The 141,370-nt window shown below is 43.0% G+C and overlaps 3 protein-coding genes and 1 long non-coding RNA gene across 9 annotated transcripts; 2 read left to right on the top strand and 2 right to left on the bottom strand.

Annotated features, from left to right (window-relative positions):
• The first annotated feature begins 9,500 nt into the window (after positions 1-9,500).
• Positions 9,501-16,592, top strand: CCL28 (C-C motif chemokine ligand 28). Its single transcript, XM_078066507.1, has 3 exons — positions 9,501-9,505; positions 10,772-10,969; positions 16,178-16,592. The coding sequence occupies exons 1-3, from the start codon at positions 9,501-9,503 to the stop codon at positions 16,368-16,370; spliced, it is 396 nt and encodes a 131-aa protein (XP_077922633.1). The 3' UTR covers positions 16,371-16,592.
• Positions 16,593-23,790: 7,198 nt separating this feature from the next.
• LOC144381072 (uncharacterized) lies at positions 23,791-42,866 on the bottom strand. Its single transcript, XR_013445539.1, has 3 exons — positions 42,632-42,866; positions 33,426-33,543; positions 23,791-24,214 (listed from the first exon to the last, which is right to left on the bottom strand). It is a non-coding gene; the product is annotated as an uncharacterized LOC144381072 (long non-coding RNA).
• Positions 42,867-43,147: 281 nt separating this feature from the next.
• HMGCS1 (3-hydroxy-3-methylglutaryl-CoA synthase 1) lies at positions 43,148-63,056 on the top strand. Of its 3 annotated transcripts, none has more exons than XM_036067217.2 (11): positions 43,150-43,303; positions 48,969-49,029; positions 53,931-54,388; positions 54,698-54,823; positions 55,356-55,520; positions 56,621-56,786; positions 57,591-57,761; positions 58,450-58,556; positions 59,595-59,720; positions 59,948-60,111; positions 61,271-63,056. In XM_036067217.2, the coding sequence occupies exons 3-11, from the start codon at positions 53,941-53,943 to the stop codon at positions 61,358-61,360; spliced, it is 1,563 nt and encodes a 520-aa protein (XP_035923110.2). In that variant the 5' UTR covers positions 43,150-43,303; positions 48,969-49,029; positions 53,931-53,940; the 3' UTR covers positions 61,361-63,056. The 3 variants fall into 3 exon arrangements, with proteins under 3 accessions (XP_035923112.2, XP_035923110.2, XP_077922823.1); XM_078066697.1 differs by lacking the exon at positions 43,150-43,303 and adding an exon at positions 46,515-47,036; XM_036067219.2 differs by lacking the exon at positions 48,969-49,029 and having other exon boundaries at positions 43,148-43,303.
• Positions 63,057-72,289: 9,233 nt separating this feature from the next.
• On the bottom strand, positions 72,290-130,428 carry NIM1K (NIM1 serine/threonine protein kinase). Of its 4 annotated transcripts, none has more exons than XM_036067230.2 (4): positions 77,836-80,169; positions 77,475-77,655; positions 75,288-75,556; positions 72,290-73,188 (listed from the first exon to the last, which is right to left on the bottom strand). In XM_036067230.2, the coding sequence occupies exons 1-4, from the start codon at positions 78,034-78,036 to the stop codon at positions 72,439-72,441; spliced, it is 1,401 nt and encodes a 466-aa protein (XP_035923123.1). In that variant the 5' UTR covers positions 78,037-80,169; the 3' UTR covers positions 72,290-72,438. The 4 variants fall into 4 exon arrangements, with proteins under 4 accessions (XP_035923123.1, XP_035923124.1, XP_035923127.1 ...); XM_036067231.2 differs by lacking the exons at positions 77,475-77,655; positions 77,836-80,169 and adding exons at positions 89,428-90,442; positions 130,207-130,428 and having other exon boundaries at positions 72,292-73,188; XM_036067234.2 differs by lacking the exons at positions 77,475-77,655; positions 77,836-80,169 and adding exons at positions 89,428-90,442; positions 129,618-129,968 and having other exon boundaries at positions 72,292-73,188.
• Between the last annotated feature and the right edge of the window lie 10,942 nt (positions 130,429-141,370).

Below are 141,370 nucleotides of genomic sequence, written 5' to 3'. Positions count from 1 at the left end.
GTATGGACTGATCTTGTTTATGAAAATAAATGCAAAAATTTAAATAAATAGCAGATCAAACTCAAGAATCATATAAAAATTAATACCTTATGACCAAGTATGGTTTATCCCAGGAGGGCAGGGAAGAAAATAGATTAATCCATCATAGTAATTTAAAATCTTTGTATTGAGTTTACCATGGGCTAAGCACTGTTCTAGGCATCTAGCAAAGTAATGAATTAAAGGAAAAAAGCCTTGGGGTGCCTGGCTGGCTCAGTCTGTAGAGCATGTGACTCTTGTTCTTGGAGTTGTGAGTTCAAGCCCCACATTGGGTGTAGAGATTACTTTAAAATTTTTTTAAAAATGAAGGAGAAAAAAAGAGAAAAAATGGAGAAAAGCCTTTCATTGCTATATAGGAATTAAGAAGGAAGAGATAAAAACATCTGTTTACCTAGAAAACCAAAGAATGTCAACTCCAAATGATTATACCTATAAAAAGCTCAGCAAAGTTGCTGGATACAAGATCAACATAAAACAATCCACAGCATTTCTACACATCAAAAATAACTAGAAAAAGTAATTTTTCCAAAAACCACAATAGCATAAAACCTATAAGGTACTTAGGAATATATCTAAGATAAGATATATAACAATATTTTATTATTTTCTTTATAAAGGTCTGGAAGGACATCAAAGAAACCCTGAATAACTAGAGAGATAATTCAACATTTATGGAGGGGAAAACAATATTTTTCAGATGTCCGGCCTCCCAAAATAATAAATAAATTCAGTGTAATTCCAACCAAAATTTCAAAGATTTTTGCAGAACTTAACAAGCAGATTCTAAAATTTATAGAAATGGTAAAGGGCCAAGAATAGTCAAGACAATTTTGAAGAACAAGTTGGGTAAGGGGACTTAATTGTGTTAGGTATTAGGATTAATTAAAAAGTCATCTTAATTGAGACAGTATGAAACTGATGCAAAGATAGGTAAATAGAGCAACGAAACAAGAGAAAGCCCAGAAACAGCCCTATGTGTATGTGGGAACACGAAGACTTAAGGGGTGTCTACACATCAGTGAGACTGGGCAGTTCCACTGTGGAAAGGCAGCGATCTTGCCAACAGAAGATCCCTCTGTACTGATACAGACAAGAGAACACACCATATTACTGAGTGAGCATTAGCAGATTTACAAGCCTTTTGAAAGTGACTCTGAAGTTAGAACAGAATTGCACACATTTTATACAGGAAACAAGCAAGAATAACTTCTTATCTCCTCAAAAAACAGAGGTTTGCACCTTGTGGCAATCCCCGTACATCCTGTGAGAGACCCTGAGCTAATTCCAGAGGCACGTTTTTACACATCTAGAGGTTCTTTGGCAGTGACCTTAGATATATAGCTATAGTATAGCAACTGGAGACTGGGTTTTAATACTTAGGGAAATTTGCCTCTGTTGCAAAAGTTAGGGTAAGAACTCAGACTCACTATGTCTCTAAGGAAACACTCTTTAAGAAAGAAGGGAAGGGGAAAATGATCTCTTTGTCCTTTATAAATGGAGAAAATAATTTTTATTTACCTCTATGGTTCTGAGATACTGGTTATCTTTATGCAAACAATTATTTTCCTGGCTCACAACATACATAAAATCTGGGTGTAAAAAGCAAAACTTTTTTTTTAATTAGAAAATACGTACTGAACACTAATTATGTCCTGGACACCACGGATATGAAAATGGATAAAGCACCGTCCTTTCAATCAAGGAGTGTAGATTCTAGCAAAGGAAATAGATCTATAAACCAAAAAATGATGATGAACACCCTATAAAGAAGTAAACACTCTAAAAGAAGTATAGGGCGCCTGGGGAAAGCCTGTTGAGATTTGATGATGGGATCTGATGTCAGGTCCCAAGTCCTCAACTGGCCACCCTAAGCTACGTTTGCGGGGGAAATTGTCCAGAAGGCTGCTTTAGTTAAGGAAAGATTCACACTGGCTGGAACTTTAGCCTCAAGCCTGGTGGGCTGGCCTCTGTGGCTGAGAACTGGCAGGCTCAGTTGCTAAAAAGCAAAGCTTTTAAAACAAAATGTTATTTTTATGACCTCCAGCTAGATAAGGATTTGCTAAATATGATATAATAGTGAACTATAAAGAAAAACTTTAAACATAGTTAAAAGATAAGCTACCAAGTGGGAGAAAATAGTATCTAATAAAAAAGATTGGAACCCAAGATATTTTAGGAATTCCTTTAAATAAATAAGGGGAGGGAAACAAACTAAAAACCAAACAAAAAAACTGGTAAAATAGGATTCAGCAATTTAAAGAGGTAATTTAATAGCCAATCATTTCACTCATATGGAAATAGCAAATTTAGGCCACATTGCGATATCATTTCAATCCCACCAGATTGGCAAAATTTTAAAGTGACATTATGAAGTGTTGTGGAGAATGTACAGAAATGGAACTTTAGGGGCACCTGGGTGGCTCAGTCGTTAAGCGTCTGCCTTCGGCTTAGGTCATGATCCCAGGGTCTTGGGATCGAGCCCTGCATCAGGCTCTCTGCTCAGCGGGGAGTCTGCTTCTCCCTCTCCCACTCCCTCTGCTTGTCTCTCACTCCCCCTGCTTGTCTCCCACTCCCCCAGCTTGTGTTCCCTCTCTCGCTGTGTCTCTCTCTGTCAAATAAATAAATAAAATCTTTAAAAAAGAAAAAGAACAGAAATGGAACTTTAATCTACTGCAGGTGGGAGTGTAAGTAGGTATAATCACTTTGAGAGCAATTTGCCAGTATCACAGGATAAGGTGCATATTTCCTCTCTGTAGCCTTCCGATTTTAGTCTATGTGCTGCCAAAGCAAGTATATCCTACAACCTAGTGATTCCATGCAGTCTGTTTTCTAGAGCAGTGGTTCTCCAAGAGTGTTCCAGAACTGGCAGAATCAGCATCACTTGGGGAGTTGTTAGATGTGCACATTTTCAGGCCTCATCCCAGATTTACTGAATCAGAAACCTAAAGTGGGGGAGAGATTGACAGCAATTGGGTTGAAAAAGCTCTCCAAATGATTCTGATGCACGTTTAATTTTGAGGACCACTGCCTTAGAGAACTTCTCATACAGCCCTGGGGGAGACAGAGAAGACCAAGCAAAGCTTAGAAGGTACCAGACCTTCTGGTATCTGGATTCCAATCCCAGCCCCACCATTTCTTGGCCCCCCCTTTAAGCTGGAGAAAGTTATGTAACTTTTCTTTTTATTAGTGACCCATCTCTGAGATGGGGATAAATATAGTACCTTCGGCATGGAGTTGCTGTGAATGAAGTAATTCACATATGGCAGTGGATGGCCCAGAGTAAGCACTCAACAAATGTAGGCTCTTATTATCATTAGGGTATTTATTGCAGCCCTACTTGTTAACACTAAAGTATTGAAAACATATTTCTTAAAAGTAAGACTGAAAGCAAGCATGGAAAAGGATTAAAATTGGTAAAATTTGGGTAGTGGGTATATAGGTGTTGTATCATCCTTTGTACTTTTCTAGGTGTTATTTCGCAAGCAAAGAAGAATAGCAGAAGTGTTATTAGTATCCCTCCACACTTAGATTTCTACATAAGATTGTTTAAGTAAATCATGATGTCTTCATTAGAAATGTTTCCATAGAGGTTACTGAACTTGTGTTTTTGGCAGAAGATATAAGGTGATGTGGTCCCAGCACACTTTTCATATCTTCCTCTCATAACTTGCACTCATAATATCCTATAATCCCCACTAAATGTGCATAAATTCTGTCTTTTCCCACTTTTGTACCTTTATACCCATTCTCATCCACTTTTACAGCCCTATTCAAACTCTCCATCTTTCAAGTTCCCAGCTCAAATGTCACCTCCTTGATAAAGATGTACGTGGATCTGTTATCTTTTCTGCCTCTGAATGTTCCAGGTGTTTCTCATATAGCCCTTGTCATGTTCTGCCTTATGTCAGAAGTGTTTCCCCCTACTTTGTTTCTCACTTCTTATACAGTAGCAAATCATCTTTTATAATGGGGCAAAGATTAGTACAGTCTACAAAATATTTGAAAGATGATGCAGGGACGCCTGGGTGGCTCAGTCAATTAAGCATCCGATTCTTCATTTTGGCTCAGGTCATGATCTCAGGATTGTGAGATCGAGCCCTGCATCTTTCTCCGCGCTGAGCATGGAACCTGCTTAAGACTCTCTCTCTCTCCCTCTCCCTCTGCCCCCACCCACCTGGCTCATGCTCTCTCTCTCTAAAAAAAAAAAAAAAAAAAAAAAAAGATGATTCAAACATCGACTTCAATTCACTGAATACACACATCAGATGCTACCCATGGAAACTATATGGTCCAGGCTTCACTGACCAGTGAATTGGTGAATAGAAATTATGATGTTCTGAGTCCTGGCCTTCTTCCCTAGTCAGTCATTACAGGGTTTTTCCCAGGATCCGCAATACAAATATTCTTGATAATTCTCAAATTGCGGGTCATAGAGAAGGGTCTTTCCCTCTAGGAGTCTGGGAAAGGTGGTCTGAAGTGATGAAGGATAGCTGGAAGGCAGGCAGGCAGGTAGGGACAAGGGACCCCCGCCCTAAGAGGAAACCACCCTGAAAAGGATTTTACATCACCCTGGAAGGAGCCTTCCACCCTTTCCCATGTGATAGACAGATGACAAAAACCTGATTGGATGGCAGGTGCATGGAGGGTTAATCAGATGAAAACAGCCTGCCAACAAGCCCATAAGAACCCCTAGACTTAGAAACTCCGGTGGCAACCCTCTCGGGTCTCCTTCCTCTTGGGGAGCTTTATACTATCGTTCAATAAACTTTACTATCGCTCAATAAACTGCTTTGCTGCCCACAGCTCTTCGTCTGGTCTACCTCTTCATTCTTTGAAGCGGCGTGACCAAGAACTGTGGGCAATGAAGGGGAAGGAAATCCTGTAACAATAGGTTCGAGAGGCTGACCTCTCACATAATCAGTGCCCCGACCTGCAGGTTTTTGTGCCTTTGCTGGGCAGCCGCTGTTGACCCACTGCCTACCCACCGGTGGGTCCCTATTCCCCAGAGGAATGACCTTAGGACAGCACGGAAGTGCATCTACTGTTCTCATAAATCACCTCTCCAAAGAGATTCCCAGATGGAGCTGTTAGGCCGACACACTCTGGAGTGTCCTTTCCTTTTTTTTTTTTTTTTAAAGATTTTATTTATTTATTTGACAGAGACACAGCGAGAGAGGGAACACAAGCAGGGTGAGTGGGAGAGGGAGAAGCAGGCTTCCCGCTGAGCAGGGAGCCCGATGCAGGGCTCAATCCCAGGACCCTGGGATAATGACCTGAGCCGAAGGCAGATGCTTAATGACTGAGCCACCCAGGCACCCCTGGAGTGTCCTTTCCAAAGCAAAGACGCATGTCTGGGGCAGTTAGGAAAGGGGGTGGGTGTGGAGCAGAAAAAGCCTCACCATAAACCGAAGATCATTGCTTGTTCACACCTCTGGGCCCTGCAGTTTTATTAAGCCCACTCTGCAAGACTTCTTTTTTATTTGCAATAATTTTCTTCCCATATTTCCCTCGGGGAACCCCTACTCCATCAGACAGTCTGTGTCTGTGTAAACTCCAGCTTGGGAACAAAAGCAGGTTCTTTCCCGTGGGATTCCTTGCTTTATGCAGTGGTAGACCAGGGTGGTGTTTTGGGGAAGGCTTAGCTTTCTGATCTCATATCAGCTTGCTTTCCCAACCAAGTAACTGTATCAATTGGATTAAAACTATATAAATGCGGAAGAAACGTCACCTGATCCCTTTTCTCAACCTTATTGTCATCTCTAAATCTTTCCTATCTGGAAATTCTGGATCATCATTGAAATAGAGGGAGTTGCTGACCACTCTGAAATGGAAATATTCTGACAGGAGGCCGAATGAAAAAACCTGTAGGAGGCGCTGTTCCCCAGAATAATCTTAACGTTGCCCCAGTCTGAACTGCCCTGATAACAGTTTTGGTTGCCTGACTTTTTGAGCACTCTTCAAAGGATTCCATCTCTCTTGGTTTTTTTTATATTTCCAGCTGCCTCAGGAGGGCACCAGTCACTTCTGCCAACATGTAATAAATCTGGCCTGCCTCTTGCCTTTTGATAGTTAATCCAGTTTAGATTAAACGATCTCCAGGTGTGTCCATCCTACCTTAACATAGGAGAAATGTAATCCAGTTTACTAAGTGCATATAGGTCCTGGGTGCTTTTCTGGCTTAAAACTATTCCTTGAATTGATGTCACCACTCAGATAACTCAAATTCCTAATCACACAGGTTTGCCTATGATTCTTAATTCCCACAATGCTTCTGAAAGTCCATTTCATATTTTATAGCTGCTCAGGTCAAAACTAATAGCAGGGTTCTGAGTATTAGCTCTCTGAAGCTAGTAACTCTTCATCTTTCTACTCCCAGGGCTAGCATAGTGATTCACTATATAAGAACTTATAAGTATATATATATATAGAGAGAGATCATTCTATAAGAATTCACCTGTAATTCTTATATAGTGAGATGATGAATGAATGGATGGCTACATGAATAAACCCGAAACTTTGGGATATCAAACTTGACTTGGAGAATAGGAAGCATAGCGTAGCTAAATAAGCAATTAGTTTTAAGAAATCAATTCATTAATAAATGTAAGGACAACCAATGTTCTGTTCTCCTATAGCACTTAAAAAATGGAAATATAATTCACATACCATAAAATTCAACATTTTAAAGTGTACGATTCAGTGGTTTTTAGTATATTCACAGATTTGTACAACCATCACTACTATCCAATTCCAACATGTTTCATTAACCCCAGAAGAGACCATGCACCTGCTAGCAGTCACTCCCCATTCCCGCCTGCCCCCAACCCCTGGCTACAACTAATCTGCTTTCTGTCTCTGTGGATTTGCCTCTCCTGGACATTTCCTATAAATGGAATTGTATACTATGCGGCCTTTTGAATCTGGCTTCTTTCACTTGTAACCTCATTCCACTTTGACTGTCAGTCTGTTAACATTTGTTTTGCTGTGTTGTGACTATTTGTTGACCTCCCTGCCTCCCACCGGACTATTAAATATCACAAGGACAGAAACTATGCCTTGTTTATTTCAACATTTCTAATGCAGAGTTCAGGACCTGGCACAGAGCGGACACTCAGTAAATGTTTGCTTTTCCCATTCTGGTGAATCTGGTTGTTTGGTGCTTGGGTATTCCTCTCTGCACATATGCATAACATTGCATAACAATGCAATATGCATATATTATATGCATAACAAAATGAAAAGCCCCTTACTTGGTCTAGATTGAGAGGAAAGAGGCAGATCCTTGTAGCATGACATGGCTTGCACTGGGAAAGGTAAACATTTTCCTCATTTGGGCTGCTGCAGACTTGCTTGACAGCTAAATTAAAACAAGTGAGGCTGAGCAGGACCATTAATGCTCTGTATCATTTATGTGGATATATTTCAACTATATGAATTCAAATTAGTGGCTTAAAAGTTATTGAGGGGCATGTGGGATGCCAACCTTGTCTTCCCTACTTAGAGTTAATTTTTCTAATTTTCTGTGTTTCTATAGTAGGACTTGGTTCAGATTTCCATAACAGTGGAGGTTTAAAAAAATAGAAATATTGCTTGCTTGTTGAAAACTGGCCCCCTCTCTAGAAGTAGCTTTTGCTTATAAATTTGGGCATATATATTTCCATAATTTTTCCTTTGTGTATGTGTCACATTCTTTTTATAAAAATGGGATCATTTACAGTTCTTGGACTGAAACTTGCTTTTCTCACTTAACAATAAATTATGGGCATTCATTTATCTTAGTGTATATATCCATATATACCTCATCCTTTATTCCATTTGGATGTACTATTACTTATTTAACTCTTGGTAGACATTTAGGTGGGCTCTAATGTTTTGCTATAGTGAACAGCTGTGCACCTGTCTTTAAGTCTTGTGGGAGTCTTTTGGAAGGACAGAATTCCAGAAGTACAATTGTAGTGGGCCAAGAGGATTGTATCCTAAGCATTTAGTTCCAAATGTGCCTCCTCTACTATAGCCCCTTGAGGACAGGGACATACTATTTTATTTATTCTTGTACCTCCTACTTATTGGTATTGTGCCTGGAACATTTTAACTGCTCAATAAATGTTGTTGAATAATTGAATGAGTAAGTGAATAAATGAGTAATAATGGAAAGTTTTGATGCTCAAAGAGTGGGACACATAAACATTTTTTTGAGTCACATAAACATTTTTTTTTTAAGATTTTATTTATTTACTTGACAGAGAGAGACACAGCGAGAGAGGGAACACAAGCAGGGGGAGTGGGAGAGGGAGAAGCAGGCTTCCTGCAGAGCAGGGAGCCCGATGCGGGGCTCGATCCCAGGACTTTGGGATCATGACCTGAGGTGAAGGCAGATGCTTAACAACTGAGCCACCCAGGCACCCCTCACATAAACATTCTTAATTTCATAATCAGCTCCTTCTCTACTCCGTTGTTGTGAGTGACCTGATGTTTCCATGTGGACAAAGCATGGATATAGAGATCTTCCCCTATCCTAAGGGCAGATACCTCTGTTGCTTAGAGCTGACACTGTGGAGGGATCTAAACATTTCTTTTAGCACCTAATTCAGTGGCTAACTTCTGTTATGAGGCTGACATCTGCACCCACTATTGGCTGTAATTTCTGAAAAATACTTTTAAAATTTACTACCTGCTTGGTGGAATGGGAAGCGTAGGAGAATACTGTGTGCATGAGGCCCGTAGGGATCTGCAGATACACGTTTTAGTAGGGGATTGGATTTCCTTTCATATTTGTGTTGCCCTCCTTACATCAGGGGAACATAAGCTCCTCCTAGCTTGACCTCCTTCTCTAGTCACTCCCCACCTTAATGCATCTTGCTTATCATTGCAAGATGGATTTTCCTAAAATCCTTCTCCTTTCCCAAATCTCTAATGGTCCCCATTTCATAAAAACTAACCCTCCTTAGACTCACATTCAGGGCCTCAGTAGTGTGATCTCAGTCTATCTTTTGAACCAAATCTCCCATCGCTCACCTTCCTAACTACCCAGTTCAGATGAAGTGGTTGATTTTTCTCCAGACCCTCAATGCATCTTGGGCTTTTCTGTCTCAGAATTCTTGACCATGCGCTTCCTTTAGTATTGACAAGTTGTCTTCGTTTTTCTCCACCCGTCCAAATCCTTAAAGATTCATCCGAGTCCTTCCCTGGTAGGAAACGCAAACCTGCTCCAGGGACCCATGTGGTCCTTCTCTTCTAAACTCTGTGGGACACTCTGTCCACCTCACTTCTTTCATCTCTTCACTGGTTTTGTGTCTTTGTCTGTACTTAATGTTTTATCTTCCCCAAATACAATGTAAGTTCTGGAAGGGAGAGACATGTCTTGTCCCAGGTCTGCAATCACAAAGCCCTTAGTAAGTTTCTGCCCCTTGCTTGGGTGGATTGGCATTCTGTTTCTCTGGAATCTAAGAAGAGAGCCAGACATGATGTAATGAGCACTGGGTGTTATATGCAACTGATGAATCACTGAACTCTACCTCTGAAACTAATAATACACTATATGTTAATTAATTGAATTTAAATAAAATAAAATAAAAAAAGAAGAGAGCCAGGCCATTATTTGTTTGTTGTTTTTGTTTTTTAAATGCCGGTATAATTAACAGACAATGTTATATTAGTTTCAGGTGTACAATATAGTGATTCAACACTTCCATGCATCACCCGGTGCTCATCGCAAATGCCCTCCTTCATCCCCATCACCTATTTTACCCAGCCCCCCACCCATCTCCCCTCTGGTGACCATCAGTTTGTTCTCTATAGTCAAGAGTCTGTTTCTTGGCTTGCCTCTCTCTCTCTTCCTTCCTTCTTTTCTTTCCTTCCTTCCTTCCTTTTTTTTACCTTTGCTTATTTGTTTTGTTTCTTAAATTCCACATATGAGTGAAATCACGTGGTATTTCTCTTTCTCTGACCGACTTATTTCACTTAGCATTATACTCTCCGGCTCTATCCATGTTGTTGCAAATGGCAATATTTCATTCTTTTTGATGGCTGAATAATGTTCCCACACACACACACACATACACACACACACTCTCTCTCTCTCTCTCTTTCTCTCTCTCCATCTTCTTTATCCATTCATCTATTGATGGATACTTGGGCTGCTTCCATAATTTGGCTATTGTAAATAATGCTGCTATAAACACAGGGTTACATGTATCTCTTTGAATTAGTGTTTTTGTATTTTTTGGGTAAGTACCCAGTAGTGTGATTACTGGATTATAAGGTAGTTGTATTTTTTACTTTTTGAGGAACCTCCATACTGTTTTCCAGAGTGGCTGCACCAGTTTGCATTCCCACCAACAGTGCACGAAGATTCCTTTTTCTCCACATCCTCAGCGACACTTGTTGTTTCTTGTGGTATTGATTTTAGCCCTTCTGACAGGTGTGAGGTGATATCTCATTGTGGTTTTGATTTGCATTTCCCTGATGATCAGTGCTGTTGAGCATCTCTTCATGTGTCTGTTGGCCATCTGTGTGTCTTCTTTGGAGAAATGTCTGTTCATGTCTTCTGCCCATTTTTTAATTGGATTATTGGTTTTTTTTTTTTAAGATTTTATTTATTTATTTGAGAGAGAGAGAGTGAGAGAGAGCCTAAGAGGGGGTAGGGTCAGAGGGAGAAGCAGACTCCCTACTGAGCAGGGAGCCCGACGTGGGACTCGATTCCGGGACTCTGGGATCATGACCTGAGCCGAAGGCAGTCACTTAACCAACTGAGCCACCCAGGTGCCCTGCAAGATGTAACATTTTCTTTCTTTCTTCTTTCAGCCATACTTCCCATTGCCTCCAGCTGTTGCACTGAGGTTTCTCATCATGTCTCCCGAAGGCTTCTGGAGAGAGTGAATCTGTGCCGCATCCAGAGAGCCGACGGGGACTGTGACTTGGCTGCTGTCATGTGAGCACTCTTCCGCAGGGAGGGTCTAAACCTGTCCGGGGATCCTCTCTCCGCCCGTGCGCAGTAGGCTGGGCAGGCATTGCCCGCTGTGCAGCATACAAAGAATCATTCAAACAAGGGAGGGGAGAGTAAATATTCCACCTTCTTTCCGGCCCCAGGCTCCCCAGAGTGAGCACACTGTGTCTCAGGAGGGGCATGTCCAGAGCCCCACGCTTGCCTCCGCTGCCCGCACTGCAGTGTGGGATTCAGGATAAACACCTTCAGTCACTGGACAGTGTGTATGACTTTCCCAAGCAACACCAGGGACCTTCTGAGCGAGAAAACAAAACAAAAATGAAAACAGAAGGTGTCTCTGTTCTATTTTCTGGCTTTACCTGTAGCTTTTTCCAGGCAAGTTTATGGGTTGCCGTCATTTTTTACTCTCTGAATGCATCAAGGGTGTATACAAGGTTCAAGGAGAAGTAGAGAGATGTCTGTACCTGTCACATGCAATCAAGCACAAATGCCCATCTTTGCTCTTGATTCTGGGCTGTTGGCTCATGGTGAACCCTTTTCAAGCTTACCTCTGGCTCAGTTATTAAACACTTCAGATTTCTGGAACGGCTGGGTGGCTCAGTCGTTGAGTGTCTGCCTTCAGCTCAGGTCATGATCCCGGGGTCCTAGGATCGAGCCCCGCGTCGGGCTCCCTGCTCAACGGGGAGTCTGCTTCTCCCTCTGCCCCTTCCCCAGCTCACGCTTTCTCTCAAATAAATAAATAAAATCTTAAAATAAAATAAAAACTTTAGATTTCTGTGTTCTTCATATCCCCATAGAAACTTTAAAATCTGAAATGCATTGGAATGTAGCAAATCTGGATTCTGACAACAATACTGTGAGAAAGGCATAAATTATCTCCACGTCACACAAGATAGAGCTGTGCCTGAGGAGTATATAGTTAACCTGGTGACATACAGCTAGAGAATTGCAGAGATGGGCTAGGAACCAGGTCTTGTCGTTCAGAACACCATATACTTCAAAGATCTCTCAAAAGTGATGGTGGGACCCACCATAAAATGCTCTCCCTAAACTTCATTTTATCTGGCACCTTCAAATCATAAGGACAGTGTATTAGGCATCTCTCTGGTGTGCTGGTTTTCACACCACTTATGGCTACAGGGGATGCTAGTGAGCCATTTGGTATCCCCTTCTTGGGGCTACAAATAAACCTACTGCTTATGCCTGAGTTCCTGAGTCACTGAGAAGCCTCTTTATTTATTCAATGAATTCAACAAGTAGTTATTGATTAACGTTTCTGTACCAAGCACCATTCTATCTCATCTTGTGCTGGGGATGCAGCAGCAACCAAATGGACTCTGCCCTCCTAGAGTCTCCAGTGACTCTATTCAGCTGAGTCCTGCAGACCATTCTCTGAGATTTAAGGTCCATTTTTCCCCCTTTCGGAGGGATCCATCTATTACCCAACTTTGAGAAACACTGCTCCAAGACAAGATTCTTAGAAGTTCAGAGGAAGAGTTTGTAAGATGTCCACTGATAGATTTCCTTCAGGTCAGGGGGCGGTGAACTCCCTGAAATTAGTGGGTCTGAATGTATGAGCATTGTTTTCTGAGGAGAAGGTTCACAGATTTTATAAGATCCACAAAAAGATCGTAGATATGATATAGTTTAAAAATCACAATTGGGAGGGGAGCACCTGGGTGGCTCAGTCAGTTAAACGTCTAACTCTGGATTTTGGCTCAGGTTATGATCTCAGGGTCGTGAGATCAAGCCCCACATCAACATGGAGCTTACTTGAGATCCTCTCTCCCTCTCTCTCTGCTCCCCCAACCCCCACTTGCGCTCTTTTTCTTAAAAAAAAAAAAATCACACTTGGGGTTAGATGTACAGAGGAAGATAATTCTGGCTCAAACTTTTAGTGAGCGTGAGTGTCTGTGTGGCAGGAGGGTAAGGACTGAGGACTCTGCTTCTCCTCAGTTCCTGTTACCACACTGGATCCATTGGCTTAGGTGGTTTACACTGGGAACCAGTGGTTCCTATAGCAATCCAGGGAGCACTTACTAATGAGGTACTTTCTGAGGGTTGCTTCAAGTTCCCAATTTCTTTGAGAAACTCTCTTAGTACATGGCCGAGATTCTAACAGTCTTTTATTTAATCTTAATAAATTAGTGTTGGTAATAGCTGGAGAGTGAAAATCCGTAGGCAGTTCATGGATAGACAGTACTCTGGAGAATTGGAAACATCTCGATGTTTGTGTCAGGTCTACCTACCTATCTTCCTGGCTACTCTCAGAAACACCAAATGCTCAACTGTCTCTTCTGGCACACGTCTCACTGGCACACGTCACCTCAGACCGTAGGAGCCTTCGAACTTGTAAGGGATCCCATGGGACTCCCAGGAAGGCATGGGGAAAGAAGGAGAGGAAGTTTCTCTCTGTATGTAAGAGTAAGAACAGATCCTGGGAACTAGCAGAGGATGCCATTGGTAACAGGATTTTCAGGGAAAAAGGTATAGGAAGAGAAATGATATAAGTTCTCATTTTGATAAGGGAAAATATTTAAAAAAACATGACTTTTCATTTTAAAAAGCACTTAATTTTAATTAAAGGGAAACCATGAAGTCAATCACTTGGATCTAAAAATGATTTATTCAAGTACAGATTTTTAGATACAGAAAACATTGCAAGTGTTGGAAATATAACTCCCCAAAAGCATGTATTATTAACCACAACTAACAGATATAAATGAGCTTATAGTGAACTCACTAGATTTCTTTCCTTTTCCTTTTCTGCCTAGAATAGCTCCTTTGTTTCACACCCTATAGATGATCATTGTAATTTTTGTTCTCTGAGAGGGGAGTTTGCTTGTTTAAACCCTTCTACAGCGACTTCATTAAAGAGCTTCTGGTTATTTCTTAACATAAACACAGTGCAGAGTTGTTTATCTTGGGCAGAGGGCTGAGGTTTTTGAAGCACACAGATATCTGTTGGGAAGAAAACTTGGAGTTATTAAATAAAGTTATCTGGGAAGCTTGAGCATTTTTTGAAAAGTGATTGTTGAGGGGCTGCTCTGCTTCGGGGAAGGGGTAAAGAAATCAGGTTCAGGGGACAATTACAGGTTTGATCTCTGTGGTAGGGCCACCCCGTAGGTCCCTGGGACCGTCTCTAGCTACTCTCTTTTGGGCAAAAGAATCAGGGGATCAGCCTTATGGTTTCTCAGAGCCCAAACTCTCCACCAAGAAACACACAACAGGCTGGGTCAGCGCCCAGCAGAATACTGTGGAGTCGGGGTGGAGGAGGGAGTGTGGGATGGGCCACCTCCTCGTCCAGCGTTACCTCATCTCTTTTCATCCTGATGATGGAGTACACCCGGGATACAAGTGCAGGTTTAAGCAGGCTTTAAACTTTAAGATTTGAAAACATCCTAGCATCTTGGATTTGGGAGCTGTGTTCTGGGAGCTGCTTTTCCCCCCTTGTATTACCTTGAGAGCTTGAGGCCCCATGGGGCAGGCCTTTGCAAAGGGTACTGCACGGTAGCTGTTGCCCGTTTTCTTCTGGCTCTCCACCCCCGTGGCCCTCTGTCCGCGCTGCCCCCATCCAGGGCTCACCTTCAGCTCCAGGGCCGTGCCCCTCCCTGAAGCTCCTCATTCCTCACGGACTGAGGGAGTCAAGTGCTAGTTCCCTCCTGTGAACCCTGTGGGCTTAACTGGAGGTCAGTGGAGTCTTTCTCCGCTGGATGTCTGCTCAGGTTCTTGCTGGCACCACAGGGAAAGGAAGCGTTTTAGTCCTTTGGGAAGGATAGGAGTTTCAACTCTTTTTTGTTCTCCCCCACTGAGCACTACCGCCGGGTTCTCTCCTCTAGCAGCCAAAGGCAAACCAACTGGCCGCAGGAGAGGGACCTTTCCTGTGGAAGACCTCTCAGTGTGAGACACTTAGCGAATGTATTGTCCTCCTATCAAGAAGCCTCACTTCTTTCAAATTAATATTCCCACAGGCTGGCTTTATTTTGCTTAAGCTCATTGAGGCCTTTCACAGCTTTTCCCCCATTTCAAGAGTCCCCATATTAGCTTGGAGTGGATTGGAATCATTAGGATGATTCCTCTCGGGTCATCTGGAGAAACGGCAACCTACCCTCTATCCCTCGGGGTTCCCCCCCATCCAGTAACAGGGGCAGGGGTTCATTGTATCCAGACACAGAATGTTGTCTATATAGAGCCGGCAGCATCTGTGACATTTAGTAAGAGCTGGATGGCACCTGGGGGCAAATTAAAAGTCACAATATCTTTTGTAACAAGAAATGCTTCCAGTTCCTAGAAATTGTGAATGCTGCTTTGTGGTTGTCTCACCCCAAGGTAAAAATTTAAAACATGAAAACACTTGAGAAGGGGTATGAATCTATAATATATTAAAATCTTATCAAACACCTAGAACATTTTAGTTGATTGTTTCGTTTAAAACAAAACCAGACTGTTTTTATTTTGAACAATTTTCACTTCATATCTATAACTAATTACTGAATTCCTACTGTGAACAAGGCCCTTTTTCAAGACAATTCCAGACTATTCCTCCTTCAAGAAGCATCACACCCTAGAACAAGGAGAAGGTTTAAAACAAAAAGTCATACAAAAACAGCATAAGCTAAGTCCTAGAGGAGAGGTAATACTGAGAGACCCAAAGGGAAAACAGGGCATTTAGCTGAGAGAATCTAGAAAAACTGCACAGAGATGTTTGAGGTGGGCCGTGAGGTGTGAGTTGATTTTGTTGGGTGAAGCTCTGGGTCAGGAAGACCATTGTTTTCCCTTGGTTTCCCTCCTTCCCCTCATTCCTGCCTTCCTCCTCCTCCTTTTTTTTTTTTTAATTTTATTTATTTATTTGACAGAAAAAGAGAGGGAGAGGACAAGTAGGCAGAGCGAGAGGGAGAAGGAGGCTCCCTGCTGAGCAGGGAGGCTGATGCGGGACTCGATCCCAGGACCCTGGGATCATGACCTGAGCTGAAGGTAGACGCTTAACAGACTGAGCCACCCAGGCACCCCCTTCCTCCTCCTTTTAACGCTGCCATCTGAGGAACCGCGGGCCACAGGATAGTGAGGATTCAGCCATGGGCTCCATGGTTTTAGGATCCAGTCTTGTATCTCAAAGTGGGAACTGCCTCTGAGTCACTAAGTTTTTACTTCGACTTTCCATCAGTGACTTTGTTTATCTTCCCTCCTTGGCAGCCTTCACGTCAGGCGCAGAAGAATCTGTGTCAGCCCGCACAGTCATGTTATTAAGCAGTGGATGAAAGAACAAACAGCCAAGAAAGACGCTAAGGGCAACTTCTGCCACAAGAAGAAACACGCCGGTCAGAGGAAAAGTAAAGGGGCACGTCAGGGGAAACCAGAAATCCACAGCCATGAAAGTTCTTATTAAAGTGTTTGCAAACGAACCTACACAGACAGTTCCTCAACTGGACTTGGCCATGGTTGCTTATAAATTTATCTCGTGAATGTTCCTTATTGGGAGTCAACAGGGCAAAACAAACTATATGTCTTAAAGGAAAAATTATACAGGAGAAAAATGTAGCCAATAATATACTCATCTGAAAATGAAATGAAAAGATAGTACTTCTCTTTATATCCTATTTTAAGAGCAGCATACAGATCTAATTTCTCCCAACTTTTATTATGAAGGTTTGCAAACCTACAGAGAAGTTGAAAGATTGGCACAATGAACACTTGTATACCTTTCACGTAGATTAATAATTGTTAATATTTTGCCACATTTGTTTTCTCTCTCTTTTCTCTCTTTGCATGCACGTGTGTATAAAACATTTTATATATAAATACATATTTTTTTTGCTAAACCGTTTGATAGTAAGTTGCAAATGTCGTGATACTTCTAACTTTTTTTTAGTGTTACAACTTGACATCCCCAAGAATAAAGACCTTTTGTATATAATCACACTATCAGCTTTATACCTAAATATATATATACCTAATATATATTATTATACCTAATATATATATATTAGGTATATATATATTAGGAATATATATATATTTAATTTTTAAATTAAATTAAATTTTAATTTAATTTTTCCCCAACTATTTCCAGAGTATAATTTTTGTATAGTTTTTTTAATCAATCAAGGTTCACATATTGCAATTAATTCTTATATTTCTTTAATAACTTTTACTCTAAGAAAGTCCCCCCTGCTTTTTTTCTTTTTGCTTTCTTTCCATGGCTCAAACTTTTTAAAAGAGAGTCTAGGGCAGAATCTGTTCCACATTCTGGGTTTGCCTGTTTCCTCATGACCACGTTCAGGTTTAACAGTTTCAGTAAGAATGCTTTCTATGTGAATTTGTGTATTTCTTATTGCATTATTTAGAGTTTGTAAACATTGGAGTTCATTTTCTACATAGAAAAGTTTTAGCTGCATATCATTTTAATATCACATCTAGTTTGAGTAACTACCGTTGTTGGATTGATAAACTCTGATGCTGAAAAAAAAAGTCTGCTTTGCTCAGAGAGCCATCTGGCTCCCACAGTGAGTTCTTAGTGCACTAGGGAAGGATCCAGAGTTGGATGCCATGTGGGATTATCTTACACTCTCCTAACAAGGAGCCTACATCTCTTAACTCCTGGCCCATCTTTCCCACACCTTGTTGGTGGATCCTGTTGCATGGCTTGTCTTTTGGCCTCCTTGTGTGTCCACAGAAGCTTCCAGATGCAGAGTAAGACGTAGTTTTCACAAACAGCCGTCAGATGGCAGGAACACGGTGTCCATCTTGCCAGGTGTCCGGTGTCCTGTGGCCAGTTCCAAGCAGCGGTATTGCCAGGCTGACTTGGAGGTGGTCATGGGTCGCATGGAAGTGCTGAGCCCCATGTAGGTTAAAATGTCATCAAATGGGCTTTGTCCAATTCCCCTCATCGACACTAATTTAGCATGTGATTTGTTTATTCTCACCAACAATCCTGCGAGCTCTGTACTGATATTTCTACTTTATGGATGAGGAAATTTGAAGCTCATAGAGGTAAAATGACTTGCCCATGCTCCCACAGGAAGTGGCAGAGACAAGCTTCGTATCCAGATCCCCAGACCCTCCCCAGTCCAGTAGCCCCAGCAGTGGGCCCTAAAAGGTGTGCAGGCGGAGGTGGGGCAGAGGGAGACGAAATCAGATCAAAATCTGTGCACCTGGTGCTTCACAAAGGGCTAGGGGGAGCCGGCCGACGGTTCTACCGGGAAGCCTAGTACTGAAACCTGCAGCTCCCGGCATCGTGGGTGCTGAGACTGGCAACAAGCATCTTCACAGAGTAAAATAGCCCCAACCTGACTGTACGCAATTTCACACCCCTAGGCAGTGGAGGAAATTGCACAGTATTTGTAACCCTTGTTCTGCAAAATCTCCCTCACCACGTTTTTCTTTTCAATGGAAAGACAGATTTTGTAAAAAAAAAATAGGGCATTCTTCCACTTAAACCCATCATGCTTTTTAATATGATAATTCAGGCGAACCTAAGGAAAATGGTTCCTAAATGTCTTACCCGTTCAGGCTGCTAGAAGAACATGCCAGAGGCTGGGGAGCTGGTAAACAACAAACATTTTTTTCTCATGTTTCTGGAGGCATTGGCAGATTGGGTGTCTGGGGAAAGCCCTCTTGTGGGGTTGCAGACTGCTGACTTCTCCCTGTGTCCTTACAAGGTGGAAAGGACTCAGGGGGGGCTCTCTGGAACTTCTTTTATCAGACACGAATCCCATTCCTGAGGGCTCCAGCCTCACGACTTCCCAAAGGCCACACTTACTAATACCATCCACCTCGGGGGTTGAGATTTCAACACATGGGTTTTAGCGGGGCACAAACATTCAGACTAGAGCACTAAATAGTCCTTCTTAATCTTGTAGTAATATCATCCAGGGTCATCAAATGACAGGTTTCAAATGCTGGAGAAAGCAGCATTAAATAAAAAAATAATAATAATAAAGTAATGGGAGAGTAACTTGAAAACAAACCACAAGTTTCTAAATGAATCCTAATAATCAACATTACTGAAAAGTTAAGATAAAATAAAAACATTGGTTAAGAGGTAAAATTTCCAGTTATAATAAAAAAGTTACGGAGTTGGAAAGTACAGCATAGGAAACATAGTCAAGAAAAAATTTTTAAAAATTGGTCTCTAAGACTCTCAACCGAGAACTTGAATTATTTTAAATTTTGTCTCTTTTTCCAGAGCAGATCCATAATTCTACACAATTTGGGAGCAGCCATAATGACAGTAGGTTTCTATGCTATATTTTTAAAATGCGATTTTACTGCAATGTAGGTGAAACTTTGTATGAGGATCTTGTGCCTGGGCAAGCAGCTTCTTAAAGAAATTCTATTTTATAGGCTATCACACTTACTAAAACATTATTGTGTCATCAATACTGTTACTTTTCCTATACAAATAGATCATCTGGGTTAACCCCCTCAGTTTTTTTAAGGTTATATTTTTATAAAGTAACAAGTGAGTAGTAAAAAAAAAAAAAAATCAAAAGTACAGCAGAATTTATCATTTAAAAACATTTTCTCACTGTATCCTCCTTATTCCCAGACCTACTTCTTGGATACAACCTTTTAAAATCTCTTTAAAAGTTTTAGTTCTGGTGTTACAAGGGAAGAGAAGTTTTCCTTGATCCTCTTAGGGTCCCTAAATGGGTCTGAAAATTAAGCTGACAAAGGCATTAACAGAAGAAAAACATATACATTTATTTAATAAGTTTTCATCTTGTATCTGAGGGTTTTATGACCTGTTTCAAGGAGAAAGATAGGGAGAAGGTCAGAGTGACCTTCTTGCTTGTCCCGTTTTCTTGAAGTCCTTCAGCTTAAAATATTCAATATGTCAACATGCCATATTTGGGGGTAACCCATCAGTGGTTACTTCCATCATTTTAAATGAAATGCTGAAAGTATTTTTTGTTTATCAATTTTAGGCAATGTCTACTGTCTTCTTACTACTCCCAACTTCCTTTCCCTTCTCCCTCCCCATCTTGAGTTTTATTACTATTCTTTTTCTTTATCTTTGTAACTGAATAATATACCCACCATATACCATCCATTAACCTATGGATTCTAGAATTTAAGTTTCCTCTGTATGTAAGATGTAGATAATACTCCAGATCCTTTTCCTTCTGTCTTTTTTTATCTTCCATCTGTGTCACATCTGCAGTACTTTTACATTTACGTGGCTGAGGGTGATAACGATAATTCTGTAAAGGAAGAGGAGAAGGTGTAGGGAGGGGGAGTGGGAGGGGGAGGAGGAGGAGGAGGAGGAGGAGAATGTTCCTTCACGCTTTCTTTAAGGTGGGATTTCTCAACCCTGATGCTACTGACATCTTGGGCTGGATATTTATTTTGGGGACTCTCTTATCCATTATAGGTGGATTAGCTGTTCTCCAGATGTTACTAAATGCTCCCTATGAGAGGAGAGCAATTTCACTACCTACCCCAGTTGAGAATCACTGGTCTAGAATCTAAGGTAGATTCAAAAATTGAAAACCAATGTAGTTGGAAAAATTCTAAAGCTGATCTCCTCCACACATGCACCACACCAATTTCCTGCCCTGGTATACACGTGCCTTCTCCCAAACACTAATCTAGGTGTTGCAGGGAAGGTAATTTTCAGATGTAATTAAGGTCACAAATCTGTTGACCTTAAGATAGGGAGATTATCTGCATGGGTGTGACTTAATCACAGGAGTTCTCTAAGTCTGGGTCTAGAAGTCAAGAGACAGGGTAGTCAAGAGAAATTCAAAACATAAGGATTCAACATGCCATTGCTAACTTTGAAGATGGAGGCGGGCAAGTGAAGGGGTTCAGGACAGCCCCTCCCAGCCCCACCCCCCTTAACTATATGGAAGAATCTAAATTGGGGGTCTTTCCCAGAATAAGTGTTATTAACAGAGATAAATTTTATCTGTGTGACCCATCTCTATGGTAGGGCAAATATCTTAATTCCCAAACCTTGCTCTTCTTATCACCCTGTGAAATGTATTCCTTTCTTCTGAAATCCCAGACACTTAACCCCTTCTCCTTGGTTCAGAATGACATATATATCTCATTTTGCCTGACTGTCTTTGGAATTTCCATGTCTATGTGGATTCCCCTTATGTACACTTATTAAATTTGATCTTCTCCTGCTAATCTGTCTCATGTCGATTTGATTCTTAGCCCAGCTAGAAGGACCTTTGAGGGGACAGGAATTCTTGCTCCCCAATACAAGTCAGGTGAGAGCAGCCTCCAACTGGCAGTTACCAAGGAAACAAGGACCTCAGTCCTACACCCACAAGGAACTGAATTTAGCCAGGAACAAAAATGAGCTTGAAGCAGATTGTTTCATGGAGCCTCCAGAGGGAATGCAACCCAGCTAATATCTTGATTTCAGCATTGTGAGACCCTAAGCAGAGAACCTAGTCATGCCATGTCTGGACTTCTGACTTACAGACTGTAAGCTAATAAGTAGGTGTTATTTTAGGTAGGTAGTATGTGGTACTTTGTTATGCAGCATTAGAAAATTAACGCAATCAATAAACAGCATTTGAACCACCCTGACTATGTAAGTTTTGTTCTCTGCTCGGCCAAGTAGTGTGTTAGAGTGTAATACCCTTCTCTAATAATGAACTGTATATATAATTCACTATTCAGGCAACCAGAGTCTGATAAACTACAACTACTTTCTATATTATTCGTCTGGTATGCATATTTTACTTCTTTCCCAGGTATGGCCAGGCTTCCAGATTATTTATATCTGCTCATCTTCTTTTTGTCAGTCACTCACTGGAGATATCAGGGTTCCTCCTCCTAATTGCAGAGAATTCTGCATTTGTGTATTAGAAGCTGTTCAAAATTCTAAGTTTTTCAAATGATAGGATTCTTATCAATTCTTTTGCTGGAGAGAGCTATGCCCTTCAATAATGCAAAATGTCTGCACTACGTCTGTCTCCAAATACCTAAAATTTGGCAATGGCCTGTCTATCAGCATAGCCCCCAGCTTTCTCTTTCTGAGATAAAAGCCTGCCTCTGTGTTCTGGTCACTCTGAGGTGGTGGGTAAGTTTTTTATTTACCCCTTTTGATGGGAAGACTACTGTAGCTTTCAATCTAATCTAAGTTGAAAAGGATCTTCCATTTTGTAGAAACATGGACTCTGTGTAGCACCATCAAACATCCACTAAATATTCCAGTCCAAATTGGGTTGGCTAGAAGACAATTTAGAATGCTTCCACTCATCATATCAGGAAGCTTGACTAGCACATGTGGGAAGGTGGGTAAAGATGACCTAAGACTGGTATTAGTACACCTCCTTGTGAGATCTGGATTTTTATATATCACAGAACAAATAGTACTATGGCATATGTTTCACACTTTATATAATCAACTGGATGCTCTTTTGACAACCATAGCACTTTTTTTTATTTTTTAAAGATTTTATTTATTTATTTGACAGAGAGAGACACAGCGAGAGAGGGAACACAAGCAGGGGGAGTGGGAGAGGGAGAAGCAGGCTTCCTGCAGAGCAGGGAGCCCGATGCGGGGCTCGATCCCAGGACCCTGGGATCATGACCTGAGCCGAAGGCAGACGCTTAACGACTGAGCCACCCAGGCGTCCCCCATAGCACTTTTTTTAAAGATTTTATTTTAAGTAATCTCTACACCCAACATGGGGCTCAAACTTACAACCCTGAGATCAAGAGTTGTATGCTCTACAGACTAAGACAGCCAGGCGCCCCAATTATAACATTTTTAAAATCACATGGTTTCCCTCTGGTAAACTTAAGAGAACTCCAAGTTCACCACAACCTATCCTAAATGCTGTGATTATACTCTTTCCCACAAATCATTGGCAGATAATTCGATTAATTGGTATATTGTAGCTTTTCCATCTTGTTGCCACTCTACCTCTGCATAAACCACTGAGCGAGTAAATATCTCCTTCCTTCATCCAGGATTTAGCACTTAGTAGGCACTCAGTAAATATTTAGTGATAAAATTTATATAGGCAGGTGACCTCCCATTTGGCCAATTACAATGAAAACAAGACACCACAGAACAGTCATGCCCTCCTATAATCACCCTCCACTGAAGAGTGAGAAGGGTACTAAGGGTTAAATTCCACCAAGACCTGGCCTGAGAGAGTACATTAAATAAACCCAGTGGGACTGGGCTCTAGTGTTCTCAAGTTGTTTTTTTTTTTTTTCTTTCTTTCTTTCTTTCTTTCTTTCTTTTCTTTCTTTTTTTTTCTTTCTTTCTTAGATTTATTTATTTATTTGAGAGAGAGAGAGAGAGCACATGTGAGCAAGCAGGAGAGGGAAAGGGAGAGAATCTCAAGCAGACTCCCAGCTGAGTGCAGACCCTGATGCGGGGCTCGATCCCACGATCCTGAGATCACGACTTGAGCCAAAACCAGGAGTTGGATGCTTAACTGACTGAGCCACCCAGGTGCCCCTCAAGTTTTCTTAATCTCAGAATTTTTATGTTCTTTAACTCTTCCTTATAGCTCTGACATCAGCCTATCCATAAAACGGACTTTATCTCCATTTTTGTTCATCTTTCTCCCAGGGCGTAACGATCTATATCAGTGAGTTAAAGAACATTCTTTGTAGAGGAGGAAGGGCAGAAGAAATAGTTTCTGATGGACTGATTTGGCTAAACCCAGATCACAGTGCAGACAAATTGTACAATCTGCAAGAAAATATAGGTGTTTGGGAAGAAAATGGGATCATGGAGGCCTTGGGAATTATAAAGGGTGAAGGAAACAGATGAGTCCCTGTTTGATTCTCTACTTTCAGAGTTGCCCTGGACCTACCAGAATAGGTTTGTTTTGTTTTGTTTTGTTTTGTTTTTTTCAAGTGCTAACATTTTATTGGGAATTCAATCTCAGGAGAGCAGGAGTAAGGGGAAAAGGGAGTGAGAGAAGCAAAGGGGGAAACAAATACTAAGGGAGGGCATCATGAGTTGGCTGCTGCTATCTTGGGAGATGTCCTCAGAGAGCTGTATGAGGTGACTGGCCTCCAGCCAGTCCAGAGGAGGCAGGGAGAAGAATTTGTCTTCTGGCTTCCATCTCTCATTGGTCAAAGTTCACCTGTGCAGAGTGTCAATTCTCCTGTCCTTCTAGGCTGTGCCACCTGGCCCTAGTTCGGCAAGCTGGAGGCTTCAGATCAGGGCACTGCCATGGTTGGGATTCTGGTGAGAGTTCTCTTTTCCTGGCTTGCAGATGGCCACCTTCTCACTGTGTCCTCCTGCAGCAGAGAGAGAGAACCAGAATGGGTTTAATTAAAAAAATGAAAATACCAAGTGTTGACAAGGATGTGGAGCAACTAGAAATCTGTGTGCTGAAGGGGGTATAAATTAATAAAATCACTTTGGAAAACTGTCTAGAAGTATCTACTAAAATTATATACCTATGCTATGTCCCCAAATCCTACACTTAAGTAATATCTAGTTTAGTGAATATATTCACCAAAATACATGTAAAAGAATGTTCACAGGGCATCCAGGTGGCTCAGTCGGTTAAGCGTCTGCCTTCGGCTCAGGTCATGATCCTGGAGTCCCAGGATCGAGTCCTGCTTTGGGTTCCCTGCTCAGCGGGGAGTCTCCTTCTTCCTTTGTCCCCCTACCCCCACTCGTGCATGCTCTCTCTCTGTCTCTTTTGCAAAAATAAATAAAATCTTAAAAAAAAAAAAAAAAAGGAAAGAAAAGAACGTTCACAGCAGCCAGAAAATGGGAAAATACCTAGGTGCCCATCAACAGCAGGATGGATAGGTTTAGAATGTTACATTCATAAAATGAAATACTATCCATCAACGAGAAAGGACAATCTATAATTCATGCAACAATATGGATGTATCTCCCAAGTATACTGATGAAGGAACAGGATTCAATGCAAAGGAATCAGTATCACTAACAGTGGCGAGTAGCAAGCTGGCTGGCTTAGCTTTTTGCTTAACTTTAATTCACTTCATTGTCAGTTTGGGTTAGTGATTTGACGATCTGTATGGGAGACATCAGAAATGCCCATTTCTAGACTTCATGGGTTAGCAGACAGGCAATCAACATTTCATAAATAAAACATGCAATGGCATAAATATACAAAATATTTTGTATTTATATATAACACCTTACGTCACACACATACACATACACAGACATTTTGCTTTTGTGGAAAATTACTGTCCTCTCTTTCTCCCCTCCTCCCCCACCCAAGGCATCACTGTCCTTTCTTTCTCCCCCCCCTCCCACCCATGGCTCTAATTAACAAAAGATCACATATGATCTTACTTGTATGTGGAATCTAAAAATCCCTGGACTTGTAGATTCAGAGAACAGACTGATGGTTGCCAGAGGCAGGGGGTGAGAGATGAGTGAAATAGGTGAAGGGAGCCAAAAGGTATGAAATTCCAGTTATAAAATAAATAAGTCATGGTGATATAATGTATAGCATGGTGACTATAGTTAATACTGTATTGTACACTTGAAAGTTGCTAAGAATGTAGATTTTTTTTAAAAAAAGATTTTATTTATTTATTTGACACAGAGAGAGACAGCCAGAGAGGGAACACAAGCATGGGGAGTGGGAGAGGGAGAAGCAGGCTTCCCGCTGAGCAGAGAGCCCGATGTGGGGCTCCATCCCAGGACCCTGGGATCATGACCTGAGCCAAAGGCAGACGCTTAACGACTGAGCCACCCAGGCGCCCCAAGAATGTAGATCTTAAAGGTTCTCGTCACAAGGAAAATAATTGTAACACTTGTGGTGAATATTAACTAAATGTATTGTGATCGTTTTGCAGTATATACATCTATCAAATTATTATGTTGTACACCTGAAACTGATGCAATGTTATATGTCGATTATATCTCAGTTAAAAAAAAAAAAAACTCAAGGTTTATTAGCAAATACAGTCTGTAAATAAGAATTCTTTGGAGCATGCAGTGCTACTATGGTTTCAATGATCTCAGGCCCTTTTTTTCTAGGCAGAAACAGGAAGTCACCTTGCAATGGTGACTCGCTGGTCTTACTTGTTCTGTGAAGGGTTTCCTGAGTGGCTTCCATTTGCTGCATGGATATAAGATCAGTGAGTGAAGGCAAAGGTCACACAGTAAGATCTCCCTCCCTCCCTTTATGGCTTAGCAGCAGTTTCTTCCACTGATCAATGCAACATTCTGCGGAAGAAGCGTATAATGGGCCCAAGGAGGTCAGAGCATCTGGGAAAAGGGATCAACACTCTCACCTGAACTGCCGAAATGGGGGTTAGGCAAAACTGTCAGAGTAACCTGCCAAAACCCACTGGCAGGCAAGGCACCAACTGCTACTAAAAACAAAAACCCAACTCAGCTGAAGGGCAGGATTCTTCTCCGCTGATGACTCAGGGTTGATAACGGAGCCTTAGTGTCTGGGCACGGAGGCGGATTCCTTTCTACCTCGGGGTGTGGGTGAGAGTCAAAGCTCTCAAGACCCTGCCACTCAAGTTCTAGTGTCTGAGCCTGGTTGTGACCCTGGAGAGCCATACCTGTGGAACCAAAGCATAGAGCATTTCCATAAGCCGCTCTGTGCATCTGGGCCAGTAATCCTGTGGACTCCATGGTACTGGGACAGGCTCATGAGGACAGAAACCATGTTTAGGGTGTCCCCAGCTACACTCCTGGTGCTTAGCCCAGCGTCTGGCACATAGACGGGGCTCCGTGGATATGTGACCCATAAAGTTGCTAATAAAGGATTCTGGAAATGGAACACAATAACAGCACCTTATGGTAGCAAGCACATCGACTGTGCTGGGAGACTCCAACCTCTCTCTCTATCTGGCGTCTGGAAAACAGGAGTGCTCTGTTTTGCACTGAATTCTCAGACTATTCAGGTGGAAGAGAGAGAGAGGTCTCGAGAAGGAAATACTCTAGTGGTGGAGAATAAAGGTAAATTAATTTGCAATCAGTTGAAAATAAAAGAAATCTAGCTGTATTTACATTCCAAGACAGTGGAGCAAGTAGTAATGGTTACGTAAGAGACTATTTCAGGTATCTGACTCTTGGGGATCACAGGCAACCTTCTGATTCCCTGACAGGACATGTCTGAATAAGGCTTATTTCAACTGGGTTTGCCCTCAACACAACCACACTCATGTTTTATGTTAGAAATAGCTCCTCACTCCAAAATGGGCTCAAGTTACATTTTAGGGATAAAAGGAGAAACTCAGCATTTCTCGTTCCCCACACCAAATCCCCAAATCAGGCCAATCTTCCCATATTTCAGGCTGAGAAACCAGAGGCCGTGAAGACACAGCAAATATACTTTCTGGAACTAATATACTCACAATAACCATTATGTAAATAATTCCAATAAAATATGTGTTGTAATAGTCCTGCATGAGTTTTTATGGAGTTAAAAATTGCTATTTAAAACATACACACGCAACTTAGAAGCTGTATGTGACACTGTCTTCTATAAACTAAACATCCCTGAAATACTATGAAATACTTAAAAACGATGTCAGTATTCAATTTATTACCATAAGTTGAATTACATTTTAAAATGAGTATTATTTTTTTAGGAGCTAATGTTGATCTTTGATTTTGTTTTGTTTGTGCCGCATTATGTGGTGGAGAAAGCATCGGGTTGTTTTGATCAGACCTTGCTTGCAGTCCTTATACAGAATGTTGGATTGTTTGTCTGTAAATGGAGATAGGAAAATCTAGCTCAAAAGATGGTGCGGCCAGAGAAGGAGATGCGACCCCCTGAAGAATAAATAGTCTGTCTCTAAGAAGAATGGTGATGTGCTGTGACGGAATCCGACCCTCTCATGCTGGCTGAGGGGCTTGGGGCGGGGGGGGGGGTGCGGAACAGCTGAAGCCCACACACATGGCAGCCTCTGGGAGCTGGAAAAGGCAAGGAAACGGATCCCCTCCCAGAGTCTCCAGAAGAAACGCAGCCCCGGACACACCTTGATTTTAGCCCAGTGACACTCATTTCAGACCTCTGACCTCCAGAACTTTAAGGTAATCAATTTGTGTTGTCTTAAGTCATTAAAAAAAAAAAAAAGATTGTTGTGAGGATTTACTATAAAACACAGTGCTTGATATGTAAGAGGTGCCCAGTAACTATTAGTTGTGTTTTAAGGAAAACTGTATTCTGGTTTGTTTAAAGTAAGAAAGACCTCTGAGGTGAAGGTATTCTCCCCAGCTCGACTCTCGCCTTCCGATTGCTAACCCCGGAGCCCCTGTGAGACAGTTACAACCTGGCCTCAGTTCTGCTGTGGAGGGTTGGCAGGGGTCTGCCTTGTGCTTCAGAAAGAATAGCCAAGGGGAGAGCAGTGTCCTCCCAAGACCCGAGTGGTGACACCGGGGCCGTCACCAATAGAACAGAGGAGGTCTGTGCCCCTCAGAGCAGCAACTTCATGTGGGTCATTGGTAGCTGAGGCTGCAAAGGGCAGCAGGAATAAGGCAGAAAGTACACAAATTGCCTGTCCCTCAGCACAGCTGGGATAATACCCTTGGGCTCTGGTGGGGGCGGTGGTCACATGGAAGAAAAGTAAAACCTGACCATAAGGTTGGTGGAATTACGCGATCTCTCCATTGAGCATTGAAATAACGCGTCCCTATCTTTTAGGCACACGCTTTATTTGTTCCGTTGGGCTGGAAAGAAGTTTGAGGAAATGTCACTGTCTACCCTCCCTTTGTCTTTTCTTTATCAAGAACGTCCAAGAAGACCTAGATGGGAAGAGTTAGAGAGACAGTGAGCACAATAGCAAAGGATAAAGTTACAAAGGATAAAGCAACAGCTCTTTGAGATAAGGGAGCCTGTAATGTTTTTGCTTGTATTTGTTTTCCCTCTGCTTCCACTTTTCACCGAGCCTGCTTCCCCAAAGCCATAGCTAAAGATCAATGCCAATAACTGGTACCTGTTCTCCTGTGTTATTGGGAGTGGTGTCAGATCACTGAACTTGACATCTACTATGATCATCTGTGCTATACTGAATTAGTGGCCCCAATTCTTTGTCCTTCCCTGTACCCACATGTGACTTTGCAGTTCCTGCCACAAAAGCAGAGTGTATTACCCTTCCCCTTGACTTTGGACTTGACCCCATGACTTACTTTGGCAAGGTAGCAGATGTGACACAATTAGGAGCTTAAAAAATGCCTGCGTGGTGAGGCTGGCCTCTTGCACTCTGTTATTGGAGAAGAATCCTCCACTCTGGGTAGCTTCTCCCTCCAGTCTGGGTCCCAGAATGAAAACACACAGAGAAAAGGTCTGAGCTGGCCAGACCCACAGCTTGAATGGAGCTTCTCTGCTGACCCCTGCCTAAACCTCTGGTTAGCCTGTGGGCACGTGGACACATAAATGATTGCTGTCGTAAATCACTGAGTTTGGGGGTGATTTTATTACACAGTGGTAGCTGACTAATACACCCCATTTCTGGTGGAATGGAGGTAGAGAGAAAGGAATGCTTTTTGATAGGAATTCATCTGTCAACGGGGAAATGCCACTACATCAAAAGCTGGAGAGGAAAAAAGGTAATGGGGCTAGGGTGACAAGGAGGCTATAAGAAAAACAAGATGAATCTGGAGGATGAGAGAAAATAAAATCAGAGCAGTATCACCCCTAGGAGTGGGCTGTGCAGAGTGACTTCCTTTCAAAGAGTATAGTATGGGGAAGGGGGAGGGGGAAGAGTAACTTGGCAGTGGACTACCTCAGCCGGTGACCAAGGTCGACATTATCAGTGGTGAGTCAGGCTGATAGTGTGTAAGCCGGGTGTGATATGATGAGAATGGCGCCTTAACCTCTGGTCTTCTTCCCCAAACCCACAACCCCAGTCTAAGCATGGCAAAAACATCAAACTCCAATTGAGGGCCATTCTATAAGATAGCTCACCAGCATTTCTCAAAACTGCCAAGGTTAACAGAAACAGGGGAAGTCTGCGGGGAGGAGAATTGGATGAAGATGGCCAAAAGGTACAACCTTCCAGTTATAAGATGAAGAAGTACTGGGGATGGAGTTTACAGCATAGTGACTATAGATGACCCTGCTGTGTGGTTTGCAAGTTGCTGAGAGGTTAGATCCTGAAGGTTCTCCTCAAAAGGAAAAAAAAATTTCTTTTTCTTTTCTTTTTCTTTTCTTTTCCTTTCCCTTTTCTTTCTCTCTCTCTTTCTTTCTTTCTCTCTCTCTCTCTCTCTTTCTTTCTTTCTTTCTTTCTATACAAGATGATGGTATTAACTGAACTTATTGTGGTCATCATTTCATAGTATATGTAAGTCAAGTCATTACGCTGTACACCTTAAACTTACACAGTGCTGTATGTCAATTATATCTCAATTAAACTGAAAGAAAAAATATTTAAAAGCAAAAACAAAACAGGAAAAGTCTGAGAAACTGTCAGAGCTTAAGGCAACATGATAATGTAATGTGGTATCATGGATGGTATGCTGAAGAGAAAAAGAAAAGCTGAGGAAATCTAAATTAGTTCATGATAATGTATCAATGTGGATTTATTAGTTGTGACGAATGTACCATATGTAGGACATTAACAATAGGGGAATCTGGGTGCGGGGTACAGGAGAACTCTGTACAATATTTGCCTTTTTCTGTAAACCTAAAACTCATCTAAATTAAAAGTATACTTTTAACAATTAGAAAAGTAAGATTTTCTTAACCAAATTCTCACTTTTCCCCCCAAAGACTTTTCACATTTTTTTTTGCTTTGATTTCACTCATTGATATCATTTCTTTCTCTTTCCTTAAGGCTTGGAAATCCCAGTTCACTCATCTCTCTTTGAGATAGTGTGTTCAATTTCTCTCCCTGCCCTTCATTTGCTCCCATGTCACCTGCTGTCATCCTAGCACATCTGACCAGTTTTCCTGTTCCCTGATTTGTGGGTGTCGATAGCACACCACCCTGGCCAGGGCAAGACCGGGCAGGTCAGGGCAGCCAACCCACCATCATCTCAGCCACTCAAACTTTGTCACCTTAAAGAGCGTATCTTGTTTTCTTTGAGCAAAGATTATTTCTTTGAGGAACTCTGAAAACAACCCAGCATTCTCATTCTAGGCACCAAAAAAATCTTAGAAGTTAAGAACATCATAGCAGGAACTCTGAAAATCATCTGGCCTACACCTCTCATTTTAAAGATGAGGGCCAGAAAAAATAAAGTTAACAGGGTTAAGCTCAAAACCAGGTTTCCTAATTCAGACATTATATGTGCAGTTCCTTACACGAACTTGTTAGAGAAATAATGACCCAGATCAACTACATTCGTATCAGAAAATAGCTATTAAGTAGCTACTTTGGGCAAAGCATTGTGCTAGATGTTGGAGGCAATAGAAACATGAGCCAGAACTGTGTTTGCTCCCAGGGAGCTTCCACTCTAGGGATGGGTAGAAAATAACACCCATATGTGGAATAAATATAATAGAAGCAAGAATAATGTATGTGCCATAAGTAGTATAAGGTTGTGAGGAGGGAGGCATGACATCCAACTGAGGCTATCAAGAAAGGATTCATGGAGGGGGTTTCATTTGTGGTGGACTTGGAAGGATGGCTGATCTTGGTAGGTGGAGTTGAGGGCAGAGGTGGGGAGTGGGCGAGACACTGGGAACAGAAGAGCATGAGCCACGTCAGAAACATGGAAAAGGATAGTCTGCATTTGAGGAAAAACAAACCATTGGGTTTGGTAAGAAGATTCTTCAATAGACTAGAATAGCATGATGTAGGGCTTTCAGTGACTGTGGCTTTGGTATTTAATTCTGTAAGGAATAAGGGATGCCCAGGGGCGCCTGGGTGGCTCAGTCGTTAAGCGTCTGCCTTCGGCTCAGGTCATGGTCCCAGGGTCCTGGGATCGAGCCCCGCATCAGGCTCCCTGCTCCGCGGGAAGCCTGCTTCTCCCTCTCCCACTCCCCCTGCTTGTGTTCCCTCTCTCGCTGTGTCTCTCTCTGTCAAATAAATAAATAAAATCTTTAAAAAAAAAAAAAAGAAGGAATAAGGGCTGCCCAATTTGTGGCACAGGGAATGAAGATGTGGGACTTTCCCTGGCTTGGTGTTTTTCACTACAGAGGAGCAAGGTTAGAGCCACACTTTACTTCCAGCGCGGGAACCCAGAGAACATGGGGCTTAAGTGGACCAACACAAGCATGGCCAGTTATACGATGAGGAGGGAGTTATGCAACAAGATGAGGGCGAGGCTGGGAGGGTCAAGAAACTACAAATAAGAGGCTCATTTGTCTGGAATATTCTCTTATGTTGAGCATCAGGAGCGTACTTAAGGAAATTAAATTGCTATAATAGACACAAAATTCCAAAATGAGTGCTAGAATAAGTTGCAGATTTTCAAAGGAAAGGCTCAAACACTAGTTTCATAATTCTAAAAATACCCACCCCATAATAAGGCTGTCATGGTCAATTTTATGTGTCAGTAGGGCCAGACTACAGTCCCCAGTCACTCAGTCAAACAGAAATCTAGGTGTTGCTGAGAAGGTCTTTTGTAGGTGTAATTAAAATCCAAAGTCAGGGGCACCTGGGTGGCACAGTCGGTTAAGCATCTGACTCTTGGTTTTGGCTCAGGCCGTGATCTCAGGGTCGTGAGATAGAGTCCCATATCGGGCTCAGAGTCTGCTTGAGATTCTCTCTCCCTCTCCCTCTGCCCTTCCTGCTCATGCTCTCTCTCTCTGAAATAAATAAATAAGTCTTTGAAAAAAAACCCAATCCAAAATCAGTTGACTTTAAGTGAGATTATCTAGGTAATCTGTGTGGGCCTGATTCAGTCAACTAAAGTTGAAAAGCTTTAAGAGCAGAGCTGAGGTTTCTCCGAAGAAAAAGAAGTTTCACTTGTGGGGTACAGCTTTGGCCGCGGCCAGAGATTTCCAGCCTGCCCTTCTGGACGGCCTGCCCTATGGATTTGCCTCCACAGTCATGTAACTCAATGCTTGCAATAAATTTCTTAATATGTATCCCCTGTTGGTTGTTTCTCTGGTTGAACCCTGACTGACAGAACGAGTTCAAAGAGGAGTACTCAAAAGACCAGTTAGTGAGGAGAATTCCTTTGGACAGAGGTGTGCTTTGACCATCTTACCTCAACTGAGGTGCGACTGTGGTGGGACCCCCAAGATTTTGACATGTGTTCCCTGAAGTTGAGGGCAGCTTGGACCCATAGCAACAGTCGAGGCTGAGAGTTGGTGAGCTTTCTCCTTTAGCAGAGGGGCCACCAAAACCAGGACGGAGACTTCCAAGTAAAGATATGAATGAAGCAACATTGACATTTGCTTCCTAGTGAAAACTGACTAATATGATCACATGTGGGCTTTCTCAAAAGCCATACATCCATAAAAATAGAAAGCCTCGAAAAAGAGACAAAAGGAACAAAATTTTGTGGGCAAGCAAATAAAGGAGTGATAAAAATCCTAGCAGAACCTGTGGTGGACCAGGGCAGGCCTTTTTCAGAAGGGCCAGGCTGACATTGCACCGTTCCTACCTGGTGAAGAACCGCTGGGAGCACCCTCTTTCTGCGAGTCGGCAGCTCTCAACAGGAAGGGGGGAGTATATCCCTAGCGTCTTCTTCCAAAGTCTCTAGTTAGGTAAGTCACTCCTTCCTGTCAGGGGAGGGGACAGTAAGTGGGTACAGAGGGGCCAGGAGAATTATATAGTCATACCCTCCACGTGCCATCCCCCCCCCCCAGCAAGGGCTACACCATCTTTGTGTTATCTTTCTGGGTTTCACAAGGACCAATTTTAAAAAGACACAGACACAGTTGGATTAAAACACCTATCAGTTAAAATCCCACACTCATACTCTCCCAATAACAACACAGAGAATGAAATAACTTCAGAGGGTTTTTTTTAAAACCTAAATTCAGCAAAGTACAATTAATTCAGCAAGGTACAACCATAGAAAGTCAGCCGTTGTATCCGACACCAGTTCTGGCTGGGTTTAAACAGAAAAGGGATTTACTGCAACGATAGGGTGCGTCTTAGAGACCTTCAGGGAAGGCTGAAAAGGCAGGATTGGAAAATGGACAGAAACGAAAGGAGGCTCTCCCGTCAGGAGGGGCCTGATGCGCCCGCCACACGGGTGCAAGGGCCGTGGCCTGCATCACTGCTGTTGAGCACACTTCTGGCCTTTGGCCCCCAGAAAACGGGCGGTGCGGCCACTGTCAGGATTCTCTCCTTGCCTTGCTTCTTTGCAACACTAACCTCGGATTCAAAGACCCAGGTGGATGCATCTGAGAGGCTAAATGCTTTCTCCTCGTTAGGTGATCTGGGAAAGTAAGTATCTGCTGTTTTCATCTGATTGTAGGAGGAAAAGAATTCATGGGGAATTCCTTAAATATGGGAAAGAGGTCCACATGCGAAGAAGGGAAAAGAAAAAGCGACAAATGTGTACTACAACAATTTTTGGCAGTAGGGCAAATAACCAAATATTCTCATGTATTAAAACAGGTCATACCTAACCCCACAGTTTCATATTCTATAGTGCTTTTATTATCACTGGAGAGATCAAGCACGAAATTCAACTTATCAAGAATTAAAGCCCAGGGGCGCCTGGGTGGCTCAGTTGGTTAAGCATCTGATTCTTGATTTCTGCTCAGGTCATGATCTCAGGGTCATGCACACACTCTCTCTAAAATAAATCTTTATATATATAAAACAATTAAAGTCCACAAAACAAAAAGTTAATACAACAATAAATCTTGGTCCCAAGTAGGAGAATCAAGGAAGAAAATAGCTAAAACAAGAAATATTGAAGTTCTCATGCTCATTATATCATATTTTTTCTACTTTTTAAACTAGAAGCATTCAGTATGTGGGTACAGTAAATTAACATCCATTTCTGTGTTCAGAAACTGAGCCTCAAGCCAATATTTAAAGATTTTATTTATTTATTTGACAGAGAGACACAGCGAGAGAGGGATCACAAGCAGGGGGAGTGGGAGAGGGAGAAGCAGGCTTCCCACTGAGTAGGGAGACCGATGCAGGGCTCGATGCGGGGCTCGATGTGGGGCTCGATGTGGGGCTGGATCCGAGGACCCTGGGATCATGACCTGAGCCGAAGGCAGACGCTTAACCACTGAGCCACCCAGGCGCCCCTCAAGCCAATATTTAAAAATGGCAACCAAACTTTCCTTTTATTTCTTCCTGACTTTTTCTTAAATATTCAGCTTTCAGTAACAATATTGATAACCGTTCTGGGCATATTGATCCTTAATTATTCTTTATTTTAACATTTGCTACAATTTAGGACTCTCATTTTGAGAGTAAGGGTATTCTGGAATATAAACAGTTACTATTTTTTTTTTTTTTTAAGATTTTATTTATTTATTTGACAGAGAGAGACACAGCGAGAGAGGGAACACAAGCAGGGGGAGTGGGAGAGGGAGAAGCAGGCTTCCCGCTGAGCAGGGAGCCCGATGCGGGGCTCGATCCCAAGACCCTGGGATCATGACCTGAGCCGAAGGCAGAGGCTTAACCACTGAGCCACCCAGGCGCCCCCTATTTTATTTTTTTAAGAGTTATTTATTGGAGAGAGAGAGGGCTCATGTGCCCACACAAGCAAGTGGGGAAAAGGGCAGAGGGAGAGAGAGATCTTTCATGCAGACTCCCCACTGAACCAGGAGCACAGCCTGACTCAGGGCTTGATCTCATGATCCATGAGATCGTGACCTGAGCGGAAACCAAGAATTGGACGCTTAACTGACTGAGCCACCCAGGCGCCCCAAAGTTACTATTTTAAAACAACTTTTGCATAGTAGCACTTCCTTTGCTCAGTTGGAAGCCCTGAAAGTTAGAGCTCTCTGTACTTTCCCCACATAAACACATCAATCCTGGACAGGATATGCCTGCATGTATCAAAGATATTTTCAAAAATATATTTTTAAACATGTTTGTGAATTGGCATTCCATATTCTTGATTACATATTTTATTTGCCTGCACTTCTCCAGGCAACCATCGTCGAAACTGGCATTCCGAGTGTATCATAATAAGCATTGAAAACTTGGTTGACGTTGAGTGTACTTCTGGTTAAAGTTATGGTTCCTGTACTTGCTACTATTCTCTTTGCCTAAAATAAATTATGACTATCCCCCCTCTCCAAGTCTGGCTAACACCTATTAGTTCTTTAAACTCAGCTCAGTCACCCTGTCTTTTGTTTGTTCTTCAAACACAAGAAGTTTATGTTCGTCTCAGAAACTTTGTACTTGCTGTTCTTGCAACACCCAGCGTTTCATATGGCTGGCTCCTTCTGATCATTTCTCAGCTCCACTGTCACAAAAAAATGACTGTTTTCCTCATCACCTCATGTATCACCATCCTCCTCCCAGCCAATAATATTCTCCTGCTTTATTTGCTTAATACTATTTTATCTGGAAATATTTCAGCTTATTAATTAATTAATTTATATATTTGCTTACATATTTCTCTGGCTCCTTCCCAACTTTAATATTGTGATTTATAATTAGAAATGTATTTTTGGTCTGTGTCCCATTTCTGGCACAGAGCTCCTAAAACCCTTGGAATATCCTAAGTGATGAGTGATAAAGGTGTCGTTATTCATAACAAACCTTTCAACCACACCTGAGTTTATGTTGATGAGGTAAATTTTGGAAAGCACCTAAGGATGCTGGCTGGTTGTCAGGGGAACCAACATTGTGTTTAGAGGATTGGAACTTTCACTCCTCCCCGCCGCCCCAGTCCCCCCCTCCCCGACCCCCAGAGAGGGGAGAGGGGCTGGAGATTGAATTCGATCAACCATGTCTAAGAAATGAAGCCTCCATAAAACCCCAAAAGGACAGAGTTTGGAGAGCTTCTGGGTTAGTGACCCACCCAATGCTGGGAGGATGACACACTCCAAACTCCGTGGGGACAGAAGCTCTTGTACTTGAGACACTTCTGGATCTTGCCCTATGTATCTCTTCATTTGGCTATTGGTTTGTATCCTTAAAATCCTTTGTAACAAGCCAATGATCTAGTAAGTAAACTGGTTTCCTGAGTTCTGTGAGTTGCTCTAACAAATTAATGAAACCTAAGGAAGGTGCTGTGGGAATCTCTGATGTATAGGTGGTGGGTCAGAAGCACAGGTAATAACCAGGAATTGTGATTGGGATCTGAAGTGGTTTGAGAGGGGGGTAGTCTCGTGAGACTGAGCCTTGAAACTGTAAGATCGGATGCTATTTCCAGGTAGACAGTGTCAGAATTGAGTTAAATTGCAGGACAGCTAGCTGGTGTCAAAGAATTACTTAATGTGTGGGAAACCCACATGTCTGGTGTCAGAAGTGAAGTAGTGTTCGAGGACTGAGAGTAGAGGAAACACATAGGAGTGTGTTTTTCTTTAGACCACCCCACTAGAAAGAAAGCTCTATGGGAACTAGGACTTTGCTTATCTTGTTTCCACCTGTTAACCTTGTGGGATGGGAATCTTGAGCAAGAAAGGGTGCCTTTTTGAGAAAAATGCCAACACCAAGGAAATCACTCTTCAACGTTGGAGAGCACTGTAATAGTAAAAGACATCAACTGACCTCTTGAATCCAATAATCCTTGAAATAAAACCAACCTCCTGATTTTTCATTATGCGAACAAATTGATTAAGCTAGTTTATGTTGGTTTCTGTTCTTTGCAATCAAAAGAGTATTAACTAATACACCAGTAAATGGCATCTCCAAATTAAATTAACCAGCAACCAATTAGGGCTTAAAGGGAGTGTCTTGCCATAAAATCCCACATCTGGTAGGAAGAGTTCTGTGATTACTCAGCCTCGATGCAGCCCCCAGACCCCCAGACACCCATATCCACACATAGGAAGATGACTGTGGTGCAGCTCCCAGCTGGGGACTCCTCCACATGGCAGACACAGTTCCTGCCTATCTTTTAGTCCTTTGATCCACATTCCTTGTAAATAGAATCCAGAAATTCTTTTTTATTTTATTTTTAAAATTGTTTTAGAGAGAGAGAGAGAGAGAACGTGAACAGTGGGGGGAGGGGCAGAGAAAGAGGGAGAGAGAGATTATCGCAAGAAGGCTCCACGCCTGATGCGGGGCTCAATATCGTGACCCTGAGATCATGACCTGAGCTGAAATCAAGAGTTGGACACTCAACCAACTGAGCCAACCAGGCGCCCCAGAATCCAGAAATTCTTTTTCGGAAGGCTGAAGCTAATACTGATGATGGCATTCTCCCATCATGATTGATTTAGGAACAGGCATGTGATGCAATTCTGCTCAATGAAATATGAGAGGAAGTCTAAGGAGGCTTCCGGAAAAGTTGTCTTTGCTCTTCCAAAGGGATTTAGGGAAGGATGCCCTTTTTCCTTCTTCCAGCCTTTGGATATTGTTAGGCGAGGACATGCTTAGACCTGTTGCAACCATCTTGTGATGGGACTAAATAAGCCTGAGATAAAAGCCAACCAAAGCCACGGGGTTAGTGGAACGAAACCATGGGGAGATGGGTACCCAGCAGCCACAGAGCTCTTGCTCCTTGTGTACTACGAACGCCTTTACATGGAGCTGTGGGAACCTCCGAGGCTCTCTTTCATACTCCCTTATTGTTGTAGTGTCAGGATAGGGTTGGTCTTCTTCCCAGGCACCTCCTCATGCGACCTCGTGCGACCGGTCCAACATGTTTTCTTTCAAAAATCTACGGACCAATAGCAGACCCTAATCTTTATATTTAATGTGCTCCTCCCCTCCCCCTGGGATATATGTAAAATTCGTCCAAGACTTGTTCCTCCTTGCCCCGAAGTGTTCCGTGGAACAGGACTTGAGGCTCTACAGCTCAGCAATCAGGCAGCGGGGGAGGGGAATGCCAGTTTCCTCTTCCTGTGAACAACCCCAAACTTTGATTTAACCTGGTAGTAATGGAGAGAGAACCACCCTTCCTCCAGAGGGCAAGAAGATATTGTCCTCTCCCTGGAATCCCAAACTCCTCCCTGTACTGATGTCTCTTGACCTCCCTCTCTTCCTACCCTCACCACCCCATGGTGGTGAGGGCAGGTGGTGGTTGATGGTAGAAAGGTTTTTCTTTCACCAGTTCAAAAGCCCTTTGTAGGAATGAAACTGGCTTCAGTATGGCTCTTTACAGTGTGAAGTATTTAGTGTCTCTTTACTTCTCAGCTTTGGGCCTCAGTGTTCATGCCTGCCTGTGTGCTCCACTTCTAGGGTTACTCACTTGTAACCACATTGCATTACTCAGGCTATTTGTGGGCTGGGCACTGTCTTAATACATTCCTTCCATACACTGCTGTGAGGGAGACTGAAGGCAGAGCATTCTTTCAGGATGTGGAGTCTTCTGTGAGTTGTCTTCTAAGGACCTGGAAGCAGGGTCATCTGCTGAAGAATAAGCTTTAAAAAGTTGACGCACACTGAAGCAGAGATAAAAAAAAAAAGTCACTTTAAAGAAACCAAATGTTGCTCAGGCAGTTAGGACTAGACTTTAACCTGATTGATTGTACTGACTTGTTTAGAGAACAGACAGGGGAAGTAGAGATGGTCGGCCATGGACTAATAAAAAAGGAGATAGATACAAATGCAAATGGTGTCCAATTAAGGATGGGTCACAGAAAAAAGAGATTAGGAGTGGATTTTAAATATTCTTGAGTCAATGGCAAAGCCAGTCTTAAGGTGGCATGGGTGAAGTTCATTGGTAGTTTCATGGCCTTGGCATATCTTCACTCCTGTTGGGAAGACCATCCTATTGAAAAATGGATACATAATGTTATCTTAACCTGATGAGAAGAAGAGCTTGAAAGAACTGTGTTTCTAATTTTCTTCCCAATTCCATGTTTACCAATCAATGTTCTGAGGATGACATGACTTCCCATGTTGGTTAACCTAGAGGGTGAGTCATGTAGACTTCAAGGGTTGTGGTCCCTTTTGTACTATAAATAGTAAAGGGGCATTCTGATTTTATGCATCATAAACTTGGTGAGTGTAGTGCAACCCTCAGAGATGGACTTGTTCTTAGCAAGCTGATGAAAAAAGTCTGCGGAGCCCATGAGCCAGGCACCAAACTGTTGTATGGTAAGAGTCCCCAGACTAGTAAGTGCTGTCCTCTGAGGCCTCTCGGGAGAAGTTACTTACCTTCCTTTACTCAACATCTACCACCCACCCCAGTCTACCTTCTTTGAACACAACTGTGTTTTTGTATATAGAACATAGAAGGAACATGGGTTTTGACATCACAAGACCTGGATAGGAACTCATCTTTTCTACTTTGTAACTGAGTAACTTGAAACAAGTCACCTAACCTCTCTGCACCTCAGTTTCCCCAGTGGTAAACTGGAGGGATAGTGTATATAAGACACATACTACCATCCCTGAAAAACAGCTGATACTCAGGAAACTCTTATTACAAATGTTGACAAGTGAGAAGGAGATTAACCTCAGGATCACACTGTGGGAAGAATATTCCATTGAACTCACTCCTTTCCCTCCAAGCGGTAAGGAAAAAATATCAGATGCTGTTCTATTAACACTCCTTTTACCTCCTACTCCACCCTCTCCTACTCTTTACCTAGTGAGAAAAAGGCTGGAAGCCCAGCCTTTTGCTATATTTACTTTTCTCTTCTCCATTCTTTAGACTATGAACTCTTTGAGGAAAGAGTCTTTCATTGTGTCTTCTCACTGTCTAGCACAAATGGGAGCCACAAATGGGAGTCCATATAAAATTTTACATTTCTTAGCAGCTACACTAAAACTAAAACAGATGAAACTAATTTTAGTATTATATTTTATTTAACCCCATATAGTCAAAATATTATCATTATAACATATATCAATATAAAAATAATGAAGGTGATATTTCCTGTTTTTGTACTAAGTCTTTATTTTTTTTTTAAAGATTTTATTTATTTATTAGAAAGAGACACAGCGAGAGAGGGAACACAAGCAGGGGGAGTGGGAGAGGGAGAAGCAGGCTTCCTGCAGAGCAGGGAGCCCGATGTGGGGCTCGATCCCAGGACCCTGGGATCATGACCCAAGCCGAAGGCAGACGCTTAGTGACTGAGTCACCCAGGCGCCCCTGGACTAAGTCTTTAAAATGTGGTGTGTGTTTGACACTTATATCTCATCTCACTTTGCACTAGCCACCTTTCAAGTACTCAAGAGCCACATGTAACTAATGCTTGTCATTGGACAGCAGGGGTCTACCACAATCCCTGCCACAGAGTAAGGAAAAAGTAAATGTTCAGTGAATGAATTTATAATACAAAATGTTATCATTACATCTTCCTGCCTCTTAATAAACTTGTTCCTTTCGTGGGCAGAACAATAAACTATATTTTGCCTTTGATGTAAAGCATCTATAGTGCGTGACCAACATGACTTAGCATTAAATTTAGAAACTATAATAAAACAAAGATCTTAATATGCACATTCTAGTATGACATTGACTCCACTGTGCTTGTGTAAAATTGTGGCTCAAAAAACTTGCAGCCCCTTCGAAAATAAATATATGTATATTTTGTCCTCATTCGCATGGGCCATAGCTAATATTTCTGTAGCCTGGTATTATCTGCTATTATATTCCACAGAATCTCAGAGGCTTGTTCTTAAAAATTCAATTGAGATGCTCTACATCTAATTATTAACCCATTTTATTGTTCATTGCTTAGCTTCCCTGTACCATGCTCACTTTGCTTAATTGAAGATTAATTTGATCAAAAAGACAATCTGTGCCTTGTGGGACTTTTTTGTTTGTTCAAGATGATCATCCTCACAGCTATCTGGCTAATCATTTCCTACTATGAACTCCTGGAGTTGGTACTATTTGCTATCCCTTTCTAAGGACAAAGCTGTATCTACTTTCTTGTGTTTGTCCTCAATGCCTTTCAGTACATTCTAATATGCCAAGAATGTTTAATTCCCCCCTCACAATTGCTGATGATCACATCCAGGCAATTTTCCTCTCTCTATCACCCAGTTACTTTATGAGAGTCTGAAATGGGCAATAATACTACGGAGTGATAACCATTGAGTGGTCCGTTCCCACGAGTAACTTATGCCACCACTTCCCAGCGGTTCCACTGCCAATATATTTTGCCACTTTGCTGCTGAGAATGTCCTTACTAGGTTAGTATCTATAGTGGATAATAAATTTCCTATAACGGTAGTTGTGTGATGCGCAGAATCATCAATGGCCTCTTATCAACAGCATTCCTGGGTCTCAATAAAACAGAGCGAGAGAGATATAAACAACTCTGAATCTCTCATGGTCCCCATCAAAGCTAAGTTTTACGGTTTCTCAATCTGAGGAGATGAGGTAGAGTCTAATTTAAAGCCATAATTGTCCTCCTTTGGATTCTCACAGTCTTCCAGTGATTTCCTCCAACTTGCTCCTCTCTATTTTCTGGGGGAGCTAGGCAGTTTATATCCTATGGATTTGCTGTACCAATTATGGGGCCCCTTCCTTCTTCCAACAATTGGCACCTACCACATATCTAGCTCAGAAGATACACTGGGGTCAGATGGAGCCCCTTCCTTCAGAGTGCATGAGCTAGTAAAACTCCTAGAATCAGGATCAATTTCCCTGCTCAGGCAAGGCCCCTTACCGTCCTCACTGGTGTGTCTAACCCCAAACCATCTTGTTTCCAGTTTACTTAGGAAGAATTGTCCCAATAGCAGTCTCTTAAAAAGTCAAGGTAGTTTTGAATAGAGGTATTAGGTATTTACAAATCGGGTGTCTAGAATACTTACACATTTACAAATTCTGAGTGACATCCTGTTCAAACTTGTCATGCAGGCGCGTTTGGCTGCTCTGGAAATCAGAAGACGTTAAGACTGAATTCAAATAAAGTATTGCAGAAATCTCACAGGTGAAGCCCAGCTCTGTTGCTAGGCAACCTGACAGACTCGCAAGTGGGGACCAACTTGCCTCCCACACTTGACCATCTCTCCCCAGTGGTGGGACGCGGAGACCTCATTGGCTCCCGTCTCCTCTCACTAAACTCCAATTGGTCGGAGAACCTCTCACTCCGTTCCCGTTGGCTCTCGCTGTCTCTCGCCGCTCTGTAATTGGCAGGCCGGCTCTCGGGCCACCCCACGTCACTCTCTCACCCCACTTCCTCGGCCCTCCAACTTTGTCCCCGCCCCTTCCCCCGCCCTTCCAGCCACGAGGGAAAACCCTAGCAAGAGCCCGCCTCTAGTTTTCTTCGGATTGGTAGAAGCCGGACCAGGGGGCGGGCACTGCCGGACTACTCTGCGGGCTGCGATTGGCTGCTGGAACCCCTGTCCAGCCTCCCACCGACTCCCGGCCGTGCCGGAGTCGGGTGGGTCGGCAGCTATAAAGCTGGTGGCGGAGGGGAGGCGCCGCGTATTGGCCTTTCGTGGCTCACTCCCTTTCCACGGCCACCGCCCGGTCACATTTGGGTGAGTGCCCCACGAGGGGGAGAGCTGGGCTGCTGCGGCGCCGGGCTGGGTGAAGGCCGGGCGGAGGCGGTGTCCTTGACTAGGCCCGAAGGAGCTGCAGCTCCGTCCGGGTGGGGCGGACGCATGGACCCGGCCCGGGAGAATGGGGGCGCCGCGAACAGGGCCGTGCGGGGCCTCCCCTGCCAGGGGCCTGGGGCCGACTGCGGCGGGTTTGACGAGGGGCTGGGGAGTGGCGGCGGGGAGAAGGCGAAAGGGCGTTGAGGGCTAGGGTTCAAATGACATAGTCAGCCAGGGGCTGGAGGTGCCAGGGACGTGGCTGTGATCTCCTTGAGGGGGTTGGGGCTGGGGAGGCGCATCAGGAGGGGATGAGGAAGGAGCTGGGCTGCCTGGGCGTTCCCAGAGCTTTGGGTTAAGGGTGGACGCCGAGGGATGGGGAAGATCACGCCTAAATAGATGGAGGCTTGTAGGTTGGCAGGGGGTGTGTCCCTTTGCAGCCACATCTAGAGAGTTGCTGGGAGAAAGGGAAGTGGGCAAGCATAACTTTTCTTCCCCAGCTCAGGTGCAAGAAAGCATCAAAACCGTGATTTAACCTGGCTGAATACTTGGGCTGTTGACTGCTTCAGTCGGCTTGCTTCATAGCTCACAAATTCCTGCCTCCCACCTTCCTGCCTCCATATATTTTATGCCCATATTAAGGAAAAAATGGGTTTCCTTGGTGTTCTGAAATCCCGTACCCCTCCCTCCTGCTAAGAGCTTCAGGGCCAGCCTGACCTGATATGATGTAATGGGCAGGCACCCAGAGGGCCTTCACACAGTGGGGTTTGGGGTTAAGCCAAGTATAAGGTGTCTTTGAAAAACGGGTGTCCTTCTTTGACCAGTGGTAGAGAAAAGGATTACTCTCATCTACCCTGAAGGAGGGATTTGGACAACAGGTAATGAGGTTGTCTCTGCTTGTCATGTTTGCCCTGTGGCCTTGGCCTTAGGCCATCCCAGGCTTCTTTGACTGCCCACCTCTGCCGCAGCTCCTTTCAGCTGCTGGTGTTCTTGTCAGCCTGCTGCAGTAGGATGATGTGCTCTGGCTGCTGCTGAGTACCATTTGCTCCATCACACTGATGAACTGTGAAAAACAATGGCAGGATAAAGGACGAAATTAAGACAAATGGAAGTGTTCATATAGTTAACAGGTTTTTCCTTCCGATATGGAGTTTGGACTTCCATTGTGCAGATTCTGTTAGAGAGCAGATTGAAAGTCCTTAACATGGATCTGTCCAAATGGTTCTTTGTATCTTGAGACCTCTAAGCAGTTTGTGTTCTTTATTTGAGCAAAACTTTGTTTTTTAAAATTTCAGTTATATTTGTAAGGGTAAGGAGGGCAGGGATAGCGTATTTTATGGGAGAGGAGAAAGACTTTATTTTCTTGGTGTGTAACCTTTGTAGGTCTCTTTCTCCTAAATTTGTAGGTTTGCCCTTTATTCAGTTCTAGTTTAATCAGTAACCCCAGGTCTTAGGAAGAGGTTTCCAATGGGGAGAAATTATGGGATATTTTGTTTGGGACCATAGAAGGCCACGTCATCTGCTGGCTATTTCTGAGCCTTGCTTTTGATTTTGTTTTCTTCTTACAGATTCCTCCAGAGTGCTTTTACATCTTTCTCTTAACTGTGGGATGGACTTTAAGATATTTTTTTAAGATTTTATTTATTTCAGAGAGAGAGAGAGAGAGCACGAATGGGGTGAGGGGCAGAGGGAGAAGCAGGCTCTCTGCTGAGCAGGGAGCCCGATGCCGGGCTCGATCCAGGGACTCTGGGGTCATGACCTGAGCCGGAGGCAGACGCTCAACCGACTGAACCACCCAGGCGCCCCAGACTTTAAGATTTGTTGATTGAGATTTTAGATAGCTATTTCCTCAGTGCCCTAGAATTATTTAAAACCATAAAGCAGTGGAACTGAATGAGGGGAGATACAGTTGAGGTTCTGGTTTGAGGAATTTGATGGGCTATGTATCAGAATCTATAGTTTCATGTGGAAAAGAACAGAGGCTTATAATTTTATGTTGGGTTACTAACAAACCAAATATCATAGAAGGGTGTGATTTTTATTTTTAAGATTTATTTATTTATTTTAGAGAGAGAGTGGGGGGTGGGCAGAAGGAGAGGGAGCGAGAATCTCAAGCAGACTCCTCTGCCGAGCATGGAGCCCTCAGTGGGGCTTGATCTCACAACCCTGAGATCATGACCTGAGCAGAAACCAAGAGTCAGACACTTAACCAACTGAGCCACCCAGGCATCCTGCGTGATATTTTATGTCTCTCAAGATGGTGGTACAGATTCAGAAGGTTGAAAAACGTGTTACCCAATCTAATGAGAGGATAGTAGGACTCAACTCAAATCTGTTCTTTCTGAGACTTCTTGATATGTGGTGATGCTCACTTGCTGTCTGTCAGCTGAGTGTAGTTAGAGCAGTAGAGGAGAAGCTAATTTTTCAAAGTCTTCATCTTTGCAAGTCTTGTGATTGGGGATGTGTGCCTATGGGAATGATGGTAAGAACAGCAAATGTTGTCTTACTCCATTTGGATCCCTTACATTTTTCGGTAGAAAGCCAATTTGCTTAAACACTTTCTGGGCACTGTTTGGTGCAGCAGCTCATTTAAAAAGTGATAGCAAAAAGAACTTACTAATGAGGGCTGCTACAAGTACTCGAATCTAAAAGATTTGTCTTCTGTGATAACTCCAAATTCGGCCCCTCAAAAAAATGGCAGTTGAATGCCCGTTACTCCAAGATCTCAAAGGGATTTCAAAAGAATCAAAATACAGCCCCTCTCCCAGCAGAAGTCTAGGAATCAAGTGTGGCTAGGAAGACTGCCCATAACTAGTTTTCGTTGAGAGTAGACTATGAGGACTTTGTGTGAATGACTTATACCTGCTGTAGAAGTGCGGGGCCCTGATTAGAAACTTGAGGAAACCTTGGAAGAGGTAGCTTAGAACAGGCCCTTGAAGTAGGAGTTGAATTTATAAGCAGCCCGGGAACTCTGGGGAGAGCCAGGAATGTCTGTTTTTTACTGAGAGAACTAGACCGGAGTGTGCGGGCATGGGCAAAGCCTTACCAGTAGTTGTGCTTGCTTGTTCCTAAGGAGGAAAGGTTGCCAGCTTTTCCTCATTAAAAAGGATGTCCCGGATTTCTCTCCTGTTAGAGAGAAAAAGATCAGCAGGCAACTGCTTCTGGTTTACCATGTACCTAAAGGTGTGCTGGATGCACTTCTCGGACTACTTGTTTGAATCAAGGCTGAGGAGGGATCCAGAAGAAGGAATTCAGAACTCTGGGTCAACCCCAGGAGAAAGCATCATTGCCTGAACCTGGCTGGTTGGGCCCAGCAGTCTCCGCATTCTTCAGTGTTTATCTTTGCCAAACCAGGAATCCCATACTGTGGCTCTGGAGGCTCGGGAGGCTCCGGACATGCTTTGTGGTCACCTGCCCAGCCACTTGCGCTTCCTTACCTGCTTCCTGCCCTGGCCCGCTGCCCTGCATCCAGTGCTCTGAAAAGACCTGTTAGAAAGAAGCGGATGCCCTGGGGGAGACTGTGGCAGTGCTCTTTCAGTCAGGGTAGAGAACCCTCCCAGCAGTTGCAGAAGAGGAGGGAAAGCCTCACCGCTTTCTAATGGACTGTTTCCGAGAGTGGCATTTACCGCCTCCATTTCCATCCCTGGTCTCCAGGCCTCTCTTTCTCCTGAGAGCTTAAGTATGCAGCAGTCTTCTGTGAATCTTCTTTTCTTCGGTTTCTTTCTTTGCTCTAATGTCCTCCTCTCTCTCTCTCCTCCTCTTGGCCCCTCCTCTCTTCCCCATCCTATCTATACCCTCCTCCCCTCCTCTTCTCTTGGCCCGGCTCTCTCCACCTAAACTCTCCCCAGTTGAAATGATCAAAATTGAAAGAGGGAATATTGGCAGTTTGGGAGAAATTTCCTTGATGAAAATAGCGTCAAACGCATATACATACATGGTTTCAAGAAGAAATATTACTAAGTTATTTAGTCTCACCATGGAGGGGGAATCATGTTTTCCCCTCACCAGTGAGAGCCAGTCTCTGTGGTCTACTTAATTTGCAAGTTACAAAAGCGTAATTTGAGATAATAAAGAACAAAATAAAGGTTATTTTCTCAAAATATATGTATAATTCTGTAATCAAAGAGGTTTCTTGGAATGTAGAAGTCTTTATCTTTTCCTACAAAACTCAGGGTTTATTTATTTGGGGGGCAGGGTAAACTTAATGAAGTAAAAGGAACTAAATCTGTAAAGAGCTCTTAAATGATCTAATCATGTAAAAGAAAGCTTACTAAATTATTTACTAAAAGTAATTCAGAGTACTGAATGTAGTCTCTGGTTAATCAGGCAAGGGCAGAAGCTAAATTTGCCAGCAGTTAAGTAGAGAGCAAAGGTAATTGTGTTTTCATAAAGCATAGAAACTGTTGTCTCAAGTAACAATCCTTCAGAACAGATGGACTGAAGAAAATGCTTCAGTGTCACCTTCCCTTTTTATTTCCACATAATTTAAATGATGCGAAAGCTTAATGCTCTTTTTTTTTTTTTTTAAAGATTTTATTAATTTGACAGAGACACAGCGAGAGAGGGAACACAAGCAGGGGGAGCGGGAGAGGGAGAAGCAGGCCTCCTGCTGAGCAGGGAGCCTGATGTGGGGCTGGATCCCAGGACTCTGGGATCATGACCTGAGCCGAAGGCAGACGCTTAACGACTGAGCCACCCAAGAGCCCCGCTTAATGCTCTTTTATCTTGATATCACATGCTTATCTTTTTAATACAAGCACTGTAGGGAAAATCACTTTTAAAAGGTTGGGGAGGGTGGAGGTGGACATGTTGAAAAGTAGGAGCATAAGATTTAAATAAATGAAGGTAATTAGGTCTTGCTACAGAGATATGTGTTTTGTTGAAAAATACTAAGAACTAGAATAATGATGTATTGGTACTTTATATTACAAAGTGTAATTCACATATTTTATCTTCTCAACCATTTGGGAGGGCAGTTTAACTACATTTTATAGATGAGAAAACTGAAGCTCATAGAGGCACACATTGCTAAAGCCACAAACTCCTAAGGGTAGAGCAAACTTTCTTTTTTTTTAAGATTTTATTTATTTAAGAGAAAGAGAGCATGAGTGGGGGCAAGGGGGCAGAGGGAGAAGCAGACTCCCCGCTGAGGACCCCGGGGATCATGGCCTGAGCTGAAGGAAGGCAGACACTTCACGGACTGAGCCACCCAGGCGCCCCTAGAGCAAACTCTTGAATGTGGGAGTCTCATTACTCCAGAGCTTGCTATTTATTTATATTCCTTTCCTTTAATTCTTAATAATTCAAATTTAGTAAAGACAACTAATAACTCCCCTAGCATCACCGTTGGTTTCAAGCCTGAATCAGTGATATGAACCTCGCATGTCAGTTCATTATCAGGACTGAACCTACCACTCTAAACACTCATGAACTAGGGGGGAAAAGTTTTATAAGCTTTAAGTACCATTTTTCTAAGCAAAATAAAATTCTGTTCTATGCAATGTAATGGGAAAAAGAAATGTTTATTTTAACTTATTTTGAATTGGAGTCATTATTTGAATTTGTGCGGTGATTTATGACTTTAAAAGAAGTTCTTATTTGAAATTCCTAGTGCCTGAAGGAGGAAACAGAGTGACAGACCTGGAGACTGCAGTTCTTTATTCCTCACACAGGTATGGCATCCTGTCATGCTGCTAAAGAAAGCCTTCCTCTCTAATGGAAGGGGGAAATTTAATTTTTATCCCAGGGCAAATAACCACTTGTGTGCCCCACACATTCTTAAAACCCATTACAGAGTTATGTTAGTTATTAAATATTAGTTAATGCCCTAGTGCTTTGGGAGACTGTCCAGTGTTGTGATTATTAGACTAATGTTTGAAATCTAGAAACTAATTTTTTAACCTTTTTAAAGATAAAATTTTAAAAGAAAATTTACACATTTTATTATAAATACGGAGTCCCCATTATCCTTCTTAGATTTTTTTTTTTTTATTGTGGATACAATGCTCTGAAAAATAGTGAAGTACCTTTTTAATCAGCAAAAAGTTATACAGGTAATTTTTTAAACTGTCAGATTTTTAAACTATATTCTATTTAGAAATTTTTTGTGATATTTAGTGAATTGACTAGAATACCCCATTGTGTATGGAGTTAACACCATAATGTGAACATCTCAGATCTTCAGCTGGCCTTTTTCTTATTGAATCTGGTCTACTTCAGAGAGCATTTGAGAGGACAGCGTAAGAGCATACACTTAATAGGATGGTTAAAAGTAGAGATTACAGATCACAAACTATATCAAACTTTTTGTTGTTTGAAATGCCATGGAAACAATTACTTCCCTGTATTAATTTTCCATTCTTGTCCTACTTAATCTTACTCCTCCTTAATTTCAACCAAAAGCTAACTATTTCAAATTGGACAGCTTTTTATCAGGAATATAATGAGAACATCTTGGGCGTCAAAACCCCTCCGAGAATGAGCAATATTGACCGAATTAGAAAATGTAAAAATTTTTTCCACACTAAGATCAGAGTCATGATTCACTTTCAGCTTGATGTATGTGGGTTAGTTAAGCTACGTTTTTCCCCCAAATGAAATAAGGCACTTATTTAACCTCTCCGAGGTTTAAGCGTAACAGAGTTATGCCTTATTTCTTAAGTACAATAATATAAGAACTGATCAGAGCTAGTCAGATTATGGTAAATATGGATTAATTCTGGAATCAAAGCCTTGCATTGCGGCTTTTAATAAACTGGTTTATATGTTCAGGAAGATTGTATATACTTGTCCATTTTATTTCCAAAAGCATTGCAAGCTGCTGGGCAAGGCAGAGAAAATCACACTGTCCTCAGTGTGTTTAGAGCAGTTTGAAGAGTGGAAAGAGTCCAAAGTGATAACCTTGTGGGAAAGGCTGGGAAGGTGCCTAATCCTCCTGCTTCTGGTTTGGCGACTTAGAGGGTAGCATATAGGAGGGGTTCCTCCTATAAGGACATGGACTGGTCTTTGGTTTTGAACACTAGTTGTAGAGCTCTTTTCTATGGATTATGCAGAGGACTTAATCTTGTTTTACTATAAAATTAGAATCTGCCTGGTGACATTTTAGTTCCTTTGTCTTTATTTCAACTCCGGTGTAGCACAGTTTAGATTATCATAAGCAGATAGGTTTTTGTGGAAGACGGGAAAGGGTAGAACAGAGTAAAGAGGTGGTTCTCTGTTCGCTTAGCTGTTATGACAGTGAGCCTGTGACGTCATTAAACGGCTGAGGCTAGAAATCTTCCTCCTTTTCCTGGCTTCTAGTCAATCACAATTTCTGCCAGTTTTTTGCTTGCATAGTTTTTGAAGCTGTTCCTTCTTCACCCCTCATGTAGTAATTGCTCTAGTACATGACCTGTCTTATCTGGACTGCGCGGTCTGCCCCCTCACCCAAATCCGTTCTCCACACGGCTCCGGTGGTTGTGCAGAACGGTGACTCTCAAGCTTTTTTGGCTATGACCCTCAGTAAGAAATATACTTTATATTGCAGCCTAGGATATGTCTGAATAATCGAAACATTTTTCATGGAAGAATTCTTAAAGTTACTGTGTGCCGTGCAATTTGTTGTTTTCTGTTCTTTTCTACTACGTTTTAAAAGGTGTTGTTCGCCATCCACTAAATTGATTCCGGAGTTGGAAAAACATTGACCCACACACGAATATGACCCTGTTAACTCCTGTCTGAAACCCTTGATGGCTTCTTTTTGTCTTCATGATGACTTCGAAGCCCCCTGACAGCAGCATACCAGAGCCGTTATAACCCGACTCGGGTCTAGTTCTCTTGACCTACTGCTTGCCTGCTCTACTCACTGGGCCTCACATTTCACTTCAGGAAATCAGTAAAACTTTTCATAGCTCTTTGTACTCTGCCCTTTTGTACGTTGTCCACCCTGTTGACAATCTCCTACCGCTGTTCGCTTCTGCAGAGCTTTACTGATAACTCCTTACTCATTCTGAAGACTCAAGGCAGCACCAAGAAGCCTCTCTTCCCACTGCTCCCCTTTCCTCCAGGCTGGGTTAGGTGGTTCTCATAACATAATGTGACTGTCTCTGTTGTTTCACTTGTTTATTATTAGGTGTTTGTATCCTACACATGGAGATGGTGACTATTTGAAAAGGGAAGGGTTATCTCCTATGAAGCTTATCCCAAATGTTTGGCATGTAACATGTTGTCATTGTTTGAATAAATGAAAAAACATATAAATTCTTATATTTAGTAGGAAGATTCAGTGGTATCCCTTGGGACCTTTAACTTAGATTTTGTGATTATATTTCTAGGTGCTTATTTTTTAGGTTTTAATATACTTACAACTTTTTAAAAAATATTTATTTGTCAGAGAGAGAGGGAGAGAGCACAAGCAGGGGGAGTGGCAGGCAGAGGGAGAAGCAGGCTCCCCGCTGAGCAGGGAGCCCGATACGGGACTCGATCCCAGGACCCTGGGATCGTGACCTGAGCTGAAGGTAGACGCCTAACCGACTGAGCCACCCAGGCATCCCAATACACTTATAACTTGATGACCTATGGGCTAAGGGTAGATTACATGATTTAAAAATAACCTCTCTGCTTTAGATGTTCTCTCAAGATTTCAATAATTAACAACTCACCAAGGCAGTAGTCTGTAATTTCATTATACCTAATACTATCCCAGAGTTTGCACAAATGACATAAATATAGGATTTGACTTTTCATTTTTAGGAGTCAAAGTAGTAGTTGGTAAATGCTAAAGAACGTTGGTGAACCAGTAGGACCCAGGTAATTCTCATAAGCCAAGACCTTTAGGTGAATGAAGACCTGAAATTTTGTCATGGAAGGTGCACCTTCCAATTAATGTGATGCCTAAAAAGGAAATTGAGTTGTAGAAGTTTAAATGGGGAAACAAATTCTTTCTCTAAAACTAATAGGCTGTGCCATTCTTCAAAGCCTGACACCTAGGTATTTCGGACTCCTACGCTAGCTGGGTTCTGGGTAGACTGCCCACGGAAGTACTCAAGGGAGAGAGAAGATGGGAAGATGAGGCCGGCTTGTTTTTGTCAGTGGCGACAGCGGGAAGGGCAGGGGGAGGCGGGTCGAGGCTCGAGCTCCGCAGCAGAGGTGCTCGTCCTAGTAGCTCTGGCAGCGTCAGTAGGAGTGTGAGCTCTTGGGATCTAAATAACCACCTTCCCCCTTGACTCCTCTGGCCCTGCCAACAAGTTTGTAACCAGTTCCCTGTATTAAATCCTCCCGTTTGAAATATCTAGAATGACTTCTCTTTTCCTGATGAATACAGTCTCTAAAGAAATTGAGGAGGCTCTGATAGGTTATGTGACTTGCCCATACGCACACAGCAATGCTCTTGAGTGGCACATTTATTTTACTGTTAGTAAATAAATCTAGATACTACTGAAAGTATTTACAGTGTGGCAACAGTCTTTTTTAGTGCCCTTTTTAAAAAAGAGAGGGGTGGTTTTAAGAAGTGTTACCTAGATGCCACACAAATAATATGTGGATTACCAGTTTTCAAATGTGAATCAGAGTTTGGTTTTTTTCCCTGATTTAGAAGCTAAGTGATACCTTGTGGTTCTACGATCATTTATTGCCTATAGACTAGCTGTAGAAAGTATAGGATATTGGCATATGACCCTGTGATGAGTCCTAGAACTTACTTTTGCTTAAAATTTTCATCATTTGGGTTGTGGGGGGCTTCTTTATAATAACAGGGGCTTGTAGAGATTTACTTGGTAGACTTCTGTAGTGTGGCTTTTCTACTTGCTGAAATTGTTTAGATCATTGAAGAATGCAATATATTTCTGATGAATAACTGACTGGCCAATTTAAATGTTCTTGGGTGGCCAGGAATAGATCAGGTACTTGAATTCTGATTTGTGGACCATATTACTAAATTGTCATTGTATTTTATCTTGTAGTTTTTTACAATAGAAGAATCTTATTTGAGTTTTCTTTACCTTTAATAATCCTGTCTTAAATCTAAAGAGACCTAGGTGGGGTTTTGTTTGTTTGTTTGTTTTAAAAGATTTTATTTTTAAGTACTCTCTCCACCCAATGTGGGCTTGAACTCAAAACCGTGAGATCGAGTGTCACATGTTCCACTGACTGAGCCAGCCAGGCGCCCCTGAAGAGGTCTAGTTTTTAAAAAGTGCAAATCTTTTTAACAGACAGTAATTTTAAATAGTAGTATTGCATTCATACTGTAATTGCTGCTTTCACATATTAAAATTGCCCCTAATATAGTCAGTGGTATTGTAATAGCATTATATGGTGACAGATGGTAGCTACACTTAAACCGTGAGCATAGCATAATGCATGGAGTTGTCAAATAAAATATGTTGGACACCTGAAACTAATGTAACATTGTGTGTCAACTGTACTTCGATTAAGAAAAATAATAATAAAATCAAATCACCCTAAATAAAATATACTAAACTTAGAAACTAAATTAACGTTTCAGGCTGTAGTTGAACTTTTAATGTTGATTTCTCAAGTTTGACAATCTGGAATTTATAACCTAAAACAGTGTTTTCTTCTGTTTTTCTTTCTAAAGCTCTTTCACCATGCCTGGGTCACTTCCTTTGAATGCAGAAGCCTGCTGGCCAAAAGATGTGGGAATTGTTGCCCTTGAGATCTATTTTCCTTCTCAATATGTTGATCAAGCAGAGTTGGAAAAATACGATGGTGTAGATGCTGGAAAGTATACTATTGGCTTGGGCCAGGCCAAGATGGGCTTCTGCACAGATAGAGAAGATATCAACTCTCTTTGCCTGACTGTGGTTCAGAATCTTATGGAGAGACATAGCCTTTCGTATGATTGCATTGGGCGTTTAGAAGTTGGAACAGAGACAATCATCGACAAATCAAAGTCCGTGAAGACTAATTTGATGCAGCTCTTTGAGGAGTCTGGGAACACAGACGTAGAAGGCATAGACACAACGAATGCGTGCTATGGAGGCACGGCGGCTGTCTTCAACGCTGTTAATTGGATTGAGTCCAGTTCTTGGGATGGTATGTTACATGTTATTCCAAAGAAACTCTCCAGGATACGTAGGCCCAAATGACCTTTCAGTGAATGCCCCATGCACACTTACCAGGGAGGCTTGTTCGAGTATGGTCAGAAATGTAGCTCTTTCAACTTAACCTGAATCATAAACTGGTTATCTTTATCACGTAGGACAAAATTATAAAAATTTAGAATTTTTTTTGCTTTGCCAAAGATGGGAAAGCATATTCTAGGAAAATAGAAGACTTCAGTGTATATGTATGATACTTCTAGCGGTGATCGCCTTCTTGTGTATTAACAAAAATCTTTTTCAGGACGGTATGCGCTGGTAGTTGCGGGAGACATTGCTGTATATGCCACAGGAAATGCTAGACCTACAGGTGGAGTGGGAGCTGTTGCTCTGCTGATTGGGCCAAATGCTCCTTTAATTTTTGACCGAGGTGAGTGTTTGGGAGAGCATTTCTTTTTTTTACTAGCAAGGTATGCTGAGAAAGTTGAAAATACAACCAGAAGCTAGTACTTACTGAGTGTTCATTAAGTGCCCGCACTACCTGCTCAGTGGTTTATATGTGCTCTAGCGGGTTTGGTCTTTATAGCAATTTTATGAGGTAAGTAATGCCATTCTCCTCTTACAGAGCAGTAAAATGGGTTTGAGCAATAAAGAGTAACTTGCCCACAGTCACTCATCAGTGACAAGTTTAATTTGTTTTCAGTTCAGTAGAGTAATTGTGATCTCCCAGTTAGAGATAGGAAACTTGCATAAAATGTTGTGTATCAAAGGAGTCTTAGGCCTGTCCTGGATACTGTTAGGTTTCATTTCAATTACATGTCGGTTTCACCTTGTGATTTCCATGCTGCAAATGGCAAGAGTTGACTAGAGAGTTTAGGAAAGTCCCTAGATAATGCAATCAGCTGACTAACACAGTCATCAAGGAGCAGAAATAATGTCATCTTCCTTTTTCGTTCTAATAGGACTTCGTGGGACACATATGCAACACGCCTATGACTTTTACAAGCCTGATATGCTTTCGGAATATCCTATAGTGGATGGGAAACTCTCCATACAGTGCTACCTCAGTGCGCTAGACCGCTGCTATTCCGTCTACCGCAAGAAGATCCGTGCCCAGTGGCAGAAGGGTGGGTTTCATCCATGTGCCTTGGTTTGGGTATCTGTTGAGGGGGCAGTGTGGTGTGCTGAGTGTCTTTAGTGAGATGATGCTTTGTGGGCATCCTTCATTAGTGTCCTTGAACTATTTCTTCCTCACCCACCAGATTGCATTTCCCCACAGATTCGGGGAATGTGTAATTTAGGGATACAAGGAAGCTTTGGAAATGAGGTATATCTATGCAAAAACGCTTATTTAGACTTACCCCCAGTTAAAAAAAAAAAAATCAAAACTAGGGTAAAAGAAAGTAACTTGAATCATTTTCATCTTCGAGGGAGGTACTTTTACAAGGCTTTAGTTTGCAGCTGTGATAAATAAATTACTGAAGTGACCCCTTTCCTCCCACAGGTTGTTTGCATTTGACCTGTGAATTCATACTTGCTTTTCCAGTATCCTCATTAATCTCTGTCTTTAACCCTGAAGAAGTTCTTAAGATACTCAAAAGGACAGCATTTGAATTAGTGCCATTAAAACACACAGTATCATACAAATTAGGCTTTTTCCATAGACCAACTTTGCTTTATAGAGGTTGTAAGAGAGGGTTAAAAAAAGTAGTGAATAATGTAATAAGATTCACAGTGGCCCTGGAGAAGAAGCATTCTTGCAGTGTGTAAAATGTCATACTGTTTGCCAGTATTGAACAGGATAGTGATTTTCTAACGTTATTAGGCCCCACAGTGAGAAGGACACTCTACCTTGTCTGTGCGTGCTCAACTCACCCAAAAATATCATGAAATCACTTAGCATGCCACAACTTAATGCAGTTTGCTATCTTCTACCCTATTCTATTTCATTTAAAAGAATATCCTAAGGTTTAAAAAAAAAAAAAAAACTGGCCCCAACCCACTAACTGAATTACAGACTCTTAAGACTCTGAAGTTTGAAAACAGTGATATTCTATCCCTGGATGTCTTTTTGATATGCATTTTAAGCCCTAGAGATATTTCATTATACAGTATATTTTTGGTTGCTGTTTAAAGATAGAAGAACATCCTAGCCTTGTTCTAAAATCAGACTTCAAAAGTTAGTGTTTTAAATGAATTTCATAATTTCTTTGGTTTTCTCTTTCAGAGGGAAATGATAAAGATTTTACCTTGAATGATTTTGGTTTCATGATCTTCCACTCGCCCTACTGTAAGCTGGTTCAGAAATCTCTAGCTCGGATGTTGCTGAATGACTTCCTTAACGACCAGAACAGAGATAAAAATAGTATCTATAGTGGCCTGGAAGCCTTTGGGTAAGAGAAGTTTATTAGGATTTTTTTTTCTTCTCTGTGTGAATATTTTATCCATCTGTTAAACTGTTCTTTTTATAGACATGAACACTTTAAAAGAATCTTAAAAGTCTTCAAGTCTAAGCATTTATGTCATCAGTGAAGAAACAGTCCCAGAGAGGTGGAAGCATATCTCCATGAATTCTTTAGTCATTTCTACTCATATTTTCGGATTTCGTCCTTTTCGATCTGTTCCCGTTGTCACCATGATAGTAGAGCCCCATGAGTGCCTGGGTGTATTTCCTACGACAGCCTCTGAAATCTCTCCTGCCTCTCTAGCCCCTGTGCCCCATCCCATCCTGCAGCCGCCAAACTGAAGTCGGCTTTCCTGCTTCTTCCACATTTCCCCACTTGTAAGGCTCCCTAACGCGCCATGCCTGTTAAACTCATTCTGTCCCTTCTACATCTAGTAAAATTCTACTCAACTTTTTAAGACTCGGCTCCTGCAATATCCTGACTTTTGTAACGAAATAGACATTATGATGGACTTGAAATAGTAGTGTATTCTGTTTGCTGACAACAGAGCTTTTGTGAGTTTATTGACCCATGAGAATGCAGTTGTCTTAACTTGATAAAAAGCTTTGACAAAAAGGACCATATGTGTGCAACTGTTACATCTTCCCTGACAATCAGCATATTGCTACTTGGCTTTTAATAAATAGGCAAACCGAATCGTACACGCAGATTAGAATATTAGTTACATCGGCTAGTATAATAAAAATGTAGTCTTTGAACATTGTAAGATGGCCTTTTTTCTAAATCTTTCAGGGATGTTAAATTGGAAGATACCTACTTTGATAGAGATGTGGAAAAAGCATTTATGAAGGCTAGTTCTGAACTCTTTAATCAGAAAACAAAGGCATCTTTGCTTGTGTCAAATCAGAATGGAAATATGTACACATCGTCTGTGTACGGCTCCCTCGCTTCTGTTCTAGCACAGTAAGTACATAGTTCCTCTGCCTCCTCTCATCGGGGGCTGTTAGGTTTTGAACACCAAAGCTGGTGGCAGGCATGTTGGTGGCAGGTCACGGGGTGACATTTTATTTCCAGGTTCTGTAGCCTGCTGTCCATTGACTTAAAGGATGAGTGGGACAAGGCTACAGTTACCCCTGAGTACTTGAGTTCATGCTGGCTTTCCTGGCTGCTCTTTTCATGGTCGTCGTCTTCTTGACCTGCAGTTGAGCTGTAAATCCCTAGTTGACAAAGTAACTTATTTTATGGCGTAGTAACTTTCATGAGCCCCATCATTCCCAAAGAGACAGAAACTCTTGTTTTCAATCTCCTTATTGTAAAGCTTCAGGTCAGCTTCCTAAGGCTACAGGATGAATTTTTACTCCCAACTTCTGTCTTCCCACACATTATAGTTTTGGATCAGTGAGACTTTTTATTGTTCTTTATTTTTATTTACTTATTTGTAAAGATTTTATTTATTTATCTGAGAGAGAGAGTGTGCGTGCGTGCACACAAGCTGGGGGAGGGGCAGGCTCCCTGTGGAGCAGGGAGCCCCATGCGGGGCCCGATCCCGCGACCCCGGGACCATGACCTGAGCCGAAGGCAGACGCCTAATGACTGAGCCCCCGGGCGCCCATCGGTGAGGCTGTTTCGTAGCTCTTCTTCCCCTACACAGGCACTCACCTCTGCAGCTGGCAGGAAAGAGGATTGGCGTGTTCTCTTATGGTTCTGGTTTGGCTGCCACCCTGTACTCCCTTAAAGTCACGCAAGACGCCACACCAGGTAAATGCTGACTCTTCCAGCCGGAACGTGTTGGGAACACTCCATGCTGAGTGCTAAGGCCTTCTCAGGGGAGCACTGGATTCCGTCCCTTAGAGCGTTACATTTGTGTCTTCATCACTTCTTTCAACACAGCCAGATTTTTACTCTGGACTCTTAAGAATCTGCCTTAACCGGGTAAATGGCAGGATTTTGTCCGAGTCAGGATCTCTTCTTTCCTTTTTTCCAAGTCAGAAAAAAATATATAATGAACTTAAAAAATCTTTTGATGGCATTATGTTTGACTTTTCCTTCTTCAGCAAGTAACTTTAATTTTTACCTTTTATCTCGTTCGTAAAGCATTTATAACCAGGGGGATGATGCAGGCAGGGAAAGGGAATGTGTCTGTCTAATGCAGGCAGCTGTGGAGTCTGATCATATGAGTGAGTAATACCAAATCTTTCCTTGTTGGTTTGGTTTTATACAAGATACCTAATTTTTATAGATTTACGGTCCTGACTTACATTCCTGAGCAGAAAGGAGCAAAAACATGGAGAAAAACTGATGAAACACTTGGCATTACATGAAAACTGTGTCATGGATTGACTGTAGACAAGTTATTTATAGTTTCAAATGCCATCTATTTCCTAATTAGTCTACTGGCTGACACTGAACAGATGTCTAGTCAGAGATCATAGGAAGCTACGCCAAACAGATACCATTTTTTCTTTCGACTAAATAGTATCTGGTAGCTCTATAAGAAATGACAAGTTGTCTTTCCGTTTGGCAGCATCCTGTTCAGGTTTTGGGGTATGCTACTTTTGTCTTTTTCTCTTTTTTTCTTTTAGAGAGAGTGTGAGGGGGTGTGGGGAGGGGGATAGAGAGAGAGGGGGAGAGAGAATCCTAAGCAGGATCCACACCCAGTGCAGAGCCCGATGCGGGGCTCAGTCTCATGAACCCTGAGATCATGACCTGAGCCTGAGTCAAGAGTCAGACACTTAACTGACTGAGCCACCCGATGCCCCTACTTTTGTCTTTTAATATTGGGATTTACTCTTTTAGGGTCTGCTCTTGATAAAATAACAGCAAGTTTATGTGATCTTAAATCAAGACTTGACTCAAGAACTTGTGTGGCACCAGATGTCTTTGCTGAAAACATGAAGCTCAGAGAGGACACTCATCACTTGGGTAAAAATATTAAATTTTGTTTAAATATATAGGTATACACCCAAAGCCTATTGGAGGGTGCTAATAACCTGAAACATGTTATATATAAGATAAGGGTATTTAGGCTTTATTCAGTACTAATCTGATGTCAGTGAAAATTGTGGGGAAATAGGTAACTTCTTACCTCTAGTTTTACGGGTGACTTGTATATCATAACTGATTTTTCATGTTCTCTGCCTTTCCTTTAGTCAACTATATTCCCCAAAGTTCAGTAGATTCGCTCTTCGAAGGAACATGGTACCTAGTCAGAGTGGATGAGAAGCACAGGAGGACCTATGCCCGGCGCCCCTCTCCCAGTGACGGCACGCTGGGGGAAGGAGTAGGACTTGTCCATTCAAGTACAGCCACTGAGGTAGGTAAAGCGCGTCGTGTTTGCTCTTGGCCTCTTGACAGGGTAAGAAATTTCCATCCCCAGATCTCAGGGCTTAGGGGACCTGAGACTGAGCCACTTAAAGGAATGTCTATAAAGCAGAGTCCTTCAGAGCAAGGGATCTGGCACTGGATTCCCGCTGTGCCATTTTCTAAGTCTAATTTCTTAAATTACTAGCATTTTTAAAACTTTTTAAAAAAAGTTTTTTATTTATTTAATTGCCAGAGAGAGACACAGCGAGAGAGGGAACACAGGCAGGGGGAGTGGGAGAGGGAGAAGCAAGCTTCCCGCCGAGCAGGGAGCCCGATGTGGGGCTCGATCCCAGGACCCCAGGATCACAACCCAAGCCGAAGGCAGATGCTTAACGACTGAGCCACCCAGGCACCCCAGATTACTAGCATTTTTAAAACGTGCAGTAAATACTAGGTTCTGTTAATAATACCAACATTTAAAGGAAGACTGGTGTAGAGAGAAGGCCCGTCATGCCTGGGTGAGGGCAGAATTTGGAGGCTCTGATCTCTTCTCAGGCCATTGTCAAATCTGTCTACAGATTGTCAAGAAGTAACACTAATAGCAGTAATTTGAATTCCTGTTATATGCTAGGAACTTTATTTACATTTTCTAATTTAATCCTTACAAAATCCATCTTGAGGTAAATGATACTATCTCCATTTTAGAGACAAAGCTGCAAGGAATTAAATGGCTTGCCAAGGATCATGGCCACAATTCAACCTGAAAACTTTATAACCCCGAAGTTGTTTATTTTATCTGCTCAGCACAGATTTGATGAATGCATGGTCTTGCTTCTTGCTATTACACCAATTAGGTAGCTAGGCAGGCCACCAGAGTCAGAGCTGGGGATGCGAGAGTAACAAGGAGAATACCGTGTACGGTGGCTCTCTGTGGCCTTCTCTCCCTTGCTCTGTATTTGTATAATAACTTCATTAGAAAGTAAAGAATAGCTACTTAGTTCCTTCCACGAAAAGCTCTAGAGAATATACATTTAGCATAAACCTCTGCAAAATTGTCCTTTCTCAGTTTTTTGACTAGAACTTGGCGCCAGGACTCTTTAAAAAGAAACAAAAAACCAACAAACAAAAAAAACTTCAAGAGTCAACAACTTTGTTTCCTTTGATTTTAGCATATTCCAAGTCCTGCCAAGAAAGTGCCAAGACTCCCTGCCACGGCAGCAGAACCCGAAGCGGCTGTCATTAGTAATGGGGAGCATTGAGATACTTCCGTGCGGTGGAAGACTTCAGTGTGGGTTGGGTTGGGGGGTGTACGGGAACAGTTCTGGGAATGTGGGATGTCTGGGGACAGTTGTAAAGGATTACATGTTGCGTGACTTTTTATGTGACTGACATGGAGCCTGGAAAACTATCGTGTTCTTGGGAAAGTCTCTTTGCTCAATTTGCTAACGTGCTTCCTCTTGTGGTCTAGCCAATGCTTAATGTCCGGGAATGTTTAAGGGCTCTGTAAACTTCATACCTCTCTGGCCATTTGTATGCATGAAGCTTAGTTTTTCAATGTGCTTTGATGAATCGTGTGCTTCAGGCAAAGAAAGCAGAGATACTAGTCTCCAATTTTAATTTTTTTAAACACGAAAGAATTTTGTACTTTGAACAAACAAGCTTACTGAAAGTACCTCTGGTTTTTGAAAAAAAGTTTCTAGTTTAGGAAACGTAGTCTTAAAATGTGATATGCACAAACCCTGTTTAAAAATGGCAAGACAAACATGCTCTTTTTCTATAATTTATAAATTCTGAAGGGGGAGAGAGATGGGATGGTAGCACTGGTTCTGGAAGCTGTAATGTTGTTCCAACTCCAGGCCGGCAGTGGCGAGTTATTGCCATGAGCTCTGTGAACAGAGAGATGCTAGCATTGAGCAGGCGTCTGGTACAGACAACGGGGCACGTCGGGAAGCTACAGACGTAGCTCTGGTTCACTCCGGAATCATTGGTTCAAGGTGGAGAGGTCAGTGGAGCGGTGTATGAGGAAGTTGGTGCAAGCCTTCTTTGCACCTTAGTTTGAAGAATAAATAAAACACTTTCCTGGCTGCTTTTTAAAATTTTAAAGCAAAATGGAAGGATGGGGCGCAGGGCATTGTTAGGTTACCTCTGATGCTCCAGTGTTATAAATTCAACTTAAAGACTGACAGCCTAAATTCATGGTGTAAGTATTCTTTTTCCTTTCTTTTCTCTTTTTTTGGGGGTATCTTTTCAATGAACATTAAAAAGTACAACCCAAGTTTTATATAGTATGACCAGCCAAAAAAAGTACTCCATTTCAAGGTCTGGAAGTAGGATTTATAAAGCATTTTTTTTTTTTCAGACTGTCACCTTAAAAAAAACAACAAAAACTATCACATGGGATGAATAAGCCGACTGGTTAGACAGTTTTGTAGATTTTCTTGGTGCTGATCTATGACATGAGCCTTATAGATTGTAAAATAGAGATAGTTGGAACTAATGTACAGAACTAAATTTTTTAAACTTTATTTGCTGTTAAATTCTGTGAAGTTTCAGTTATCTAAAACTTACACAAATATGAACTGTAATGTTTCAGACTGCAAGGTAATATGTAATGTAGTGTTTGTAAAATACTCTTGTCTGATATTAACTAGTGGTATTGTGATTTGTACAGTCATAATTTGTTAAAATGACTTCATTTTAACATCCACTGATGTAGATTAATAATGTAAGTTCACATTTAAAGATTAATGGGGAAATGGTGCATGTAATACTTTCACAAGTATTGGGAGTTTGGTATGTTTTGAAAAGAGTAATTTAACTTTTGGGTGTCAGGAAATGGGTTTTTCTCAAAGTCCATTGCCGGCAATGGGCAAGCCTGGTAATATTGGCACAGCATTAACTGTACACCTTATTAACAGTGAGGTGAATAACTTTGAATAAAGTTTTAGAGAAATATTTCAGATATTTGCGTATTCTTTTCCCCTCCTGAACTAACAGTTTAGGCAAGAAATCAGCTAATATGCTATTTTTAAATGTGGGTGTTTGTTTCATTTCTATTCATTCACTCACTAATTTATTCATTCACCTTTTTTGGAAGATTTTATTTATTTATTTGACAGAGAGAGCACAAGCAGGGGGAGCAGCAGGTAGAGAGAGAGGGAGAACCAGACTCCCTGCTGAGCAGGGAGCCTGACGTGGGGCTCGATCCCAGGACCCTGGGATCATGACCTGAGCTAAAGGCAGATGCTTAACTGACTGAGCCACCCAGATGCCTCTATTTATCATTTAACAGACATTTGAAAACCTGATATAAGCAAGATACTCTGAATTAAAGAGTTAAAAGATATATGGTCTTGGCTTCAAGGAGCTATTCATCTAGTATAAAAGAATTTGTACTGATAACTTATTATTCTTACACTTCAAACAAAGACATTAACTCCCAAATTGGGTAGCAAACGTGTAAACTTTGCCGTAAGTATTTATGAAGAGAATTACTATGTTTTCCTAAAAACAACCTAAGATTTAGGGTTGCCAAGTAAAGATTAAAAGCAAATTTAACAGCCCATATAGAATGGCCTACTATCAGCAAGAGCCTCTGACCTAAGAGCCACATGTTTTGTTTTAAGATTTATTTATTTTAGACAGCATGAGCAGGGGAGAGGCAGAGGGAGAGGGAGACTCTCAAGCAGAATCCCCACTGAGCATGGAGCCTGACGTGGGGGCTTGATCCCATGACCCTGAGATCATGACCTGAGCCGAGATCAAGAGCTGGACACTCACCCAGCTGAACCATGCAGGCGCCCCTAAGAGCCACACGTTGCTGGTGCTTACAGGGGTTTTATAGAGAGTTTTTGCAGTGGCAGTTAACACTGGACTAGGTCACCTCTAAGAGCCTATCCACTCTCAGGATTGTATGAATTAGAAATTAACCCAGACTATTTTCTAGCCCTGTTCAGCTCATATCATCATGTCATGTGTAGACTCAACACTTAGTGGTAATTTCTTTTATTTTCTGGGCCAGTCTATCCTTCTGGGTCATTTAGAAAATGGGCTAGTGTTATTTCTCTAAGGTCACTTTTGCAAATTCTTCCATCCTAATTAATGTGCTTTAGGAGTTCTATCCTTCCCTCTGCTTGTTGGAATTTTGTGCTTTCTCTATTTGGGCACTTAACTTTTGTTTTTAACCTTCTGGGTTTTTGTTTTTATGAGCACTAATGAGTAAGTTTAAGATTAACAGGAGATAAAACTCAGATGCAAACAGCTACTTTTGATCTTCCTGTGACTCAGTTGAAACACTTCCTTTTTTTTTTTAGATTTTTAAAAAAATTTTTATTTGACAGAGAGAGATAGCGAGAGCAGGAACACGAGCAGGGGGAGTGGGAGAGGGAGAAGCAGGCTTCCCAGCGAGCAGCAAGCCCGATGCGGGGCTCCATCCCAGGACCCTGGGACCATGACCTGAGCCGAAGGCAGACGCTTAACGACTGAGCCACCCAGGCCTCCTGGTTGAAACACCTCATGTCTGCTATTTGAAATGTCCTGAAAAAAACACTGAAGAAGTCAGTAGAGCAGGGAACGTAACAGGATCTTTAAATAATTTAGAGCTAGGTAATCTGGACATAAAAATGAACACTTTAAAATTTCTAGCAACTACCTTTTTTACTATGTTCAATTAGCTAACATACAGTACATCATCAACTGAATGGGAAGAAATCTAGCAACTACTTTTAATTAAACCTTGGGTTCCTCATTTTTTCCCTAATTGGTGGTCAAAGTAAATAGTTGACCTGTGATTCCTCCCCACCGCCACAAAAAATTATTATAAAGGTAGTAATTTGGTGCTGAAGATTATGAATACCAATCCTCAGGAAGTTTATAGATCAGCAGGGCTCCAGCTTATAGTAATAAAAAATACATTTCATTTTAAATGTTTAGAAGTAAAAAGGAATTCATCTTTGTCCTATTTCATCAGTGTGCAGGCATCTATAGTTAAAAAGGAATAGAAGTTTTGTTAGACGGGGCACCTGGGTGACTCAGTCATTAAGCGTCTGCCTTCGGCTCAGATCATGATCCCAGGGTCCTGGGATCGAGCCCCGCATCGGGCTCCCTGCTCGGCGGGAAGCCTGCTTCTCCCTCTCCCACTCCCTCTGCTTGTGTTCCTGCTCTCACTATCTCTCTCTCTGTCAAATAAATAAAATCTTAAAAAAAAAAAAAAGTTTTGTTAGACGAATTTTGCAAAAGCGTCCCTGTGCCTCCACGTCTTTCAGATGCTGTTAAACTAGCACCTCCAACCCATCTTAGCAAAACTTTGTAGATCTTTGGGGCCTCATCTCAAGAGTTGCTTCCTCCTTGAAGGCTAACTGGACTGCCTTACTCTGCAGTATGCACATTCATCCGATGTATCGAATTTCTTATTCAGGCTTGCAAACTCCTAGGGGATCTGTTCTCTGCCTACTTCAAGTCAGTACCACACTCACCGAGGCTCACAATGTTTCCATCTACCCTGTCTCCTCCATTCCTCAGATGTGCCAAGTTTATTTTTCCAGCCTTAGAGCCTTTGGTCTATATAGCCAAACCCTCGGGCCCTGAATCAGATGCTTTCTGCCCTGCCTTCAACTCCAGCCACAGGCGTGGTAACTGTTCCCATTCAGTCTTTGACCAGGATCTCAGAGAAGACCTAGCACCTTCCTTTGGATTCCTGCTACGTACCTTTCACTTTAGCCTCACTGTGATGTGGGATTCTCACAGAACTCACTTGGTACAATTTCATAGCTTGGAAGTAAAGAGAAGTTCCCATGGAGCAACCCTTGACCCGTGGTGGACATTTGGCTGGTGGATAAATGTTTCCTCCTTTCATCCCTTGGGTAGACAGTTCTGAGCAGCATTCCAGAAGTTTCCTCTGAAGATCCTGTAGAATCAGCTACCAGTTGCCCATGGCCAGTTTGGCAGTGTATCCTTATGTTGGCTTTCCTCTTTTCTGTTTTTACTCCTGTGCATCTTCTGCATCCTGGGATCATTTCCCAAATAAGAGAGTTGCATGTAAGCTTTTGTCTCAGGCTTTTTGGTTTTTTTTTTGAGAATCCAGGCTAAGACAGTCAGTACCCAGACCAGCTCTATAATGCAGACCCTCGGGATAGGAGGTTGGAGCTGATTTACTCACCCGTCGTGGCAGTCACCCCCACTGCCATTTGTGGTAGGCAGAATGTAGTAGCCATAGGACTCCTCCCACCCCCACCCCCGAAGATGACTATCTCTGGAACTTGTGAATATGTTACCTTGCTTGGCAAAAGCAAATGTGATTAAGGTTAAGGATCTTGAGATGGGGAAATTATGCTAGATTGTCTGGATAGGCCCACCCTAATCATGTAGGTCCTTAAACGCTGAGACTTTTCTGGGCTGTGATCAGAGGGAGATGTGAGTATAGACAGACGGCCAGAGAGATGCAACATCGCCGGCTTTGCAGATGGAGGGGGACCACGAGCTGAGGAATGTGGGCAGCTTCTAGAAGCAGGACAAAGCAAGGAAATGGATTCTTCTCTATAGCCTCCAGAAAGGAACTCAGCCCTGATGCCACCTTGATGTTAGCCTGGCGAGACCTGTGACGGACTTCTTTCTACCTCAGAACTGTCAGATAGTAATCTGTGTTTAAGCAGCGACATTTGCAGTAATCTGTTAACAACAACAGAACACTGAGGGGCTGTTGGTAAGCAGATACTGACCGGCCCTGACGTGTGGGAGCAGCACGATCTCCCCCCAGGCTCATGTCTTGGTGCGGGTGGATGAGTACTGACCGGATCTTACAGTACCTACGGCGCTTGAACAGTAGGAGGCCCATGAGAAAGACTGTGCATTTGGCTAGTTTTTATTAACAGCTCGGGAGGCCTGGGGAAAAAAAATGCAGGCGTAAGTCAGCCAACTCTCAACCCGAGGCCCACTGTGGAAGCTCGGCCTCTGCGGCAGGGATTAAGGAGAGCCTGACCTCCCGCAGCAGAGGGAAAAGTACCTCAAAGAGGCCTGGGGTCTAATGGTAAGGTTGGCTGAGCTGCAGACGGGATAAACTGCTGTCTTGACAATTCTTTATCAAAGCCAGAGCCTTGTTAGGAAGAGATTGGGACGCTGGGGCCTAAGTTAGTAACTTAGGTTAATAACACAGTGTAGATGCACCCAAACCTGTTGAAAACAGGGTTCCCCTAACCCGGGGCTGGCAGGAGTGGCTTGTCCTTCCGCACCTGAGGACCTGCCGAGACCTCCGGTGAGGCGGATGCCTGCAAGATGGTGAATGACCTCCTTGAGATCCTCTTCCAGTGGTAAACCCAGAATCAGGTCAGGTCTCAACGTGGTTTCAACACAGCCTGCGCAGAGAAATACACCGCTGTGTGGGAGGAAATAGCTTGACTGCAGAAGGAGTTGCAGAATCGGGATTAATAGGCACTCTCGGGAACCAGGGCAAAATGTGTTCAAGTGGATCTGGAGGGTGTTGGGCCAGGGGTGGAGGTGGAGGGAAAACTACTAGGCTGGCTAGGGAGAGTTCATCATCACAGGAGCATTTAGCCATGGCTTGGACTGAAGGACACCCGCAGCTGGTCCCCACGTGCAGCTGGGTTGGCTACAGAGCTGTGGACGTGAGGAAGGCGCACAGTGAATGAGTCGGAGATGGCAGTGTTAAGGAGAACGTCGACTGAAGAACCACCTACCTACATCGTCCAGGAGGACACTGCCTTCACTGAGGCAATAAAGAATGTTCTGGGGAGGGGTGTCCCAGCACCTGTGAGAAGGTCAGTGGTGGCTGCCCATTGCCAGTGGGCCTTGACAGTAGGAAATGGAACCGGGCATGCTACTCTCAGCAGGGGTGATGAGATTCTAGAACGGCAGAGGCTATGCATTCCTACTTCAGTGTCAGAGGCAAGATGGATGTGATAGAATGGGCAGTCAGGCTGCAGTGGCAATCAAGGTACCTTGATCTGCTGGGCTTTGTGACAAGGGCTAATAGGTCACAGAGTTCTGAGTGACAGCTAGCTAGAGTGTTGCTTGACTTGTATAACCAAAAAAAAAAAAGAATGAAAAGAGGCAAGCTGGTGAGCAGAGACTGATATAGCTTGTCACGACGGGAAAATCATGGGCCCAGATTTCAGTTAATTTACAGACCCAGGGCACAGGGATAGGGAAGGCCAGGTCTTCTTGAGGAAGAGCCCTGGGGCACGAGTATATGCAATATACATACCCAGAATTTTTAAGGACTGTTGGATAAAAAGTCTCCACTGAAACGGATACAGGGAATCCTAAACACTATTATGGCCTTATGTGGGGATGCGGGTCTTTGGAAACCAGGTGATGGGTGGAGTTCATGCCAAAGTCTGTCTCACAGTGGGTCCCACCTTGGGGTTCTTTCCCCAATCTCCAAGCACATATTTGGGATAAATATATTTAGACCACTGACCTGTGGAGGAAGAGGCATTATGGGAGGAAGAACCACATGGAAACCTCTGGAACTCTACCCTCTCCCAGGTCATGTTAGTAAATGATGAGCAATCACATAAGGAAATGCAGCCATCAGTATTACCATTCAAAATCAGTATGATCATCAAAAATGTTTAAGGACACAGAGGTGACGGGCTCCATCATAACCTTTAACTTCTCCGTCAGGCTTCTAAAGAGAGCAACGGAGAGCAGAGGACGACCGCGGGTAGTCGGTTGTAGCTGCCACGCCGGCTGAGGTATCCTTCCTGGAAGCCTCTGGTATCCATCTGCAGCTGTTACTTTGGAAAATGCATTCTTCTCAATTTCCCTCAGAGAGGAGGGTCCAAGCACTTCATATCCCCCAGGGATGGGCAGCTACTGTCCTCACTCTAAGCAGTTGTAAACCTCCCGCTCTGTGTCACAGGAGAGTCCGAAGGACCTTAATTATCTTGCCGTCTGCCGAAAGTCATGCTAGTCCACTGGGCTGTGACAACGTGCTGGATTTAGCATCCGAAAGTGGCAAGAACTCAGAACCCTAGTAGGACTCGTGTGTGCCAGAGTGGGGGTGATAAACTCCAGGAAGAATCAGGGGCCTGCCACACTGAGGGAGGAGTCAGAGGAGCAGTGAGCTGGGGGCACGGCTCCACATTCCTTCCACGGTTGCATCTTCTACCCTTAGCGCTGAGACAGAGGCACAGGGTTTGGTGGCCTGTCTGGGTTTGGGAAGTGCATGCATTGTACTTAGTATAGTCTTCCAACCCCCGGGTCATGGCTGCCAGTTTCAAGTGGATCCCGCGCGCGTGCGCGCGCGCACACACACACACACACACACACACACACACACACACGCAGAGCCCGGTTCGGGCTTTGCTGCGATCTGCATTGCCACCCAGGCTGTATACAGGGCAGGGCAGTGAAGAACGCCGTGGGGTCTCAGGCCAGCCCCGTAGGAGGTTACAGCACAGCGCTCTGGGGGCCTGGAGTGAGGCCGCGCTTTCCACGGCAGAGACCTGCTCCCGCTCCTGGGGGGCTCCTGGGCCCTGGGAGAGCCGGAGCCCCTGGTGATGGGACACGAAGAGACAGAGCCCCCGTTGCTGTCTCCTCAGGAGCTGGGCGCTATCAGACCCATGGAGTCATCAATTCAGACGGGCGCCGCAGCGACTCACCTTACTGGAACTGACGTCTACTGAGGCAGGGGTTTGCCTGTCCTGACGGCAGTGTATCCTCTAATACAATCAGGCTCCGACCCAGAGAACATCTGCTCCGTTTTCATGGTCTCTCGTAACATTGCCTCAAAGACTCTTCTGGTAAAGGCCACGGACACTTGACCACGGGACCTACTCACCCTCCTGTTTACCTCAGCACAAGTAGCAGCCGGCATTCACAGGACAGGGGTGAGCCTGCTAAGGCTCCGGCGCCGTAGGGCAGTGGCCCGCAGCCCGACAGTCTCCGTGCCTGATGGATGGTGTGCCCTGTTGCTAAAATACACAGGCCTGGGGGGCACCTGGCTGGCTCAGTCGGTGGAGCATGCAACGCTTGATCTCAGGGTTGTAAGTTCGAGTCCCACGCTGGGTGTAGAGATTACTTAAAAATAAAATCTTAGGGGCGCCTGGGTGGCTCAGTTGGTTAAGCGACTGCCTTCGGCTCAGGTCATGATCCTGGAGTCCCGGGATCGAGTCCCGCATCGGGCTCCCTGCTCAGCGGGGAGTCTGCTTCTCCCTCTGACCCTCCCCCCTCTCATGCTCTCTCTCTCTCATTCTCTCTCTCAAATAAATAAATAAAATCTTAAAAAATAAAATAAAATCTTAAACAAAGCTACCCAGGCCTGGGCACCGACGGGTAGAAGTGGGATAGCCTTCTCTCGCCATCACAGTCGAATTGGTACTTCTCTTTCCTACATCCCAGGGTCAGTTAGATCGGAGGTTATGGTTTCTGGGGGCCGGGGGATGCTTTCCCCAGGGGACCCAGTAAGGGTCCAGTGAACTGGAATCCGTGGCTATCACATGGTCACGTTGAGGTCTCTGTGTGAGTTGACAAACAGGCAAAGAAAGGAGCTATTATACTGGTGGAGATTATTGACCCTGATGATCATAAGGAGATAAAGAGGAGTATGTCCGGGACCCAAGAGATTCCCTGGAGCTAACTTTGGGGCCTCAGGATACCAGTGAACAGAGATTGTAGCAAATACGGCCTGACAAGGGCAAGGCAACTAAAGGCTCAAATCTTTTGTTTTTTAAGGATTTTTTAAAAAGTCATCTTTACACCAAACATGGGGCTTGAATTCACAACCCCGAGATCAAGAGTCCCATGCCCCACCAACTGAGCCAGCCAGGCACCCTTGCAGACTCAAGTCTTTGATGATAAAGGTGTGCATGATACTACCCAATTAGACCAGCTAAAATGCTGGCCACGGGTCAGGCAAATTTAGAATGGGTGAAGGAGGGAGGGAGGGACGAGTCTGCAGCCTCAGGGCCGGCTACAGCACGCGGACCGTGGCTCCGTAGTCTTCGAAGCCTGGTCTGTCCCTAGAAGCAGCATCACCTAGGAACTTGTTAGAAACGCACATTCTTGGGCCCCGCTCCAGAATCAGAACTCTGGGGGTGGGTCCTCACGGTCTGTTTCCACCAGCCCTCTAGGAGATTCTGATGCGCTGGAACTGAGAGCCACCCCTGTAAGCTGTCCGACTCACCCCACTGCGTGGAGTCCTTCCAGGCCCCAGCGCCTTGAAGGAGCTGCCTGCAGTGGTTTGGACGGAACAGAGGACTGCTCGGAGCGGGGCCCGGGCTGGGCTGTGTCAGCTGCTAGGCACCATTCAGGTCCTTTCAGCCGCACTTTTCCCTCCAGCCCCGGAGGCCGTGACCGTTTCCACTCGAGTTTGGACAGCGTCATGCAGGTCCTACTTGACCGCATCTTGTCTCGGGCCAATGCTCTGGACTCTTCCGTCCCTCGGGCTTTCCTGACACTAAGGCGTGGGAAGCTCCGGGAGCCCATCTGACACTCGCACAGCCTCATCTGCAGATGTTCTTCCAAAACAGGGCTCCAGTGGTGCCTTGGGGTGGGGTAGTACTTAAACACAATCTGGAACTGCAGGGCAGGTGACTCCCTGGGACCGCTCCTGACCAGCGGTGAACAAGAGCTGGTGCGTCAGTGCTTTCCCCTTTTGCACCCTGGGCGCCAGACACCCGAGACGTGCTTCCTGAGGCCCATCAGAGCATCCTGCAGGACTGAGCACCAACCACCCGGAGCACTGGCTGATTTGTGCGGACTTTTCCTGTTTCCCTCCCAGCCCCTCCCGCCTCTCCAGGCTCGTTTCCCCAAAAGCTACTAGGCTCTGTTTGGGAGGAACCCAGTCCAGAACCCCTAGCTGCCCAGAATGCTCTTGGCCGGCTTTCCGCGGGTCACCCCTGCTTCCTACTCAGATCTCAGACTGTCCTCTACTCAGCGTGGCCTTTCACAGTGGTCCCATCCCAGGGAGTGAGCCTCTGATATCAGATGACCCGGTTTGCATTCTCTGGATAGCATCTGTCACTATCTCGTGTTTTTCTTACAGCATTTTTTTTTCGTCCATGCCTTTGTCCAGCCCTAGAATATACCGCACAGGAGAGCAAGGGCCCGGCCCAGCTCATTCTTTGCTCTTTCCTCGGTACCTTGAACAGTGCTGGCCCATGGGAGGCACTGGATAAATATTTCTTGATTAAATAAATGAATGAATGCTAGAGTTTGAGAACAAGAGAGCAAATCTAGACATTTTTTGGGGGGGGAATGCATATCTTAAGTTTAAATTTATTTAAAAATTACAAAAATGTCCCCACCCAAGTTGTCCATGAAAAAATTTAAAAGCAGCAACAATGCTCTTGGTTAATGTCCAGCAGTTTAACGCAATTTATAAAATTGAACAAAATTTAGATGTGTGTCTGATGCCTCTATAGACACGGGACCCTTTCTTTAGGTCCCTTTCTTTAGGGTCTGGTAGTATCATTATCGGGACACTTTCCAAAGCCTTTTTCCTTTGGACTCTGTGTAAAATGATCCGATAGACTCCCGTGATGGAGCTCCGGGCTCCTCTCCCGTGGCTGTTCCGGATGTGCTCTTCTGTAATACCCAAATATTCCAAAGTGCTTTTGACCTCGTTTTCTTCTTCTTTAAGGGTGCTGGTTTCGGACAAATGTTTGGGATCCAGTTGGAAAGGCTCCAGAGGGGTGGGGTAGGGCACCCCTTGCATCCACTCGTTGTTCATGATGGAGTCGATCCCGTGCCTGTCGGTGGGTATGGGCTGGAGGACGCCGCGGATGAGGCGGAGGCAGGGCTCGGACACGTGTGGGGGCACGCTGTATGCGCCCTCCAGGATGCTCTTCTTCAGCTTGGCCACGGTCTCTGCCCGAAAGGGCATGGTGCCCGTCACCATGAAGTACAGGAGCACCCCCAGGGCCCAGATGTCCACATAAATGCCGACATAATGCTCGTCTCGGAAAAGCTCGGGCGCAGCATACGGTGGCGACCCGCAGAAAGTGTTGAGCATTTCGCCTTTTTTACTTACTGTGCTGAATCCAAAATCACCCACCTTCACACAAGTATTACTGGTATAAAATACGTTTTCTGCCTTCAGGTCTCTATGAATAATTTGGTTCTCATGCTGTGGTAGAAAACATAGGGAAAAGTCATCATTTCCAAGGTATAATACCAACATGAAAAAAATAAATGCATCAGTTGCTTGAAACAGTGAGGTGATGATGGGGTAATAACAGGAGTTCAATGGATGTCACCTTAACTCAGATCTGCAAACCTCCAGAGCTGCCCTGTCCTAACCCTGAGCAAACATAACACCCACACAGCCCCCAAACAGACCAAAGATTCTGTTCTTCGGTGGGGCAAAGGTTGGAGTCTGTCCCACACATGTGACTCAGGAATTAGTGCCAGAAATGAGGTCTGGATCTTTTGAAACTGCATATTCTGAAACACAGTGAAAATAATCTTTCATATTTGAGGCCATAAATGTTCTTTTCTGGCTGAGCAGTCTCTTGACTAGGGCTAACACCAAAGGTTTAGAACCCTCCCCCAATTTTTCAACCATGCTCTTTTGTGGGGGTTGGGAGGGTCGGGGGTCTCCTTTATTTTTATAGAATTCAGTAGAAAGAAAGAGGCTATATTCGGCAAGGTTCTAGCAGCAGGTCCCACTGAGGGTGGCAAGCGCATGCCCCACCCCCACTCTCACGTTCTGGATCCAGACAGACAACCTTGGGACCCCTGACTTCCTTAGTCCCAAGGGCTCTTGGGAGATGGTTTAATGTTACTTTGCTGGGCTTCCTGGGGTAAGAATCCAGGCTTTGGAGCATGATGGTTTGGTTAATTCTAGGTTCAACAATAGCAGCTGTGTGATGTGTTTTCTTTCTTTGTAAAATGAGATACCGACAGCCACCTCACAAGATCGCTGTGAGGAGGGCGGGTGGTCCTGTAACCCCACAGCATCCAGTGCTCAGCAAGGGCCTGGCACGGAGTCAACGCACTCCGTGGAACCTGGATCTACATCCATGATTCTCTCTTCCTCTCCTCAGAGACCAGGCGGCTGGGAGAAATGTCAGGGCACAGAGCTGCAGAGGACTCAGCCTGATTCTCTTCTGCTCTCCCGCCCAATCTCTTCTATGGAGGATGTGGAAGACTCTTCCCATCTGTTCTATTGCTCGATGTGGGTCCTGCCTGCTCCCTGGCCCTGGGCAAGTTCACAGCAGCATAGGACCACTTGAATGCCAACCCGTGGCACCTCAGGTCTGAAACACCCACCGCCATTACAGTCGGGCTCTTCTCTCTTGCTCAGTTTTTTTCCTCCCCTTCTCTCTCCTGATGCCTACCTTGGGTCCCTAGGTCACTAACTTCCCTCTAGTAGTTTGTCCAGAAAGTCATTGATCCCAGCCTCACCCCACAGCATCCAGTCAGAGGAACAAACTAGAAACAGCCTCTCAGCTCACACAGACCCCAGACGAGTGTGTCTTTTCTGCCAACTGGGTAGAGGACAGCCCAGACTTCTGGACTAATGGAGCCACAGAGGTGGTGGTCAGGCCCGCGTGCCAAGCTCCTCTGTGTGCGTGACAATATGGCCAATGGCGGAGGGGGCACAGAGAACCAGCTCTTGGAGGAACTAGGAGTCCAGACTTACCTAAAGAAATAATCGGAGAACTAAAGTAAGAATGACATCACCAAGTGTTAATCTGCTGAGCACGGAGGCGGCCAGAGCTGGAGGGATTCACCAAAGGCAAGAAGGGTCTGTGTGAGCTGACGTGAGATTGAAGAAAATTCCAGACAGAGACAGCTGAGCAGGGACATGAAGGGTGGACAGGATTTGGAATGTGAGACACGGTAAGAGGGGAGAGAGCATCCTACACACACAGGCAGGTAGACAGGGCCAAGCAGCAGTGAGGAGCCAGCTCTCTGGTAATGGAGGATGGGTGTGGAGGAACGGCTGTGGCCAGGGCCTGTTGAGGGTCATCCCACCACTCGGAGCGACCCCTGCCAACCGCCTCAGAAGCCAGGAGGCTGCCGTGTAGCTGGAGACACCTGGGCGCTGCTTCGGAGGCTAAGAGTGTGATCTCATCCAAGCTTTGGACTCTCACGGAAGGGACTCCTGTCAGCCCTCACAAGACCACAGCCTTCCAGGATGCTTGGGTGCAGATGAACCAAAGCCCATGCTCCCACTGTGTGGAGTGTGGCAGCAGGACTCCACCGCTCACCCCCACTCACCATGTGCTTCACGGCAGACACAATCTGGGAGAAGATGAGCTTGCTTTCCGGCTCCGAGAGCTTCCCTTCCGTGCTGATTTTTCCGAAGAGCTCCCCACCTCCCGCATACTCCATCACCAAGTGGAGCTTGGACAGGGTCTCCACAACTTCGTACAGACGGATGATGTTGGGGTGGTGCAGTTTTTCCATGCTGGAAATTTCACGGGATAGTAGCCGTTGGGTTTTCTGGTCTAACTTGGTCTTGTCCAGGATCTTAATGGCCACCTTTTCTGGGAGGGAAAAAAAAAAAAAAGTCAGGGGCTGTGCCAGTGTTCCTGGGTGCAGAGAGATTTAGAACTGGAGGGGACCTAGATTGGCCCCTTGATTTCACTAGACACAGAAGGTAAATGGCTGTTCCCAAGCTCACAGAGCTTGTCAGCGGTGAGACAGCAATTCTTGAGTTGAGATCAGGGCTCATCCCTTGGATCAGCGTGAGTCTTCCACGCACAGATTTTGATGCCAACTCCTGCCTTCCAAGGAAGTTTCAGTTTGATCTTTATCCAATTTTCTGGATAAAGTTAAAGCTTCTTTTCTTAGCCCAGGTCAGACCCAACCCACGCCCTCTGCCTCCTCAGGCATCACCCCTGTTCACAGTTCCCACCACCGCGTGCACAGCTCCATTCCAACTGTTACACAACTGTTTGTCCCTCCTAAAAAGGGACTGAACATCCCTGCCTGGGGCCTTTCCCCTATCTGGATCATTTCCTCTGCCTGGCTCACCACTGCTTCCCTGTTCTTTATGCAGGTAACTCCTGATGAGCCTTGCCGACTAGCCTCGGAACCAGCCTCTTCCGGGACATTCAGATTCTGTGTATTCTCTGTCCGATGATCTCAGCACACTGGCCTATAAATGTTGATTCCTTGTCTGTCTCCCCCTCCTACCCCTTCCTGTGTGGCTATATTTTATCTGACTTTGTCCATTCCAGGCACATAATGTCACAGTGCAGGCCACAGCGGCGCTCAGCGTGTGTGGAGTCCCGGGGAGGGCACGAGCAGACGGACCCGCAGCGGGACACGCAGCTGGAGGGAGGGGTCGCCAGTCCGATCGCTCTGGACTGTAGTTTGCTATTATGTATTGAGAGCCCTAAGAATGGCTGCACGTTTTGACCCAGCCATTTCACCTCTGGCAATTAATCTTAAAGAAATCATCTGACACGTGTACAAGACAGGACGTGGAAGAAGACTTCTGTGATATTGGGAACAGCATCCAGCAAGACAGAGGGTTAAAATGAAGTCTGGTTCAGGGGCGCCTGGGTGGCTCAGTCGGTTAAGCGGCTGCCTTCGGCTCAGGTCATGATCCCAGGGTCCTGGGATCGAGTCCCGCATCAGGCTCCCTGCTCTGCGGGGAGCCTGCTTCTCCCTCTCCCTCTGCCTGCTTCTCTGCCTACTTGTGTTCTCTCTCTATCTCTCTGTCAAATAAATAAATAAAATCTTTAAAAAAATTTAAAAAAAAAAAAAAAAATGAAGTCTGGTTCATCTATCTCTGTAACAGTACACCATGCAGCTATCCACATAACGATGTGGATCTTTATCTGTTGAAATGAAGAGATGTTCAATAGAGAACAAGTGGGAAAAAATACAAGTATCCATTTGCATACCTTTACATTTATATAAATATACATCTGCATACAAAAAAATCTGGCAACTTATGCACCAAAATGTTTAGATAATAGTTATTTTATTAATAAGGGGATCATGGGGCGCCTGGGTGGCTCAGTCGGTTGAGCATCTGCCTTCGGCTCAGGTCATGATCCCAGAGTCCTGGGATTGAGTCCCGCATCAGTCTCCCTGCTCGGCGGGGAGCCTGCTTCTCCCTCTGCCTTTCACCCTGCTTGTGCTCGCTCTCACTTTCTCTCTCTCTCTCTAATAAATAATAAATAAAATCTTTAAAAAACAATAAGGGGATCATGGGTGGTTTTTAAAAATTTTTTTTACTTACCTGTATTCTCTAATTTTCCTACAATTAATTTATACAATTAACATAAATTGTGTAATAAAAGTGGTTAATGTTTGAAAATAATGAATCTACTCCAAAGTAAAACAATTCATTTTTTGGTTCGAATTGGACCAGACTTTCTATGAGGTGAGGAAAGAAGTTTCCAGGCAAGTAAAGGGGAAAACAGGATTGCAAGGCCCCCTTTGACCCACTTGCAAAACAACTGTTTTGAAGAACTTTGGCACAGTGGTTGTGGGCGTGAAAACAGATGCGGCTGGTTTGAAATCGGAGCACTGTTGGTATTAAACGTAGGTCCGTTAGCGCTTCTGGAATGGAAAGGGGCAGGGTCCGCTGGCGTCTGATGTGACCACACTTGCTCTGGTGGAGGCAATACTGGGGAAGAAGGAGACGAGCCATAAGCGAGCAGAACCCTTGGGGTTTCCATAACCTCTGCAGGCAGAGTCCCAGGGACAGACACCCCCCCACCCCCCAAGCCCGGAGGCATGCCGCCGCCCGGCTCGTGGCTTTTCAGCTGTTCAGTGTTTAGGATTAAGATTCACTTCACCTGCTTACCAGAAACAGAAACTTGTGGTTTGGGTAGCCTGTTAGGTGAGCTGCTCTTTTAAGGGCTGGAATAAAGAGCTCCATCCTTGAATCCGGCAGATAGCCTGCAGAAGAGCCCGCTGCTGGCCTCCCTCGATCCTGACCCCGACTTCTGTGAGGGCGCGCGTCCCCTCTGCTGCTTGGCCGGCGGCCACACACTGTCTCCCACATTGCGAGCACCCAACAACCAGGTCACGGTGCGGTCAGGCTGATGTCACAAGCCTCCCTGGAGCGCAATCCTAGTCTTATTTTTATTCTATGTTTGAGTGGTTCTTGGCAAGGCTGCCATCCCGGGGCCTGGACCAGAGTAGGACAGGAGGGGAGCTGGGAGGCGGGGGACTTCTTTAAACTCTGTGCCCTGGGCACCCCGGGGCCTCACGCTCCTCCCCACCTGCTCCCTCCACTTTGTGTTAAATCAGATTATTGCCATGCTTGGATATCCACATAAATGGGTAATCATAGAACACATTTTAAAAAGCCCTGGTATTCGGAATGGTTGCTAAGTGGCAGAAACTGCTCTTCCACGAAGAGCGAGGTCTCCACATCCACTCTTTCCACAAGTGTTCAGTGAGCACAGGTGAGCACCTACTGTGCACCAGGCAATGAAGAAGACACTGTCCCTATAGTCCAGTGAGGGACAGAGACTTTGAGAAACGCCCCTATTACAAGTGCAGCCCAGGGGAGGAAGGAGTACAGGCAGGAGAACGGCAAGGCCTTTCTGGGAAGGGACACTTGAGCTGCGGCCACGAGGTGAGGAGGGAGGCCCAGCACGTGGCCGTGGGAGCCACAGGCCTGGGCGAGGGACGACCTATGTGTTTGAGGACGGGAGGGGAGCCCACTATGCTGGACACAGAGAATGAGGGGAGTGGGCCCAAACCAGCCTTGTGTGGTCGGCAGGGTCGGAAAATCCAGGGCCTTGGAGGCGGTTTCAAGAAAGGCAGCCTTTATCTGTAGGACAGTGGCAGACGGTCCACAGTTTCAAGGGAGGGTATGATCATCTGATTTCCGTGTCAGAATAAGTACTCTGGCTGCACTGTGGGGAATGGATAGACGAATGGGCCTGAGAGCAGGCTGGTGGTTTAGGAGGTGATTATGGCAATCGCACAGACAGGACTCTCGTGTGCTGCCAGGGGAGAGAGAGAGTAGACACATTTGAGAGTAGCCCTCCCCTTTCTCCCAATCGAGTTAAGAGTCTGACACGGGTCCCGTGTAGTGGGCAACACATTCCTTAAACTAGGACTTGCAAACTCAAATATCTCGAGAGGCCAGGGTGGGGATAGGGTGGCAAGCTTATTGTAAGGCAATAGGGAGTAGGTGGGGATGCCGGAGTCCTGAGGAGTACATGGCCAGGTGCAAACTCCACCCCAGACAGTTGTCCCTGTTTGGAATGTAGACTCAGTGTTGTCAAATCTGATTTTGTCAAGAGAAGCCAGACATCTGAAAAAAATTTCTTTTAAGATTTTATTTATTTATTTGACAGAGAGAGCACAAGCAAGGGGAACTGCAGAGGGAGAGGGAGAAGCAGACTTCTTGAGGCAGGGAGCCCGACGCAGCGCTCGATCCCAGGACCCTGGGGCCATGACCTGAGCCAAAGGCAGACGCTTAACCATCTGAGCCACCCAGGTGCCACAGACATCTGAATTTTTATGCAAATATTCCAATCACTAAGTGTCAGCAAAAATTCAAATTTTTAGACCTAGAGTGGACCAAGCAAAGTATGTCTGTAGGACCAAAGGGACAAGGGGAGAAAATAGATATTAGAACACAGAGTGCTGTGTAGAGAAACTTGCCGTGAGAGGAGCTGAGACCTTCCTTCCAGACACACAGCCAGGCTGAGCCAACCTTATAGTGAGAGGTTGGGAGAACAGAGATCAGGCTCTCCCTCTCCTTCCTGTGGTCCCCTGCAAGTTACCAAAGCCAACTGGAACCCAGAGAACTAAGGAAACCTGATGTAGCCTGAGCAGAGGGCAGAATGAGGGAGGAGAGTGGATCTGGAAGGTCGCTGGCAAAGCAGGCTTACAGGGTAAGTGTGTGGGGGGCAATGTGGGCATGAAGCAAGGGGGTGTGCCCCTAGTTTGGGGTCAGGGGAGACTTGGAGGCTTTCTCTGGAATCCGGCCGTTAGCTAGAGGAAAGTAGAGAAGAGGCGATGGGGGAGGTTCTAATGGTAAGGATGTGTAGGAGAGAAGGTCTCGGAAGCAGGAAAGACCTTGATACCTTGAGGTATTTGTCTATATACCTTCTGATTGGCTTTCTTTATCAATAAAATGTTTTTGAGCACTACTCTAATACATATATATATATATTTATAAATTATATACATGTACTACTAATATATACATTTTAAATATATATAATCATAGAAATTAAAAAGATAGAATGACAAATAAATATAGATGGAAATTCTAATATTGCCTTCCCTCACCCAGTGAATCATTTTGGGCATCCCCTAGGGAATGCAGACCCTACTTTGGAGACCACTCAGGGTCACCAATGACCTCCAAGTTGCTAAAACTGATGGTCAGTTCTTAGGCTTTATCCCTCCCCCTTGAAACAACTTTACCACTTGGTTTCTAGGGCAACACACACTCCTGGCATTTCTCCTAGCTCTCTTTTGTTTTTTTTTATTATTGAAGCGTAGTTGAATATGATGTTATATTCGTTTCAGGTGGACCACATAGTGATTCAAGTTCCACACATGACTTAATGCTCACTTCGGTAAGTAGTCACCATACAATGTTATTACGATATCATTGACTATATGCCTATGCTGTGCTTTTCCTCTTCATGACTTATTTATTTTATAACTGGAAGTTTGTAGCTCTTAATCCCCTTCACCTATTTTACCCATTCCCCATCCTCATGTCTGGCAACCACCAGTTTGTTCTCTGTATTTATTTTTAAAGATTGAGTTATTTATTTTAGAGAGAGTGCATGTGTGCAAGTGGGGGAGGAGGCAGAGGGAGAGGGAAAGAATCTCAAGCAGACTCCCTGCTGAGTGCAGAGCCCATGGGGCTCGATCTCACAGCCCTGAGATCATGACCCTAAGATCATGACCTGAGCCAAAATCAAGAATCGGATGCTCAACCGACTGAGCCACCCAGGCACCCAGTGTTCTCTGTATCTAAGAATCTGTTTGTTTTGGGGGAAAAAAAAAGAATGTTTGTTTTGTTTTTAGATTCCACATATCAATGAAATCACATGGTATCTGTCTTTTCTCCTGCCTCTCCTACTTCCAAGGCTCCTTTGCTGTGTCCTTTTCATCTCTGCAGCCCCTGAATGTTGGCTACCTGAAGGCATCGTCCTTGGACTCCTTCCCTACAATCATTTCCTTAGTGATTCCAGATGCATAAACACGTCTGCCTGTATGATCTCTCCCCTTAGTTGTCTTAGTTTGGGTTCTGCCTGAAGCAGAGCCTGAGGCAGGGATTCAGGTGGACGAAGGAGGTAACCTGGGAAATATAGGTAGAAGAATGAGGAACGGAGATGGGAGAAGAAAGATGGCCAGGAAATGGTGTGTTACCAAGCAAGTTACCAGTCAGCCCTGCTAAGAGTTACTGTGCCTAAATATCACGAGAAGAACTGGGGTATTTATATATCAACCACTGCCAGTAATTGGTGTCGGCTGCTCTGGGGGATATAAACTCCCATCTATTTCTGGCCTCCCACACATTCGGGAAGAGCAGGCTCCAGCAGCTAGAGAGAGCCCAGAGGCTAGGAGATGGTGAGACTGGCACGTGGAGGCCAGGCTCGCATGCACTGACGTGGTAAGGTGCTAGGAGACGTGATGTGTGTGTGGGGGGGAGACACCCACAGCACCTGCCATATATGTGTAATAGATGTGTAACAAGCATGCACGACAGAACATGTTCAATATTGTGCTCCTGATCTCCCCCCACCCCAAACCTGCCCCTCCTACGGTCTTCCTGATGTCAGCAAATGGACACTCTAGTCTTATGCTTGTCTAGACCACAAATCTTTGAATATCTGAGTCCTCTTTTACATCCCACTTTGAATTCGTCAGCAGATCCTGTTATCTCTACCTTCTAGACACAGCCAGAATCCAGCCACTTCTCAGCACCCCACTGCTGCCTTCCTGCTCCAAGCCACCGTTCTCTCTTGCCTGGATAATTGCAATAGGCTCCTCACTGATCTCTCTCTTTCTGCCTTTGACCCCTTGCAGTCTATTTTCAACAGAGCTGCCGGGGTGATCCTATTAAAGCATAAGCCAGATCATGTCACTTCTCTGCTCCCTCAGAGGGCTCTGGTTTCACTCAGAGGAAAAGCCAGAGTCCTTCCTATGACCTAATGACCCCACATGATCTGGTCACCGCTGTCCCCTGGCCTCAGCCCCCTGGCCATTCCTGGAGTACCACAGGTACCCTCCCTCCTTAGGCTTGTTGTCCCCTCTGTCTGACCACTCTCTCCCCTACATCGGTGGCCAGAGAATGTATTTCTTTCAGGTCAGTAATCACCCCCTCAGTAAGGCTGTCCTGGCCAACTTATCTAAAATGTGGCCCTCACTGTTCCCTATGCCCCCCTTGATTTCCTTCTTATCACTTATCACTGTGTAACAGAGTGAATACTTTCCTGACTTGTTTTTGTCTGTCTCTCCCCACTAGAATATAAGCGCCATAGGACAGAGACTGTTGTCTGTTTTGTTCATTGCTGCATCCCCAGTCCTTAGAAGAGTATCTGCTCCATACACAGTAGGTGCTCAACAAATATCTGTTGAATGAATGTTCTCACCAGCCCCACAAGAACCCAGGGTGAGTCTTATCATCACAGAGTAAACTCAATTTGGCACTTGGCTCTTTCATTTACTATTTTGTTCCAGGCACCTTCCATGTTACCATAGACTCTTCAAATCCTGATTTTTAATGGCTGTATAACCTTCCATCCAGCGTATATGCTTTTATTTACCTGACCATTCTTATGTCGTTGGATCACATCAGTGATTTCTAGTCCTTTGTGCTATAAATAAGACCACAAGGAGCATTTTTGAGTTCTAGTATTTCTAATATTAGACTTATTTTTAGGATGGATTCACCAAAGCCACTAAGTAACCATTTTTAAAATAAGAAAACAAGCTTTAATTGCTGTTTTAATGAATGTTGTTCAAAGGAGATATTACTGCTTTAAAGTCTGTGGGCTTTGTCTATGAAGCTTGACTCAAGACTGAGTTAGTCCCCAGTCCTGTCCGCCAGGAGGGGCCAGCAGAGAGGACCTACCAGAGAATACTGCCATGCAACGCTCCCTCGAAAATCTCTTCCCTGCCACTTCTGGGTTTTCACGAGAAGTTCTATACTAATTCCCCAAATATTTGTTGAATAGTTATTATTTATAACCCATGTGGGGAAATTCTAAAGATCAAAATGCTGCAGTGACACCAAGGAGCCTGTGACCAGAACACCCAATATTTTCACTCTCCCCTGGATTTGTTAAGCCCCAAAGCTTTATTCCCCATTCATATTTCTTTTGGGCTCCAAGGTGGCTGTTGGACTCCATGACCTTCATGTTCCTCCAAGTCAGTGCTTCCAAATCTTTACTCTCAAATCCGTTTCTTCTCCTACAGTCACTCTTCACTGCTGAGTCGTTAAAGCGGGAAACCTGGGGGTCACCTTCAATACCTTTTCTCCTTCCCTGCTCTTACCCATGCAATTCACCACAGGGTTTTCCAATATTCTGAAATATTTCTCAAATGCATCCCCTTTTCTCCATCCTTTCTGTCACTTCTTTTTAAAAAACATTTTTTTGTGGGGTGAACAAATTTTTTTTTTTTTTTAAGATTTACTTATTTGAGAGAGAGAGAGAGGGAGAACAGGGGGAGGGGCAGAGGGAGAGAGAGAATCTCAAGCAGACTCCCAGATGCCCGTGGAACCCAACACAGGGCTCAATCCCACGACCCCAAGATCATGACCTGAACCAAAATCAAGAGTCAGACGCTTAACCAACTGAGCCATCCCGGTGCTCGTCTGTCGCTTCTTTAGTTGAGATGGACATCATCATTCATCTGGACCATTAGACTAATATTTTTTCTGACTTCTCTGACTTTTGTCACACCCCAACTTCAATTTGCTTTCCTCACTGAAAACTCATAAATCACTTGTATAAATTGCTTGCTTAAAGCTCTTCAGTGGCTCCCCAGTACCTAAATGACAAACCCCAAATATGCAAGAAGACTCTCCATGATCTAGTCCCTGCCTGCATCACTCTCTGTGTCCCCCTGCTTAATTCATTTTAAATCTCCAAAGACTCCCCTCCCTGGCTCATAGCTCCATGCCCTTCATAAACCTCAAGACCTACTATGAGCCTGTCCTGCTCAGCGACCCTTTCCTTCTGCCCTCAGGCACAGCGGAGCACACCCTTTGGCCTTACTCTGTGGCAGCACCTGCCAATTATATCCTGTCTCCGTGACCTACTGTGAGTTCTTAACAGGCTAGAACTGTATCTTACTCATCTCTGTAAGGCCCAGAACAAAATATGGGCCCAGGAGAGTTTATTGTATTTTTAAAAAGGAAGGTGGCGGGGGCATGAATGAACTAAGTAAATTGAGAGAAAAGAAGGGTTCTAGAAATGTGAGACTAGAGTGACAGACAGGAAGACCAGGGAAGAAGAGGCAAGGAAGGACAGCAACAGAGAAAGGGACAGGCACCCGAAGCCTCATTTACTTTTGTTTGGGACAACAGATGGAACATAAAATATTCAGAAGCTGAGTGCATCATCTCTTTTGAGAAATTTCTAATCAGCTTAAAAGGGGACTCATAGCTGCCCTATCAGCTTGCAAGGCCCAGGGGAATCTGAGCTGGTAGCTATAAAAATAAACTCCAGCCGACAGGGGCCTCTCCTGGAGCCTTCTTTCTAGAGATCCATCCAGAACAGCTGGGGCCCTTTAAAAACTACCGTCCTGGGAGCTGCTCCCGGCACCCAAATCCTCTGCTTTCCTGGGAACCCCTCCACTGTCTCATCTAGGCTGTCCACATTTCCTAGACAACTTGATGACAATTCTGGGCCAGCTGGCTTTGAATGGGGACCATATTTATACAAGCTATGTCACATGACACCATCTGATGTGGCTGGGCAGTGGGACAGCTATTTGAAATGCCCAGCGTGGCTTTCTAAGCCACTCACTAAGCCACTTCACTCTCGTTCCCCTTTCAGAGGTGAAGATTTTGGAGGCATGTGGCATCTATCTTTCCATCCCAGTCAGCTCAAGGTGGCCAAATGTCCCCCCTCCTTCTCTCAGCCAAGTCTCCCAGTCTGGGACTCCACCTCCCACTACCTGAGCACCCCCTCTCTCTCCTGAGCCCTCACATCCGTTTGCATCCGGGCTCCCCCCCCCTGCGCCCTTCTCAGCTGCTTTGTCACCTTCCTGCACCTTCCTAATTAGGGGCTCACCAAAGGCAGAACCACAGAAGAGAGGTGGGGTGCAGCTCTAGGACCAGGCCTTTACGGGATGGGCCTGCAAGTGAGGCACAGGCTGCATTTCTCTGTTGGTCAGTGACCTGCCCTTGCATTTTCTGTTGCTTAAACGAGCTCGTTGACCTGATTTTCCCCACCGCCTGTGCTTTGGGCCTCCCTCCCCTCTTCTGCACATATGTCCCATAGCCAGAGGGTGACGCTGAACCTTCGACAGTGGGGCTATGCTGTGGCATGTCGGCTGTGAGGAGTGCATGTGGGTGAGGCCACCGACGCACCCAGTTTGCACAGCAGGAAAAGGCCATGTTCTCTGGAACTCAGGGAGCTAGGATTCAGTTAATGTGCAATACTGCAGCTGAGAAGCCTGTGCCATTCGAGCAGGAAGTCACTACATCAATCTCCGTTGGTGTTGCTCCTCTTTCTTCTGCCCTCCTCACTGAACAGCCTGTCTCCAGACTCAGACACTTGCTTGCTCCTGGCTTGTGATTTCTCTGCTCAGCCTGTTATTGTCTCCACGGCGGACGTGTCCATCGATTTGCTGTGCTCTCTGCTACTCTCCCCTCCCAGAGACACTGGTTGGGACCTCAGGCTCTGCTGACACGGCTGTGGGACGTGTGACCCTAGAGGCTGCCGCTGACCTGACGTGGGCGTGCCCTTGAACTCAGCGGTGGCCTCTCTTTGGTAGCCTGTCATTGGTTGGCTGAGGAGCAATCACATTCTCTCTCTTTAAAATGGGAGCTGGCCCAGAATAAAACTAGCGGTAAGGAGAAGGGTAGTAACACTGGGAGACCATGTAGACATGGGACCGGCAACCACCATTCCTGGCCAGGAGTCTTGTGACAGCTACACAGAGAAAGCCACTCTGCAGAACGAAGTCTGAAGATGGAACACTTTCATCAAGGGAAGTAGAAATGAAAAACCGTGAGGCCCCAGAGAAAGAGGAGATGGAGAGAGTATGATCTTGCCACTCACTCTGCTTCCCTGCTGTGGGTGCACAGAATTCCCCTGTCCACGATGCCCCCCCTTTCCACGTGAGCTAATTTGCGTAGGCTTCTGTTCCATGAACCCAATGATGTGTGACTCAGCAGGCCCAAAGAACCTAGACTTTTCTGAAATCAGATTAATAATAGCATTTAATGAATATTTACTGTGTGCTCTAAGCATATGGTAGATATCAATACATTGCATGTTTAAATTTTATTCATGAAGAAATTGAGGCACAGAATGATAAGGTCACTTGTTCGGTGTCGCGCAGCAAGAGATAAAAAGAATAGGAAGTTCCACCCAGGCCTCACTGATTCCAAAGCTAGGATCTTTCCACAATATTTATTGCATGCCCTTCTGCTACTTAAAGACACAGCTGTCACTGAGACCCTGAACAGGGAGAAGGACTGGCAGAAAGGAGGCTGCAAGATGAACCCGCGCTAATTCTGCAAGGCGGGAGGACTAGATGAGGTCAGTGTTTCCCAAAGTGGAGGCCGTAACACTCATGGGGCACGGAATGATTTTCATGCAGGGAAACTGAATCACAGCATAAAAACATCATCCCCGTTTGAGTTATTCTTTAATTCTCCTAAGTAAGGCAAAGAGAAAGTCTCAGATTGGTTGTTGGTATATTTTACTTCTGTTACTTGGCAATTTTCCTGGACAACTTCTTGAAAGTTTCTAATTAGCAAGAGTCAATCTTAAAAGTTCTCACCATACACACAAAAATCCTAACTCTGTGAGGTGACAGATGTTTTAAGTAACCTCATTACAGTAATCATTTTGCAATATATACAGATAGAAAATCACTATGATGCATATCTTAACCTACCCAATGTTACATGTCAATTATGTCTCAATAAAACCGGGAAAATACATAAATAAATAATAAAACTTTTACATTTGTTTCCATTCTACCGGTTTTTTACCATTACCTTCTATTCATAGCAAGTGACATTGGTTTTTCATTATTTAAATAATATTACATTTCCTTTTGAAGTAAGTTTATTTAAGTAAAAAAATAGAGTTGTACCAATGATGGTTACTCTGTGCCATGTATTTTGGATGTCATTTTTGATTTTCTCAACAATTCTAAGAAAAGAATCATTATCTCTATTTTATGGCTGAGGCAACTAGGGACCACAGAGTAAGTGCCCAGTAAGAGACTGAAGCAGGACCTGAAACAAATTTGCCCGATTCTGAAGTGCCTGTTCTCTGCACTTCCGCATGCTGCCTCCTCACCACTGGAATCCAACACCTGAACCCACACTCGGGAAACAGCTCCAAGTTGGCCACTCGGCGGCGTTCGCTCGGACTTTCGCCTCGCAGCCTCTCTGCTGCACTGGACACGCTCTCCTTTCTGGGCTCCTCTCCCGGTTTGTCTTTACCCACCTTCTCCTCTCCCCTTCCTGAACATGCTCCTCCTCTCCCTGTGTCTTAGCTCCATCTTTCATTCTTGCTCCAGACCACGGGTCCCAATCAGATTTGCGTTACAGCACTAGATCTACCTCTGTGGGTAAAGTCAGCACGGTCCCTGGCTGCATTCTGTACGTGAGGAAGCAGAGGCTCCCAGAAGTACTGGCATTTACCAGGGCAAGTCAGGTGAGCAGCCGAGACGTGAGGACGTGTGGACTGAGACACTTGGGCTCCGAGCAAGATGGAAGGAGACTTGGAGCTCCAGTGACTTGGGAATATGTGTGCACATGTGTGTGTATGTGAGGGTGCTTCTTATGTAGGGGCCGAATATAGGGATGGGATTGGGGCTCAGAGGAGAAAAGAAAACAAACGTTAACTCTAATATAAAAGAGCAGCCCCAGGGGCGCCTGGGTGGCTCAGTCATTAAAGCATCTGCCTTCGGCTCAGGTCATGATCCCAGAGACCTGGCATCAAGCCCCATGTCCAGCTCCCTGCTCAGTGGAGAGCCTGATTCTCCCTCTCCCACTCCCCCTGCTTGTGTTCTCTCTCTCGCTGTGTATCTCTCTGTCAAATAAACAAATAAAATCTTAAAAAAAAAAAAAAAGTGGCCCTGGATTTATGGTAGCAGGCTGGGGCCAAGGTGAGAAAATGTCGGTACAGAACTCGCAGGGACAGGGGAGTCTGTGGGCTTTAGGAAGTTGGTAAATTATACCAAGTTGCAAGTGTTCTTTTCCTGCCTTACACTCCCTTATGATCATCTCCAGGCTTCAGCTAAGTTTCAGGTGACATGGGAAAGTGCCCACACTGGGCTGGGCCAGCAAAGGGCTGCTGGGCTCTCTGCATAGTTCCAGCCTGAGGGCAGAGTGGTGGGTGCTGCTGGTCTGGGGTCCAGAGTGTCCGGAGCCAAGCCAGCATGGGTCTTTGGTAGAAGCAAGGAGCCAAACAACAATGAGAAGTAGTACAGAGTAGACCAGAGCAGAGAAGGTCCTGAGATCCAAAGCCTTTTCCCCAAATATAACAGAAGTAGCAGCCTTGAGTAAGGAGGGGGGCCTGAACCCTGCTATCCACTGACAGGGGCGACCTGGGAGGTCTCCTGTGCCATCCTGTCTCTCTCTCTCACACACACACACAGAGGTTATAACTAAGGACTTGGGGGGTGCCTGGGTGGCTCAGTTGTTAAGCATCTGGCTTCGGGTCAGGTCATGATCTCAGGGTCCTGGGATCGAGCCCCCTATTGGGCTCTCTGCTCTGCGGGGAACCTGTTTCTCCCTCTGCCCCTCCTCCTGCTTGTGTTCCCTCTCTTGCTGTCTCTCTCTGTCAAATAAATAAATAAAATCTTAAAAAAAAAAATAAGGACTTGGAAGACGAGTTGCCTGGGAACCAGCCACACCCCACTCCAGTTCTCCAAGGCCTAAACTGGAGAGGACAGGGTCCCCTCAACGTTGAGTGAGTTCATCCACATGGTACAATAGGAGAGTTTTTAGAGTTAAAATCTTTCAAGATTGAACTGCCGACACTATATTTAACTTCTTTGGATCTCAGTTTTTTCTTATCTGTAAATGGAAATAAAGATACTGACCTCACAGTGTTCCTGTGAAAATCAACTGAGGGAACAATGGAAGGTGTGTGACCCTCAGGGCCTCGGTGATGTCGCTTCACCTGCTGCCCTGGCCTTGGCCTCCTAACCCCTTCCCCAGACCAGCTCCCAATACCACGGGAGATGATCCTGGAAGGTCAGATCCTACCTTTGGTTAGGGAGTGAATCCCGAGCTTGACTTGGGAAAAGTTCCCACTTCCAATTTCCCCTCGGATTCGGTAGAAGCCAATCCGTTTCCCCAACGTGATCTCTCTCACCACCTTCTCATCCTGGGACATGTCCTGTGTCAGCTTCTCAAAAGGTGTCAGCTGACGGGGCTGCCCCTCCTCCTCGTCCTTGCAGCGCTCCCCCGGACCGCCGCTTTCCACGCTCTCCCGCCGATCCCACCTGGCATAGTGGGGTGTCACCAGGCCGCCTCCATTCGCGTACACCGCAGTCATCGTCCACCACAGGCTCACATCTCCGTCTCGGCCGAGAGGCACCGATGGAAGGCCGCGTGAGGAGCAGCACCAAGGGCCCAGGGCGTGGGTGCAGGGCGTTAGGGCCTGCCGGAGCCCCGTATCCCTGGCAGCTGGGCTGCCGGAGCCACGTAGTCTCGTGGCTTCAGGGAGAGGAGGGCAGAGGCGAACAGGCGTGCAGAGCTTGCCCAGCCAAGCCAAGAGCTGCCCCCCTCACTGCAGACATTTCGCACCTTCCTTCACAGTGCACTGCCCAGCTCTCACTGTCCCAGCACGCACACATCCAGTTACCATAACCACTTCCCTGATCGGGCTCCAGGAACCTTCTGGCTGCCCATACGGTCCGATGCTCTGTGGTAGGTGACCACGTCCCAGGACAAAGGCTCCAGTTTGCTATTTCCTTTGATGGCCCGAGAATCTTCCACTCTGGTGTGTGAGAGCCCCAGGGAGGCCCCCAGGTCCTTGCTGCTGGCCTTCGGCTCCCACCTCCTTCATTTTGCACTTCTCCTGCTGGCGAGTCACAGGCCCCGGGGACCCAATGATCTGGACCCCAGGAAAGAAGAAACTTGCAAATCAGCCTTCTGGTCACACGGGCTACCAGAGAAGGATTAAGTCCCTGCAATGTCACTTTAGCCGGCCTTTATTTAGATGAGCCTTCCTCTAAGCCATGAGCTGTCTCAAAAATTGGGCAGGTGCTGATTCATCCTAAGAACAGAGAATAAGAAATTTTATTAGCCTACGCTAATGTACTGTACAGGATTTATAATGAAATGAAACTGCCTTGTAAGCATCGATCTAAAAAAAAAAACTACACAAATTTCAGTTATGATTCTCAGTAGTAAATGCTTGATTATATATGATTTACTAAGAAGAAAATGTATACCCCCCCCACACACACACTCCTCAATCTACATTTTAGAAAAGCCCTCACAGCCTGTAAATATTTTTAGCAAAACTATTTTTCTGTTTCTTGATATTTAGGAAAATATGCATGTTGCCTTGAATTGCTTTAAAGCCAGACTTTTAAAATAATAATATGGCACTAATGATGATAAAGATTTCCTATTAATATCAGTTTTCAAAAATTCTTACATTGATTCAAATAACAACGTGTTATATTTCCTGTTACACTGTATGTTCTTGTACAATTTTTCCTATATTGGTTGCTCCCACTCTCTATGTGCTATTTGATAACAAAGGCTAATTTTTCTCCTAGGCTTATTTTCTGGGTATTTCTGATCAGGTGTTAGCCTCCAGGCTTGAGAGGTCATTCTGAAGGTGCAGAAACCAAGGGTAGTGTTGCTGGAGGGCTAAAGCCTATGGCATCCTCAGTGAAGAAATACTGTCCAGCAGGAACATCTTCATGACTTTTTCTACTGCACCCTCCAGTAAAAAATAATCACTTTCTGAATTCCCACTGCCCTTTGTACATTTTCCAAAATGCCTTATATCCATGAAAGTGGGCACTGGGTTTAATTCATCTGTATGTTTTGCTCCCCTCCTCCCTCCCTCAGCATGGAGCACAATGTTCTACATAAAGAAGGTGTGTTGAACTTGATTTTTTGGACTTGAGCGTTCTGAACCAAAACCCGAGTGAACATGAGAGATTACCTTGGAAATGTGAATTCTGAATTCTGTTTGATGATATCACATTATTACAATTAAGTACAGAGTTGCTTATATTATTATTGTGGTTAAATATGGGGTTGCCAAATAAGATAAGGACAGGAAAGAGTAAACTGCCACCCAGCTCTGTTCCTCTTTTGGGACAGGGAGACAGGAAGCTGGAAGAAGGGTAAGGGATAAAGGTTTAAAAGGGACCAGGTATTAGTAACCACACACATCTCTAGGTTAGAGTCTGATTAGGATGTTTTAAAAGATGTTCTTAAGATAAAAGATCCTTAATTAAGTTGAGGAAAATCTAGTCACTGGTTCTTAAGTTTTCTGGGGTCACATGCTCCTTTGAGATTCTCATGGAATCTATGACCCAATCCCCTAGAAATAAAAAGCATGCACACATAATTTGCATCCAATTTTAAGGGGTTAGCAGACCCTTTGAAACCCATCCTCAGATTAAGAATCTATGAAGATCAAGTGGCCCTACATTTCCTCAGATCCCTGGCAGTTACCACACAGATGAGAAGTGGAGTAACATTAATTATAACATTATAATTCTGCAGCTTTACCTATATAAAAAGGGCAAGGATTTTAGACAGGAAGCAGTGATTGAGCATCTCATGTTCCAGCAGGCTCTATGAAGAACTTCTTGGCTCTGTGTCCTTCCTGGGCCTCTCTCTGAGACACCTCACCACTATGCTGTCTCTGCAGCTCACCTACTTGTACCCCAACTGGATAAGCACCCGGAGGGCACGGACCTGCACCTTCTTCTCTCTCCCAGAGCTCAGCACACTTAGCTGATAAATGTTCGATGAAGAAGGAATGAATTAATTTACCAATTTATCGGCCATTACATTTGGGTATGATTTAGTAGAGGTAAATATTTTTATTTATAAACTAATCACACTGTCCCAACATTTACTTGAATTATCTCAGAAAGCTTATTTCAGTCCATATTTCCAAGGCCAGAGGTACCTTCTACTGGCTGTTAGGATTCCTGGCCCACCTTGTGGAGGTGAAAGCTTAGTCAGAATTCCACCATCGCAGCACTGGGAGTTGTTACTGGGCTGCTTAGAAATGCAAAGTCTCCCCCATTTCTGCTCCTTCCAAAGGATCAGCTCTCCCCAAGACCCGCGCCTCGCCCATGCCACCTGGAGCCTGCTCTGACTCCCCATGCTTGGCCAGGACTTTTCTGCTTTCCTGGGTCCCAGGTGCTCCTGATTTGGGCTCTGTTTCTTGAACTCCATTCAAGCCGGGGATTTACAGCTGGGATTTAGACTTGCTACCCGATTAACTTCAGGCGCCCCCAGGAATTCCTCCCCTCTCTCCTCCTAATTTGACACAGAGGGTCAGGCACGATTGTCAAGTGTCAGGCTTTATCTTGCATTGCATACCCTCTACCTGCAAATTAAATTTCTTACACAATGGCCTTGAAACCAACTGTCTTGCCTTAATGGCTAAGGAGATAGTTAATCTTCTGTTAAGATCAGATAAAAGACATTTTTGCAATTTTGAAAATGTTGGGGTGGGTTTGTATTGAGGATGAATTGCAACTTGTTGAAACATGTAGCAAGCCAACTAGAAAAATTTTGAACCCCTAACTCATCCTACTCCAAAACAAATTCCAAATAGGTCACCTGAGTAAATGTAAAACAAATGAAACCATAAAATACTAGAAAAAATTAAAAAAAATTTTTTTATGATCTCAGAGAAGGCCATAAAAGAAAACACTAGATTTGACTACATAAAATGATAACTTTGTTTGCCAAAAGGTAGCATAAACAAATAAGGCAAATTATTATTATTATTTTTTAAGTAGGCTCCATGCCCAGCGTGGAGCCCAGTGTGGGGCTTGAACTCACGGCCCTGAGATCAAGACCTGAGCTGAGATCAAGAGTTGGACACTTAACCGACTGAGCCACCCAGGTGCCCCAAATTTTAAAGCAAATTAAATGACAAACTGGAAAAGCTTGCCAACATATATGATAGACAAAGGTCTGATTTTTAGATAAATGATTTTTACAAATTGATTAGAAAAATACCAATATCTCCCCCCAAAAAATGATAAAGAACATAAGCAGACAATTCAGAGAAAATACAAATGGGTCTATAATATAGACAAAGATGCTCAGCCTCACTTACAACCAAAGAAATGCACATAAAACTACACTGAAATTAGATTTTTTACCAATAAATTTGGAAACTATGAAAACTTTTTTTTTAAGGTTTTATTTATTTATTTGACACAGAGAGAGAGAGAGAGAGCACAAGCAGGGAGAGCAGCAGAGGGAGAAGCAGGCTCCCCACTGAGCAAGGAGCCCAATGTGGGGGCTCGATCCCAGGCCCTGGGATCATGACCTGAGCTGAAGGCAGACGCTTAACCGACTGAGCCTTCCCGGGCACCCCTACAAAAACGTTTTTGATAATGCACCGGCGAGAGAGGCTTTGGGGAAACAGGGACTCTCATTCATTGCTACTGAGAGTATAAAGTGGTACAAGTGCTTGGAGGGCGATTTGGCTGTAACTAGGAAAGCGCAAGTGTACGTACCCTTTGCCTCAGTAATACCACTTCTAGAGTTAACTTACGCACGCTGCACAAAAATATACCTATTTCTAATATAAGGATTGCTAGATTGATATACACTACTGCATTGTTTTGCAGCAAAAACTAGAAATTGTGTATGTGACCATCAGTAGGGAACTGGTTAAATAAACGACCATCTGTATATAATGGATTACTACGCACTTGCGGAAAAGAATGAGTTACAATATCCAACAAGTACTGTGAAGAGATCAGTAGAGTATATATAAATGTGATGTCAGGAGAGAGAGAGAGGAAGGCACCCCTAAGGACCTGCATCTGAGGAAAAGGACTGGGCTGGGGTCCAAAGTGAGAGAAAGGTGTACTTCTCACTATTTACTCTTTTACCTGATTTACATTTTTCCCATGTGCATGTATTTACACTTAAAAAAGAAAACAATTAAAAATATGTAATGTGTTGTCATCTTACACAATAAGTTTGCTTTATTTTGGTTATGCAGAGAAATTACTACACCTAATTCTCTAATATCTAATGGATTGCTTTTTAAAGTCAAAACATAATTAGGAATTCTGATTAAATACAGAAAATTTTATACTTTCATTTATTTCTACTTCCTTCCAAAAACCACAATAGGAATAGGAGGAAAAAGGGCATAAACTCACAAGGACAAAGAGAATAAGAGACAGGAGAGCAGCCGATGTGAGATGTCAACATGTTTCTATGGGGTTGGAAAGCAAATTGAGGAGCAGTGAGTAACTTGGCAAAGACAGTGACAAAAACTGCAACGTCTATCTCGTTGGCATGCCACCGAGACTCACCTTTCTGAACACCCGAAAGACTTCAAACTCTGAGAGACCAAGTGCCTCCACGTTTGGAGGAATGAAGCAGACCAAAACACAACGGGAATTGTTTGAAATGTGGAGCAGTTAAGATCCCCAGCCCTTTTTTAAAGCCAGCTTGTTACTTTCTCCTCCCACCCACAGCCCAGCTCAGGAGTGCAAGGCCCAGGACAGAGGGTTCAGTCAGACTCCGAGTTGTGGGGTCCCCATCCCCTTCTCTCCGTACCCCCGCACTCTGAGTTTCCAGAATGGAGAGAAACACGTGGAGAATCTTCCAGGTAGGGAATTCCTCTTTTCTTTCTTTTCTTTCTCTTTCTTTCTTTTTCTTTCTTTCTTTTTCTTTTCCTTCCTTCCTTCCTTCCTTCCTTCCTTCCTTCCTTCCTTCCTTCCTTCCTCTCTCTTTCTTTTTTTTTATTAAGTAAACTCTATCCCCAACGTGGGGCTCAAACTCATGACTCTGAGATCAAGAGTCACCAGCCAGGTGCCCTGGATTCCTCTTTTGGATAAACTAAATAGCTCAAGAGGAAAGATCTCCTGAAACCAGTATTTGCAGAATCTTCAACACAAAAGCTGCCTGACCACCTGGTGCCCCGGTTCACTTGCAGGCAGGGGGCTTCCAATCAGATTTTAGTGCCTTCTGCTTTGAATGAATGTCCAGTCGAGAAGCACCAGACACCCGAGGAAAGGCTCCAAAATGAAAGAAAGAAACCATCCTCAATCAAAACAACAAAAACCAAAAGGAACATGAAACAGAGCAATGCAGGAAGCAGAAGACCAAAGAAAAGATATTGCATCTATAAAAAACAGGACAAAATGCTAAAAGAAACAAACACAAACCCTCAGAGAACCAAAAAGAGCTCTTTTCGAAAGTGAAATTAAATAATTCGATTGAAGATTTGTTAAAAAAAAATCTAGAAGACATGAACAATAGAGAAAAAAAGAAAATTAGGTAATCAACTCAGGAAATCTAACATCTAATTATTAGGATTTCTAGAGTTGCACTATTGTATCCCCAGTAAAGTAAGACATGTGGTTCTTATTGTACTTGAATTGCCAACAAATTTCAGAAATTTCAAAAATAGTAATGAATAAGGGAAAACTCCAGATTCTCAGATATTCCAATAGAATAAAAAAATAGAAGAAAAAAAATCTAATGGAAAGATAAATACCATTTGGGTAAGTGTATAATGAATACTGTTTTTATTTTACATAATTTTTTCCCCTAAAGACTTTTCTTAGATGTTTGGAAATAGAAATCCTGGTTATAGGTTGTGGGGTTGCTATAAATAGCTTATTTTCAGATTACTTTCTAGGAATGTTCCAAAACATCAAGTTACATCATGCTGAAAATATGCAAATGATGGAAATAATGACATACCTAACTGCAGGTGAAATCACCCTTTTCTCAGATGCATTTGTTGGGGGCTTTACCTTTTGCCCTTTTGATTTTGACCAATTTTTATGGACATAAATGAGAGCTTAGAAACCCAACCAGCCAAAAACATGGAGTCACATCACTGTAGATCAAAGCTTCTGGAGGAGGCAGACCAGTCTTTAATTATTAGCTTACTGTTGCTGAATAGCAATGCATTAAATAAGATTAAAGAAAACAGAACTTACTTAGTAATTCATTCTCTTGACTTGCAACCCACTGGGAAGAGTATATCAAAGAAAACCGTCTGGCCTTTGTTCTCTTTGTCTGAGTTTAAATTACAAAACTTCTGCGCAAGGCTTTCAGACAACCTTTTCATTGGGGGGCAAGGACAGGCACTGGTTTGCTTAGAGGAAAAGCTGGGTTTTCTCTGTGTGGCACAGGATCCAATGATAGACAAATCCCATTTAATCCCTTCTCAGGCACGGTGCACCCTCAGGGAGGATCTTTAGGAAATAGGTTTCATTTAAAAATATATTTTACCACTTAAAAATCATTTGTACTGCCTTAGCTTTTGGCCTGAGCTCTTTATTTCTCAAGACACATGTCAAAATCTTCATGGGGGGCCATTGGGAAATTTTGAAGCAAATGAAAAATCAGTGTGAACTGGGTGTGCCCTAGGGATGAAGAGCAGTGTTGTTCCTAACAGTACCTCTCACCCTGCTTGATCTTACAGGCTACTTTACCAGCCACTCAGCCCAGGTCTCCCCCATTCCACTTACATCCACCATCCATGCTCAGTCCACACAGTCTGACGAACTTACTACATCAGCTCTCCCCACATGGAGTTCTACTACACGTGAGGTTCCCTCAGCCATCAAGGTCAACCTCAACCATCAAGGTCACAGACTCAAATACCTAGAGGACCAAGCAGGTGTTCTATGGGGCTTAGTGTAATGCCCAAACCTTGCTTAGTGCCTATCCCAAGCATGATGAAGAAGCCCACATTCAGTTCCAGCCAGAGTAGTTATGCTAGAATGCAGGCTTATTTTCACCTGGACTTTTGTTTAAAAGCAGCTGGAAATCAAGAAATTTTTGGTGAACGCTCTCAATTTTTAAATGGTGGATTAAATATTTTAAAAATACCCTGTGGCCAAGGAAAACTGAACCATCAGGCGAGATTTGGCATTCAGGTTGTCAATTTGCTGAGTCTGCTCTAGGTTTTCTAGGAACATCACCAGAAGAAAAGGGGAGGGTCATCCAAAGGTCCACAGTCAAGGTCACCTGGGAGTGACACATATGATACCACTCAGCTATCTGCATTAGTACTTTACAGTCTTGTGGTATTTAAAACACACACACACAATCTGTTTTGTTCATTTGCTTGTTTGATTCAGTGTTCTTGAAGCTTATTTAACTATCTAATTCATTCTCACAGATTATCTTTTTGTTGTTAGCATTTTTCTTTTTTTTAAAGATTTTATTTATTTATTTGACAGACAGAAAGATAGAGTATAAGCAGCGGGGGAGTGGCAGGGAGAGGGAGAAGTAGGCTCCCGCTGAGCATCCCAGGACCCTGGCTGGGATCATGACCTGAGCCAAAGGCGGATGCTTAACCAACTGAGCCACCCAGACACGCCATGTCATTGGTATTTCTCTTACAACTCTGCCCTCAGAGTTAGACAAAGCTATAAAATACTCAACTATCCATTAAATACCTGTAGGAATTTGGGTCCCAAGAATAAAATTAGTAAAACTATTCAGTATAGAATGAAACAAACAAACAAACAAAAAACGGATTTAGTTGAGTTTATCCACAAATGTGGCAGGCTGGCTGGGAGATGCCTACTTCTGTGACATCTAGAATGACATAGTTACTTAGTGATGAAGTATCTTTTAACCTTGGGAAGATTTATCATCAAAACCAGAAATGTTTAAGAGACTCAAATCTCATAGTATTAATACTTTTGTTTTGATGATGTATGGAGTTAATATTTTATGTACTTGCAATGTGAAGAAAAGTTAACAGAATAAATAACAAAAAGCTTGGTGATTCTAATTTTAAATGAAGAATTGAATAATTGGTTTAGATTTGTGGTTTTGAGTTGAAATTTTATTGTTCATAAATAGCATAGGAATGTATTTAAGAAAATGTAAGGTTTACCCTGTTTATATGTATAAATCATTATATTTATAAAAATTATTAGTATTTTGGAAGTATTTTGTTAATCAAATAAAATACTTTAAAAGGAAATGAACTAAATTATAGATACAGTTTAAAAGCTTTAAGTGGGATCAAACATTAATCTTTAAAAATGATTGTTAGGCACGCCTGAGTGGCTCAGTCATTACGTGTCTGCCTTCAGCTCAGGTCATGATCCCAGGGTCCTGGGATTGAGCCCCACATCGGGCTCCCTGCTCAGCGGGAAGCCTGCTTCTCCCTCTCCCACTCCCCCTGCTTATATTCCCTCTCTCACTGTCTCTCTCTCTGTCAAATAAATAAATAAATAAATAAATAAATAAATAAATATCTTTAAAAAAATAAAAATGATTGTTAGATGAGAAACAGGACCACTTTCTTACACCATGTACAAAAATAAGCTCAAAATGGATTAAAGACCTAAATGTGAGACCTGAAACCATAAAACTCCTAGAAGAAAACATAGGGGTAACTTCTTTGACATCGGCCTTAGCAACATTTTTCTAAATATGTCTCCTGAGGCAAGGGAAACAAAAGCAAAAATAAAAAGCTCTTGCACAGTGAAAGAAACCATCAACAAAACAAAAAGTCAACCTACTGAATGGGAGAAGATATTCACAAGTGATATAAATGATAAGGGGTTAATATCCAAAATATATAAAGATCTTATACAATCCAACAGGGAAAAAAACCCACAAATAATCTGTTTAAAAATCGGCAGGGGACCTGAATAGACATTTTTCCAAAGAAGACATACAGATGGCCAACCGGCACATGAAAAGATGCCCAACATCATTAATCATCAGGGAAATGCCAATGAAAACCACAATGAGATATCATTTTACACCTGTCACAATGGCTAAAATCAAAAGGACAAAAATACTGGCGAGGAGTTGAAGAAAAAGGAACCCTCATGCACTATTGGTAGGATGGTAAGGATGGTGCAGCCACTGTGGAAAACAATATATGGAGGTTCCCCTAAAAACAGAAATACCGTATGATCCAGTAATTCCACTACTAGGTATTTACCCAAAGGAAACAAAAACACTAATTCAAAAAGATATATGCATCCCCAATGTTTATTGCAGTGTTATTTCCAGTAGTCAAGATATGGAAGCAACCCAAGTGTCCATCAATAAATGAATGGATAAAAATGTGGTTTATATATACAATTATTAAGCCATAAAAATCACTAAGCCATAAAAAAGAATGAGATCTTGCCATTTGCAAAAATATGGATGGACCTAGAGGGTATAATGTGAAGTGAAATAAGTCTGACAGAGAAAGACAAATGCCTTACGATTTCACTTATATGTGGAATCCAAAAAACAAAACAAATAAACAAAAAGCAGAAACAGACCCACAAATATGGAGAACAAATTGATGGTTGCCAGAGGGGAGAGAGGTGGAGGGATGGGAAAAGGGGTGAAAGGGAGTGGGAGATACAGGCTTCCAGATATAGAATGAATAAGTCACAGCGATAAAAGGTACAGCATAGGGAATATAGTCAATAGTATTGTAAAAATGTATAGTGACAGATGGTAGCTAGACTTGTGGTGAGCATAACATAAGGTATAGACTTGTTGAATCACTATGTTGTACAACTGAAACTAATGTAACACTGTGTGTCAACTCTAAGTCAACTAAATAAAAACAAAGTTCCAGAAAAAATAATTGTTAGATGAAATGATACGTTTGGGATGTGCTTCAAAATAACCAGGAGTGGAGGGAATAATGGAAATTTAAATGAAACAAGATTGGCCATGAACTGATCATTTTTGAAGCTGGGTGATGAGCACATGGAAGTTTATAACATTCTTTGTACCATTTTTGTATCTGTTTAAAATTTTCTATAATGCTATTTTTAAAAGGATTGTTAAAATTTATTAGATCAAAAATATATTTGTAATTTTAAAATGTTAGATATTTTACAACAGTGATAAATGGATGGATGGATGAATGACATGACATGACAGTCCTGTGAGGTGGGGTATTGTCATCTCCTTTGCATAGATCAAAACAAAAACAAAAACAAAACTAAGCCTGACTAAAGTTAAAGTTGTTTTTGCCAACAGACACATGAAAAGATGCTCAACATTACTCATCAGGGAAATGCAAATCAAAACCACAATGAGATATCACCTCACACCTGTCAGAATGGCTAAAATCAGAAACATAAGAAACAATAAGTGGAGGATGTGGAGAAAGCACATTCTTGTGCACTGTTGGTGGGAATGCAAACTGGGGCTGCCACTGTGGAAAACAGTATGTAGGTTCCTCAAAAAAGCTAAAAATAGAACTACCCTATAATCCAGAAATTGCACTAGTGGTATTTATCCAAAAATACAAAAAAACAAAAACAAAAACAAAAAAAACACTAATTCAAAGGGATACATGCACTCCATGTTTATTGTAACATTATTTACAACACCCAAATTATGGAAGCAGCCCAAGTGTCCATTGATAGATGAATGGATAAAGAAGATGTGGAATATAAAATATAATTCACTGAATAATCCATCATTCAGCCATATTATTGAATATGTATATGAATATTATTCAGCCATAAAAAATAAGGAAATCTTGCCATTTGCAATGACATGGAAGGAGTTAGAGAGTATAACGCTAAGCGAAATAAGTCAGAGAAAGACAAATACCATATGATTTCACCCGTATGTGGAATTTAAGAAACAAAACAAGCAAAGGGGAAAAAAGAGAAAAGAGACAAACCAAGAAACAGACTCTTAACTACAGAGGACAAACTGATGATTACCAGAGAGGAGGTAGGTGGGGAGATGGGGGAAATAGAGGAGGATTCAAGAGTACACTTATCATGATAAAAAAAATAAAAATTATTTTAAAAATGGAAATACGTATTTAAGTCAAAAGAAAAAGGAAGTTGCCTTTGATTTCTTGACTATTAGCTCCATGAAGATGAAGATTGTGTAAGTAAGGCTTGTAACATGTAGAACAAGGAATTTCAAACACATAAGGAAGAGAATGCTGTCATGCTCCACAGCAGAAACCCAAGGCCTTCCCTGTAAAGATTTTAATCTCATCTGTAATTCATTTCCAAAACACAAATCTTCCCATCTCCTCTGAGGAACTATGCCAGCCTCTAAACAAATAAGAAATGACATTAAGGTACAGGATGGATAAGGAATAGCCTTAAGGTGCAGGATGGAATCATGGATTGACTCACAAGCAGGTGGCCCTGAGCAGAAAAACAAAATGTTTTGTCTCCTCAGAAATAATGAATTTAGGAAACACAGTGTGGGAATGTTCATGCCTATTTGCAGCTCATTTATTTTTAGGGGTCTAAAAATATTTGCAAGTCAAAGCAGAAACTGCTCTTTTGCTGCCTTAGAACTTTCTTCAACTCTGATATAGTATGTTCACTAGGAAGCAGGGAATATAACGTTTGAGTGTTGGCCTCAGGAGAAGATAGGAAAACATTGTCCTTTTCTATTTGAGCAGAACTCAAGAAAGTTAGCCTGACAGGAGGCTGGAGGGCGAGGGTCAGGGAAAGGGAGAACAGTGTTCCAGAACAAAAGCTCCTACTTTTACCATATAAAAAGTTCAGGTGGATTTGGAACCTTGATTACGAGCCTCCCATACCTCAGTGATCCCTTCACACTGACAGTTCTTAAATATTTACCCAGTAGTAGAGGTAAGTAAGGGTAGTGATGACAGGGAACAGGACAGAAGTTATCAAATATGAAAAAGTGAGCCCGTGTCAGCATACAATGGCAATCTGAACTAACAGAACAGAGAATTAAAAAAAAAAAAAAAGATCTTGTGGATTATGGAAATTTCCCATGTAATAGACATGGCATTCTAAACCACTGGCAAAAGATAAATGATTCCATACGGGATGCTTGTGGAGACTGAGCCAACAGGTGGTTCAGGTAGGCTTTCGCTCTCCCAGCACCCCAAATTCTCCCATCAGATTCCCCCATTCTCTGATATTCATGTTTTCTTAAATTAATGTAAACTTCCATGCAAAAAAACACAGAGGCTGACACCTTTTCTGGTAAGATTACTATCCCAAGACACATACATATAGAAATTTGAGAGTCACTACTGGGTGCTTGGACACGCACATATGCATATATGTGTCCATTTGTGTATTCACTGAAAAAGGTCTGGAAGAATATAGATTGAACTAGTGGATGACAACCTGGCAGGGATGGAGACAGGGAGTGGGTGGTGCAGAGCTGGGAGTAGTGAAGAGGATTGTGGTAGAGGCTGTTATTTGTACCCCCTCTATCTGTTCCCTTTCCTTCCCTCCCTCCCTTCCTTCCTTCCCTTTCTTTTTCTTTCTTTCTCTTTCCTTCCTTCCTTCTTTCTTTTTTTCTCTCTCTCTCCCCCTTCCTTCCTTCCTTTCTCTTTCTTTTTCTTTCTTTCTTTTTCTTTCTTTCCTTTTCTCATAGCACTGATTCTTAGCCCCAGCCCACATCAAAATCACCACCAAACTTTTTTAAAATGCAGAAGCCTAGGCCCTGCTGCCAAAGATTCTGATTTCAGTGATCTTGGGAGAAGGCATAATTTTTTTGTCTGTTTTTGGGGTTTTTTTGATCCGTTTTTAAGTTTCCCAGGTGATTGTGTTGCATAACCAGATTTGAAAGCCATTATTCTACAACAGAAAAGTTTTATCTGGGCACCATGTTATCTCGCTGATGATGTAGTTCCCAGTCTCCCTTCTGGTTCAGTTTAGCCATGTGCTTGAGTTCTGGTCATCAGCTGTGAGCAAACATGACAAATGCAATTCCAGATTGTGCATTTAAAAGGGAAAAAGCATGTCATCCTCCTCTTCTTTTTTCCCTTCTTCTTGTTGGCTAGAATATGGATATGGTGGTGTAGATGGAAATAGCCATCTTAGACCAAGATGGAAGACATGCATTGAGAATGGCGGAGCCACAAGAGAGGAGGAACTTGGGCCCCCCTCGCTGTGCAGCCACCATATCAGCCTGGGACTTCTTACTTGTAGATTTGTTGTGAGAGAATTAAGATTCTACCTTCTTTAAGCCTCCATTGTTTTGACCTCTGTTAAAGAACCTAATATTTTTACAACCTGACATTATACAATATTTATAGTGTTTACAAAATGAACTTGTTTCATTTCTTACTCCCTATGTTTCCATATTGTTTGAATGTCTTATAACATGTGTAATTACTTTAAAAATGAGAAGTGTATATATCCAAAGAGAGAAAGTACTTGGGTCAAGGAGAGAGTAAAAATTGCAGAGACTTCAGATAATGGTTTTCTGATATATCAAAATATTTCAAATTATTTATACCTTCATACAAAGAAAATTCACAAATATTTATTGAGGTCTGGTCATATGAAAGAAACTAAGGTGTGATACGAATAACTATGTCATTGTTTCTTTTTTTTTTTTTTAAAGCTTTTTTTTTTTAAAGATTTTTTATTTATTTATTTGAGACAGAGAGAATGAGAGAGAGAGCACATGAGAGGGGGGAGGGTCAGAGGGAGAAGCAGGCTCCCTGCCGAGGACTCGATCCAGGGACTCCAGGATCATGACCTGAGCCGAAGGCAGTCGCTTAACCAACTGAGTCACCCAGGCGCCCTATGTCATTGTTTCTAAAAGCACCATAATTAAGTTACTTTTGAGGAACAAATTAATTTCAACAGAAAAATATCATCCATACTTTTCAAGTGATATTGTTAATCTAAATTTCATTGGTTGAAGTTTTGTGTGTATTTAACTTGATAGAATTTGTTTTGCTTTATAGCTGTATATAAGCTGTAAGTATAAAGACTTAGGGTTAGAATGAGGTTAGGGTCTAGACCTTCCCACTAAATACCTGTGTGACCTGAAGCAAATCCCTTCCCCTCTCTGGGATTCAGTTTCTTTACTGGCAAGTGAGAGTAATGGACCCTGTGAGGTCTACAGAATCATTCCCTGACCTAAGGTTCTTGATTTTAACAATATCGGATGAATTCCAAAGCATCTGTGAAAATAAACCCTCTTGAAGTTCAAGTGTCACATTGCCCCCTTCTGGACCTTCGTAGCATTCACATGAATGAGATTATTAAAAATCCATAAGCCGACATGGACATGCTGAAATATTGTAGCTCAACTCTTTCCCCTCACAAACAGTTTAGAAAGCCCGATTTGAAGGTTTTCCAATAAAATTATTACAAGACAACCCAGGAAAGGAGAAAGGGCAAAGGGCATCAAAGGAGTAGGTGTTGACGGCGGGGTGGGGCTGGACTCAGGAGAGTTTTACACACAGTAGTATCGCCCTCTCTTCCCCCCAATACGATAAATATTATTGGTTGGCCTTTATCAAATGTCTACTATGTACCAAGAACTAATTTTTTAACCAATTAAAAAAAATCGTTCCAACAACTCTTCCAGCTAGGCCAAGAATATCTGTGTTCTGAGTGGCTCCTGCTTCTTCCCACAATTTTGCCCTTTTTCCTCTAAGTTTTCCCCATCCTGTGAAGATGGTTCCCTTCCCATTTCCTTCTAGAAGCATTCTTTGACTACTTCTTCCTGTGCCGCTACTAAGGAGACCTGCATCTCCTTAACTGGTCCTTGACTTCCAAGATTTTTTCACTTTGTGTGAGTCAAGCTTTCTCACAAACTCTCCTTGGGAGCAGAATCCATGTTCAGGGCATCATGCCTCCATCACCGAGAACAGTGCTGCTCACACTGGGCTTGACAACACACAATATGACTATCTCTACTGCATCCTCCAGTTACTTCCTCTGTAGGGGAAATTGCTTGTATTTTGGGTGGTAATCTCTCATATTTACTCTAAAGTAGAAAAAACAAGCTTCTGATTTTCTTCTCCAAATGTGCTTCTTTCACACCTTGGTAAATGACGACACATCCTTCCAGCTAAAGCCAAACCCCTTGATTCTTCTTTTTACCTTATATCTCATGTTCAATCTGTCAGCAAATCCTATTGGCTCTACCTTCAACATATGTCCACAACACAGTCACTTTATCCCATTTTACCCAAATCACAATCATCCCACTATGACCACTGAGTCCAAGCCACAATCAGGTTTAACTGGATTATAGTAACGGTCTTTATAGCTCGTCTCAGAGCTTCTGCTTCACTTGCCCCGTGCCAACCCCCGACATGGTCTGTCTCAAACAGGGCATCTAGGAAGATCCTTCTAAAAGATGTCAGACCATGTTACTACTCTACTCAAAACCTTTTGATGGCTTCTCTTCTTCCTCAGAATAAAAGCCAAGACCCTTAAAATGTTCTTCCAAGCTCTGCCCAAGGTGGTCTTCCCTCTGGCATCATCTCCTCCATCTCCCTTTCACTCACTGCACTTCAGCCACACCAGCCCCCTCACTCTTGCTGGAGGGCAGCAGGCCTGCCTCCACCTTCTGCAAATTCCTACTGATCCTTTAAGGTCCACTTTAAGTGTCACCTCTTTCAGGAAGCTTCCCTACCCACCTCACCCTAAACCAGCTGGAGTTCTCCTTTGCACTTCCAACATCTGTGGCTAGCACTGTGGGTTTCTTCACCTTTTTGTACAATTACGACTTCTACATCAGACTGTTTATCTCATCAGATTGTAAACCCATAAGGACAGTGATTGTGTTTGACTTATTTGGACTATATTCATGAAAGCCACAGTAATAAAGAAAGTGTGTAAGGATAGACCAATAGATCAAAATAAAGGGTCTAGAAATTGACCTACATATACATGGTAAATTGTTTTTCACCAAGGCACCAAGCCAATTCAATGGAGAGAGGGAACACTTTTTTTTTTTTTTTTAAACAAATGGTGCTGGATCAACTGGATATCTGTGCAAATAAAAGTTGAATCTTGACTTTTATCCTACACCATAACCAAAAATGAATTTGAGATGGATCATTGACCTAAACATAAAACCTAGGACCATAAAGTTTCTGGAAGTATACATAAGAGAATATATCCTGGACCCTGAAGTAGGGCAAGGTTTTGGACTAGATACGAAAACCACAAACCATAAAAGAGAAAAAAATTGGTAAATTTGACTTCATCAGAACTAAAAATTTCTGGGTATCAAAAGATACCATTTAGAAAGCCGATAGATCACAGATTACACTACAAATCTAGGGCTCTAAACAGTATCTGGCGCACAATAAATGCTCGATTAAATATTTGTTGAACAAATGTATAAAAGACCTGCCTCTTTCCCATCACAACACACAGCTATTCTAACGGGTACAGCCAGCCGAGATGTCAACCCCCTTCGACTGTTGAGGGGACAGTGGTAGCTAGGGGGAAAGAAAAGTATCAAGGTTTGTTAGTAGAAATAAAATGTGTCAAGTCAGCAAACTCGAGAGATTGTCTACAGATTATGAGGACTTACAGTGAATCAGACAAGATAAGGAGTGGATAACTATAGAACATTCACATAAGTAAATTAGCTCAAAATACAGGTGTAATTTCACCAAATGGAACAGAAGGCATATATCTCATTCTTCATTGCCTCAGTGATGCTAATTTATAATGAGAACTGTAGATGCTGTAACTAGCAAATGAAGGTGGAACTACCAGTGTTTTACCCAGAGGAGCTGGGAGGAGTTTTATCACAAAAGATGGCGTCAGGAAGGGAAAAAATTAGGTAAAAAGGGTTAAACTGGTCCTATATGCTTGAGTGTGCTTCTGGGCATGGCATAGACCCAGGCTAATGAGACATTCCTGTTTGCCTAAGACTATCCAAGCATTTCCCCATGTAATCAATATTAGCTGCTTTTTCACTCTCAAAAGTGTCTTTGTTTGCATGATATATAGTGTGATCATCCTACTTATACGTGTTATTTCTTCCTCTTACTGTATTTTTTCTTCCTCTTCCTCTGGATAGTCCCTGAGGATAAGAATAACCACATAGTTGCATATCCATTGTGTTGTTTTACTTGTTAGGATCACTCCCTGGAAGGAATCTCAGGCCAAATAAGAGTGAGTGCTCATTCTCCTGACGATCAGTGTATGACTGGGTTGAGCAACTGTAAACCTGGTGTTTTGATTGGTTCCCTGCTCCCTACTGTAACCAGGTGAACTGGACAGTGGGAATCTTCAGTGTTGTTATTTTGAATTAACATAGTTCTATTTTATCCTAAGAGCACCAACTTTTTAATCAATATTTTAATTGACAATTTCATTTTAAACCACAATATATTAATCAATACTCTTTTAAAGACATGGAAACCGGGGCATGGAATGATCCAGCTAAATGACTTGTCTGGGATCATTCAGGGTAAAATTATTCAGATGAGACTCCTATTTATGATCAATTTATTTTCAGTTCACCTTCACCACCATCATTCATTCATTTAAAAATTAAGCACCTATAATGTGCCATCAACTTCCTCTCCACAGGATGCGTCATTCAGGACCCAAAGTTCTGAACATTCACTACACATGCATGACTTAACAGAGGCAATCTGCTGCTGAGAAAAGAACATCAGGTACTAATGTTCAATGTTTGAAGTAAGTTCTATGCTTCTACTAGAAAACAATTGACTGAAGGGAACCTGCAGTTCTACAGTAAAACAAATCTTAATAACTCCTGAATTGTACTTTAGGGTACAATAACCCAAGCAATAGTGGGTTATGAACACCTAGGTGGTGGGGTGGGAGGTTCTTGCATACAGTGATGGAAATAATCATTCAACCTTTCTACTGTATCTTTCTAATCTAAAGATTTTTTTTTTAAGCCTCAAAAAGAATCTTTAATGATGCTGCTCTTTTACATGATAAAACCAACTAGGAACAGTCTTTAATTTTAGTGTTCTGAATGGCTTATACATTTATAGTAGCAACATCACCTTTGGTGCCTTTGATTCCTGAGCCCATTGATCTGCCACAGCTTTGAAATCTCAGATGGGAATTCATTCATATGAACCTAATTTGAAAAAAAGCAACTTCTTTCCAGCCCTCTGAATTATCCAATGGAAAACTGAATGATAATTCAGAGGGCTGGCATTATCCACTGGATAATTCAGAGGGTTCCCCTCTGTTCTGGTAACCTCTGGAATGGAGTTGGTTTTCAAAAGTAGAAAACAGCTCTTTGCCATAGTAATCATTTAACAAAATGAAACAAACATAGATAAGAAGAGGGTTGTTCCTTCTTAACAGCTCAAGCTTTTTAAATAAGTAAATTCTTATGTACATAAATGGTTGCTACTAAGAAGATTTCTAGGTAGCTAGGTCCTATGGATAATGGGAAGTCTAAAATTGTATTGAAATTTACTAGATGATCTCAATTAACTATTGTGGTCCTTTTTTAATAGTAATTGTTATATCAATAATAGTAGTTAGCTCTTATATGTTATGTGGTAGGCACTGTCTTGGTGCTTTATGTGTACTAACCATTTAATCCAGAAGTCTTGAAGGTAAGTACTAATACCTCAATTTTATAGGAAAGGGAGCTTTAGTCAGCATAAGGAGGTCATCAGGTGACTCCATCCAGCTGGGATTCAAGCCAAGTCAGGGAAGCTCCAATCTTGGACAACTTAGCCACTATAAAGGACTATATAGTTATTTCCAGAATGTTCTTACTACAATGAAGTAAATTTCTTTATGTCTTGGATTTAATATTTGGTGTAAGGAAATTTGAACACTTTGTTATATACATCTCTAGCCTAGTACAAAGCAGATTTTCTTTAGGTATTGTGGGGGAATGAATGAGTTAAATAAGTCTAGAATCTCTCAGTTGTCTCAGTCTATTACCAATAGCTTTCTTCTTCCTCATAGGCCAGCCTCCACCCTACAAACTTGGTTAATGATAAATTTATCCTGTCTTCCCTCTGCTAGGTCCTAAGCCAATGGGCTTATACTTCTCTTCCTTCAGTGATTGGACACCCTGATGAGAACATACAAAGGGAACTGACAGTCCAGTGGGGATGTGGGACACAAGGTGAGAAACCCCAGAAGAAGCACCAGTGCAGAGCCACGGTCACTGAGAAGAGGGAGAAAATGTGTCCATTTGGGGAGCACAGGAATGTCTAAGACTGAAACTCTCTTGCCTCATCCCCCAAGACCTGCACTAGCCATGGGATGCTTCATTTATTCATCCAACCTTTACTGAGTATTTCCCAAATGTCAACACTGTGCTAAGCATCAGATACATGACATTGAATGAGAAAGACATTGTCTTCTTACTTTTTACTGTGATTATTACCTCTCCCACAACACCACCACAATCATGTAATCTTATTCTCTTAATCTCTTCATTATTCATCTCCCCATCTTTTTGGGATGATCTCTCTCTCTGGGAGTCTATTTATTATCTGTATGGAGATCATTATTCATTGATTTACATATTAGATGAGCACCTACTATGTGACAAACACTGTTCTAGGTGCAGGAGATATGATGATGAGCAAAGCAGAGATCATTTCTGCACCTAAGGGGCTCCTAATAACCCCCAAGTCTGTCTATACTTGCTATCCTTCCTTCTCTCAGTTTCTTTCAAGGACATAAAATTATACAAAGTAATAATTATAACAATATGTTATATTTTTAACACATACAGATGTAATAATTATAACAATAGCAAAACAAAGGGGAGCTGGGAATGGAGCTATAAAGGAGTAAAATTTCTAGATCTCACTGGAATTATGTTAGTATAAATTTAAACTAGGTTCTGGTAAGTTAAAAATATATATATTTTATGCCCTAGAGCAACCACTCAGAAAATAACTAGAAATATAAGTTAAAAATAATTAAAAGGCTATCTACATACAGAAGAATGAAGTTATACTCCTACTCCATACCATAAACAAAAGTTGACTCAAAACACATCAAAGACCCAATTGTAAGAGTTAAAACTATAAAGCTCTTACAAGAAAACATAGGCATAAATCTTCACAACTTTGGATTTGTTAGCTGTGATACCAAAATACAAGCAACAACAACAACAAAAATAGATAAATTGGCCATCATTAATTAAAAATTTTATGCTTCAAAGGACACCATCAAGAAAGTGAGAAGACAACCTACAGAATGGGAAAAAAATTTTGCAAATCATGTGTCTGGTAAGGGACCTGTGTCTAGAATCTATAAATAAAGCTCAATAATAAAAAGATAAATAATCCAATTAAAAATGGGCAAAGGATCCGAATAGACATTTATCCAAAAAAGATATATAAATGGCCAATAAACACATGAAAAGATGCTCAACATCATCAGTCATCAGGGAGCATAAAACCACAAGACACCACTTCACACTCACTAGGATGGCTAGAATCAGAAAGACATAGTAACAAGTGTTAGCTAGGATATGGAGAAACTAGAACCCTGGTACACTGCTGATGGGAATGTAAAATGGCTCAGCACTTTGAAAAACAATCTGTCAGCTTTTAAAACAGCTGAATAGCAGCAGCTCTTTCTGCCTACAGGTCCTGTCCCCATGCTTTAATAAAATCACCTTTTGGCACCAAAAATAAATAAATAAATAAACAGCTGAATATAGTTATCACATAACTCAGCAGTTTCACTCCTAGATCTATACCTACAAGAAATGAAAACATGTGTATGCTTTTATACAATTTATACAATTTATAAATTTGTATAAATTTGTATAATTTATACAATTATGTTCATAGCAACATAATTCATAATAGCTAAAAAGTGGAAACAACCTAAATATCCATCAGCTGATGAGGGGAGAAATAAAGGGTGGTATACACAGACAATAGAATATTATTCATCAATAAAAAGAAATGAAGTACTGATATACACCACGACATGGAAACACCTTGAAAACATACGCTAAGTGAAAGAAACCAGTCACAAAGGACCATATATCGTATGATCTGACTTACCCAAACTGTTCAGAATAGGCAAATCTATAAAAACAGAAAGTAGATTCGTAGATTCGTGGCAGACTGGGTTTGGGGAAGGGGTTGGGAATGCTGCTAAGCAGAGCAAGGTTTCTTTTTAGGGTAATGAAACTATTCCAAGATTGATTGTGGTGATGTATGCACAACTCGGTGAATATATGAAAAGCCACTGAACTGTATACTTTAAATGTATACTTTTAAATATATTTAAAATAATGAAAGGAATTAAAATTAAAATGTTACACTAGAAAATATTCACTTAATGCAAACTACCCAGCCAGCTGCCTCCATATCTTTTCTGTAACTACCTTGACCATGCTTTTGGATTAAAAACTTTCTGCTTCCAGACCATTCATGTTCCCTTTTTGGCCATTCACATCTCTGCTTGCAAGTTCTATTCCTGCTTACATTCTTTTTTTTTTTTTTTAAGATTTTATTTATTTATTTGACAGAGAGAGAGAGACAGTGAGAGAGTGAGCAAAAGCAGGGGGAGTGGGAGAGGGAGAGTAGGCTTCCTGCTGAGCAGGGCGCCCGATGCGGGGCTTGATCCCAGGACCCTGGGATCATGACCTGAGCCAAAGGCAGACGCCTAACGACTGAGCCACCCAGGCGTCCCTCCTGCTTGCATTCTTAACAGCTTTCTCTCCTTTTTTGCCTCCTGGTCTTTGCCCAGACTATCCAAAATGGATAGAACAAAGAATTACACAATCCTGGAAGGTCAGAAATGGAAGTCACCTCAGTGCTCCTCTCCTCCCACCTCGTTTTAGGGATGAGGGGACAAAGGCCCAGAGAGGTTACATGACTTGTCCACAGTTCCCCAAAACAGCTTGTCCTTGCTCACCTCCTCCAAAAAAGCATTCATTCGTTCAGCAAATGCTTCCTTATCTTTCTACCCAATCTCAATACCTTTACTGCATTACTAAAAGGTATCAAACGCACTGATCTCAAGACACCATTCACATTTAAACTCCAATCTCGCATTCCAGAGGGAAAAAGCGGTTCTTTCATCTCCGTGGCCACTACATCTGATCTCAGCTGCTGCAGCTTTTCCTCTGTTGTCATGAAGAACAACTCAAAATTCATAGGAGGCTGGCTTAGGGCCAGCCAGCAGCAGACACAGGGACAAACTCCCTGCCCGGTTTCCATAAAGGATAACCCCTCAACTCACCTCACAGAAAACCATTCCTAAGGTCTTCAGAAAAGAGAGATTCAGTCCATATAAAATACAGCCTCTCTACATTTTTAAATGCTCTCAGGAAAGAAAATGGTTACGAAGGGCATGTACATGTCTTTATAGGTTTATACCTATAAGTATACCGAGATCAAAGATTAAGTTGCTTTTTTAAAACAAAAAAGTATTCATCTTGATGGGAAACAGAAAAACCTTGGGTGGGGGGCAGGAAATTCATAAATCATGCAGTCATTCTGGACTTCACGTGAAGAGAAAATTCATCAAAACCAGACTGGCCTTTCATCTGCAGGGAGCCTGGTAAATAATGATGTAAATCCACTGAAGAACGGGAGTGGTGAAGTCAAAGATCTTGCGGGCCTACCTGGCTTGGAAAAGCAAAAGAAACTGCTCTCTGAGAGGAGAGGCCGGGCCTTCCCGCGTCTGGCTGTGCCTTTACTGCTCCAAGGACTGCTGGGCACAGGCGTCCACACACAGGACCTTCGCGATTGAGGAAGAGAAAGGCAAATGTAATTGGAGACGCTTTCTTCCCCAGAGCGGGCACCATTCTGGGGCTGATGGAAGAAGTGATTACCCAGTGCTGAGGAGGCAGTGTAAGTGTTGCCCACCAGGGAGCCTGGAGGCTTTCGAAGCCAGTCCTGAGAATTACAAGCTGTTCCGTAGTGCTTGCTAATTGACCCGGTATTTCTGCCTGAAACCATTTCCCCAAGGAGGCAAGTCAAAGTAGACAATGAGGATCTCTCATCTCCCAGGGCAGCTCGGAAACAAAGCTTGAGCTCCAGAGACTAGATATTATTTCAAAGCATAAAAGTGCAAGAAGGTCAAGGACTGAACATGAAAAGATTCAGAACGACACATCAAGGTTTCCACTGTGATTCTCAGCCCACGCTCCCCTCTCCCTGCCCTCTACTACTTTAGTTTGAATTTTATGAATTACTCATCGTTGTAAGGATAAGGGATCATGAGGGAACAGCCACAGGGTCCATGAAATGCACACATTTCTGGGAGCTTCATGAAAAGAGTCACTACTCACTTAAGCAGGGATCTATTCATGTATAAGGAAAGATATCTGCAAAGTGCAGGAAAAGTTCTGGGTGCATGAGTTCCCAACTGTTGAGAGGGAGGAGGGAAATGAAATTGGGGGAAAGGGGAAGAATTCAAAGAGCTCTATCATAGTTTACTCTATATTCTTCTGTATGTGCCTTCGTTGTTGATGCTATTTTGACTATGATTACAACAGAGGTTTTCTTGGCTTACAGGATAAAAATACACATTTATCTCCACCAATATCTGGGGATTGTGGTCGGCTTCTGATGACCACGTATGTAAAAGTGACTCATCCCCAATACGATACACCCGGCCCCCTGACTGAAATGGTCTGGCCCAGCACTCCAAAGCTGATATTTTCTTAGTTTTGAATCCAGAAATAAGAGGACTTAGAAATGAAACCCGGCACCATAGTAAATCAAGCCGTTGAAATGGTGACATAGTTATCAACTAACTACAGAATACATTCCCAAGCAAAAGTAGACACTCAGTTATTGGTCATGAAAACCAGTGTTACTACTGGAGCCCAGCTCCTGCCCTGGGCCTGGACGAACACGGAGGAGGAGTAAACCTCTATCTGAGAATGTATCTCTAAATATTGTTTTGTTTCTTTTGAGGCTGGGGCTTTGGGAAACCTGAAGAAAACAGTGTAGTGAACGTGAGGCCCAGGATGATAAGGGAAATTCTCTTCTCAGTGCTTGACACGTCGGAATATTCAGGAACAATCCCAGAGATACATTTGGTTGTTGCCTGGGGCTTTGTCCCCAGACAGATCTGGGGGCTGGGAGTGGGTTAATTACGCATGACGCTGGGATAAAGACGTGTCTCCATCAGGCGGCATCTTCTCCTTTTTGTCACTGAGCCACAGTCCTACAGTGAGTAAGGGGACCAGGATACCTTTGCATGGAGGAGTGCTAGCCAGGGGACTACAAGAGATGGGTGAGAGGATTGGTTGCCCCTGCTGAGCCCTCCTATCCTGAGCCAAGCTTGTGTCAGAGGCCCCCTGACAGGACTGTGCTGAAATGGTGCTTATGTCAGAGGCTGAATCTTGTTCTGAGGATCTGATGGTCTGTGAGGGATTTGCTTAGGGCCCTCAGAGGAGGACATTATAAAACACTTGTTGGAGCCTGGACTAAGTGCAAAAAATGGAGGGACTCTGCAAGGGGAAGAGATGTTAGAGGCATGCCTGCCTTGGAGGAAGCCTCTGCCAGACATCAGGAATGATGTGTAGTAGCAATCCAAAGGCAGGCCATGGCCAATACCCTGTCAGCCAAGTCGGAAACCTAAGCGCCATCCCAGGTTTCTCTCTTGCCTTCACCTAGTGCTATAAATTCTCCCACTTCAATACCACCCCACTTCTTTTACCCATCACCCTGACTGCTGCCTCCTGAACAGGGCTGGATCCCACAATAGGGAGAGATGCACATGCTTTAGGGCACCAGCGGGGAGGAGGCAATAGAAGTCTTAAAATATTTTGATATTTGATATTTTTTTTTCAAGGCATCTGTGTCTTATTAGACATCTTATGGTTATCTTTGCTTAAATTCGAAATTGCATCTTGGGCTCTTGAGGGCCAAAAGCCTCTAATAGTCTTAATCCCATGCTGGTCCTGGTTGGCTGAAACAGCCTCCTACTTCCTGTCTTTCCCAGCTCAACTTTATGCTCCGGGAAACCACCTGCAGGATCTTTCTCAAATGTAGGTATTACTGCTCCACTTAAACTAACTTCATCAAAATGAATATTGGATAGAATTCAATCACCATTGCACCGTCTAGAAAGCTCTTCAACATCTGGCTCTTGATTTTGTTCCTAGTCTCATTTCTCATCTTCCCTGCTCCCACTTGCCCTCCTCCATATGCCCTGATAGGGTTCAGGGCCTGCTACCCCAAATATGGCACCTTGATATATTGAATATTTTAAGCAGGAGAGTCAGTCTGACTTCCTTCTCCCCTTGCCCTTCTTCCCTGAAACCTGTTATAAAACCTTCAGGTGAGAGGTACCCTCCCTATACCTAGAGGAAAGGAGCATCCTTATCTCTGAAGACAAGGGGCAAAAATTAGAATCCTAACAAATGGGCCTTGCTAAGCTTCCCCCAATTTACTACACTTACCTCGTACAGTAGTCCCCCCTTATCCTTGGGGGATATGTCCCAAGACCCCCAGTGGATGTCTGAAACCACAGATAATACTGAACCCTATATTATATGTACTATGTTTTTTTCTATACATGCATAACTATGGTAAAGTTTAATTTATAAATTAGGCACAGTAAGAGATTAAGAGCAATAACTCATAATAAAATAGAACAATTATAACAATGTACTGTAATAAAAGTTATAGGAATGGGGTCTCTCTCTGAAAATACCTTACTGTACTGTACTCACCCTTCTTGTGATGATGTAACATGATAAAAGGCCTACATGAGGAGGTGGGGTGAGGGGACTGACGCAGGATGGCGATGGAGCCCTGGGCTGCTTCTGACACTAAGTCAGAAGAATCCTCTGCTTCTGGGTCCCACATGACCTCAGGTAACTGAAACCATGGAAAGCAAACTCGCAGATAAGGGGGGACCTCTGTACTCCTTAGTTCATCATATTCCTCCATGACTATCCACTCCTCAACAAACCTAGCATAAAATACTCAGGTCCAACTGCTTCTGTGAGTCTTCATTTCCTTATAAAGGCTCCCATGTCACATAAAACTTATATTGAATACACATGCATGTTTTTCTCCTGTTAATCTTTGTCAGTTTAACTTTCAGACCCAGCCAAGGACTCTACGAAGGTCAAGGAGCACTTTTCCTCCCCTCCATGGAGCCCTGTATCTGAGACATAGCGCCATACTGGAGGTCCCACAAGCATCCCATGCTGCTTCGTGCCTGTACGCCTTTGTACATGGCCTTCTTCTACAAGGACTGCTTTCTTCAACACATTCACCACTGAACCTCCCAAACCCTATCCCACTGTGAAGTCTTCCTTGCCTCCTTTAAGTAGGAGGTACTCTCAGAGTACTTCATACACCTCTCCGTGGACATCTGTCTCTTGTGTGCACTTCTCTGTCGTCTGTGTCAACAGTGAGGGCACCGCCGGCAGGGACGAAGGATGTTCTATTCCCCCCTCTCTCTGAGTGGTGCCTGGCACAATGCAGGTAGTCAGTACTTGTTTATGGAACAGACGAATGAATAAACGAATTATAACAGATTTATTTGGTTGTTAAGCACAACAATTATTTTAAATTCTTGTTTTACAAGAGGCTCATTCCATTCTTTTTCTTATTTCAAGCATCTAATGGTTAAAATTCTATTTATTCAAACGTAGCTTCAATTCCCTTCTCTTCCTTTCTTGATACTCCAAGCAGAATTCAGCTCTTCCTCTGGTATTTCCCCCATGAACTCTGTGTTTTCCTTGAACATCTTCAAATTCTGTCTAGTATTTGTGCTACTTGTGTGCATATTTGTCCTCCCCACTGGAATGCAGGTTTCTATGGGGCAGGTCCTCAATCTTACTAACTTCATGATTCTGGACACCAAATACCCAGGAGGAGTTCGTACACGCTGCCTGAATTGATCTGAGTTGTACAGATATTTTAAAAGGTAGCATGGATCCCAGAAGATACAGACATAGATATTTCTTTCATATCCTTCTCTGGTGGAAAAACAACACCACCACTACTAACAACTGTTCTATGATAAAGAAAAAATAAAGGCAAAAAATTTTAAAAACACCACGCCCAAAACTCTTTCAAGGGTTTTCTCCTGAAAGAAGGGCAGGTTTGTTACAAGTGCCCCTAACCGAAACACCTCTGGCTGGAAAATTTCTGAAACATTGTGGAGTTTGGTGAGATGCCCTGTTGCTTTTATACAACATTCTAAGGTTCCCAGTGAAGCACACCTCAAATGTGGGTAGACATTCCTAAGAAGGCTATTTGAGTTGGAAGCATCAGAATGTTTATACACTGGCATTTGCTCCAGCCCACAGACAATAAAAACAACCCAGTTATGGCTTCCCTTTGGAAGGTCACTGAGGTTAAAATGATCACAGTAAGAGTGAAAAAGGCTCCATATCCCTTTGTTTTTATTTTTAGGGTGTGATATGTTAGCAGCCTCCAGCAGAATTTGCTTTATTTTAAAGCATGCAAAATAATCCCTGCTCTGTTTTGAAGACCGCTTCTGCACTTCTCAATTCCTCTGACAGTTCAGCAAATACTCACATCCGGCACTTGCCTTTGCCTTTCTCCTGACTCCTTTCCTTCTTTATGTTTACACTTCCCCAGGGGAGCCGAAACCAGCACTAATTAGCAGTGAATTAAATCCAACCTCTAGGACACTCGAGGGTCAGTGTTTACCGGGGCTTCCAAAGCATCCCTGGTCCCCTTCCCCCAAGCTAAAAGACTGAGAGCTACATATCCAGTCCTGAAGGGAAGTTCTGACATCTGAATCAATTATGCAATTTACACCTAAAGTTTTACCTTTCCTATCATAAAGTATCCTTTCATGCCTGGGTAGTTTTATACACCCAGCTTGCTCGGCCTGGAACACATTTGCTCCTTACCTTTTTCAGCCTTTAAGACCCTGCTGAAATATCATCTTCTTGGTATTTTCTTCTACTTACCTAGACAGTTAGTTGCTTCTTCCTCAGTAGTCCCACTGAACTCATATCTTGGTATTCTCATATCTTATCCTATAGTCCATCTTGATATTTCAGATCTTATGTTCTATCAGTTCATATTCTAATTGTGTTTGGTCTCTTTAGACTGATCTCTGCTACTGACTTATCTCATATCTTCAATTTTCCCCAGCATCTAGTCCTAGGATATAGGAGGCACCAAATAAATATTTGTTAAAAGAAAAATAATTAAGACAGAATATATGAAAGGCACTATAACATAAACTTAAAATCTAGAAACTAATAGCACGTTTTGAAGGGCATTTGAAAGAAGCCATATTTTTAGTTGGTGCCAGCATATTATTGTTAGCATTTTATTCACTCTAACAGGGAAAAAATACTAAAAGCTACTTTTAGTAAGCATTTACAATATACCAGACACTGCTCTCTTACAGATTTAATCATTATAACAAACTCTGTAAGACATATTAAAATTCCCATTGCACTGATGGAATAATTAAAGTTTTAGAGAGGTTAAGGAATTTGTCGCAGGGCCAGCATGGCGTCCAAGCCTGCCTGATTCCACTTGCTGCCTCCATTTGGTGGATTCTACTGTGGAACATAATGCTCTAAGGCACCAGCAATCACCATGAAGTCCAAGCTTGGGCATGACATGAATCAGTGTCAGTAGCAAAAGCAGGCAGGAGAATCAGAAAGGAATATTCTTTAAAGAAAAAGAAAAGATTTTATTTATATGTCAGAGAGACAGAGAGACAGAGAGCGAGCAAGTAGGGGGAGAAGCAGGCTCTCTGCTCAGCAGGGAGCCCGATGCGGGACTCGATCCCAGATCCTGGGATCATGACCTGAGCCGAAGGCAGACGCTTAACAACTGAGCCACCCAGGCCTCCCCAGCAAGGAATATTCTTTAAAGTGCTTTGTTTTTAGATAAACCATTGGGTCCGATGAACATCAGTGATAGTTATTACACAAATTAAATTATTCTTTATTCCCAACTTCATAATGGACTTGTTATCACCACTGCAAGTATCTAAACTGACCTGATGAAACACTAGATAACCCTGTGCTTTTGAATGACAATCTATACAGAGAAAGTCCAAAATGAGTCATGATTATTTTCATTACTACTAAATGATTCCAAATGCCTCAAAGGAAGTTATAAATGAGTAAGAAGAGCTAGCACTGTTTGCTGTACATGTACACACCACAGAAGAAACAATCTATACTTCAAGCTACAAGCACTACTCAGGCCTTTTGGGAACAGAATTCCTGCTGAAAGTCTGGCAGACTGTACAAGAGAGTGAAATTATAAGCCAATTTCACTCCCTAACATAGATACCAAAAATGCAAAATAAAATAGTCGTACTAAATCAAAGCTAGCAATATATTTATAAAAGCTTATCTGAGTAAAATTTCTCCCAAGAATATAAGCATAGCTTAACAATAGAAGATGTGTAGATTTAATTCAACACATAAATCAGTTAAAGGAGAAAAACAAAAGGATATCTCAGGAGGTACAGAAAAAACATTTGATAAAATTGTACACTCATTCTTAATAAAAATATTAGCAAACTAGGTGTACAAGGGAACTTGCTCAAGCAAATTAAGGCTATCTACCAAAAACCTATAGCAAATATCTTTTTAAGTGGCTCAATATTAAAAGCATTCTCTACAACATCAGGAAAACAAGGATGCCTGCTAACACTGCTTCTATTCAATATTTATTGGAGCCTCTAGCCAATGAAAGAAGACAATAACTAAATATTGAAAAGGAAGAAATAAAATTGTTCTTATTTGCAAACACAGATTTTATTTTTTTAATTTTTTAAAAAGATTTTATTTATTTGAGAAAGAGAGAGAGAGTAGAAGCAGGGGGAGCGGCACAGGGAGAGGGAGAAGCAGGCTCCCTGCTGAGCAGGGAGCCCAATGTGGGGCTCGATCCCAGGACTCCAGGATCATGACCTGAGCCGAAGGCAGATGCTGAACTGACTCAGCCACCCAGGTGCCCCTGCAGACACAGATTTTAAACATAGAAAATCCCAGAGCCCCTACTCATAAACCGTTAGAACTGCTAAGTAGGTTTAATAGTGCTGCTGGAGACAAGATTAGTGTAAATTCAATAACATTTGTATTCACCAATAATAATCTGGTAATAATAAGGAAATAATAAGACATATTTCATTGACATGAGTAGCAATAAAATTCATGAGATACCTAAGCATAAATCCAACACAGGAGTTGAGAGAGACATAAATTATGAAAATTATGAAAGCTTACTGGAAAACATAAAAGAAGATCTAATAAATGGAAAGACATACCATGTTTGATAAGGGAATACTCACTATCATAAAGACGTAAACTCTCCCCCAAACGAATCTATAAATTCAATGGATTTCAGTTGAAATCTCAACTGTTTTTGTTTTTCTGTGTGGAAATGCTTAAAATGGTATATTTGGTCTTGTATTACATGCCACCCACATACAAGCAGACCTGTTGCAATATCACAATGTATATTGGTACTGCAAACATCTTCATAGCTTCTGAAAGAGATATGAGCACAACTATTACCTATGAGTGGTTCAGAAGAGCCACAGAAGCCCAGCGCTTTGAGCACTTTTGGACAAAGCAATGAGTTGTCCTGGGAATGGCACAGGGAGGAATATTTTTCAACATTTCCATCAGTTAGCTAAAGTAGGAAGTGCTCAGCAGATGATTCTAAATCTGACAAGTGAAAAGTTGAGAAAATAAAAATCTACCTAAGGAAGATTTCATAAAAAGAAACGAGTTTTTAGGAATGGGGAAGATAAGATACTTGGACAGGAGGTAAAGATGAGGACTTAGAAGGAGAAAAAAAAAATTCCAAAATAATTCCAAACCACATTAAAGGTGGTCAGAGATGGGATCGTGGAATGGGTCAGGACCAGCAGTCTTTGGAACCTTGAAGACATCAGTCCGGGATAACCACCGCAACAGGCAACTTAAATACCACAATCCACGGTGTGGTTACTCCTGAGAGTGGCAGCATGACATTGGAGTGCCCCTCTCTTCAGCTCTTTGATAACATTACTTCTCAAGAGAAAACCTGAACACAAAGTGGTTGAGATGACTGAACAGGCAAATTATCTAGATTCTAAATCTTTCCCTTCAAAAATAAAAGTAATAGGGAAATGGGGCTGTAGAATATTGGCGATGTCATTTAGAAAGGAGATACAGGGTTCCGTCACTTTTCAAAAGTAGAGGGATGCTACGAAACCTTTCATGAACTGAAATGGCATAAAGTAAAGGAGCAATTACCAATTAATTTTTATGGGATTTTTTTTTTTAGCATTCCCAGACCCCCAAAAATAGCTCCTCTTGGGCTTTTCTGATACTTTCGGACACAGTTTGCTAGCGGATGCACAAAATAAACTGAGATAAAGCACAGATGCTCACAGACCACTGTTGGAAACTCTGGTGGCGTGAAACTGAGATGCGGAGTGTAGTTCCCAGGGAAGGAGCTGGGTGGGGCCTCTGCCACCGCTCCGGGTGCGCTGCCTCTAGAATGGCTCGCTGCAAAACCAATGCTGAATGCATTTTCACTTTTTGCCTCTTTTCATAAAAGCCAAAATCCTCTTTGGATTTCATTGGGTTAGCGAAAACAGGTACCAATGTAGATGTTTTGTAAAAGCGGAATGGTGTACCGTGAACTCTGAAAAGTGGGGGATACCTGTAGCAGCAGAATGGGAGTGGGAGGGCTGGTGTTGGACCATCACCAACAGACTGTGTCAGAATGATCAGACCCGTGATGTGCCATTAGAACTTCTCAGGACATAAACCCGGAAATAGGTGAGCTAAGCCTCATTGCTCTTTGAACCGTGTTAGGTCATTGAACACTGCAAAAAAGCTCAGAACCTGGAATAAAACAAGTCTTTTCCTCCCTTGTCTTTCTTCCCTCCAACCCATTGAGTGCCACTGACCTTCCATGATGCTTAGAAAATCCTTCCTTCTGCCAAAAATGAATGGCAAATTGCTTAGATGGACAGTCAGGCACTTCGTGGCCTCATGTCAGTTTTCCTCTGCAGTCTTACTTCTTAACACCTCCTTAAACCAAAGTGACCTGAGACTACAAGCAGATTGGCTGTTTCATGGTTTCCCTCAATAACCCAAACACACTCATGGACTCTTAGGAACACAAAGTAGAGGAGCCACAGGATTATTTAATCTCTCATTTTGTATTCGAGAAACAGATCCACAGAGGAAGGAGACTTACTAGTTAGTGGCCAGGGACAAGACAAGATCCAAATTTCCTTACTTTGTTTATTTCCACTATGTTAGCCCACCAACCAGCCCAACAGAATGAATGAATATGTAAAACAAATTGTTGGGATTTTAAAACCAAGCTAAGGAAAAAAAAACAACAAACAGCTAAGTAAATATTTTCATTTCAAATCAACTCAAAAGAAAATTTGGAAGATGCCAATATTTTATCTTGATTAAGGAGGACTTTGTTACTAAATAGCTCAAGGTCATACTCTACTACATGCTCTGCAAGATAATAATCTAGAAACTAATGTTTCTTCACATATGCAAAATTTCTCTGATAAATTTTGTGATGGCAGAAGAGTATATTTGACTTAATATATAAATGGCTTTTTATTTTGTGTCTTAAGTCTTCAAAATACTCTTAGGCCAAATCAATATCTTAGTATTGTATCCCATATTACAAAGTGTTTATCACTTAAACAAAGGCAGCGTTAAAACTTATTTGTTGTTAGTCTTTTTTTTTAAAGATTTTATTTATCTATTTATTTTAGAAATAGGGAGAGCAAGTGTGCAGGAGTGGGGGGAGGAGGAACATGAGGAGGGAGAGGGACAAGCAGACTCCACACTGAGTATGAAGCCTGACATGGGGCTCCATCTCACAGCCTGAGACCAGGACCCGAGCCGAAATCAAGAGATGGGCGCTCAACCAACTGAGCCACCCAAGAACCCGTGTTAGTCTTTTCAATGCAAACCCTGGCGCATAAACTTTTCCATTTTTCAAACTGTGCCCAATCCATTTATTTTTCATGCCATGGTGTCACATCTCCCCCTATACTTCATCTCCACCCCAATCAGCTCACTCCAACTCATTTACCGATTCACTCATCTCTTTTTCCTATAAACCCAACACATCTGCTCCCTGTACCACACAGGCTTATTATTTATCTTATGGTTACATTCTATCTTTTTTATTAATAACCACTATTTAACAAGAGCCTACAATAAATAGCTAGTGCTCAATAAGTAGAGTGAACACAGAATTTGTCATTTAAACCAGGATACTTTTGAGAATAGAAGGGGTTGCTATTAATAATCACACTGGGACAACACGTGTAAACCAGGGTTATCCCTCAAATATGGGGACATATGGGCACCCTATCATTAAGTGACAGTGTGGCAAACATTACGGGCTGGCTCACTCAACATCTTTATGAACTCTTTTCTCCCTTCCTTGACTTCTTCTGCTATAGAAGCTGGAAAGCCCACTTTCTCTTTCTCTCCCACAGCTAACACTGGCCAGGAGCCACAGCTCTGGATAATACGACCTTAGTAAGGGATTTCTGATAACTTGTGCTTCCTGATAAAATGGGGCATAACACTTTGAAAGGTTACTATATAGCAATGCTAAGTAAGGAGACTCTTGGCTTACACCAAGTAACTAGCACAGCTGCTTTCCCTTTCTTCCTGTGTGGACATTGTCTCGAGGTGTAGCGGTCACCTAAAGACAGTGAAATGAGAAATACGAGAGGAGGAGGAAGAACGGCGAGCAGAGAGTCTCTTTACTTAGCATTGCTATATAGTAACCTCTAAACGTGTGATGCCCTGCTTCCTATAGATATTAACCAATGCAATTGTTTTAGAGCTTTGGCAAATCTTTTTTACTTTCCTTGGCAGACAGTAATCAACAAACCACACAGAGTGGCTTTCACGTGGATGAGATGTGCTACACAAAGAGAGTGATTCTTAAGGAAGCCTGAGTTTAGGCAAGACAGAAGTACACCTCTTTACCTTCTAAATTACCTACAAAATGTCTCTAGCCAAAGCCCGCCATCCAGCCTACACTCTTCTGAATATCGTCTCTGCTTCCTGGGGAGATAGCAATTTTCTGGCCTGTGCAACTTGACAGAACACAAACCCACTAACACAAATTTGCCACAATGCTCCATGCAGTGCTCTTAGGAGGCACGAATCCTCACTGGGGCTGCTCAAGGCTTAATTCCAAAACCCTGAAAGTGTTGCTAAGTGGCTGTTTCTGGCCACTCATGTCCTGCATGAGTAAAGCAGGCAGGTGACTGTCCTGGATTGTGGAAGAGCCAAACTGGGTCAGATCTCCCAGAAGGAGACTGGGGAGATCAACGCAGCCAGCCTTCAGGAGGTGTCCACACACAGAAGCTCTCTCACTGGCTTCCCAGCCTCACCTAATCTCTGAGGTTGCAAGGAAAAACCAAAACATCAGACCTACATTTCTTTTGGCCTTTGCTGTGCAGTATGGAGACCCACACCTCCCAGCTTGATGGCCCCACTGAGTCATGTCTCGCTACTTCCATTCTGGTTCTTGCCCTGTCACCCCCATACTCCTCCATCATCTTCCCACACGAGTATTCCTTTATTCTGCTGTGTCCACACTTTTCAGGTGCCATTTCCAGAATGTTTCTACTGCATAGGAAAAGATAAGATCTGTCTTAGTTGCAGGGGGCTTCTCAAATTCATGATGGAAGGACCTCTCTTTACACCTGTCCAAGCCCAAAGGGTCCAGAAGAAAGGTTGGCTTACTAGACTATTAGTACTTACTGAGAACGCAATTTGTAATGCTCTGTCTTAGGATCAATACAGAAAACAAATATGCCATACAGAAGAATATTGACTATCCAACAACATGGGAGAAAAGCTCAAAACATAAAGATAAGTGGGAAGAGCAACAAATAAAATTATATGTACAATATCTCAATTTTTTTTTGGCTTTGTTTTTAACTACCAAAAAAACAACCCTCTGAAATGTTAATGGTAATCTCTCTGACTAGGATTAAAGATAGGATTAGAGATAGAATTATAGATGATTATTTCTTTCATTTTAATATTTATTTCTGTGGGCGTCTGGGTGGCTCAGATGGTTAAGCGTCTGCCTTCGGCTCAGGTCATGATCACCAGGTCCTGGGATCGAGCCCCACGTCGGGCTCCCTGCTTAGCAGGGAATCTGCTTCTCCCCTTCCTCTGCCTCTCCCCACTGCTCCTGCTCTCTCTCTCTCTGTCTCAAATGAATAAATAAAAAATTATTAAAAAAATAATATTTAGGGGCACCTGGGTGGCTCAGTCGTTAAACGTCTGCCTTCAGCTCAGGTCATGATCCCAGGGTCCTGGTATCGAGCCCGCGTCGGGCTCCCTGCTCCGCGGGAAGCCTGCTTCTCCCTCTCCCACTCCCCCTGCTTGTGTTCCCTCTCTCGCTGTGTCTCTCTCTGTCAAATAAATAAATAAAATCTTTAAAAATAAATAAAAATAAAATAAAAAATAATATTTATTTCTCTATTTTTGATAATAATACCAGCAACAATGACATTTATTGTGTGCCAGGCACCATTCTAAGAGCTTTACATGAACCAACTCATTTAATTCTTACAATAATCCTAGAATGTAGGTGCTGTTATTATGCCAAAGAAAGGTGAGGCACAGAGATCAAATTACTTGCCCAAGGTCACATACATAGTAAGTGAGTCACAGAGCCAGGATTCAAACGCAGCAAGCTATTTCCAGAATTAAGATTTAACCACCTGCAAAAATAAACTATTGGGACTACATCAGAATAAAAAGCTTCTGCAGAGTGAAGGAAATAATCAACAAAACTAAAAGGTAACCTACTGAATGGGAAAAGATATTTGTAAATGACATGACCAAGAAAGGGTGCATGCATGATTCCAAAGAGCAGCAACCAAATCATTCAAAAAAGGCCTTGTCCCCTGCAGCTCTGGCTCCTTATCTTCCCATAAGACTTAGCCCGACTATTCCTCCCCATTCCCTTGTATAAAATCCAAATCATGCAAACAATGGATGCTAATCTGTGAGAGCAATTCCTCCCTCTCCCAAGAGCCACCCTTGATCAACTATTTCTGACACTAGCCGAACTTTGGCTGATCTGGCTAAAGTCCTAGGAAATATTTAGCCCTCCTGCCCCAAGCCAGATGCTCTTAAGGGCTTTCCTACGCCTGGCATTTTCAAATAAAAGGTTATGCCAACGGTGCCCTGGCTGATTTCTTCCCACCAACTATGTTGCAAAAATAAAGGGAGGGAAGGTGGAAGGGGTGGGATGAGAGAGCTATATCCACCCCTACAATAAGAGAAAGCACAAAGATTCTGTCTAAAACTGATAAATCAAGATCAGCTACATATGCAAATTATTCGGCAATAGGGAGGGAAGTGATCAAACAGCCAAGAGCAAGAGTGACTATCCAAGGAGGGGGACTGTTGTTTTTGTTAGAATCTTTTATAATGCTCTAATTCATAAAATTAGATGAATATATTATTTGATAACAAGCAGTTTTTAAAAGTCAAAACTTGTAATTTAAAGTAAAAAATTACAATTACATAATCAAGTGTGTCTATAAATTATCGCAGCTAAATGAGCCCAACAAATGGAGATGTAGGCTTTCTTGGTGACTTCAGGACTGGGAAGACAGAATGGTGAGCTGCTCCGTGGCAGGCCTGGAGATGGGTGACTGGAGGCAGTGGGCCAGCATGCGCCCAGATCAGGCCTCCCTCAGGTTCTCTGACATAAGTCAGAGGAGTTTGCTAAGTGGGATACCTGGGCTTTCTGGAAAAGCATCAAGCTCTCTGTTCTCCTTGGAAGATGAAGAGTTCTTTTTAGTTTCCTGCTCTCTATCTTGGTTTTGTGTGTCTGTTTCTGTGCAACTCTCTTTGCACCTGACTTTTTCTCTTTGACTCCCTTTCCCTTAATCTGTGCGTTTTCTGCTCACTGAAGACTCCCTTTTCCCTAGTTTTATTTTTCTCTCTAATCTTAAATTCTTCTCACCATTCCTACCTCGTCTCTCTTCTCATCCTGATTTTTCTCTAAGTCTTAGCTGCCCCTCATGTATTTTTGTCTCTCAATTTTTCATGTGGTTAGCTGAAATGACTTGAGTCTTTTGAACGCAACTTGCTCATCTGTAAAACTGGTTAATACTCCTCAGTATACTGTATAATACTGGCTGAGCTATCTTTGAAGTTCTTGGGAGAAAATAATTTTAGAAGCTGTGATCTGCTTAATTCAAATTGTAGACTATTGCCTTCGTAAGTAATTTGAATATTTCTTCTCTTGAAATATATAACTTCAATTCTAGAAAACTTTTTTTTAAAGATTTTATTTATTTGACAGAGAGAGACACAGCGAGAGAGGGAACACAAGCCAGGCGAGTGGGAGAGGAAGAAGCAGACTTCCCGCGGAACAGGGAGCCCTATGCGGGGCTAGATTCCAGGACCCTGGGATCATGGCCTGAGCGGAAGGCAGATGCTTAACGACTGAGCCACCCAGATGTCCCTAGAAAACTTCTTCTAGAATGACAATAGGAAATGAAAACAATAAAATGAGACTAATTTTATAAACAACTGGTCCTCTCCTCTCAACAACTGAAAGAAATCAGCCAATGAATTAAGGCTTTCTAGTCCTTACTGAAATACTACAATGAGATTCAAAAAATGAAGTTGGATTTCACATTATATTTTAATTTTTAAATTTCTCAAAATGAAACTATATATTTGGCTGAAAACATTAACCTACCGGGACGAAATGTTTTTCTTTTTTTAAAACTGTAAGTCTAGAAGTTTTCAAATTTTCCAGTCATGTGCCATCAATGTACAAAATTGATTTTACAGGATTCATTGCTCAGGAATTGTGGATGTATAAATAATTATGGTTCTTTATTTTTTCTTTATTTTTTATTTTTTTTAAATTTATTTGAGAGAGAGAGAGCACAAGAGGGGGTAGGGTCAGAGGGAGAAGCAGACTCCCTGCTGAGCAAGGAGCCTGATGCGGGGGTCCCCGGGGACTCCGGGATCATGACCTGAGCTGAAGGCAGTCGTTTAACCAACTGAGCCACCCAGGCGCCCAGTAATTACGGTTCTTTAAAGACACCGATGCCACTGCTGCCCCCAAATGAATCCATCGCAACTGAAACCCTAAAGCTTAAACCAAGAGCATAGAAGGCTCTATGGCCTACCTGTAGTTATTACCAGGAAATTTAGATTTCATACAAACCTGCCTTTATTTTAAATGCAGTTTGGTTATTAGAAAAAAGCACACACCTCAAACTAAAGATCCAATCCACATTTTTTCGTAACACAGAAGGAGGCCTCTCTGAAGGATTTTCCAGGCTTACCACTGAACAGTGGTCAAGCCAAAAATAAACCCATGGAGGCAAATTCAACAGCACACAGAACAGGAGTCCACGGAGAGCAGGGCTTAGCTCTTCCCCCATTTGCCTCCTTCTGGGACCCCCACCCACATTCCCCCATCTCCCAATTAGAGAGCTAATTAGGACTCCAGATTTAAATGCTAAATGGGGAGGGAGCCTGGTGCCAGGCCAGGATTCCTTTAACATCAAACACTCTCCTCCTTCAGGCTTCTCCCCTTAGTGCAGTGCGCTTTGGGAAGAGAGCTGGGCCAGCAGGGCCGATTGGCTGCAGGGCAGTGTTTACACTCAGTTGTCTGAGAGGGAAGATTTGTCTCACAAATTGCAAACTCTGAAAAGATAAAATTTAAAAACAACATGCCCGGGCTTTTAGTACTTTAAGGAAAAGGAACAAGTATCTTATAAGCTCAGTTATTATTACCATGGTGACATGAGGGGACGTGAGGAGATCTCAAGAACAGTTCCTGGTTCCAGCCAGGCAGCGTCTCAACGGTGCGGGGCGACTTCTTCGGTTACCGTGGCAACCAAAATTAGAAGTGCTTTTGCAACACTAACAGAAACCAGCTTTTGAAGCGCTTCTGTGAATCACACTGAATACTGATGATGCAAGCTTGAGTGATACATATTTTTCAAACACACACACACACCATATTGCCATAAACAAATATTCCTTTTAGATTCCCCCCTTGAAATCTTGACTTAACTTGGAATAGATTTTTTGGTCTGGTTCTGTTTGTTTCCCTTTTGGATTCCCGCGGTCTCAAGTGCAAACGCGATTTGTTTAATTTCCAAACTTGTCTGAATTGCACGGGGAAGAGCTTAGAATGTGGTTCATTTGCTCCCATTTTGAAACGGGATGAGGAAATGGGGTGGGGGAGGGTGGGTCTAACAGAGAGCCCTCTTGTCTACTAAACTCCGGAGGACGAAAACGGGGGGAGGGGTGGGTTGGGGGTAGGGGTAGGAGAGGCAAGGAGGGAAAGGAAGAGGGAGGGAAGGAAGGGAAGAAATAAGTGCGGACGGCTGAATCTTTGCTGCCCTAAGAGCACCTTTATCTGTTCCCTTGACCTGTCCATCTGCCCAGGTGTTGTGTCAAAGCTGACCAGAAATGACATTTTAAAGACCCCTTTGCCATCCTTTCCTGGTCATCCTGACGCTCCTAATATTCCTGAAGGGACATCGGGAAGAGGAGACGAGGTTCTTCCTTACTTGTGCAGTCTTCAAAAGAAGCACGATTCTTTAGGGAGCGTCGTGGTGTGGGGTGTGCTCGGCCACGGCCGTTCGCGGTCACTGCCCTCGCCGCCAGTCCCCAGCGCTCCGGACGAACTGTCTACACCTGGGCTCGCGCCCTGGGGCTCTGGTCCCCGCGCCAGGTGTGCGCCGGGCGAGGCGCGAAGCGGTCCTCCCGGGCTCCCGTGCGGGCGCGTACACCGACGCGGAGCCCGTACGGCGCCGGGGCGCGGGGATAGACGCGCGCCCAGACCCAGGAGCGCCACGCACCGCACAGGCAGCGGCCCGCACGCGCCGGCACACCCGCGCCTCCCGCTCCAACGCCCTCTGCTCGCGCGCGCCGAGCAGCCCGAGAGGGGCCGTCCCGCCGGAGCGCCTACCCTTCTCCTGACCCCAGCTCCCCCCCCCCCACCCCGCCCCGCCGGCAGTCGTGTGTCCGTTTCCCCCTCGGCTCGCGGGGGGCACGGGCGCCGCTCGCAGCAACCCCCCCTCCCCAGCTCAGCAACCTGGCGGAGGACAGACAGGCGGGGTGTGGGTGCTGGCTGCGAGCCCCGCGGCCCTCGCTTACCTTCGTGGCGAGCCTGGCTCACGGGCTCGGCGGCGCCGGGCCAGGAGCTCCGAGCGGTTGGCGCTGGAGCGCGCGCCGCGCGGTGGGTGCGTGGGTGGCGGGCGCCGCGGCCGCGCGGGAGGCTCCTGGAGCTGTCAGGGACGGCCGACCTGACCGACAGCGGCCCCGGCAAACCCCGCCTGCTGGCCCCGGCCCGGGCTCTGCGGCGGGAGGGGGGGGGGGACAGAGGCGCCCCGCAGCGTTTCCCGGAGGACCAATCGGGAGCGGGGGGCTGGCCCGGGGGAGGGGGCCGGGGGCCGGTCAGGCGCCGGGACGCGGGCCCGGACCTCATAGGCCGGTTTCTATGGCAGCCAGGAAGGGGGGGCTGGAGGGAGGGGGGTGCGCGGCGCGGGGACACCCATCGCAGACACTGGAGGAGGGGGGTTTGACCCTCTCGCAGAGAGAGTCCCTCCTACAGCATGGATGGGAAGCGGCGACACCGCCCAAAGAAGGTTGACACAGCTCTCGTCAACTCACGCCTCGTACTGAGCCGCTCGAGCCTCCTGATCAAGGGTTTCCGTGTCCTTGGGAGACCGCGACCACCAGTAATCTTCCCAACAGAACGGGGTTTTCAGCAAACCACCGTGACAGCTCCTTCGGGTGAGTCTGGCAGGGTTTAGGCTCTGCAGAAAGAAGTGCTAATACCACCCTCTGCCTGGGTCCCTCGCAGACATTATGTCCGGTTCCATTGGTACCACTTAGGCAGTGAATCCCTAATCTCCTGCCTACTTCCCAACTATAGCCTTCCCGCTAATGGTGGTGCCAAATATTTTTACAGTTTACAAACAGGGAAGCCAAGTCACTGAATTGAGTGCTGAGCAGGGAATGCGATTCAAAGAATAGTAAACGCATAGAGGTTATTTACTGAAGTTAAAGTACTTCATTTTACAGAGGAGGAAAGTGAGGTCAGAGAAGTCAGTTAACTTAACAAGGGTCACACAGCTTGGTTAATGGCAAAGCCAGGCACCCTAAGTCACAGCTCAGTGAGCACTCTTTCCACCTCATGCTCCCATATTCTGTGTTCCTGATTGCCAGAGTAATATTTACAAAAGCAAAAGTGCTAGGGAGACAAATAACTTTAAAATCTATTTATGGTAGAAATTAGGGAAGCCAAAGATTCCTTTTTTTTTTTTTTTTTTGCCAGGCACTGTTACAAATACTTTCACAAGAGTAACTGATTAAATCCTCAGAATAACCTTATAAGTTAGGAATTCTTGTTACCATTCCTGTTTTGACAGATGAGGAAAGTGAGGCCCAGAAATGTTACTTGACTGCTGAAGATCACATAGCTGTCCAGTGCTGGTGCTGGGATTCAAACCCAGGCAGTCGACTCCAGAGTCAGTGCTCTTCTTCCTTACTCTGCTGCCTCTTTATATGATTAAGGGGTCCAGGAGCAGGAACAGCAAGAAATAAAACCTTGGATAGCTCCAGGGACTGGCCATTGAGATTGGCAAGCAACCAAAACAACCTGGAATGATTGCTTCCTTGGTTGATGAGAGTGGTTTTCTCCTTGTGTAGGATAAAAGTTCTCTGTGAGAAAGGTTTGTCTTTAAAGGGAGGCCCTTTCCTAAAAAGACAAATGGGTTTTCTTTTTCTTTCTTTCTTTCTTTTTTTTTTTTAAAGATTTGTTTATTTATTTGACAGAGAGAGAGATAGCGAGAGCAGGAACACAAGCAGGGGGAGTGGGAGAGGGAGAAGCAGGCTTCCCGCCAAGCAGAGAGCCCAATGTGGGACTCGATCCCAGGACCCTGGGATCATGACCTGAGCCGAAGGCAGACGCTTAATGACTGAGCCAACCAGGCGCCCGGTTTTCTTTTTCTTTTAAGAGTGATTTTTAAAATAGTACATGCCATCAGCTTTTTTTTTTAAGATTTTATTTTTAAGTAATCTCTACATCCAAAGTGGGGCTCGAACCCACAACCCTGAGATCAAGCGTGGCATGCTCCACCGAGGTGGAGCATTACTGAGCCAGCCAGGTGACCCTTGTTTTCTTTCTAAAGCAATAAAATACAGGGTAAGACTTTACATGTTTAAAAATATAAAATGCTCCTTGACTCCTATAACATGGCAACCCACAGGATAGGAGTTCATAAGGAAATTGCCTAGAAGTCGGGATCCTCAAGCTCACAACCTAACATAGACTCTCTTGTAGACCCTTTCATCACGCCCCCATAGAGCACCATAGATGCTAGATTCTAGTGGCTTGGAAGGTGACTGAAGATTTTAGGCTATCCACAGAAAAGGAAAACTTCAGCATCAGAGACCACTTTCAAAGTCCATCGGCCAGACTCCATTCCAGGAGCCTCCCTTACCCCTATTTCTCTTGCAACCATTCTGCTAGGGCCGGTTCCCTTTCAAATCAAAACCTGTCTGGGCTCCTGGGTGGCTCGGTCGTTAAGTGTCTGCCTTTGGCTCAGGTCATGATCCCAGGGTCCTGGGATCGAGTCCCACATCGGGCTCCCTGCTCGGCAGAAAGCCTGCTTCTCCCTCTCCCACTCCCCCTGCTCATGTTCCTGCTCTCGCTCTCTCTCTCTCTGTCAAATAAATAAATAAAATCTTTAAAAAAAAAAAATCAGAACCTTTCCTTCATGCTTTCCCTTCCCTTGGAAGTCCTGGGATCCCCAGCCATATAGGACTGACTTCTATTTCAATTCCCTCCAGGTGAAAAAAGTGTCATTTTTCTTCTGGAAAGGGCCATTCAATAGGTTGATTACAATGTAGCAGTATACAGAAGTTAAAAATTGTTGTTTTGAATAGTATGGGTAAGTATTTTTCAACATATTAAGTGAAAGCAAAAGTTACAAAGCAGAATGATACAAATTTGTGATATATTTGAGTAGAAGGAAATGCACTAGATATTAGTAATGTTTTTTGTTACTTAATAGTTTCCAGCATTTTTTTCTTTTTTCTACAATGGGCATATGTGTCAGAAAAATACTATTTTCAAAAGAACTGATGAAACAGTCAGACCTCGTCAATGTAGGTAGTCTCAGTTTTCTAACCCCTTCTCCATTGTGTTGGCAGAAAATAAGTCAAATACATTCTTAGGAACAGTCCTTCGTGATTCTAACACAGGAAGTACTTGTTCTATGTTTCGAGAAACACTGGCAATGGCTGAAAGTTTAGACTTTTGAGACATAAAGTTACACCTTGCCTCCTAGCTCTGCCACTGATTAGCTGTATGAATTCTTTGGTTTCAATCATCTTCTAACCTCAGGTTCTTCATCTGTACTCTGGGAATTGTGAGAATTAATGAGATAAAGTTTCTGGCAAACAGTTAATTTAGGCTGCCTTAACCTGGAGTCCATGGGCTTGGGGTGGTTAATAGGAGAAGCCCTCACTGAAAATGTGTTGAAGGATACTTTCATCACAATCTTTAAGTAGCTGGGGCCACAAACAGGGCAGTACTTCCTCTAGTAAGTGCTTAATAATAATAGCTATTATTACTATTTCACGTTCTGAGGGATTGTTCCACGTTTGGTACTATTCTAGGGCATATAGGGACATTCTACTCATTTTCTGGACATTGTTACTGGTACATTGCGTTCCTACCGAATGTGAACCTGGACTAGGGTTTTCTGGCCCCTACTTTCCTTCCTCCTTTCTTCCCGTAGGGATATTTGGCAAATCTTAGGAGAGGAGGTGGAGCAAAAATTTTCTAAGACTGCATAGTGCTGTAGGGTTAGATCTACAACTCAAAAGGCGTATCTTTTTCCAGAAAAAATTGTCTTCTTTATCCTGCTTAGGATCTGCGTGCTACCTAAATCTGATCGTGTCTTTCAACAATTCAGAAAAATTCTCAATCTCTTTGACTATGACCCCTATCTCATGTTTTACCTTTCTTTCAGAAATTCCAATTGGATATTATGTATGTATTATGTATGTCTCATTCTAGCTCATGTCTTTTTCCATGTTTTCCAGATTTTTGCCTTCAGTTTAACTTCTTTTATATTCTGGTAATTTCTTCAGATCGATCTTGTATTTCACTAATTCTCTCTTGAGCTGTAATTAATGAGCTGTTTAACTGGAACACTGACTTTATAAACCTTGACAGTGCAAATATAACGAAATCAAGAGGTGGAAGTATGAGAATGCCAATTTCATCCTTTCACAGCTGGTGGTCAACTGACAGTTTAAAACTGGATCACAATTAGTATTTATTAACATCTTTTGTCCTTCACTTTATAAGAATCTTTTTTTAATTTAATTTTATTATGTTGTGTTAGTCACCATACATTACATCATTAGTTTTTTTTTACAAATGTTCTTATTTTTTATTTTTTATTGTGTTATGTTAATCACCATACATTACATCATTAGTTTTTGATGTAGTGTTCCATGATTCATTGTTTGCGTATAACACCCAGTGCTCCATGCAGTACGTGCCCTCTTTAATACCCATCACCAGGCTAAACCAGCCCCCCACCCCCTCCCCTCTAGAACCCTCAATTTGTTTCTCAGAGTCCATAGTCTCTCACGGTTTGTCTCCCCCTCCGATTTCCCCCCCTTCATTCTTCCTTTCCTGCTATCTTCTTCGTCTTCTTTTTTTTAACATATAATGTATTATTTGTTTCAGAGGTACAGGTCTGTGATTCAACAGTCTCACGTAATTCACAGCACTCACTTCTCTTCAGATCGTATAAATCTTTCGCCTTTTACATCATTAGTTTTTGATGTAGTGTTCCATGATTCATTGGAACTCCAGTACTCCATTCAATACGTATAACACCCAGTACTCCATTCAATACGTGCCCTCCTTAATACCCATCACCAGGCTAACCTATCCCCCCACACCCTCCCCTCTAGAACCCTCAGTTTGTTTCTCAGAATCCATAGTCTCTTATGGTTCCTCTCCCCCTCCAATTCCCCCCACCTTCATTTTTCCCTTCCTACTATCTTTTTCTTTTTTTTTTTTTAAACATATAGTGTATTGGGCGCCTGGGTGGCTCAGTTGGTTAGGCGACTGCCTTCGGCTCAGGTCATGATCCTGGAGTCCCTGGATCGAGTCCCGCATCGGGCTCCCTGCTCGGCAGGGAGTCTGCTTCTCCCTCTGACCCTCCCCCCTCTCATGTGTTTGCTCTCTCTCATTCTCTCTCTCTCAAATAAATAAATAAAAAATCTTTAAAAAATATATATATATAGTGTATTATTTGTTTCAGAGATGCAGGTCTGTGATTCATCAGTCTTACACAATTCACAGCGCTCACCATAGCAAATACCCTCTCCAATGTCCATCACCCAGCCCAACCCATCCCTCCCACCCCCCCACCACTCCAGCAACGCTCAGTTTGTTTCCTGAGATTAAGAATTCATCATATCAGTGAGATCTTATGATACTTGTCTTTCTCTGATTGACTTATTTCGCTTAGCATAATACCCTATAGTTCTATCTACGTCGTTGCAAATGGCAAGATTTCGTGTTTTTTGATGGCTGCATAATATTCCATTGTGTGTGTGTGTGTGTGTGTGTGTGTGTGTGTGTACCACATCTTTATCCATTCATCTGTTGAGGGACATCTTGGCTCTTTCCATAGTTTGGCTATTGTGGACATTGCTGCTATAAACATTGGGGTGCTCATACCCCTTCGGATCATGACATTTGTATCTTTGGGGTAAATACCCAGTAGTGCAATTGCTGGGTCATAGGGTAGCTCTATTTTCAACTTTTTGAGGAACCTCCATACTGTTTTCCAGAGTGGCTGTACCAGCTTGCATTCCCACCAACAGTGTAGGAGGGTTCCCCTTTCTCCGCATCCTTGCCAACATCTGTCGTTTCCTGACTTGTTAATTTTAGCCATTCTGACTGGTGTGAGGTGATATCTCATTGAGGTTTTGATTTGTATTTCCCTGATGCCGAGCGATGTTGAACACTTTTTCATGTGTCTGTTGGCCATTTGGATGTCTTCTTTAGAACATTGTCTGTTCATGTCTTCTGCCCATTTCTTGATTGGATTATTTGTTCTTTGGGTGTTGGGTTTGTTAAGTTCTTTATAGATTTTGGATACTAGCCCTTTGTCTGTTAGGTCATTTGCAAATATCTTCTCCCATTCTGTCAGTTGTCTTTTGGTTTTGTTGACTGTTTCTTTTGCTGTGCAAAAGCTTTTTATCTTGATGAAGTCCCAATAGTTCATTTTTGCCCTTTCTTCCCTTGCCTTTGGCAATGTGTCTAGGAAGAAGTTGCTGTGGCTGAGGTCAAAGAGGTTGCTGTCTGTGTTCTCCTTTAGGATTTTGATAGATTCCTGTCTCACATTTAGGTCTTTCATCCATTTTGAGTCTATTTTTGTGTGTGGTATAAGGAAATGGTCCAGTTTCATTCTTCTGCATGTGGCTGGCCAATTTTCCCAACACCATTTGTTGAAGAGACTGTCTTTTTTCCATTGGACATTCTTTCCTGCTTTGTCAAAGATTAGTTGACCATAGAGTTGAGGGTCCGTTTCTGGGCTCTCTATTCTGTTCCATTGATCTATGTGTCTGTTTTTGTGCCAGTACCATACTGTCTTGATGATGACAGCTTTGTAATAGAGCTGGAAGTCCGGAATTGTGATGCCCCCAGCTTTGCTTTTCTTTTTCAGTATTCCTCTGGCTATTCAGGGTCTTTTCTGGTCCCATACAAATTTTAGGATTATTTGTTCCATTTCTTTGAAAAAAGTTGATGGTATTTTGATAGGGATTGCATTAAATGTATAGATTGCTCTGGGTAGCATTGACATCTTCACAATATTTGTTCTTCCAATCCACGAGCATGGAACGTTTTTCCGTTTCTTTGGGTCTTCCTCAATTTCTTTCATTAGTATTCTATAGTTTTCTGAGTACAGATTTTTGCCTCTTTGGTTAGATTTATTCCTAGGTATCTTATGGTTTTGGGTGCGATTGTAAATGGGATCGACTCCTTAATTTCTCTTTCTTCTGTCTTGTTGTTGGTGTATAGAAATGCAACTGATTTCTGTGCATTGATTTTATATCCTGCCACTTACTGAATTCCTGTATGAGTTCTAGCAGTTTTGGGGTGGAGTCTTTTGGGTTTTCCACATAAAGTATCATATCATCTGCAAAGAGTGAGAGTTTGACTTCTTCTTTGCCTATTCAGATGCCTTTTATTTCTTTTTGTTGTCTGATTGCTGAGGCTAAGACTTCTAGGACTATGTTGAATAGGAGTGGTGATAGTGGACATCCCTGCCGTGTTCCTGACCTTAGGGGAAAAGCTCTCAGTTTTTCCCCATTGAGAATGATATTCGCTGTGGGTTTTTCATAGATGGCTTTTATGATAATGAGGTTTGTACCCTCTATCCCTACACTCTGAAAAGTTTTAATCAAGAAAGGATGCTGTATTTTGTCAAATGCTTTTTCTGTCTCTATTGAGAGGATCATATGGTTCTTGTTCTTTCTTTTATTAATGTATTGTATCACATTGATTGATTTGTGGATGTTGAACCAACTTGCAGCCCAGGGATAAATCCCACTTGGTCGTGGTGAATAATCCTTTTAATGTACTGTTGGATCCTATTGGCTAGTATTTTGGTGAGAATTTTTGCATCCATGTTCATCAGGGATATTGGTCTGTAAATCTCCTTTTTGATGGGGTCTTTGTCTGGTTTGGGATCAAGGTAATTCTGGGAGTTTGGAAGTTTTCCTTCCATTTCTATTTTTTGGAACAGTTTCAGAAGAATAGGTATTAATTCTTTAAATGTTTGATAGAATTCCCCTGGGAAGCCATCTGGCCCTGGGCTCTTGTTTGTTGGGAGATTTTTGATTACTGCTTCAATTTCCTTAGTGGTTATGGGTCTGTTCAGGTTTTCTATTTCTTCCTGGTTCAGTTTTGGTAGTTTATACATCTCTAGGAATGCATCCATTTCTTCCAGATTATCTAATTTGCTGGCATATAGTTGCTCATAATATGTTCTTAAAATTGTTTGTATTTCTTTGATGTTGGTTGTGATCTCTCCTCTTTCATTCACAATTTTATTTGGGTCGTTTCTCTTTTCTTTTTAATAAATCTGGCCAGGGGTTTATCAATCTCATTAATTCTTTCAAAGAACCAGCTCCTAGTTTCGTTGATCAGTTCTACTGTTCTTTTGGTTTCTATTTCATTGATTTCTGCTCTGATCTTTATTATTTCTCTTCACCTACTGGGCTTAGGCTTTATTTGCTCCTTTATCAGCTCCTTTAGGTGTAGGGTTGGGTTGTGTATTTGAGACCTTTTTTGTTTCTTGAGAAAGCTTGTATTGCTATATACTTTCCTCTTAGGACCGCCTTTGCTGCATCCCAAAGATTTTGAACAGTTGTGTTTTCATTTTCATTGGTTTCCATGAATTTTTAAAATTCTTCTTTAATTTCCTGGTTGACCCATTCATTCTTTAGTAGGATGCTCTTTAGTCTCCATGTATTTGAGTTCTTTCCAACTTTCCTTTTGAGGAAAGTCTTGAGGATTGAGTTCTAGTTTCAAAGCATTGTGGTCCGAAAATATGCAGGGAATGATCCTAATCTTTTGGTACCAGTTGAGACATGATTTGTGACCTAGGATGTGATCTATTCTGGAGAATGTCCGTGGGCACTAGAGAAGAATGTGTATTCTGTTGCTTTGGGATGGAATGTTCTGAATATATCTGCGAAGTTCCTTTGGTCCAGTGTGTCATTTAAAGCCTTTATTTCTTTGTTGATCTTTTGCTTAGATGATCTGTCCATTTCAGTGAGGGTGGTGTTAAAGGCCCCTACTATTATTGTATTATTGTTGGTGTGTTTCTTTGATTTTGTTATTAATTGGCTTATATAATTGGCTGCTCCCACGTTAGGGGCATAGATATTTACAATTGTTAGATCTTCTTGTTGGATAGACCCTTTAAGTAGGATATAGTGTCCTTCCTCATCTCTTATGATAGTCTTTGGTTTAAAATCTAATTTGTCTGATATAAGGATTGCCACCCCAGCTTTCTTTTGATGTCCATTAGCATGGTAAATGGTTTTCCACCCCCTCACTTTAAATCTGGGGGTGTCTTTGGGTCTAAAATGAGTCTCTTGCAGGCAGCATATTGGTGGGTCTTGTTTTTTTATCTAATCTGATACCCTGTGTCTTTTGATTGGGACATTTAGCCCATTTACATTCAGGGTAACTACTGAAAGATATGAATTTAGTGCCATTGTATTGCCTGTAAGGTGACTGTTATTGTATATTGTCTCTGTTCCTTTCTGGTCTATGTTACTTTTAGGCTCTTTCTTTGCTTAGAGGACCCCTTTCAATATTTCTTGGAGGGCTGTTTTGGTGTTTGCAAATTCTTTTAGTTTTTGTTTGTCCTGGAAGCTTTTTATCTCTCCTTCTATTTTCAGTGACAGCCTAGCTGGATATAGTATTCTTGGCTGCATGTTTTTCTCATTTAGTGCTTTGAATATATCATGCCACTCCTTTCTGGCCTGCCAGGTCTCTGTGGATAGGTCTGTGCTAGTCTAATGTTTCTAACATTGTAGGTTACAGACCTCTTGTCCCGAGCTGCTTTCAGGATTTTCTCTTTGTCTCTGAGACTGTAAGTTTTACTATTAGATGTCGGGATGTTGACCTATTTTTATTGATTTTGAGGGGGGTTCTCTGTGCCTCCTGGATTTTGATGCCTGTTTCCTTCCCCAAATTAGGGAAGTTCTCTGCTATAATTTGCTCCACTATACCTTCTGCCCCTCTCTCTCTTTCTTCTTCTTCTTCTGGGATCCCAATTATTCTAATATTGTTTCGTCTTATGGTATCACTTATCTCTCGAATTCTGCTCTCGTGATCCAGTAGTTGTTTATCTCTCTTTTTCTCAGCTTCTTTATTCTCCATCATTTGGTCTTCTATATCACTAATTCTCTCTTCTGCCTCATTTATTCTAGCAGTTAGAGCCTCCATTTTTTATTGCACCTCATTAATAGCCTTTTTGATTTCGACTTGGTTAGATTTTAGTTCTTTTATTTCTCCAGGAAGGGATTCTCTAGTATCTTCCATGCTTTTTCAAGCCCAGCTAGAATCTTTATAATCGTCATTCTGAACTCTAGTTCTGACATCTTACTAATGTCTGTATTGATTACGTCCCTGGCAGTCGGTACTTCCTCTTGTTCTTTTTTTTGAGGTGAGTTTTTCTGTCTTGTCATTTTGTCTTCCAGAAAGTTGTCGCTTTTCTGTTCAGAGAGTTGCTGCTATTCTTTTCTTCGATCTCCTGTTGAGTTTGTAGGTGTTCAGAATAGTTTGATACCTATCTAGCTGAATTCCTGGGACCAGACGAAATTTAGGTCTCCCACTCCTCTGCCATCTTGCTTCTCCTCCTTTAAGAATCGTTTAAGAACTAATATTACTTGGGGCACCTGGGTGGCTCAGTCGGTTAAGCATCTGCCTTCGGCTCAGGTCATGATCCCAGGGTCCTGGGATCGAGCCCCGCATCGGGCTCCCTGCTTGGCGGGAAGCCTGCTTCTCCCTCTCCCACCCACCCTGCTTGTGTTCCCTCTCTTGCTGTCTCTGTCAATTAAATAAATAAAATCTTAAAAAAAAAGAACTAATATTTCTTGCAGTAAAGAAAGATTTATCTGAGCTTTACTATTTTATTCTGCTTATTTGTTAAATTCAAGCAAAATTAAGCTGAAAGAATTAAAACTAGCATGGCAATGTTGTTTTAAAAAGTATCCCCCACATCTCTCTCCCTCCTTCTCCTTTTCTTCCTTCTTTTCCGTCTTCTTTTTCTTCTTCTTCTCCCCTTCTTCCTCCTCTTCCTTCTCTCTCTTTCGTGTGTGTGTGTGTGTGTCTGTGTGTAGACCTAGATATTCATGTATTCATATAATGTTAACAATAGTTATTTCTGGTTAATGGGTCTTAGAGTGATTTTTTACTTTCTTACTTCCTAAAATATGTGAATCTTTTACTTGAGTAGGTATAATTTAACATCAAAAACAAAATGAAAGAGGTTGCAAATTTCAGTGGCTGAGGAGCCACTACCTCTCCCTCTGCCAGTCAGCTTAAATTCTATCGATTTTCTCGATACTTTATTTAATTCACTTCAGATCTTCCTGTCTCATCATTTAGTCTAATGTTCAATATTGAACTTTCTTCCTAAAGGTAAAATACAACAAACAGATAAGAGAAAGAAAAAAACAAATTGTGATCTTGAGAAAT

The sequence above is a fragment of the Halichoerus grypus genome, chromosome 2, assembly GCF_964656455.1.
Source record: "Halichoerus grypus chromosome 2, mHalGry1.hap1.1, whole genome shotgun sequence".
In the NCBI taxonomy this organism is placed as follows: domain Eukaryota; kingdom Metazoa; phylum Chordata; class Mammalia; order Carnivora; family Phocidae; genus Halichoerus; species Halichoerus grypus.
Note: the sequence above shows the minus strand (reverse complement) of the source record. Positions and strands in the feature narration are given on the sequence as shown.

What these genes read in the sequence shown, in the direction of transcription:
- CCL28 (XM_078066507.1), top strand. An exon ending in TGTGACTTGGCTGCTGTCAT is followed by an intron (nt 10,970 to 16,177) that starts GTGAGCACTCTT and finishes CCTCCTTGGCAG; the next exon opens with CCTTCACGTCAGGCGCAGAA.
- HMGCS1 (XM_078066697.1), top strand. An exon ending in CCGTGCCCAGTGGCAGAAGG is followed by an intron (nt 55,521 to 56,620) that starts GTGGGTTTCATC and finishes TTTCTCTTTCAG; the next exon opens with AGGGAAATGATAAAGATTTT. An exon ending in ATTCAAGTACAGCCACTGAG is followed by an intron (nt 60,112 to 61,270) that starts GTAGGTAAAGCG and finishes CTTTGATTTTAG; the next exon opens with CATATTCCAAGTCCTGCCAA.
- NIM1K (XM_036067230.2), bottom strand. Translation starts at nt 78,036, where the DNA reads ATGTGGGAGACAGTGTGTGGCCGCCGGCCAAGCAGCAGAGGGGACGCG. An exon ending in TCAAAACAGTTGTTTTGCAA is followed by an intron (nt 75,557 to 77,474) that starts GTGGGTCAAAGG and finishes TTTCCCTCCCAG; the next exon opens with AAAAGGTGGCCATTAAGATC. An exon ending in TGTCTGCCGTGAAGCACATG is followed by an intron (nt 73,189 to 75,287) that starts GTGAGTGGGGGT and finishes TTTCTACCACAG; the next exon opens with CATGAGAACCAAATTATTCA.